This window comes from Phoenix dactylifera, chromosome 16 (assembly GCF_051530095.1).
Source record: "Phoenix dactylifera cultivar Ajwa chromosome 16, Ajwa_hap1_PhDact_Kaust_v1.1, whole genome shotgun sequence".
Lineage (NCBI taxonomy): Eukaryota > Viridiplantae > Streptophyta > Magnoliopsida > Arecales > Arecaceae > Phoenix > Phoenix dactylifera.
Genome location: NC_143205.1, coordinates 18,520,517 through 18,660,936, shown reverse-complemented (window position 1 = coordinate 18,660,936; position 140,420 = coordinate 18,520,517). Strand labels below are relative to the sequence as shown.

Below are 140,420 nucleotides of genomic sequence, written 5' to 3'. Positions count from 1 at the left end.
GTGACTTGCTATAAATTTATGTAAATTAGATAAATAGCAGCAGTCTTTCCTTCAAAAATTCTTTCAAGTGTATACTGTACATTCATTCTTATATAATTTATTTGTCCTGAAATGACAAGGATATATCATTCCTAGAAGATTTTATGTCATAAAGTGCAAATCAACTAGTATCTAGCGGACTACCACCGCTATAATGGATCCCTGTTATATATAAAAAAATTAGTATAGAAGACAGTGGATATATATTAATAGACATTCTACATCACATTTACTTAGGTTTTGTAAAGTTAAATCAATAAATTTCTTTTGCAACATTAAATAATTTTCAGTCTCAAAATAAAAACTTTAAAAAATCTTTCAGTAGATTTAGAGATGATAGTTTTATGCAGTTAGAAAGTACATTGGCTATCTGATCAAGTATGCTGTGCGAGTTCTAGCATAGAAACTTACCCTTGAAACATCTGTATTATTCAATAGCCCATTTTTCCGTAAAGAAATTCATACCATCATTTTTAGGATGGATTAATAAAATCCCAAGAAATATTTGCGTTTAGGGAGGGAAAATATATGGTTTTCTACTGGGCTTAACACAAAGATGGCATCATCCAAATGTATGAATATCAGAACATCAATGAGCAGACTATCGGGTTTTCAGAGACTTAAGCCATTCTCTGAACCCAAGAATTGATATCAAGCTGATGGCATGGAGTTATCTACAAATGAGATCCATATGTGGAAGAAAAGTAAACTGACACAGATCCCTAAGCCGTTGATTTGAAGCCAATAGTAAAAGAATATTGATAATTGACCTTCTGTTATATTAATCAAGAGCCAAATAGCTGGGATTTCAGTAGTTCAACAACAAGATCATGCTTATTGCTGCCAATTTGATGAGGAAAAAAAAGTGATCTTATCGGAATTGACTCTGGAAAGATAGTTTTATCCTCCTCTTGAAGCTTGGTCAAACTGCAGCTCCAATTAAGATTTGCATATTTTGGGCTGTGATAGAGTGTTTTTTTCTTTTTGTTTCCTTTTTTTGATGAAAGGATGGGAAATCACATAAATTCATGAAGAAAATAAATGCAGTGATCAGAAGCACAAGATACAGTGCCACATCAAAAGTATAAGAAATTCCATAAAATGTCAACCAATAAATTGCTCAAAAAGAGGTGATCTTGTCGAAAATGACAATAAGAAACCACTATCCATCAGCAGAAGGGAATTTTTAGTTCAAGTGCAACAACTTTGGAGCAGGGTGAAGCCAACTCTTTTGCCAAGTACCTTGGTACTAGAACACAACATAATCAAGCAAAAGATACACCAAGTCCAGATGCAACAAGGACATAAGCATCTTGGATGGGCCATGATTCATAAGTTTTCTTTCTACCGTAAGCATGGAGCAGAATACCATGTATAACTACTTATTTGTTTGGCATGTGAAATAATTTATTATGCTGTTTATATGTTCGCTTTCCGAAATGTAGTGCTGTAGGTTGGAGATTTTTTGAGCCTTCATAGAAATTCTTGGATGAAATTAGTAGTCTTTCTTTTTTGAATGAGTGACAGAGGGAGGGAGACCCATGGGTACTATTTTACCTATATCCATATCTATGAACTATATTTACCTTCGCTATAAATTGACTTGATTATCTATATCTATGATGTATCTGGTGTGATGAACTGTCAAATCTCAATCTGTTGGAAATACTGCTTAAAGCATATCTTTTTAAACCTCAAAGTCTAAATATTTATTCTGATTCTGTGCTATTCATCCAAGCTGAACTTTAAAGCTGGTATTGACAAAGCTCCTCTGTGCTCTTGTAGCCTTATGAATTCACTGTTGGGTCACCACCAGGCAAAGAAAGGAAGCGTGAATTTGTGGACAATGCAAATGGCCTTTATTCAGCCCAGGCTGCGCCAAAACCCCCACCAGCAATGTACTCAATAACAGAAGGGATGAAAGTAGGAGGAAAGGTAGATTTCAGTAATATCGAGCATCCATTGTATTATACATCTTCTCAAAAAATATAAATACCAGTTATATTCTCACTCTGACATAAGTGCTTTCCTTTTAATTTTAATGATTGGATTTCTAATATCTATGTTCCATCTCAATTTTATAGAGAGTAGCAATAGTTCCTCCAGAGGCTGGCTATGGAAAAAAGGGAATGAATGAAATACCGGTAAAAACCACATTAAGAATTTGGAATTATGTTTTTCTTTTCTGGATAAGATGGTTGGAGTTTTTTTTTATAATATACAAAGTGTGAGCCTCAAATTGAACCAGCCCAAGACGTTTTTCCAAGTGCTCATTTTTATAGCATTTAATTATGAGTGTGTTCACTTAGCCTGCAGGAAAGTTCATCCCAAGTTTTCACTTGTTCATATAGGAACCACTTAGCCATCTCTAACACCATGTTTATTCATGCTTATAATGCAGCCAGGGGCTACCTTTGAACTGGATGTGGAGCTTTTGCGAGTAATGCCTCCAAATGGAAAGTAATCCTTCCATTTTGGGGAGAACCATGTGGTTTTGATGTTTTCCTTTTTCCATGCTTACTCCAGTGTTTTTTTTCCTTTAAAGAGAAGAAAGAAATTGGAATTCTGTTCTTTATCAACATTTTCTTTGACAACAGAAAAGGTGCTTAGATTCTCTTCACAATCTTGTGAACAGTATGCTGTACTTTTACAAATCCAGTGAATGGTTCTTTTTTTCCTAAAGAAGCAGCATCTATAGTATTACAGTGATGCATTCTCTCTCTCTCTCTCTCTCTCCCCCTCTCCCCTCATGTTTTAATTTGACTGGTATAAGAGAAATTCTGAGAGGATGCAACACGATACAAAATCCAAGTTGTACAATGGTTGGTGACTTGTGGAAATCACTCCTCTAAAGCTACAGTCGATGCCAGCTCTAACATAGTAAAGTACTCATCGTCTCACAAGAGCTTGAGACTACGAAGAGCAGCTGATGAGCGAGATGCGATAAGAGAAATTTTATTCACTTGAGGTGCAGTATATCATGAGGATGGTGATTGATGCTGGCAGCTGTTGGGAGATCTCTGGATGGCAAAACTAGCGTCATGCATTGGATTGTATGCATTATGGTTCTTCTTACTCTATAATTCTTTTGGTTCTTTTTACAAGCTAATGCTGAAATATATTATATGGACCATTTCAAATTTTGATACTACAAAAGATTAGACATGAATCTTGTTGATGTGAATGTCCCTGGTGCTCATCATGCCAATACCCCCTAAACCCCTGATTCCTTTATTTACCATAGTTATGATGAAGATAATGTCTGTTATTTACTTAATCAATCCATTGATTGGGAATTTTTAGCAACAATAACGGCTGTTATAATAGCTGTTATAACAAAAGATAACCGATGACAGTGGAAAAAGAACAAAAAACTTTACTATCTGTCAACTATTCACAAAATAAAATTATATTTGAATCGGACATAAGGTTTGATTTATAAACAAGATGATATTGATTAATCAGATGAAAGTGAAAATTTCAATCCATCATAATACACACCATGCTATCCCATCCAAGCTACTATACAAGGAAATGCCTTTGTCCAGCCAGAGCTGGTCTTTGATGTTATCTTATTGTTTAAGCATAAATCTTGTCTTGCTGTCTTTTTGTTTTTTTTGATGAAGAAATCTTGTCTTACTGTCAACCTCGAAGATGGAGTATTTCTCCTCCTTACATCTGTACCACTCTTAATCTTTGTAGCTACTTCCATTTTTACTAATACAGTAGTTTCATTTTTACTAGTACATTCATTTTAAGTTTTGCTCCAAAGAAGAGAAACAATATAATAGGCACTGGAAGTTGGCAAATATGAGGACAAGATACGACTCAGTTGAGGTCATTAGATTGGAGAGAGTTTGTAGAAATTTAGTGCCACTTGAAAGAGGATTACAGGGTAAAGGCAGAGCTCCACTTATCGAACGGGTATTACGGCTAAAAAAGATTAGGATTACCTTAACCATTGGTGGAGGGTTATGATGCGAATGCAACTAATGTAACATGCCTTAAAAAGCATTTTCCGTAAAAGTTTCCGACCCTTTATAGTAAGATCTGACCTATTGTGTCTTTGGCTTTTCCAGTGATATGTACATATCTGACTAATCGTCGCTTCATCTGACCATAATAAAAACGTAATTTCTGTTTTTCTTCTAGACGAATACGATATTGCGATCTTTTCCCAGAACGCAATTGGCAGAGCAAAAATCAGCCCAAAATTGCAAAGATTATGTCCAGAGATACAATAGAGATGAATTTTGATATCTGAGCCATTAAGGTTAGTCCAGATTTCTTCAAATGAGAAGGTCACATGGATCATGACAAATTCCTCATATAGAATTTTTATGATTCTTAATGTTCTTAATTCTTTTCTTTGTTGAAAGTTTTCCTATGTATCCTAAGTCAATAACTGTAAAATCTATATCAGAAAAATACCAAATCTAATAGCCAAAACTCAGAATCAAATCCTGCTTTATTCTCTATTTTTGGAAAAAGATTGAGAAAATAAATTTCATTTTGTTTGGACCTTTTTTTCTTTTTTCTTTTTAAAGATTTTCTCTGCGTGATCACACCAAATTACCTTCTTGGTATCGGCTAAATCCTTTGTGCATAGTTTTATTTTATTATTTTTTGAGTAAATAAGGAAGCTGAAATAGCGACCCAGCTTTATCGAGAGAAGAGACAGATATTTACAGAGCCCAGAAGGAGAGAAGGATGACAGCAAGAATTCAGCAAGCAGATTACAATTAGAAATCCAATGCAGCCGTCAGAGCATGACGTTCTTCCCAGAAATCAGAAAAAGCTGAAGCAATTGTAGATCAAATGCCCCCCTCAGATAATTCCAATTCATCGATACAGTGGGCTAAGAAGTGCTGTGCAGGCGGACTGATGGGGAATACTCGATCCTCTTGCTGTTAATATCTAATAATCTATCTCCTATGGATCAAAAAATAAACTTATCCTTCCTCCTTGGATAGAGTGAAGAAAAAGAGGAAGTGTAGGCGGGGGAGTGTTTAGTCTTTTGAGGAGATGTGGATAAGAGAGGAGGAATGCATGATTGAAGGCGAGAGCAAACCCAGCTTCCTAAAGCACGGAAAGAAGGATCGTTCGCACTTCACTGGCCCCCATATTCCTCGCTATCATAGCTAACCGGACTTTAAGGAGACAAATATCACTTCCACTTCTTTCTATCTAGGAATGAGGCCTAAGTGCTTTGCTTTTCGAGTTCTTTTAACCCACTTGTTTACATGTGATTGGTTTCTTCTGGTGTTAATCTTCGCGGTAGTGCCTTTTATCCAATACCGGATGCCTGCTTTAGGGTAAGGGGTTTGTGGACTTTAGTCGGCTCGCCACTCACCCATGTCGATCCATTCAGACGTATTGAGAGAAACTTCCATGCTTTTTAGTGGCGAGGGCTGCAAATGGTTGTTTGGTAAGAGATTTGGATTCTGGGAGCCTCCCTTGTTTTGGATCCATGGTTTTGTTGATGCTTGTTTCGAATGCCACGTTCTGGTTTTGGCAAAATATCTCCTACAGGATGGGAATAATAAGACTTTTAGGAAAGGAATAATCATAATATATATGCCATACTTTTAAGTGGAGAACTCGGTTATCTCAAAAAAGTTTGGTACGGTACGAGACTTTTTCTTGTCATGCATGATGTCTTAGTGACTGGTTGTAACTGGATGTATTTACTCAAAAATTTTGTAAGATAGCGGATCCAACAAAACAAAAAAAATAAAATAAAGTTTCAAGATTTCATGATATCTAGATGAACCTTAGAAAGGTGATTTGTGATATTCTTTAGATCGTCTTGGGTTCGAGCTCCTTCGAATCGTGTTTAGCTCATTCATCATCCATGGTTAAATTCGAGTAGATTTCACCATAGTATGGTGGGACTCATCTGAATTGAAACTGGACAAAATTGGGTTTAGAGTGGAAATCAACCCCACAGCTTTCCAAACTTTTATCTCTTTCCCTTGTCTTTCCTTACGTCTTAGCTAACCTTATAGGTGAGACATCCAAAAAATCCCAATCCAACTCATGGTCGATTAAGACGTGTTTAGTTTTCCGTGGATATCACTATGGTCGAAAATATGCTTGGCTCTTTATGGATGAAATGGTTCAAAAAAAAAAAAGCTCTTTCTCATGTTTCAACGTGTCAGCTCGAGCACTCGAGCTATATCAATAAACCTTTACCGAAAAAAAAGAAAGCTATATCTTCACCCAAAAAAAAAAGAAAAGAGCTTAGAAACGAAGTAAGTGGGAACGATTATGACTTGTTCCAAATAGGTGTTATCTTATCTTGACGAAGCTTGGAAACAAGTATGTGATCATAATATGAGAAAATGAAGCCCAAACAAGCACGCTCGGTTCCCCACCCCATTTATTAAGGCAACCCCACCGAAAGCATGTTCTCATGTGTTCTGTGTGGCTACCGCACGTACGAAACAAGGTCCTTTTTGCTGCATTAATTATTCCAATGTCCCTTTTATTGCTGTATTCCATAACTAAATATTTAAATTCCATGATTAAGACAAGGGATTGTTACTTAGAACTGCGGTCACCAAATATGGAGCTACGTTACGTTTGTTTCGCCTATGCATTGTGATTGTGGTTAGTCCTGGGTGTGGAGTGTGGGGGCAGTGACTTGTGCTATTTTTCATTAATAATTACTCCTAGGATATATAGTATACATAGAGGCCAGGTTCATGTGCCACCTGCAAACGAACTAAACAATTCAGCGAGCCACCTACCTGTCCATGCTTCTTTCTATTGTCCAGTAGAGTCGAACTTCACAAAACCTCTTTTGCAATGCATATCTTTAATCTTATCCTCCTGCTTTGGGAGATATCTCTGCACCTTGAGCATTTATGTTTCGAGCCATGTGACGTTAATATGTTTTATATGATATTATAATTCGGCCAATAGCAAAATTGTTGAAAATATTTTGCCTAGAAACTATAATATCTTTATTAATAGAAGTATTATGAATGAATAATCTACTACAATAAAATCAGAAGGTTGAAAAGTGCTTGTCTGAACCGAGGCGTGTGATATATACTACCCTAAAAATATGATTCGCCTTCTACATGCAGGTTTGCGATGATCTCGTTCCCAAAAAAAAAAACTCTAGAGAGATAGAGTACTAGTGAGAAAAAAAAAAGATCGGATTGTTTTTAAATTAATCTCGAAGAAGTCTATTTATAGACTTTATCCGGAAGATCGAAAAGAAGTGATGATTCTGAAGATACGTAATGTTTTGGAAACACCATATTTTTTTTGAAAACCAATGTTCTTTTTCGAAGAATTACAACTCTTCTGAAATAGGCATGTCACAGAAAGGTATTTTAAAGCATTTAAAATAACTAAAAATTAGGAAATAAAAAATTTAAATTTTTATTAATTAAAACTCCAACAAAAATAAGGTCTTTTAGAGATATTCCTATATAACAGAAGATATTTCTTGAATGAAAGGTAGAAGGAGATAATACTTCATCATGAGCAGATGACTGCATCCATGTGATCACAAAGTGATACTGTCCCTTAGGTGTTAAAGATGGCAAGGCACCAACCGAACCGGTCCATCGACAAAATAATTAACAAGGTTAAATTAGAACAATTGAAGGGACCCATTCCTGATAAGCTGGCCACAATATGCATTTATCCGATGAAAATGGAGGTGGAGTGTAGCAAGTCATGCCAACAGTGCAAGCACCCCAAAAGCTAGGCCTGCCACAAATTCGCACTGCTAATGAGGGAGAATTCCTTTCGGTATACCAATCTTTGAGATGTGACCCTTCATGAGTTATGTTCATGGAATGCAATGAAATAGAAATTAGAGAAAGTTATCTTTGCCACCTATAGATAAAGGACCATGTTGGAGGGAATCACTACATGATAAATGCTTCACTACTTTGAGCACCAACCACAGGCATTCTAGGTTTACTTTTTCCTGTAATCTTGTTTTGTGAAGCATGTCAAGGTAGGCTATTGATGTGGGGCCTTGTGCTCAATTCAACTACTTCTTCCCCATACGAGAATTGACAATATACATACATACACACGTATATATATATATATATATGATTTATATTTTGTAAGTTTATATATGATTCACAGCCATATATTCAAGCCTTCCTTCAACATGAAATGTGCAATCAATGTTTTGACCATAAAAATAATTAAAATTCAAACATATTGGGCTGGTAATAAGACCATTAGAGGAATATCAGTGATCACATGAAGGAAATAATGAAAAATATGAGTGATGCAAGAATTATAAATGAGAAAAAGAAAGAATTCATTTTTGAAGGATATGCCTTCCAAGTAATGACCTCGCATCCCAATTATTGGTTGCGATTTGGAAACCAAATCATTTGGATAAGGCTTGTTATTGCTATTTTTGATATCAAGAGCAAAATATTGCGATGAGTTGGTTCAAAAGATAAAGAACCGGTGTTACTGCTACTTTTGATATCTACAAGAAAATATCGCAAATAATTGACTTCAAAGACTGAACTGTGGCAACTTAGATGTTGGATAAACAATAAATATGCATCTCAGTCTCACCAAGGTAACCAATATATCAGACAGAACAACATGAAATTTGAAAGAAACTCCCACCAATTCTGTACTATCAGAGCGAACAATTAAGAGACGTTGAAATTGTTAAAATAATCTAATTTTGTGTTTGAAGCTTCTAGAATGATAGATTAGAATCTAGTCGACAAGATTGGAAGTCAAATCTAATTAACTAAAGTTGAAAGATGGATGTTTAATATTGATGAACTAAGTTGTTAAATATGATCTATTATTTTTAAATTATTTGTAGACAAAAATTTATACAATTTAGAGAATCATAACCTATATATCAAATGGTTAAAAATAAATAAATCAAATAACACAATGCAATACTCATCTGTGAGCCTTTAATATATCTCTAAAAATATATAATTTTTATTATAGATAATTTGTAAGATAGTAAATCATATTTAATAACTCAAATTAACAAGACCAGATCACCAATAATTTGATTTATCTTCCTGAATCTAACTTCAAATGCAATCAATGGAGCCTAATGTTTTTATATTACTAATGTGAAAGGAGAGAGAAAGAAAGAAAAAAAAAATAAAAACTTGGATAAATTGAAAATTTTAGAACATGGATTGTTTAGTCATGTGGATGGCACATATTTTTGTTTTTTTTTATTCTTCTTCTTTTTCTCATTGTTCACCTTCCCTGCACTGGGGGCATGCATTTTATGCACCAAACAGCAGTCTCGTCCAACCGGACACTCCCAGCTCACCGTATAAAATAATAAGAACGAGGACTGACCGTGCCCTTAGTTTTTATTATCGTTATTATTATATTATCCAATATCCATTTCCGATTTATTTTTGTTCTATATAAACAAGCCTCGTTACCGGCTCGGAAACTCCCCTCTTCTTCTCTTACTCGCACTCTGTCTCCAGCCAATGCCTTCTCGCACGAGGTTCCTCCATTCCTCCGGCAGCTTAGCGGCGGCGGAGCCACCGGTCGCCATGGCCGTTGACTCCGACGTGGTGGTGATCCTGGCGACGCTGCTTTGCGCCCTGATCTGCGTCGTCGGCCTCGCCCTCGTCGCCCGCTGCGCCTGGCTCCGCCGCGCCTCCTCCACACCCCCGCCGCCGCCGCCGCCGCCTCCCACCAAGGGGCTCAAGAAGAAGGCTCTCCGCTCTCTCCCAACTCTCGCCTTCGATGGATCTGTGAAGCTGGCGGAGTGCCCGATCTGCCTCGCCGATTTCGCCGCCGGCGACGAGATCCGGATCCTCCCGCACTGCGGCCACGGGTTCCACGTCACGTGCGTGGACACGTGGCTCGGGTCCCACTCGTCCTGCCCCTCCTGCCGCCAGATCCTCGTCTTCCCCGCCCCTTCCCGCTGCCGGAGGTGCGGCGCCACCTCCGACGACACCGCCGCAGCGGCGGACGGCGGGGCCAAGACCGGGGGGGACCGCGAGTTCTTGCCCTAAAGACATTAGCTCCCTCCCTGCATTCCCTTTTCTTCTCTTGTGGGAAAAAAAAAAAAGAAAAACCAAAATGTATGTTTTAAACTTTTTTTTATCCTCTCAGTGTTTGAATTAGGGCTTGATGTTTGTATATCTTTTTTGTAAATAAAATCATAAAAACAGCGAGTTATGAAAATGGTGGTTTATTTAGATAATATAAAATATTATCTAAAGAGGAACATGGTACTTTAATTTACTCGCTTAATCTGCATTAATATGTTTTAGATTGTGCCTGCTAAATGCTAATCTATGAATGTTTCGTAATAATTAACGGTCATTATAACCGTTGCCAAGGACTTCTTTCACAAGTTAACATTTTCGGTAACTAATTCTAAAATTTAATACTTCATTTTATTAGTGGTCACAGTGTACATCATTTTTTTTTATCACCGGTTATTTCTGTTGTAATGGTTAACAATGACACTTATGGCAATATGGAAAAGGCAGTCAAAGTTTTGAATGAATGATTAATTTTTTTATTAGCTTATTATTTCTATGATAATACTAAATATTATCTATGGAAAGAACCCATTACTGGGAGAATTGGACCCTCTTTGATTAGCGTTTATGCCGGTGGTTCTAGATTCTCGATGGAACATTCCTCGCAGCTAATGCGGTTGGCGCTGAAAGATACTGAACGAGGTGGCTACATCTGCGTCCTCCTTTATTTTTTTTTTTAAAAAAAATTATCATAGATTGTAAAGGACTGAATTGGACTCCATACTCATTATCTCCGAAAATTTTGATTAGGGTAAAACAAACCATGAAAAGAAAAAAAAAAAATTCCAAATCTCTTAAATAATTAAGAGTGGATTACTATAAAGGATTCACCTTCTTTGTTACGAATCTACCATTGGATCATATACTGCATAGATTTTAAAACGATCCGAACTCCATCATTTATCTTCTTGCAAAGGTCTCAAAATGGTTAGCTTGTGAGAAAGATGCACCCCTGATCCGGAATGAATGTGGAGGAAGGTAGGGCAGGTTCCAGCGAAGAGAGTGGATTTAATTAGGTTCACTAGTGATGTTTTTTGTTTCTTAGTTAGGATGGGCCCTAGGCATGTGGCTAGGCACATGAGTCACTAGATCTAGTTTGATGGTTTGGTTCAGCATTTGTTATCTAGCCCCATGATTGAGTAGCTTGTGCATGTCAGAGGCACCACCAACTCAAGCTGCTTGTGAGCATCATTGGAGCTCAGTTTTTAAAACGGCTTGTTAATTATTAGATTAGGAAACAAGTTGAGCTAAAGCTGTGCTCAGCTTCTGAAGATTTAGCTGTGGTAAGCTTATATTTGATTTGTGGTTCAGTACACCTTTGAAGTAATTAACTTGAGATCTAGCGAGATGAAGTTTGGTCTTCATTCGGCTTGTTTCAAACCCTAACAATCCATGCGAAATACTACCGATATATAGGCTTGGATGAATGAATGAACGAATTATCTTTGATATGTAAGGTAATGCTTATTAGTATCGAGGAACCTGCTCGATTTGTGATTGAAGGAAGTCTAAATTCTAAGTGCACATGTTGGCGGCTGAAGAGGCACGTGAGCTCTCATAAGAAGCTCAAAATGAGAAGGATTTGTATATGAATTTATAGTGTGTTTCATTCACAATCGGAATTAGAATAGAATGGAATGGAAATCGAAATGGCTATATCCCCTGGCATATTTGGTTCGTGACCAGAATCAGCATAAAAATTTGAATACTAGAGGAGAATAGAGAATGGGTTTTGAGGGATAAAAACATTTCTCATTTTCTCTAAAATAGAAATGAAATGGAACTTTCTCCAACCATATGGCTGGAATAAGAGTCATCCATTCCTATTTCCATTCCAAAGTGCAACTTCGTCCAACCAAACAAGCTTTTGATATGGGTCACAACTTTCTGCCATAGCAAGCAGTAAAATATATTCCACTTGCAACACTAAAAGCATCCAAGAAGCATCCAACAACCCTCAGAGATGGCTTCTACTACCACTATCAGCCACAACCCAACTATTCCCATAGACCACACAAATAGAATAAACAACTGATGACCTAAATCCAAACATATGTCATATATTAAAGGAAATTCATATAACAAACATATACATATATTAAAGGTATATAAACAAAGAGAAAATACATATATATATTTTACATTGTTAGCTCGCAATATCCAGAGTATTCCTTCCTAGAATATTCCAGGATACACCTTTAGCAGGTGCATGTTACTTAGTTATAATATCCATTTTATAGACACACTTAGATTAGTGGGTAAGTGCGGCCTTTATAGAAGCTAAGACAATAGATTTGAGGCCTTCCAATCTCCACCATCCAACCTGCAAGTTTCCACACCTGACCAATGAAATCATACTGCCACTGAAGTGTTCACTCTACGGTGACAATTAAATTATGTGTTTGTGTTTTTAGGTTGTCGTGTCTTGCGACCTTTTGAAGGTCGTCGGCACCGGCACTCTTTGGGACGACTCATTTCGTCCAAGCATCCGGAGACCATACAAGGCAAGAGATATGTTTGTTTAATGCTCTTTAAATGGGCACCAGTGCTTTTGCCTAACAATTTCTTTGGAGGCGAATGCAAACAGGAGGGCTTCTATAAACCCAGGCCCATCTCACAGAGCTGATTGAATATTGAATTCTGGTGCACTGCTTGCTGCTTGCCCTGCCATCACATGAAGTCAAGAAAACTTGTTTAATGATCCTTGGAAGGATATTCCTTCAAAACATTTCAACCATGTCTATAAATCCCAACAATCAAACTAAAAATACTGCTTTGCAAACATTTGCGCCGAATCAAATCCTAACATATTATGTGGAATATTCTTTTTCTGCATTTCTAAACTGGTTTTAAGATGGGTAGGTTCAAGAGGTCCTACAACTATAAGTAGGAGTGTCTGCATATTGAATTGAATTAAATTTCTAATTCTCTTCTCCATTGTTACGTGAATTTGAGAATTTTCTTATTGTTACTTCTTCCTCTCATCTTATTATTCTATTTTCGAGGAGATCTTATTCCTCCAGAAGAAAGATCACCGTGTGCACTAGATCTCATCGTCATAAAGGCATGCAGTGATCGCATGACTGTGGAGGCACCACTCCAATTGATCTCCACTCCACTTAATCGATTTGATTTGCTTGTTTATGTCTTTATCTTTTTATAGTGAATCCAATGCAACAAAATAATTACATTATGGTATCTCTTAACCTTAAACTTCAAGTGGAGCCATAGATGTAACTAGATAAAATCATATCCTAAAAAGAAAATGTGTATGGAAGTGAATAAAGAAATTTGGTAGCCTAAACAAGTGGATAGGTGTACCAAATGATATATCAAATGAATACATAAAGGGAAATAATTATACATCCTCTAGCTTAAAAAAAGCTTGTTTCATACAGATGAAAAATCTAGCACTCGGATGAGATTAATATTGAAGCTGCAAGATAAATGAGAAAAAAGATATGAGAAAAGATATGTTTAAATGATCACTTGATAGATGTAATTAAACATATCAAAAAGAGTTTCTTGATCATTGAACCCCATAAAATTTCTTCAAATACTCAGCATTGTTGCCTGGCCATTACACAAATACCTCAAGATAAGAAAATTTTAGGATTAGGAATTGTAACCTTAATAGCTTTCCAAAATTGATAAGCACGAAAAGAAAGCTAGAAGAATCCTGATGAATATGAAAATATTTATCATGTGAATGCCTTAACTATAACCATCAAGCTATTTCAACTACTTGCGATCAACTTTGTGAATCCAAAGCTTAATCCTCGTTCACCAAGCAGGCAAGCACCATGAAACTTGGATGCATTTCATGCATGCTTCTTCTGTTTGGCTGCACCGTGAAACTTGGATGCATTTCATACATGCTTCTTGTGGTGGCTGCCAACTCTCCACCTTCCAATCTGTCACGCCCCGCCTCTACGAGGCACGTGAAGCACCTAGTGCCCACATGGGGGCCACATGAGGGGGGAACATGGGGCTCCCCTGCCAGATATTGTCCGATTCTAGGGCTTCACGCAAGCGTCCTTCACCCCTCCCCGATTTTGTTTTCCACCCAAAACGCGTCTGCAGGATTAGGAGACATCCGCCTCATATGCCCAGGCTCTGGAACGAGTCTTTCCGATGTGGGACTATTGGGCCTCACACCCTTCCCACCATCGGACAAGAGCCGTCCTCGGCTCTGATACCAAATGTCACGCCCCCGCCTGCGCGAGGCACGTGAGGCACCCAGTGTCCACGTGGGGGCCGCATGAGGGGGGAATACGGGGCTCCCCTGCCAGATATTGTCCGGTTTCGGGGCTTCACGCAAGCGTCCTTCACCCCTCCCCGGTTTTGTTTTCCACCCAAAATGCGTCTGCAGGATTTGGAGACATCCGCCTCATATGCCCAGGCTCTGAAACGAGTCTTTCCGATGTGGGACTATTGGGCCTTACACCCTTTCCACCATCGGACAAGAGTCGTCCTCGGCTCTGATACCAAATGTCACGCCCCCGCCTCTGCGAGGCACGTGAGGCACCTAGTGCCCACGTGGGGGCCACATGAGGGGGTAACACGGGGCTCCTCTGCCAGATATTGTCCGGTTCTGGGGCTTCACACAAGCGTCCTTCACCCCTTCCCGATTTTGTTTTCCTCCCAAAACGCGTCTGCAGGATTTGGAGACACCCGCCTCATATGCCCAGGCTCTGGAACGAGTCTATCCGATGTGGGACTATTGGGCCTCACACCCTTCCCACCATCAGACAAGAGCCGTCCTCCGCTCTGATACCAAATGTCACGCCCCCGCCTGCGCGAGGCACGTGAGGCACCCAGTGCCCACGTGGGGGCCATATGAGGAGGGACCACGGGGCTCCCCTGCCAGATATTGTCCGGTTCTGGGGCTTCACGCAAGCGTCCTTCACCCCTCTTCGATTTTGTTTTCCTCCCAAAACGCATCTGCAAGATTAGGAGAACCTGCCTCATATGCCTAGGCTCTAGAACGAGTCTTTCCGATATGAGACTACTGGGCCTCACACCCTTCCCACCATCGGACAAGAGCCATCCTCGGCTCTGATACCAAATGTCACGCCCCCGCCTCTGCGAGGCACGTGAGGCACCCAGTGCCCACGTGGGGGCCACATGAGGAGGGAACACGGGGCTCCCCTGCTAGATATTGTCCGGTTCTGGGGCTTCACACAAGCGTCCTTCACCCCTCCTCGGTTTTGTTTTCCACTCAAAACGCGTCGGCAGGATTTGGAGACACCCGCCTCATATGCCCAGGCTCTGGAACGAGTCTTTCCGATGTGGGACTATTGGGCCTCACACAATCCAGCCTTGAGATCGACGTCAGCAAAGTTATAATAAATATGTGAAACTGTGGATATCATAACATTATTGCTACAAAGTCGATATATTTGCAAATATATGCAAAAAAAACAAATCAGTAGCAATATGAGGCCAAGCATAAGATCATAGGATGAGGCAATCTGATCATTTGGGTTTTAGGCTAAAGTGGAATTCCATAAAGTATTACTATGGGAAAAGGTCATAAAGCATGGTTGCTATTTAGGAGAAAGTGTCAATTCACTTAAGGAGGATCCTGCTTATTTCCCTTGTTAATTTATGATGCCTTAGGATAAAGAAAGAGGTTGCAAGTGAAATGCATGATAACATGAAACCATACTATAGCCACATGCTTCTTGGGATTGCCTTTTCTCTTATTTCCTTAGAAAAATAAAGGAGCAGCACTTATCCCACATATGGATGAGCCACGGCCGGTGCTTATAAAGAGTTCCACTCATGTCACCCCCATCTAATGAAGACCAATAATAGGATTCTATAATTTTAAATTAATCTTTCATACTTGCTTCATAGAGGTCTCTAGACTAAAGACATTACAATCCATTGTCATGAGGTGGAGCTGTTCCTCAATGTTTGCTGGGCTTCTTCCAAAGACCAATACCAAACAAATAACCTTTGACAATTCGCATCGGCGTCGGCATCCCATTATCCTCAAAGAAGCTAAGTATATGTAAAAGGACAGCGGGGCAGCTCTCTCAAATCACCATGAGGAAAACATAACCCATAGAGTCACCAAGGACCTGAACCTTTTGAGCATTCTTTATTGTCACAACCCAGAACCCCAACGAATAACCGATATCGGACTAAACACATGCTCATGTATGTAGGTCCTGGCATATTTTTTTAGTTCAAACCCTGACATCCTCATCATGCTAAAAGTTCAAATACATTCAAATTTAATCATAAACATCACGATCGGCCCGTGGTCAGCCCCAATGAATCCGTACTGCAGTATTTCCTAATCCACATAGGTTATAGATTTGGTCCGCTCTGATACCATTTTTTACAACTCAAGACCTCATCCAAAAAGGCTAGTCAGAAGGTATTTTTTAGGTTTCTTAGTCATGTACCTAAAATCTTCTCGACGAATAACCGATGTGGGACTAAACACACGCTTGCACAGGTCCTCACATTTATTATATCAATCTATAACTCCGTAACTTTCATGTCCTTCCTTGAACATTACCATAGGTAAGTCATGTTATCTAGATGACACCATCCCCGCCCCTCTTTCCGGCATTAAATTCTGATAACCTTGCAACAAAATACAAATTAGTTTCATTGTCAAACACTTAGTGTCACGTAGGAGTAATTTTTCAAGCTCTTGCCTTCAACTCTCCTGTATCAGGATCCCCTATATAATTGGCTTACACAACCGATTGCAACTCGATGAACTGAATTTTACTTTCTCGGCACCACCCACAAACATATTAAAGCATTCAAAAAATTTAGAAAGAAAAAAAAAGAGAGGGACCATGCAACGATATTATAGAATAATTCCAAAGAAATTAACAATTACATAAATCAATAACTCTCAACGACTTCTTGACAACGGTTGAAATCAAAATATATATACAAATGAGAAGAATTTAAAACAAAAGTGAGTGGCGCTTTTCCCCTAGAGTGCGTAATAAAAGAGAAAATATAGCAACTAAAAGCGGCAATAAACCGCCGATACAGAATCGTTATTTTGTTTTGATGAACCCCAACCATAACCGTTATTCATATTTGGTCTAAACACACGTCCGCACGGGTCCCTAATCCACATAGATTATGGGCTAGATCTGCTCTGATACCATTTGTAATAATCCAAGACTTCACCAAAAATAATTAGCCGAAAGACATTATTTGAATTTTTTGATCCTTTATAAGTAACCAAGATCTATTCAGAAAATAATCGATGTAGAACTAAATACACACCTATTGCACGGATCCTCATAGTAATATAATAAAAATAATAAAAATTAATAAAAAATGATGGTATTATTTCTCCGATTTTCTTTCATCATTAAAACATTATTTTATATTATAAAACAATTTTGAAGGAAAAATCAATATAAAAATTTTAAATTTACAAGCATTATTTTATTTATTTATATTATAGTGAACTACTATAAACACAGGTACCTCTTTTCCTATTATTACGCACATAACGTAGCGAAGGAGGTCCTAAAGCCGTCATTTTACATAGCTCAGAAGAAAAGATGTTGCACGACAGAACCCGTGGAGAAGAGTACGAGAGGAGGACTGGAATGAAGTTGGAAATTTTATGTAGAGACCTCCATTTGAATTTTTTCAATTATTAACAGGTCCCTAAGATAAATATATATATATTGGTGTACTTGTTAATAATTTTGGCATCTGCTGACTTATAACTCTATTTAGAGCTCATTAATATGGTTCCAAGCCGAGTTGTTGTGCTGGTGCTTTTGAAAGTTGTAGACTGGTCAGTCCAAAACCAGTCCATGGCTTTTCTACGCTGCGTACATGCTAAGCTAGGCTTGCCTCACCATGTAGAAGAATAAGACACCATGACTCGAGACAAGTGGCCTCTCTTCTGTTCTCTCGTCACCACTTGACACTCCTCCATGGCTACGGACTCACCGACTTACCTTCCCTGCAGCAAACGACACTTCTCCTTAGTAAAACCATGGGGGAAAGCTTTCTACTGAGGAAAATAGTTGGCTGTGTTTTGTTAGTTTGCATGCGTCTAGGTTACTAATGGAGGTGGGAATCCTTCCTGCAATGCAATTGCATAATGCATTGATTGTCGCTTCAAAGTACGTCCTCGAAGTCAAAAACCTTCTTTGTTGTTTTCTCCTCCATCAATTGTTTTTTATATTGTGAAGAAATCTGAAAAGAAAGTATTTATATTTTCTTTTGTTTTTTTCCTTAATTTCAATTTAAAATAGTTATTTCTAAACCTTGGTTAGATTAATTTTAACTATTAAATAGTTAAGTCAAACTATATTATGAATATATTTGACAAATCGTAAAAAACTCAAATGATATTTTTGTGAGCAAACTTTTTTATTCTAAGAAAATTTCTCCCCCAATTCTTTAAATTAACAAAATTCTTCAAAATGCCAAGTGCTCCAACTTACAATTTTGCCACGTTATCTCCACTATTCCTTGGCTCATAACTCCTATATGAACCCCCTAGTCTCTAACAACCCCCCCCCCCCCCCTCCAACTAAGGACATGGCCATTCTAGACCTCCAAGAAATCAAAAGAAATAGAGATATCATACCCTAGTTTCTTAGGAGGAAGGAGGAGAAGGCATAGCTAATGGAATCCTTTATTGGTGAAGAGTGGAGTCCTCTTGAAAATGAAAAGTTTGAGGAAACACTCGCTGAGATTGATCTTGATGGACAAGACTGGTTGGAGCAGCTAAATGAAACGCTCCCAACCAAAGTTACCGAAGAATTGGCCGACGACTACATCGATCTCACGGGGGATTTGGGATGCATCGATAATGGAAGTAACTTAACATTGCCTAACATTGCAAGTTCTAACGTGACAAAGGATGGTGATTCAGGGTTTTCATTGATGGACAACCCTTTGCAAGAGATGAATGTAATAGGGTCATCATCATCTAAGACAACGATGGTAGCAAAAACAATGATGGAAGGGGGTTCATCATCATCAATTGCTGATGAGGTGACAACATTGCCATCCCTGGAGAAGCCTAAAGCTGAGAAACAACCTTTACCAATGGCAGAAACAGAAGTATTGACAAAAGCTATAGCACCAGCATCGACAAAAGGAATACCTTGGACCGAGGAGGAGCACAGGTTCATAACTTTCTCATAATTAAATTATAATATTCTCAAGTCATTTACATAGATTGATGAATCACAATTTAGGATTTTGTGTTTCTCATGCATGAATAGATTTATTTGAGATATTTTAAGAAATTTATGATTAGGTTCTAGATCTTTTTAATTGAATGTAAGAGTTACACCATATAATCCTCATTTAGAACACAATAATAATTGATATGTATCTGGCCATATTTTATTAGGAAAGAAGTTTAGGTTTCCTTTTTATATGCACCATAACTTTATTTAATTTGTACATATCTAGCAAATAATATGTCAAAAATTTATTGCATTCCATGAATACTTTCCTTATATATTGCACCAAATTTCATTAAATATAGACACATGCATGCACCTATATTTGAATTTTTGGCTTCTCTAAATTCTAATAATAAATCATGTTTCAAACAAATTGATGTCATTAGGGCCTTATTCTATTTTATTTTATTAGTTATGTTAATGATTATGCATATTGAATTGCATCTTAATCTACAGTGTTGATATCGTTGTCTATTTTATTTTATTTGCCCCAAAAAATGTATTGAATTGTATCTTAATTTGCAATACTATGCATTGTTCCTTTTTATATTTCTAATCAAATTTCATAAAATATAATAAGATTGCATGAATGCAAATGGTTTTTTTTTTATAAGTACTAAATTATGAGATTCATTTGGATGTATGAACTATTTTACATATCTAAAGGATGCAAGTGATATTATATACTCTTATTTATAGAAAATCTGTTTACATCAAAATTTCTTTTCTTTTCTAGAGCGAGCATAATGGTTTTATATAACTAAATACATAATTTATGGTTTACTTCTGGTTGTATCAAAAATAAAACTTGTTCAAACTTACCAAAATTGTTAAAAGTTTCTATCAACTAATCATATAATATATAAATTTTCTTTATATATAGGATTAAAATTTGTTAAAAATAAATGAAATTACATGCTCAAATGTATTAGAATTTATAAAATCTATTATCTCTCCTAAAAGTGCATCATAATATATTATTAGCCATTATAGATTCATCTATAAATTTGTCTTAAAATTTATATAGTTTACATTGTATATAGCCCTACATAATAGAGAATATGCTAGGTTACTTTTGAATACTATAAATATATAATGAGTTTTATATATATATATATATATATATATATATAGATAGATAGATAGATATATATAGATAGATATATATATGTTTAAAGTTACTCTTGAATTATAAAAGTAATATTGTATAATTTTCTTGTTGTGTGCTAAAAAAATAAAAATTTGATAGGCTTTTACCAAAATATATCTAGTTGAGTATGAGTTTATTTTATTTAAAAATTATATTGTATTTATTTTTAGTATTCTTGAATTATAGATATTTTACTATCTAATTTGAGAATATTTTATTATCATATATTTTTATTGTATTACATAATATTTTATTAGTATTCTTATAAATTTTAAAAATAATATTACAAAACTATGTATGCTAGCATTCTATCTTTAAAAGATATTAATGTAATAAATAAGCGTCAAAAATATCTCCCATTTTGTTGCATTATGGATAATACAATTTAGATTTAGATATCCGAATCTGCGGTATGTCGTTAGTGCCTCCATATCTCCAAAATATATGGATGTAACTATGCTAGCGTCCATGTTTTGTAATATACATAACTTATCCTCATATGTATTGAAGACGCGTGCAGAGTTATCCACATTCTTAAATAATATAGTATAACAATAACATCTCTGATAAATATGGAGATGAGTTTGAAAAACAAAACATGTCTAACTTTAGTATCTAGTTGAGTATGAGTTTATTTTATTTAAAAATTATATTATATTTATTTTTAGTATTCTTGAATTATAGATATTTTACTAACTAATTTGAAAATATTTTATTATTATATATTTTTATTGCATTACATAATATTTTATTAGTATTCTTATAAATTTTAAAAATAATATTACAAAACTATGTACGCTAGCATTCTATCTTTAAAAGATATTCATCATCTTTAAAAATTCATATTTTAGATTGTGCTAGAATGTAATAAATAAGCATCAAAAATATCTCCCATTTTGTTGCATTATGGATAATACAATTTAGATTTAAGTATCTAGATCTGCAGTATGTCGTTAGTGCCTCCATATCTTTGAAATATATGGACGTAACTATAACAACAAAAATAATATTCATAACTTATCCTCATATGTATTGAAGACGCATGCAGAGTTATCCACATTCTTAAATAATATAGTATAACAATCACATCTCAGTTTGGAAAACAAAACATGTCTAACTTTAGATCATTTATTTCTAAGTAACATTCTATACTTTGAATGCATGAAAGGAATAACTCATGTACTTATAATATTATTTTAAGTAACTATAACCTACTCGACTTTCATTATAAACAATATTTCACATATGTTACACAAAATCTTTAAAATATAATAAGCATCAATATTAAAATTATTTTTGAAGATTTTTATAGAGGTATTACTATTACTATAGTCTCATTTAAAGTATAGTACTTTTTTATTTTGGCGGTGATGTGATTTGTAATAATTTAACTCATAAATCTATATATATTTTTCTTAGGTATTATATTTTGTTAGATTAGCTGTCTAGGTTCATAACAATCTTTCTTTTTGAAAAAATTAATCAAATATGATACCTTTTGTTTAAGGTTTGCTTTATTCCTTAAAAATGTGCTATTTAGAATTAGTTTCTTATACATAAAAACTTATAAAAATTTGCACTACCATCGAATGAACATATTTAATTTCTCTAATTTGTTACAATATGTCTATTATTTCTAATACACTATGCTAAACTTTTTAAATATGAATACAAGGATGCATATACTATATCTATTTATTTAAGATAAGTTGGTTGTTCCAGATTTTAATTAGTAATATAATGCATATATAATTTTCCTTCTCTATACATCATCTACTTGGATATATTTATGCCTATATATGATTGACAGAATATATGTCAAAATTCTTTATATGGCTAACACATCATGCATGACCTTTTGTTCCCTTTTTTTTTTTTTTTGAGTCATTATGAATTCTTATATTTTACTTTTTCAAAAACCTTATAGTTAGAAAATTAAATAATAATATCAAAATTTTGGAAAACACAGGTTATAGACACAATATATGAAATGAATAATCAGGTGTACCTTTTATAGAATAATATCATATATAGATAGGTCTGATTGAGAAAGAAATGACAATAGTATTAGATCCTTAATAAAATCATGTACAAGATTATAATTATTGCAAGATTACAAGTTAAATACTTAAGTTTATATTTGTGAATTTTTTCAGAAGAGATATCCAAGATACTTAACGAATTGATTTACTAACATTACACAATTATAAAATTAAATATTCTGTTATTGTATTTAATATCTCAAAAAATTAAGAATGTAAATGATTCTTTATGTATTGTTGGTTTGTTTGACAACATTAAGCAGCCCCTTGTTTAATATGCAGGTTGTTCTTGATTGGTATGGATGTGCATGGAAGGGGTGATTGGAGGCATATAGCCAAGAATTTTGTTACCACAAGAACTCCAACCCAAGTTGCGAGTCATGCACAAAAGTTCTTCCAACGCCAATTACAATTCAAGAAGAGACACAGGCGTAGCATTCATGATATCACAAGTATCAACAGCACTTCGCCTACAAAGATACGTAAGCTAAGCATATACGACTTAATAGAGTGGAAGAAACCTCTTGACATACCTAATGCCAATCATGCCTCTCAGTCTAACTCACCATTCTTGCATCAGCAACCAGCAAATTACTCCATGGCACACTCACAAATTTCCATTTCAACTATGATAGCAGGTGTTGGCACATCCAATGCCAATAATATCTCTCAACTTAGCTTACCATCCTTACCTCAAACACCTACAAATTACACCATGGAGCATTCACAATTTCCAGTTTCACATACTTTGGCAGGGGTTGGCACATTGGATGCCAATAATATCTCTCAAGTTGACTCACCATCCTTACTTCCACTGCCAGAAAGTTACATTATAGAGTATTCACAATTTCCAGTTTCGCATATAATGACAGGGGTTAGCCCATCAATTAGCAATAACCTCTCTCAATTTGACTCACCATCCTTGCTTCAACCACCAGCAAGTTACACCATGGAACACTTGCAATTTCCAGCTTCAAACATGATGGTGGAGGGTGGCACATCCAATACCAATAATGTCTCTCAATTTGATTCACTATCTTTACCTCAACCACCAGTGAATTACATTGTGGAGCACTCAAAATTTCTGATTTCAAATATCGATGCCAAGGAAGGTAATTCTCTGCTGCTTGCTCTTACTTAATTATCTAACATTTTCCAGCAATCTATTGGATGCAGTGACTGCTTAAACAACAACATGATGGTTGCAGGGGAAGAGAGGGCTTCACTGGTTGCTCCTACTCAACTGGCTGACACTTTTCAACAAACATTTGGAATTGAGAACCACTTCTCTAGCAACATGATGATTGGGCCATCTTTCACTTCTAGCTCTACTAGTTCTTCAACTATGTGGTCCCTTTGATGGTAAAAGGGAGTCTATATATATATATATATATATAGGTGGGTTGACCTGGTTTATGTATAAGAGGATTCAAATAAGGGATCCTTGATATTTTATGTTCTTTATCTTTTCTAATTTGGACTCATGCTATGAAGTGTTGGAATGTTAGAAAAATAAGTATTTTGAACCAGTACTTAGAATTATAATGTAACTGTGTGTGTGTATGGAATGTAACTTTTAGAAGTTTGTTTGAGACTTTATGAGAGTGGGTACTTGAAGGATGAAGTAGTGACTCTCCAGGTCTATTAACACTTTTTGATCCTATATGCAAATTATATCTCATAAGGAGATTTCTCTCTATTTTTGATAGATGAAATAAACAATAATGAGCCATATAAGGCTTGTAAATATATGTAGAATTTGAACACCGATTCATGTACATGTTTAATTCATAATATGTGAAAAGAACTGGCATAATTCATTGCTCAAGCCAGCTAGGATTTTTGTACATGGAGTACAATGCAAAGGATCGTATGATACAGTGAAAAAACTTGCATTCCTAATGCCATTTATTTATTAACCATGCTTGATTTAAGTGCACTGGTCTTCTTCCCTTGTTACTATGTATTCTATATTTCCAAATTTGATCTCTAGCATTTGTGGCTTCTCTTTCGACCTTAACAAGCTACTCGACATGCTATGTAAGTACTATTCCTTGTATCTAATTATTTTCAGTCATCTTTGTCTCTCTTGTTTAAATTGTTTAGTTAAAATTGTTGGAGAGAGAAGCTGTTTCTTGATGGAAGAAATTTAGAGCTCCTAAATCCTTGTATTTTAGGGGTAACAAAAAATCACTTTTCTTCATGGAACTCAATGTTTTGTAATAGAAATATTACAAGTGCTCTGGCTGTCTTTTTTTTTCAACTACTTTAATTGTTCTTTCCATCACCTCCTTGAGATACCCATCAAGAATTATCAGCAAATGGAGAGTTTGGACATCCAAACAAGCCTTAAATTTGATTCAAGATTTTCAAAAATCAAAATCATCTCTCTCTCTCTCTCTCTCTCTCTCTCTCTCTCTCTCTCTCTCTCTCTCTCTCTCTCTCTCTGCCAAATAAAGTTGCACAGTTTAAGAGGCCGTAGAGTAGCAACATCATGCCATGGAAGTAATGCATGGCTACTTCATTCTAAAAAGCAAAAACACCAACTAGCTTTTATTTAATTCAAGGTAGTTATCGTGTATGTAGTGCTTAGTCAATTTCAATGTCTCTAGATGTTGATATTCTTTCTCACATCTTTTTATTGCACAATATTTTATATAGATGTAAAATATAAACAAAAAATTTAAGATGTATTTTTGTTTTATATGTTGTCAAATTTAATATGTTAAGATAAAACAAAGTTTGTCGAGAGTTTAGGATCATTGTCAAAAATATCATTTTTTTGTGAATCTCAATTTTTTATTTTTTAAAAAATATTTATTTTCTCATCATAATGTAGGTCTAAATTCAATCTATAAACAAGTTAATTCAGAATAGATTCATATCAAAATTTTATACATTTCAAGTTCAAACTTCCATCTACTTAAATACATCCGGCAAAATCAAAAGCATTGCAATCACATAAAACTAATTCAAGAAAAGGATAGCTTCATGGCATTTTAAACTTGAAGCCCGAGCTCGACCGAAGTGGGAGAAATCAATCCCAGACTGAAAGCGACTTCGGGTTCGGACAAGCTCAAGTTGGATCCGGATCCATTACCACTGGACCGCCTTTGTGCGCGTCGATCTTACGAGACGGTCCTTTCCTTCTGCCACGTGTAAAAGAACAACGTCCTTCCATCAATTTCCGAAGTCCTACCTACGAGACAAAATCGCAGAAAACCCCTTTTAGAGGGGGGGCGTTTCGGTAATTTCATGCCTCCAGGGTTTAGGGGTTTAGCCCGCCGCAATTTTCTTCCCCCCGCTAACGTGGTCCACTTTCCTTCGCGAAAAGCTCGATTTTTCTCACGAGAGCTCCGCTTCCCGGAAGACCACTTCCGCCTCCTCTCTCTGTGGCTCCAGAGAAGTCGGAGTTCAAGGGAAGGGGGATTTCGAGGGGCGGAGGTGGATTTACTGAAGGGAAATGGGGGACGGGAAGGCGATGGGGATGGGGGAGGGGAAGGGATGGTGGAAGGGGATGAGGGTGTTTACGCCGGAGTACTACGCGGTGTGTGCGGTCGGCGGGATGCTGAGCGCTGGCACGACACATCTCGCCATCACGCCGCTTGATGTCTTGAAGGTTAATATGCAGGTGAGTTCTCACGATTGGGGAAGGAAAGGTGCTTTTTTTTGGCTTCGTTTTTGTCTGGATTTGAGCTGGAATTGCGGTTTGTTTGTTAAGGCTTGCTGGATGCGAATTTGATTTGTGGGTTTATTGTAATAGTTTTGTGTGGCCTAATTAATTACTCTGCTTGCTGATGTATTGGATATGAATTTGATGGAGAGTTTGGCATGAAATTAATTTTAGTGTCTTTGTTTCCATTTTCTATTATCTTTGCAAAAAATATTCCATTTTGCAATGATAAAATTGTGAAATTTAAGCTTTTGTTTAGAATTGATGTTTATGGTGAATTTTGGCACGGAAGTTTCATTTGAGTTTGGACTTGTGGTAAGAGTTCATTTGTTTTCGTATGAGTAAGATCAGTGTTTCTTTGTCTTGTTAGTTGGGTTTATGGTTTTGGTCGAGAAGTTTGTTGGTGATTCAGTTGGTGGCTTTCGTGGGTCAAATTCTCAAGCTTTTTTGGAAGTTTGTGGAGAATTTTGGCAAGTTTTCTCTGGTGCCTGGACTTATGAAGAAACATCTTCATTAGCCCAACCCCCTCTTGCCTTGGTGGTTAGGCGTTCTTCTTCATGTAAACTTGGCAAGGGTTCAAGGATTGGCACCGCCCTGTTCCTCTTCAAAACTCTCTTAAGAGGTACTCCAAATTTTTTTATAAAGAAAAGAGAAACATCTTCATTAGATGTAGAGAAGAAAACGAAGCCGAGCCAAGTATTAGGCTGCTCAGGCTAGGCTCATTATCTTTAGGAGATATTTGAGCTCGAACCAGCCTGACAGTAGATGTTCAAGCTCGGCTCATTTGTTTAACTGAAAACATACATATCAATCTTACCTTTTTTGTTTTCTCTGTAAGAGTCAGTAACTGTGTAATATTTAATTCCCAGATTCCTTCTTCTTAGAGAAGGAAGAATCTTCCTGTTTCTGTAACATTATTTTGATTCTTGGAAAATGATTCTGTGATGCCCTTTAGTTTGTTTCATTATGCCGGTTACTTTCAAAGTCTGCAGAGAATCTTGTACATCGCACTCTTCTAGGTTTGTGGGATGCTTGTGCAACCAGCAAATTGGGATTCTCTATTATTTTGGAAGACTTAGATAGTTTAGAATATGTGCATATTGTAATTCTTTCTTCTCTGAAAAAATGTAAGAATCTTCTTGAACCAATTAATGACAAATCCTTATTGTTCAGATTCTTGGGGCAGATGATTCTGTGGCATGTTTAATTTCTTTAACCGCACCAATTAATCTTTCTGTTGTGGACCTCAGAAAAGAATTTATTGTATATTGTAGCTCTTTTAGGAAATAGTATGATAGCCAATATAAGGCCTTGATATTACACTATTATTTATGGTTTAATTTAACCTTGTTTGATCAGTCTGATGACGGACATTCTCTTATGTTTTTCTTTGTTGGGTTGAGGTACATTTTCATTATTGCTCTAGAAATGAAATAGCAGTTAGCTTGTGGCATTTATTGTATTTTATATGTATTCTTGTTTCAAATATATTTATTTAGCAGCTTACCTTTCCAGGTGAACCCTGTGAAGTATAATAGCATTTTCGCGGGTTTGAATATCCTTGTAAAGGAACATGGACCCTCATCCCTTTGGAGAGGCTGGGCTGGAAAATTTTTTGGATATGGTGTTCAAGGTGGCTGCAAGTTTGGGCTCTATGAATATTTCAAAAAGATGTATTCTGACGTATTGGTAGGATATAATAGAAGTATTATCTTCTTTATCAGCAGTGCATCTGCTCAAGTAGTAGCAGATGTTGCCCTTTGTCCTTTTGAAGCAGTCAAAGTACGCGTTCAGACGCAACCCAAGTTTGCAAAGGGCTTGATCGATGGTTTTCCGAGGGTTTTTGCCTCTGAAGGCTTATCTGGGTAGACATCTTGGACCTGATCTAGTTATTTGGTTCACGTGCCTTTTGTTTGTGGTGAAGGTTATTCTGTTTATGGATCCAAATTCCTACATAATTTTATGTTGCTTCTACTTTATGTTAGAACTTCATCCCTTCTTTTTTCCTCTGCTGCAGCTTTTACAGAGGACTTTTACCACTTTGGGGCAGGAATCTTCCGTGTAATTTTGCTTTTACCTTGTTTCATGTTTCTTTTCTCCTGGCTTGTTTTTGGAAATTATCCTAGTAAATGATGAAGCGAATCATTGATTACAGTGCTTTCATAAATACTGATATTTCATTGCATCTTATTTGTTTCAATGTCATCCTAGGCTTAATTGATTAAAATTTTTTTAAAAAGACAGCATCTAAATATCACCAAGAAGAGCTACTGTGCTAATAGCATGTAGAATATGTACATTTTCTTCTTCTGTTATAACGATTTTCAAAAGATTCTCAGTTTTATGTTGCCTATGGTACTAGCTTTAAGAACTTTAAACAACTATCATTTGCTTATAAACATGATGTATTTTGACTATAACAGCCTTTTCCTTTTTCAAAGAGAAATATGAAGCATTTGGTCATGCACGTGCCTTGAGCTAGCATATGACTAGCCTAAGAATATAATGTTGCCTTGTAGCTGGTGAAGGAATGGTATTACTAATTTAGATATGCTTAAGATTTCAAGATTTGTAAGGGCGTGCGTGTGTCTTAATATAATATTTCTGTTCACTTCTCCAGTAGTTATTTTCATTTGTTCTTCTTATTTCTACTGTTTGTTGTAGATAATTTCAGATATCAACTCTCCTAAAACATTTATATGTGCAGTTTCTATCCTTATGTTCTCATCATTTGAGCACACTGTAGACATATTATACCATAATGTTATCCAAAAGAAAAGGGAGGACTGTTCTAGAGCTCAACAACTTGGCGTAACTTGTATAGCTGGTTATACCTCTGGGGCTATTGGCACCATTGTTTCAAACCCTGCAGATAATATTGTTGCTTCTCTTTACAATAAGAAGGCTAACAGTGTCCTGCAGGTAACATCCAACTAGTAACCTTTACTTGGTTTGTTATGTTTTCATAATCTACTTTATACATCAATTATCTTACTTCCAAAATACTAAAATCCAAGTGCATAGATCATCTTATATTGCCACCATGCACACATGCAGGCTGTGAAGAGCATAGGATTTCCAAATTTGTTTACGAGAAGCCTTCCTATACGTTTCACGCTTGTAGGACCTGTTATAACAATGCAGTGGTTCTTCTATGACACTATTAAGGTGTTAACTGGATTGTAAGTATATGCAATCTAGTGGATTTTATCAAATTAAATATTTCTCTTCTCCCAGTGCATTTGATGTCCAGTAAACAGCAAAAGCGCTCTTTCTACATTTACAGTTTAATTCCATGAGATATTATTGCCTGTCATTGCATGGATTTGATTAATATTTAGCAATACATTTTTTTGCTAGCTATAGCTAGTTATGTTGTTTAACATTCTTATTTTCCACCTGTGGACCACATAGAGAAAATTGTAGGCTACCTGGGAAATATTTCATTAGTTTGAGCATTATTAAACTATTTCAGGCTTCTAGTGCATATCATATTGTACATTCACATGAAAGCTACAAAAATTAGGTGCATAGTTAGACGTAAGCTATTCACCTAAAACAACTCTAATTGCAGGGGTTTACTCTTGATTTTTTTGTTTAAAAAAGAAAAAAATTGATAAAATTTTGATATAAACCATAATCTACAACCAAATCTTACACCATTGAAATTCCTGGAATTAGGGTTTGTGGAAGGGAAGGAGTCTCTGGAGAGAGCTCTCAATTCGACGTTAGCAATGCTTGCTGCGAAATCAGGAAGAAAACGAAGGGGAAACTTTTGGAAACAGAAATAATGTTGAAAAAAATATTTGGAGATCCCTAATTGAACATTTAATAATTAACAGCTCTTCATGATAAAATAATAATTGTATTCGTACTTGTTACTCATTTTGGCATCTCAGATATGCCAGCTGATAACTCTTGTTAGTCCTCATTTGATGTGGTTCCAAACTGCGTGTTGTGCTGGTGCTCTTGAAAATTCTAGGCCTGCCTGCTCGAGACCAGCCCACAGTTTTCCTGCACCATGTACATGCTAAGAGCTACCCTTGTTTTGCCACGTGGAACAGCACACTAGGTCTCCAGAGAAGCAGCTTCCCTTTTGTTCCCTCACTACCACTTGACACTGCAGCAGGGTTACAAACTGACTGACTGACCACCCTGCAACAAAACAATTCTTCCAAGTAAACTGTGGGTGGAGTTTTCTTTTTCTTTTTCTTTTTTCCGTTTCTTGTTTTGAGATTAGGAAGGACTAATCCACACCCTCTACCGTAACCACCCCCCCCCCCCCCCAAAACACACACACACCAAAAAAGGCCAATGCTCCTCCCTTGTGCAGGCGCCGTGGTATAATACCATTTGAGCAAGTGCTCAGTGGTGGGTGGAGTTTTCTACTGAGAAAAATAGTTGATCCCATTTCATTAGCTTGCACATGTGTTGTTTACACATGGAGGTGGGAATCCCTCCACCAGTACTTAATATGCTAATTGCTGATTTGACGTCAACGTGTTCAAAAAGTCAAGAACCTCCATTGTTGTTTCCTATTCCATTATAGTTTTAGCAGTTATTTTTATAATGAGAAATCTCAAATATATCAGTTATATTTTTCTTTTGTTGCTTTTTCTGTAATGTATACTGGTTGATTTTTATATCGAGAAATCTTAAAAAAATGCATTGGTTCTTCTCAAGGTTTGCTGTCTCGGTACCGAACCCCGTACCAGTGGTATACTAGCACAGTGTCAGTACGGTATGGTATGAAATTTTTTTGGCATACCGAGTGTCGGTACGCCACCCATACCAGTACCTGTACCGAACCGGTACAGTACGCTCTATATCGCTCGATTCGGGCTGGTATGGCGAACCATGATTCTTCTTGACCCTATTAGAGTTAGATTGTATGTTTCTACAATCTAGCATACTTTATGAAAGTTATGAAAGGAAGTACTTCTGTTCTAAAACGCATCTGAATGCGTCAATTAGAAAAAAATCGTTTGATGCTTAGTAAATTACATTTATTGAATGCATCTTATTGAATGTATTTGACTAATGATTAGCAATTGATTTTTTTCAAAGTACAGCTAATTATGCTGTTTAACGTTTTTATTTGCCACCTGCAGCTGACATATAGAAAATTGTAGGCTACCGAGAAACATTTCATTACTTTGAGCATGTTACACTATTACAGCTGTTTCCACTGCATGCCATTTTTGTACATTCACATGAAAGCTACAAAACTAAACAACTTGGATCGGATGTAAGCTAATCACCAAAATAATTATCCCATTGCAGTGGCTTAATTCATGAGTTTTTTAGAAAAGACTTGATAGAATTTTTATGTAGAAACAATGGTAACCAAATCTTACACTATTAGAATTCCTAGTGAACTTTTATTCTATCTTCTATTTTCATGATTCTGTTTTCCTTTTACAATACTAAGCGCCATGATGCCCACATTACCATCCCCCTCGTATGGGAGAACATGATATCATCAGTAAACACCTTAGGCGATGTTACGGATCCTCATGATGATGTCATGATCCTACATATTAAATATCTATAATGACCTTAAGGTTATCAGAATCTTTTCTCCTGTGTGAAAACTTGTTGAAATTGCAAACCTCCAGACATCAATAGTGAAGTTACAACTACTAGGCTCAAATAGCTCAGCGTGGACAGGAGATTTCATATTGAGTTCTTGCACCCAATATTGTTTATGGAAGGCTGCAAGACTAACTTCTAGTCTTGGATGGCTATTCGTAGATTACCCACTCCCCCAATAGACTTTTTGTTTAAAGGTTTATTTTTCAATTAGAACCAGAAGATATAGTGATCTTTGCTGGACTGCCAACTGTTTAGTGGCAAGGATAACAAAGCCTGTTACTACCCATGAAGTTATGTTTTGACTATGGCTTTAAATGATTATTAGCAAACTTTTTCTTTTGCTTGTAGACATTAAAAAGGCCCCAAAAACCTGCCTTATTACTCTAATAATGTCAGAAAAGGGGTTATTTGTTAGCATGTCATATTGCTTGATGATTTGCTAAAAGAGAGATAACATGTCTGCATGGAAATATTTCAGGCCAACGAGTGGAGGTCTTGCTAATGATTTGGACGAAATCAACAGCTTAAGTTGATGTCCTGACTCCAAAGAATGCTGATAGATTATTTTTGAAAGTCGAACACAAGGGGGCTGCTACCTCCTTCCATATTTGCTGAATCATGGAAGTGACCGGTATTTTCATCAGGTATAACCAATAAACTCTTCAGTGGTTGGGCAACCCCCCTGTGATGATTTGGATTAATTGTCGTTGGATATTCTGCTACCAGTCTGCCTAAACTGACATGCCGACCATGCAAAATATTTTTTGGGGGCCACACCTCTCTTTGCGTTTTAAACATGCGTTGCTTTTAAGCAACTATTACATCAGCTACTTATCACAGATTCTGATATACAACACTTGTTTACAGTGGTTTATATCATTTATACACGTGATCAGTTGATTCTTTTTCTTGTAATAAATGCTCAGTGTATGTGCTTATTATGTGGAGAAGTTGAACTCATCCATATGTATATTTGTTCTCCGACACCATGTTCAGAATATTAACCTGTTTTTGTTCTGGCTTGGAGCTGCAATTGTTGTGAAAATTAACAGAATTGTTGTTTGTTTGGTGTAACTGAATGTTGTGATAGTGAGATCATTGTATCCTCTTAGATCTTTTATTTAGAAAGAGATGGAGAGAGGGGGGAGCTTGTGATCAAGAAGGGCTTTCAAGATGCGAAAATTTTGACATTACTGTTTCATACTGTTTCGTGGATTACAATTTTGGGTAGCAGCAAAAGTACAATTACAAAAGATTGAACGATGTATCCGTTAAGTATAGTTTGTAATAGCATAAAGAAATAAAAACAAGCATTTTAAGCTGAACTGATTAATGATGTAGGTGATGGAGAAAGAAGTTGAGATGGGTTAGAAATGAACGATGAATGTACCCTAGAGGCCTCAAAGGATCGTTACCAGACACATATAGCTGCGTAAAAGGGTATAAAATGAATATAATTACTGTCTGTTAGACCAAATTCTAAGCTTAATAGAACTAGCTATTTCTTTTTATGCCAAAGAAGTTGTCGGCTTGAACTTTGAAATGTGAAATTCCCACTAATGGAATGTATTCCAGGTGTTCAGGCAAGCGAGATGGGTTAGGAATGAATAATGAATATACCAAAAACCAAGTTGGATCCTGAACTAGATTTAGGTTTCCCTTAATATTAAGTTAATTTTCTTCTTATTTTTTTTTTCCTTTTTGACACAGCATCTTAAATGTCTGACTTGAGAGCATTGCTTCTAATACAAAGCAACTTTACTACAGGGGATTTCTCTTAGAAAACAACAACAAACAACCTCAGGACGCATACTCTGAGAGAGAGAGGATACGATGATATCCAGAAGAGAGCTTGGTCATCTCCTTCTATTGCTCGGAAACCTTCACATCAGGATTGCGAATCGGCTTGAGCCACATATCAGCCATCACCCGCGACGACATGCTCCAGACCACATCCTGCCCGCCCTTTGCCTGCGCCAACTTGCTCTTCTTTCTTGCCTTCCCCGGCCCAAAGGCCACGAGCCACTGCATGGCGGTCAGCCTCTGCTTCTCTCCATCCCAAATGCTCCGCCGCCCTCCTGACTTCAGTTTCAGTCCTCCGACGTGCAAGCTCGCCAGCTTGTACCTCCCTTCCTCATCTCCAGCATCATCCACTCGCACTGCTTGGATTATAGCAATGGAAGGGGCTCCCACCATCTCGTATCGCCGCACTGGATCCCTCAGCTGAAGAATCACCAGCAGCGTAATCATGGTTGCTCCACTGCAGGCCTTTGCCCAGTCTTCAGGTGGTATGGCAGAGTCCAAGGGGCTCTCGCTGTCTGCTTTGCCAACCAGAGGTGAGACATCGAAGGGAGATTCTTCTTCGGCCATTCCTGCCTGGATTTTAAGAGCTTCCACTGCCATTGCCTCGATTTTCTGCAATGAGAAGGCTAGAATCTCCTCCATCGTAACTGGTTTCTCTCTCACGTTCCAAATCCCTGTCGAAATCCTCTCCTTTCTGCCTTCATTCATCGCCGTGGCCATTGTTTTCAGGATCGCAACTGATCTGGCTGCACTGGAGTTTGCACCTTCTTTGTTCCTTCCGCTTATGATCGCCGATGCTATTCCCTCAAATGCTATTTGCTCGGCGGTCTTGCCCATCAGTTCATCCATAGCTGCGAGCGAGTGTAGCTTGGAACCCAGTTCTTCCGAGCCCAGTGCAGCCAGTCTCTGAAACACCTCGAAACCACTTGCCAGCTTCTGATCCCCAAGAATGAATGGTTTTGAGATTTGCATTGCGAGCTTTGGAGTTTCTTTTCTCCGTAGTTCTACATCGAAGGGATTCATGGCAGCCAAGTATCCTCCATCCCTTGTCTGAACTATGGAGCCCAATCCCTTCCCAAGGTCCGAGAGAAAAACACTTGTTTCGGCATTTCTACCTTCTTCTGCCACCGATTTCATCAGAGCAGCACGGTCCAGCATGTCTTTCTCGTCCTCCAGCTCGAGCATTTGAAGGAATTCTCTTGTCACCGTCTCTTCCTCGGCGTCCAACCGCTGCCTTTCATCTTCCTCTGCCGTCTTCGTAGGATCTCGCCCATCCCGCATCATCATCGACTCGAGGGCCTCAATCTGCTGGGCAATTGCGTCAAGTTCCGGCAACCGAGTCGGGTGGGCGGTGTCATGCACCACTTCCTTCACCACCTCGCTCGAAACTGATGTTCCATCCGCAGCCTCTTCAAAGACTGCTGCTTCTTCTTCCTCTTTTTCTGCTTGAATCTCAACTCCCTTCTCGACAACTTCAAACTCTGGAAAGTCTAGTTCATCTTTCGGCTCCGGTTCAGACTTGTGGATCGACGGAGAGCTCGAGGGAGGAGGGCCTGGCTCATCAAGACTGAAGTCATCTATCCCCTTCAAATCGATCGCCGGCATCTCTTTAGTCGGCGTCGAAGAAGGTTCCGGTCTTGTAATCCTCGGGCTAGAAACACTGAGAGAAGACTTCGATTGCCTCCGAGCAAAAGAAGAGGAGGAATCCTTCCCCTTACTGCTTGACTTCCCCACCTCAGCTTGGTTGTAGATCCCAACACCTCCATCCTCCATGATCTGAAAGCCCAACTTGAGGACCAGCTCGCCTCCCTTCGCCTTCCCGGAGAGCGGGAAGGTTGTGTCCCGCTGCCGGATCCGTGCCCCCTCGAAGCTCCCCTCCATGGACTCCTTAACCAGCAGGCTTAGGTCCACGATACTGTTTCCAAAATCAAGCTCGGGAGCATCAACGGCCACAACTGAGATAAGGAACGGGCGGGCTTCCAACTTAAGTGGCTTCCCCGCGCCAGAGCCACCGCTGCAGTAAACATGGCATCGGATGAAGAGCATCTCCTCGAAGTCGGCGGACCCCTGCAGGATCCTCGAAGGCATGGTCTGCACGGCGCCCTCCTTGGTTTCCTTCTTGCGGACAGCAACCGAGAGGCGAAGGCCATTCATGGAGGCCGGGAGGCCCTGCACGGCGACGACTTCCACGGAGAAGAGGCACCCCAGGCGCCGCATCATGATATGGGACAAAGCGCGCATCGGCTTCCAGTTCCATATCCCCTTCTTCTTCTCCCCTGCCGTCGCTCCCGTCCCCGCAGCTGGTTTCTGGTTCTTGGATGGACGGCCGAGGCGGTCGTCTTCGGCCCCGTCATCATAAGGTTCGTGCTGGGGCTTGGGGCGGGAGCGCCAGGGAGACATGGACAAGCGGCGGGACCGAAGGTGGCGCTCGGACTGCGCAAGCTCGGCATCGGAGGTAGGCTTGGCGGAGCTGGGGAGGGCCAAGGAGGCAGTCCGGCGGGCGGTGTGGGCTTGGTAGAGGGAGTGGCTCAGGGCATCGAGTTCCTGGAGGAGCTGGTTGTTGGAGTTCCTGCGCTCCGACTGGTCCGCCATGGGAGGAGGCGGTACGAGTGCTTGTGGTGGTGGCCGGAGGCGGTGGTGAGAGGAGGATTAGAGTTTATGGCCTAGAAGCTGTCATGCATTGAGGCTAAGATTTTTGGATATGTTTGGGTTAACGTATGGAGGATATAAGAGAGAGAAAGAGAGAGAGAGCAGGAATCAGTGTTTATCACCGGGGAGGGCATTGGATGGGGACGCAGCAGTCCTTCGCGCGAAATATGCCTTTCTTCCTTCGCGCCTCCGCGACCGTTGAATCATCCATTACTCGCTTTGAGATCTGTGCAGGTGGACAGCTGACAGAGTTCGGATCGTTTTGAGAGCTGCGGGTGGATGATCCAACGGTCCACAGGCGTGAAGGGAGACGTATCCTTCTTTCGTTTTTGTGACGTCAACTGTTGGATTCATCGCACTGCTCTCAAAGCACTCCGAACTCTCTCTTTTATTTATCCGCACAGATCTCATAGCAGCGATTGCGGGATCTAATGGTGCATGTCGCGAAAAGAAAAGATGAATCATTCTTTTGCACCAAAAAATACAGCGAGAACGGATGGCCGATTTGATGGCTTCCATGTGATTCTTACGGAGGAGAAGTTTATGTGGAAAAATGTGGGAGGGCTCACCTTATGAAATGGTTGCTGATCTTCCACGCGTCTGGCCAGGAGGCATGAAGGATATTCGCCACTGAAAATGATCGGTGGGGTCTATTTCAATGCTATCCGCCGGATTCTTATTTTATCCTAATCCGAGTAAAATAGTCTACGGTCTTAGTAGATGTGGAGGAAAAATGTTTCCGAGTTGTCCGTCTCTGCTGTAGAAATCATATATTTCATAATCTTTTCCAACTTGGATGATGGAATTATTCTGTGACTAAATATTTTGTTAATCTAGCAGTCAAGAAAAATCTGACGCACTGATAGAGTACAAATTAAGCAGTCTCATTTGTGATCGACCATTCAATGGAAACTCTATAGGTGGAGAAGAGAAAGTTGCCTAGAGCTTTTCGAGACTTGTTATTTTTTGATTTTTTTTTTTTATATATACATTCACACAAAATATGTATGAGTCATTTATTGTTGTAAAAAAAAAAAAAAAAACTGATTCAGACATTTGTATTTTAAGTAATATAATTACTGCAGCTGACTCTCCTTGTCCTAGGCTAAAATAAATCAAGTTCCTTAACTGGTGAAAATAAAAAGGTGCTCACGATCAGACAGATGAGGAAAATGAATCATATCAGGTTTAACAAAGAAAAAAAAATAATCTCAACAAAAAGCTAAGATATAAATCAAAACATTCACCATTGCATGATAGTTTAGTCTTGGTGGGTGGTAAGTGAAGAATTCTCAAAGTTGGTAATTAGCGGGAAGCAATGAAATCATAGTAATTATTCCTCATAGTTATTGGAATAATGTTTTGGATATTTCTGGCCCCTCCATCAGACACCACTATTGCAGGTTAATCTGGGTATATACATATGCATTTTTATTTTTAAACCAAGGATTCCATCCCTTCTCTTAGTTGAATGAAATTATAGAGATAAATCATGAATCAATCAAAGAAAAGTACAAATACTGGATGAAACATAGGATTCCTATAGGTGGATATTTCTATATGACACACGGGCTTGACCCACTTGGGCAATTAGGCATCAGAATATGCTGTATGGGTGAAAGTAAGCCGACTTTAAGTGCGGGCATATTAACTGCAAAGCCATCTCATCAGCAGAGACTTATCTCTTAAAATTTTTGACTACTCCAGTAGCTCAAACAAAAAAAAAAAAAAATCAACCACAAACCCACAATATATTCAAAACCCACACTAGGGGATATTTCCAAATCAGGGTCGAAGCTGGACTTTGGTTTGAATTGTTTGATCTAAAGAAGCCCTTGAAATTTTCACCATATCATTTCATTATAGATGTTCATTTGACAGAAGTGTGTTCTAACAATCAAAGATATCTTTAACATGTTGACTCCATATTCTTTGTACAACAGAGCTTTCTCATTTTCCAAACTTTGATAAATATCTTTAAAAGCTTTGCTGTCATTTCTCTACATTCAAATTCACAACACTAGTTAAAAAAAAAATGGCAGAATGAGGAAATAATTGAAAAGTTGTGACAGAATCTGTACATGGTTAAATTTCAGTGAGCTCCAGCTGCATCCCTCATGGCAAATTTAAAAGTATTCCGCATGGTTCTTCTTCCAATTGGTCCAAATCCCATATTACCCTTTTGCATCATGGCAACAAACTCATCATAGTCAATACGACCATCCTGAGACATGAAAACAAAATTCATTAAAAAAAAAATTAATTCTACATGAGCATTCGGCATTTTCTTTGAGTAGATCATTTCTATAAAGATGGATAGATAGACAAATAGATAGACAGACAGATAGACAGAGCCCATCTGAATACATCTAATAAAAACATCAACATGAAAACATCATTTCCGACTCCTCAATTAGCTTATACGAATGGGCTAAATAATGTGAAGATAAACATATTCCAGTTAGTGCTATCAGCTTGAGATTTTTTAGAATGGGAAGCTGGCAAACTTCCTGAAAGCGGTGAAATAATTGTAGTTAACAAATTTCTTGATACTGACAGCATTCTCCAAAAAGTTTGAGAGTGTTTACCTAGTACATACATCATAACATTCAACTAAAATCTAAATATGAACAAACGATGACCAATATGGTGCAAATAACAAAGTAAGAAAAACTTTAAGAATTGCCACAGCATCACATGACATTAAGCTCACCAGTGCAAATGCAAGTTTATGAAACCTGATTTTCTGAAGTATGCCTGTATGTTAATGACATATATCAAATACAACTATTTACATTGCGTTAGGTGATGCAATGTTGGCAGAAAGTATGCTTTCTGCCAACATTAATCACTGATGTGCAGAATCTGTTGGTTCCTGGCCATGATTAGTACTAAAGGCTTATGCTATGACATTCAAAGATTTTGATTTCATGTTGGAGAAGTTGTACAAGATGGTTACTTACATTATCCTGATCAACTTCTTTGATAATGTCTTCAATAAGAACATCTGTCATGTTATGCTCTTTACAAGCTTGTTGAAGCTCATCAACAGTTATATAACCGCTTCCATCCTTGTCAAAATAGGAAAATGCTGCCACCAAATGTTCTTCTCGTTCGAGTTTGTTAAGATGTACTGTTGCAGCAATAAATTCCCCATAGTCAATGGTACCACTGTTGTCCACATCAGCCTAATATGAATTTAAATTGGTCAGTCAAATTAAACAAATAAATCACATTCATCCGTCATGATTATCTCTCAATATGCCAAAAGAATATCTCAGAAGAATGAAATAAGATATACTTATTATTAAAGACAAAAATGAAAAGAAAAAGAAAAAAGGTTGATATCTTCGGGCTAAGGCATTAGCAACAATCTGACAGTACCACATAGTGTAAAAGGAATGAAGAATTAGCTGTCTCACCCACTTGTCCAGTTTCTTTACCAGAGTCACTGCCCAAGAATGCAGAAGAAATATTCTGGCAATGACAAATAACAGTAATAATAATTTGAGGTGCAGTGCAAAAAAACAATTTGCTTCTAGCCATATATTTCTTCAGTTTCTTCTGTTTCATGGTCTGAAAAACCACAGTGAACACTACTGCCCATCCTTCCAATTGGGCATCCAATTTAAGCTTCTGAAAAAAAATATTATTTAATCGCAGAAGAGGGGGAAATTAAAGAGTGCAACAAGATTTGAGAACACAGAACATAATCTGTTTCCAAACATGAGGCAGAAATCACAAGTAGCAGGATTAGGGGAAGAAGGAAATCCTGCTATTGGATAGTTACTATAATTGTGGTGACCACCAGGCTCTCAATCACTTGCAAGAAGCTCTGGGACTTAATTAATCATACATAAGTGGGTCAACTTGTCTAGAACAACAAAGGATGGGTCATTTGTGCACGAAGGCATCTAAGAATACTAGATGATCATGCCAGATCACCTTTTTTTTAAAAAAAAGAAAAGTATAATTTGTGCTTCAGAGCTATATTCATTCCTAGGTAAACAACAATCTGTGCATCAGAGCACTAGGTCCTGTTGATAGATAAATAAATTGACAACTATATATTACTTTGATATAGGATAAAGATACAAAAGTCAGTCCTAGCAGGGTGTATAACAAGGAATCAACTGGCAGGTTCTCATCAAAACACCACCACTAACTGGATTTAAATTTAATGTGCATTATTGTTGAAATAATCATATTAAGGGTGAAATAATGTCATTTTTTCATGCAAATAATGCATGTTATTTGACATATACACTTTCCAAAATCTTATTTCAGCCACTAGCATGATTGTTGTTGATTAAATCCCAATTATCAATATAAAAGAGATGAACATCTCATTATAGCATAAAGAAATATAATCTCTTTCTGATGTATTTTCCATTATTTAAACAAAATATCATTTTTGAAAGTAAAAAAATTGGTATGGTTGCCTGAGAAATCTTAGTTTACGACTTAATCTCAAGATTTTATACTTCATTCTTGCTTTCTTGCATATTTTCTTGTTTCCTACAGAAAGACCTCTACTTGAGTGTCCAAAAATAGTTGTGTGTGTTAAAATGAACAGAATCCATAAGCTACAACTTAAGAGCAGGAATAAATACCACTTTCAACCAACTTGGAAAAAAATGTGCATCATCAACAGAAACAAATAGTAGCTGCAAGACTGCAAAACAAGGCTCACCACATGTTCCTAGATTAATGATTGTCAGTCATCATCCAAGCAGATTTCATGAGCTTGCAAAATTCATATTTTATTAGCATTATTTTTCTCTCCTTTTTCAGGATAATGGTTATCCAAAATTAAGTTATGATAGATTTTTGAAAGGGTCATTAAAGAAAATTATGCCTTACATATCTGAAAAGAACCATAATGAACTCCAACAAATAACTTCAGGAAAAAGTTATTTAAAACTTGTTCTAAATAATGGACCATGCCCTGCCACAAGGAAACAATTTCAGCCCCTTGCATACTGCAAGTTTTAGAGTGAAAAGAAAAGAATGCATGACCATCAGTTAATGCTAATTTAGTTAAATTTATCATGACAAATTAAAATAATGCCACCAACAGAGAATGATCTACAGAATAATAATGGTAAGAAAAAAGCCCCCAACTGGATAGCTAAAAGCAATGGATTTAGCAGCACCTTAGAAGGAAAATAAATGCATCTCAGGGAAGGAAGCAAGAAAACTACAGGTGTCTTTTACCACAGATTAACTGAATAGAAGTCAGTTAAAACCCACCTAGTGCTGATTAACTTATGTTCTCATTCAATATAGGTTATATGAAATTTATCTACCCCATTTGTTATGAATAATTCTTGGATCTTACAGTTTTTAGAGTAGTCCTGCCAGATGTCCCATGCGACCAAAATGAGCTAAACCAGTTATATGAGGCTACCCTAATTCATTTAATAATCGAAATTACTTGTACAAGACTAAGAACTTCAAAAATAATACTTTTTAACTATTCTAATAAATAAGAGATCCAAACTTTAAAATGAAACACATAAGCTAAGACCACGTCCTTTCGCTCACTATAGGTGGCAAGATTCTAAAATTTTTTGCTGCATTAGCAGCAATACATGTCCACTAGCAAGAGGCACTACAGGAATATGTCCACACATAATGTGCAAGTGTCATGTTCTACACTTAACATTACGCTTTCAAAATTTTTCAATATTCCCGTCGTCTTTTTTTCTATATCTTTTGTTTATGTCTTATCATTAACTGTCACGAAGAAATTTTGTAGCTCCTTAAAAGTTGCTTACCGCATCCATTAGAGCACGAATCTCTGATTCTTTCAAATTAGAACCATATCTTTTCAGACCTTCTTTAAGTTCATCAAATGTGATTGCACCACTGTTGTCTGTGTCCATTGTCTGAAACATTTCCCTTAGTCCAGCGATCTCCTCCTCTGAAAGGCTTTCAGCTATAACCTGATAGGATGTAGTACAGTTATCAGAAAACCATACTGTAGTATTACATTTTCACAGAAATGCAAGGTAACATTTAGAAAGAAAACTTATGACAGAAGCCAAAACCTAAACTAGAATTTGCACCTATATGGCTGCCTAAAGCAATACAAGCATGATTTCCTTAAGCATATAACTGGCAGAAGATGTGGTTGCCCTGATCAGCTATGGTTATGGAACTGTGTTCTATTAATATCCATCAGCAGCAGAGCATAGACCAATATATTAAGTCATAGCATCTCTACCTAACTCTTACAAAGCATATTATTGGGGTAGGAAAGAGACAAGAAATCACAATTATGATACATGATTAGATGAAAATAGTGATTATTTATAGCAAGAACAGTTGTTTGTTCACATATATAAAGATTAAAGAGCACAGGGAGAAGGTTTCTTTTTGTTAGGAAAGCCAGTTCATTCACTACTTATAGGACACTTAAACAAAGAGCTGCAGCAATTTCATGTTGGAAAAGAGATGCTCCGAGTTGGAGTAGATTGAACAACTTAGAAAGAAATGCTTCAGCTGAACAAACTAGAAATGATAATTTTATAACAGCATGAAAAGTTGATATAATATTTTCAAGATAAGTAAATTAACTTACTCTCAAAGCCATCTTCTTCAACTTATTCATTGCAGAGAATTGTTTAAGGCGAGAGAGAACTGCTGGATCCAGTGCTTGATCAGAAGCAACTCCATTCTCACATATCCAAGGATGACCTGGCCATTAGAGCAAAAAAGGAATGTACAGACATAAAATAAAATACCAATATTTCAGAAGTGGGCCAGCTGATGGTACTTCTAATTAAAGATATTTGGTAATTTGGCATCTGGTCCTGGCACCTATGGTTAGAACAGGGAAATTCATTCATACCAATTAAAAAGTATGCTATTGTTAACTTATTGACAACAAGCTCAAAGAGAGCTAAACAGGAATCAGACTCAAACTATAAAGCTTCGCTACAGAACTGTAGTAACTCTACATGAAGTTTATTAACTCTGCTGACTTATAAAAGCTTCACAGACAAACAGTATATTGGACAGAAAAGGTGGATAGCTTGTCCAATAAGCTACCCCACTCCTTGTGAGTAAGTTGAAATCTCAGAAGTCCCAATGTTATAATGTCTGACTTGGAGCCAACATTACCATTGTTGCCTTAGCTTTTGATTCATATAAGCCTAAGATTAGTTCCTTTTTCCAATATCTCATCAATAAAAGTTGCAGTGGCAGTGGCTACAGCACTAAATAGAAATGAGAGGTCAAAAGATAATAAAATTTAAGCTCAAATAGTTAGGATAAGGTTTGCTGGCTGTGGTTATCAGCAAATATTAAGTTCATGTATATATGAGATAACAGACAAAAACCATCACATCATAAAAAAAATTCATTAATGCAAAACGGTCAAGTATTACCACCATGGGTTCATGTAAAAATGAAGACACAAGAAAATGACCACACTCTCCAACATGATTCTTCTAGGAGTTCAATAGTTCTGATGCAACTGTCTACAGTCTCATTTCATATTTACTAACGGGAAGGCATGGACTTTAAGTGAAGAAACTGACATACATAGTACTTCATGGGCTGTCAAGCGTTCTGAAGGATGGGAGCAAAGCATTTTTCTGACGAGGTCCTTAGCACTGTCAGAGATCATAGGCCATGGTTCTGACTCAAAATCAATGTGTCCCTTCAAAACAGCATCAAAGATCCCTTGCTGTGTTTCTGGAAGAACAGGCAAAATCAGAGCTGGGAATTGCTACAATTACTATATTGCATCAGCAGGGCAAATTGAGACCATACCAGCCCAGAAAGGCGGTACACCACTCAACAATATGTAAAGTATAACACCAGCTGTCCAAACATCAGCTTCCGGCCCATAGTGCTTGCACAGTACCTCAGGAGCAACATAATACGGACTCCCCACCACATCTGTGAAAATCTGACCTGAAGTTCCAGGAAAAGCAAAAAAATCAGCAACGATATATATACATGTAATTCAAAATATTTGAATTAACCACTGGTTGACCAAGTTTTGAAACTTCTTCATCTATATTGGAATCATGGACCTAACAGGCAGGAACGAAATGATAGGAGTTGGCCAATATGAAAGGTGCATGTACGGTTCAGCAAGATACTTAGATGCACCGAATAGGAAAGCCTACAAATTGATCCTTAGGATTTAGGAATTCTTTATCAAGAATAGCTTTCTACATTTTATGCAATTTACATTTTGCATAAAGGTTTTAAAAATAGAAAGATGGGATAGGCTAAGTACAGGAGATTCAGATAGTTCCAGAATATATGTCATTCCCATCAGCTCCATTATAGCAAGAGATCTACTTCATTATCCAGCCATTTATTTACAATACAGAATTATTCGAAATTTTGGTGTCTCTATCAATGGTAGACAATCTAGTCAGAATACTTGATGTGTTTCAAGAAGTTACCCAGAACGAATAATACAATAGCTCATTAAAAGGCAGTTTTAACTAAGGGCAGCAACAGCAGCCACTGTTTTCAGGGCTAAAACAGGGATACTCTTTGTTATGAAAATAATGGTTACAGCCACACCAAACATTTCATGGAAATGGAAGAATTATCCATACCAAACAACAGAAGAGTGCGACAACTGGGCTCGTTTGCAATTTCTTCTTCATCCATACACATCAATGCCCCACATGGCAATTAATCTTCCAACTCTTGCAATAATTTTACCTCTTTCTACATATGATTATCTCCCATGGAGCAAACAAATAATAACAAAAAGTTGCCAAGAATCAGCTAAGTTTAAATGATGTATGAATGCAGAATTAAATTAGCTACAACCATCATCAAGTAATATACAATACAATACTAATATTTGACAGGATTAAGACATGCTAAAGTCATCAAACTTAACTCAACAAGAGGAGTTTTTGCAGGCTTACCAGGTTTGAAGAAGATGGAGAGCCCGAAATCGATCGCCTTGAGGGACGAGTCATCATCCTTGTTTGCCAGCAGGAAGTTCTCCGGCTTGAGATCCCGGTGCATGACACCGAGCGAGTGGCACGCCTCCACGACCCCAACAATGATTCTTGTCAGCTCTGCCGCCTTGCGTTCGCTGTAGTGCCCCCTCTGTATGATTCGATCGAAAAGCTCCCCTCCCTCGCATAATTCCATGACGATGTGGACGTAGAGGGGGTCTTCGTACGCCCCCTTGATCGCGACGACATTCTTGTGCCCGGAGAGGTGGTGCATGATCTGGATCTCCCGCCGCACGTCCTCGACATCCTCCTTCGAGATCAGCTTCCTCTTCGAGATCGACTTGCAGGCGTAATCGATGCCAGTGGCGATCTCGGTGCAGAGATAGGTGGTCCCGAACTGGCCCTGCCCCAGCTTCCGGCCGAGATTGTAGAGGTCCCGGAGGTTGGGGGTCTTGTGGCCGAGGACGGAGGCGGACTGGGAGTCGGCGCCCCGACGCATGGTGGTGGCCGGCTTGGGGGGGTCGTTGGGGATCAGGCGGGAGGCGGGGTCGTCGGCGGAGCCGGAGGCGTCGTCGGAGGAGCTGCGGCGGTCGTGGTGGCGGCGGCGGCTCCGCTTAGATACCGACCGGTCCGCGGGATCGTCGTAGCCGTGGAAATACTTGCTCGCGAAAGATCCCCGGCATGTGTTGCCCATGAAACGCCCACGAAATCCCTCAACACATCGAGCTATGGAGATCACCAATTCAGTAGCTTTTTTTGACGGAAAAATTGCAGCTCCGGCAGCTCTGCTGAGCTCAAAAGCATCAAATTCTGGAGAAAAGATTGGATTTTGGCATCGAAATACTCGAAATTTAGGGTGGCTGGAAGGAAAGAAGCGACCGAGAAGAGAGAAGAAGAGAGGAAAGGTTGGATTTGGGGGGAGAAAAGCCTGGGAAAAGGGGGGTCCACTTCGTGTTCTAGAGGAATTAAAGAAATGGAAAAGGTTTTGCCTTCCTACGTTTTTCCTCTTTCTTCTTCTTTTTCGTGAAGATTAGAAGGTGGGGAGGAAAGCGAGGAATAGGGCTGACTTTTTGTTTTAGGAATTTCGAATGAAAATTGGGTTTTTTTTTTTGAGTTTGTGAACAGGACAAAAATTGTAAAGTACACGCTTGAGATCATGTGTCTCTTCATGTTGTTGACCAAGACTTCTTCCTCTTTGAACGTCAAAGGATGTGAGTGGATGAAAATAACAGAAATAACTGTCGGATTGTGGGGGAACACTCTAAATATAGATATGGTGCATGTATTGGTATCATCCTCTCAAGTCATGCACTGACTGCAACCAACAAAGGTGGAGAAAAGTTAAGTTTACTATTTATATTTGTTTACAGGGGAATTTTCAAGATATTCATAGAGCAATTGAATTGGATTGACCACATTTAGCTGGATTTTAGCCACTGCTAAATTAAGCCACTTGCAGCTAATAAATAATAAAGATAGATTAGCACTCAACAATGGAACAGCTAATCACATAAAGCTTGTTCATAGTAGAGACATATAAACAGGGACGCCGCTATGTTTGCCTAATAATCTCTTCGGCACACGGTTTATTAGGGGCTAAAATGCCAGCTTTGCGCTTGATGGTTCGAAAAGGACCATTTGCTGAACAAGTTTTGGGAAGTTCATAGAGGAGACAAAGTAGCAGGGTGATTTTTTCTCGGAAAAAAAAATGTTTCGTTAGGAGGAGTCATCCTAAGCGATCCAAACTATCTCTCTCATGTAACTTATTTCATCGCTTCTATCAGTATGTTGCCAAATAGGCCACATTGGGTCACTCATTGCAAGTGTCAATTTTTTTCTAGCTAGAATCTGATGGAATAGCCATTCTGCAAGTGATCAATTGTGTGTGTTAGTACCAAAAATTATATGGTAGAGCGCCGGCACTTGTTTTTTTGAGAATTGATAAGAGAGACTTCACCTGTGGATCAGCAGCCATGGCCGAGGATATCATGTTGTCAACATCATCCAGCTTAGTTCACAGCTTGCCCAACTCTTCAGCTATTTTCTGCTGGAAGAATTGAACGAGAAGCAGAACCACAAGAGGAGATATAAAAGCTACAAAGGTAGAAGTCAAACAGCTACTATCGTGGAATCCTGCATACCACTTCAAGATGCTTGGATGGTTTTTGTGACACCTTGGTGACTTCTAGACCTGGAGCTTCTGTCTTGGCATCCAGTTGTACTTCTTGGTTGCTCAATGATTTTGACCCACAAGAGATATTATCTAACTTTACAAGTGTGCATGGGAATTGAAACATATTGACATCGATCTATGGTTCCAACTATCATGAATCATGTTGTTCACTGATAAATATTCACCATAAATTTTCCTGTAGAACAGATGTCCTGCTCTAAGAAGACCCATCTAGCAGGATACCCACAAGATAACAAATGAGAATAAAGATCGGAAAACATAATGTGCAAAGAAATATTTCCATATTGAAATATGAGTATTTTTGAGAAGTTATCTACTGCTACTCCATTGCTTCCCTGTTTGTATAGACAGGTTTTTTCAGCAATATCTACAGATTCCCAGGAAAAACAGGCGTTGTGTCTTCAGATAAGAGCGCAACGTCAAGACTGCATTGATGACAGCACAGCAAGCCGATAATGAATGGCCAAGATCATGGCTTTATTTTTTATTAAAAAATAATATAGAAGCACTATAGCAAAACCTCCTTTTTCTTTAGTACTTACCTTTTTGTAACTTTGTTGCTGTTTGCTTCTCTCTTAAGTCTTGTAACATTATCTAAATTTGTCCATGGCTGTCTTCAGATTGCACAAGCTCTTAGGCCCGATTGCCACCTTAGCTTTGTTCCCATTTCTATCCGAGTCCCAGACTCAAATCTTATTCGGTCAGGCCTTCAGCAGAGGCTCGCAGGTTTCTCACAGCAAGGACTAAATCATCCTTCGCTTTGGAATGCATTGCTGTGGAAACTATCACCCCTGCCCCCACCCACCCCATTCCTCGTTGTAATACTTCTCAAGATATTGTTGTCATTTGGACATTGTACATATGATAAATTATAAATCAAAATGTCACTGTAGATGTAGGTTGTCTATTGTGTATTGTAGATGAGATGATCTGAGTCACTGGACAGGGTGGTACCAGCCATGCTGACCAAGTTTGCTGTCAAATACCTTTTCTCAGAGGAAGGTTATCATCAAATGATCTTCATCCTGCACATTGTCTTCGTGTTCTGTGTTCTAAGAAATTTGTTCCATAACCATCCAGCCATTATAATGTGATAGTTTTTAAACCAAGGCACCAGGAAGAAGTTTACGTTCGAGTTAATTTGCAGGCAGACGGGATAATAATTGAATACTAACTGGAACAGCCAATTGTATGTGCTACCTTTGAGAGAGTATTGGACTGAGATCATGAGCAAGGAAAAGAAAGATATGAGGTTCAGCCCCAAGTCTGATAATCTTGGTGTGGTTTAACAAGTTTTGCATTCCAAAATACATGTCTTAGAGGACACTTCAGATCAAATGTCTCGCAAGATGTAGCTAAAAGGATCTTGCTGCTTCAGTGGAACAGATTTTTGAGAGTGGAAGCATAAAACTTTGGCAGTGATGTTGCTTTATGATTCAGCGAGACTAACTATCAGAGGCAGTCATTTTGCTTTATGATGTATTGAAACAAATGCGTGTGCCCTGGGAGTTTAAACCATGAATTTGGCCCTTCTCAAAACCATGAAAAAAAATCATGGAGGGTCTTCTTAGCTACTTGGCAATAAAAGTCCTTGAAAGTTATAATGGATTTTGGCTTCTGAATTCTGCACAGTTGAATTTAGGGGAATTCAAATGGACTGGACGGAGATGGAGCATACATATTGAATGCCTGACTAGGAGATTGTGCTTGTGGGTTTTAGGAAAATCCTCAGTTGTATTCGGTCATACAAATTTAGGTAAAATCAGGTCTGGGAATAAGTTAGAGCTTATGGCCTCCAAATAACTTCAGGAAAAACTAAACTACTGGAACAATAGTTCCGGTCATACTTCTAACACAGTTATTATTTTTGCCTGTCTCGTTTTTTTTTTTTTTTTGGGTTTCTTTAAAATAGAGAGAATACCATCAGCCAAAGGTTATTCTGGATATTGTAGCTAAACATATAGGAATTATTTGTGGCATGATTATGAATCAGACCCAGCCTAAAGGTATAGGGCTTTGAACTAAAGATATAGGAGTTTCAAGTTGAAGTATAATAAGTTTGAGTATATTTTTAATCTCTACGAGTAAAATAGATAAAAATATATCTCTATTTAGTTTTTTTTTTTGTCTAAATTTCAAGCAGTTCTATATTGTACTTCAAAACACAGTAGAGCAAAATGACCCATAGAAAAGGCTCTAGTAATATTTTTGAGTGATATTATTACATTGTGGAATCAGAAAGTTCTTGTGAAAGAGATGCCATAGCATCAATCTGCAACACTAAAGTAGCATTAACCAAGTGCAGAAAAAAATCAATATAATTCACGAATAAAAAATTTTCTATATTTAAATAAAAAAATTAACTAAGTTACACTTTTATCATTTAATCATATTAGGGTGGAGTGTCTCATAAACTGATTATTGTAATTTTTTATTGAACTCAACACTCTTATAAAAAATATAATAAATATTTTATATAAATAAAATAGACAAATAAAAATAAAAAACGAAAGAAAAACTCACTTTGAGATCTCATCACTCTCATCAAATCACAAGAAGACGCGTCATCCAATAGCGGTAGAAAGCAGTCCGAGACCAAACAGCCGATCTCACAGCCGCCACAAAAACCCTCCTGCCCTGCGTTCCCTCACGAGCGCTGGCGGCCTGGCGGTAGGGTTTTAGCGCGACCGAAGCCTCTCTCTATTGAAACCCTTACAACGCAGCTCTCAATCTCTCCCCCTGGTCGTCTCGTTTCTATTCTCCAGTTTGATCTCCCAATACCAACCTTCTCCTTCTCCTTAATGAATCCATAGCCGATCCGAATCTCTCCTTCCGCCAATGCTAAGTTACCAACGATCCAAATCGCTCCTCAAATGGCCACTAGGGTTCCCAAAGATCGCATCTTTCTTTGAGAAGAACCCACCTATCACTCCCAATTTCCCTCTATTCTTCTCCTCTGCTACTGCTGCACTAATTCAAGGAACCCCTTCTACTATCGAAGCAAAACGCAGCCCCAATTCTGGTGGATTTACTTCTCTTGAGGTGGCAGAGACTTTACGAAGAATGGCACGGAAGCCTGACATCGCGCTCGCCTTCTTCAACGATAGCAAGGTGCTCGGGTTCCGCCACGACATTTCCACCTACTCGGCGATCGTCCGCATTCTATCCAGTTCGGGTTGCAAGAAGTTGATTTCTCTGTTCTCTGAATTGATCTTGTTGAGCGGAGACGTGGGAATTGAAGTTTCAGCACTCTTCGCCGCCCTTTCTCGGGGATCAAATGGCTCGGATTCATTGGTTTGTGTGTTTGATGCCCTGATCAAGGCCTACTCCAACTGTGGGAAGCCCAAAGAGGCCATTGATGCATTCTTTGAGCTCGGTAAGCTGGGTTTTGTCCCAACGGTGAGATCTTGCCATTTCCTTATGAATTTCTTAGCTAAAGATGGTGACTTGGAGACGGTGATGGCGGTTTATAGTCAGATGAAGAGACTTGGAATGAGACCAGATGCATACACATTCACCATAATGATAAAAGCTCTCTGCCGATCGGGGGAGTTAGACCAAGCTCTTGATGTTCTGAGGGAAATGAAGGAAACGGGAATAAAGCCTGATGTGGTCACTTATACCACATTTATAGAAGGCATGCGCGCCTGTGGGAAATCAGATTTAGGCTATGCAATACTTAAAGAAATTGCGAAAGAGGGTGTCCATGTGGATGCTATTGCTTATAATAAGGTGATCAATGGGTTGTGTAAAGAGATGAGACTACAGGAGGCTGAAGAGCTATTAGAGGATATGACAAGGCAAAATGTGCTTCCAGATGCATGTAGTTATGGTTGTCTTATCCGGGGATACTGTGGAACTGGCAACCTCGTAAAAGCTTTAGATCTTTATGAGGAGATGGTGTCGAAGGGTATTGGAACAAACTCTATCATCGTGAGTTTTGTCCTTCAATGCTTTTGCAAGTTAGGCATGGCTTTTGAAGCAGTGGAGTACTTCCAGAGATTTAAGGACTCGGGGCTTTGCCTTGACGAGGTTCTTTATGATATTGCGATAGGTGCACATTGTAAGCTTGGCAACATGAGAGATGCAGTGGAACTGTTTCAAGAAATGAAGAGCAAGGGGTTGGCTCCTGACAAAATCCACTACACAAATTTAATCAGTGGGTATTGCCGCAAGGGAGAAATGTATAATGCTCAGAAGGTCTTTGCTGATATGGTGAAGGTCAATGTTGAACCCGATCTTGTTACTTACAATATACTTGCTGGCGGGTTTTGTAGGAATGGCTTTGTTAAGGAGGCATTCGACCTTCTAGATTACATGATGAATAGAGGCTTGGAGCCCAACCCTCTCACCTATGCCGTGGCAATTGAGGGTCTCTGTAGAGGTGGCAAAATAAAGGAGGCAGAAATACTATTTAAAATATTAGAAGAGAGGGGAATTGCTCAAGGTGTAGTTCTTTTCAGTGCAATGGTCTATGGCTACTTAATATCAGGCTGCACAGAAGAATCTTACAAGCTATTTATCAGGTCCATTAGGGAAGGAATTCTCGTGGATGAGATTGCTCGTTGTAAACTTATAGGTGAGCTCTGTAACCAGGGGGATGTTGAGAGAGCTTCCATGGTGTTTAAATTGATGTTAGAGATGCATGTTGCCCCAGATAAGATTTCCTATAACAAACTCATTGCAGCTTATTCTCAGTTGGGAGATTTGGCAAATGCTCGGGTTTGGTTTGAGGATCTGGTTAAACAAGGCCTTAATCCTGATGTTATTTTGTACACTACACTAATGAATGGTTACTGCAAGGCCAACTGCTTAGAAGAAGCCTGTCGGTTGTTTGTTGAGATGATAGAAAGGGGGATTAAACCTGATGTAATTGCATACACAGTAATGTTGGATGGTCATTTAAAAGAAACCTTGCGCGAAGGCTGGTTGAGCATTGATAAGGAAAAAAGAAAAGTTGAAATTAGGGCCAAGTATTCGAGACTATTGAATGGTATGAAAGCTATGGAGATTGAACCTGATGTAGTGTGCTATACAGTATTGATTGATGGGCATTGCAAGATGGATTATCTTCAGGATGCTCTTAAACTCTTTGATGAGATGCAGGAGAAGGGTTTGTCTCCTGATGCCTTTACATATACTGCTCTTGTATGGGGTTATTGTAGCCAAGGGGAGGTTGTTAAGGCTGAAAACTTGGTAGAGGAAATGCTACATAAAGGAATAGAACCCGATACTCTTACCTTCTCAATTTTGGATCAGGGGAGCTTGAGGACCAGAAGTTTGCAGCTTCAATAGCAATCCTTGGTTAATTTGTATATGGCTGGTTTTTTAGTTAGAGCTCATTAAACTATCAAGTAAATATTGCAAGGGTAAGGAGGAAAAAATTTTCAACTTTTCTCCTCTTGAAAATGATGTATTACTTTTTTTATTCAGCTTGGTTAGGAATTGAGTAAACTTGTTGACAAGGAGCTGCTTTCATGATCTGATGAATTATTCTTTTAAAAAATTCTAATATTAATTTGTGTTACAGAAATGCATAACAGAATGTGCCAACAAACCCTAAGATAACTCTGAGGTTCTCCAGCAGGTAGGCTATGTCAAATATTAACAAGCACAGATCGATAATTTAATTTCATTATTTGTCATTGTGAAAGCATTGAATAAGATGTAAATTAGGATCAAGGTGGCTTTGATGGTTTTGCGGCCCAGGATTCTATATGTGTGATGCATTTCAACATTGAATTTGTCACTTTTACCCCCTTTTCAGGGGCATGTGATCACCGGTTGTCGTTGGTGAAGGTGACTAGTTGCATATCTAAGCAAATGGGTTTCAAATTTTCCCAACACATACCCAACTTGTACCTAGCTTACCCTCTTGTTCAGATCTTCTCTAGGAACTGGGCTCGATTAATATATCAGTTGAACTGGGCTCAATTATCCTTTCCCCTCTTTACAAACTGAGAGGTGAAGATCTTCTCTAGGAACACATGTAATGACGGTCCTTTCCATGCCTAGTTGGGAAGACAATCCCTATCGACGCAGTTGGGTTTTCCTTTGAGGTGTTCTATGAGAATTCTGCCTTTCAGGCATGACAAAGTATTACATCCAGATATGGTTTTTCTCCAATATTTTTATTGTGGAGCATTGATTTCTTATGGGTTAGCTGAACTTTTGAAATAATAAGGCATTCATGTAGAAGACTATACTTATATAACTTTAATTTTATCTCCCATGATTATTTCTCTAGGTTCCATGCTAAGAGCATCATATTGAAACTTCTGGAAATCTAATCTATCCCTCTGGATGGCATCAGTAGTCTCAGATTTTTTTATACAATACTAAATTCTCTGCTGCATGAAGACAATATTGTAAGCCTGATGATTTAACTAAGTATATTTACTAGATATATGTCCTTGGATGTATATATGCATTTGCAAATGGTTTTCTGATATGGAAATGTATTGTCTAGGGCTGCAGATTCATCAGAGAGGAGAGGATACTCTTCAAGCTGATTGCTTATTGTGGCTGGCATTGTTGTGAGTTGTGACATGCACAGGTGCTTTTTCATCTGTATCTATATTTATGAAGTACAAAGTTTAGCATCTTCAATTTGATTATCCTTTCATGCTTCTTCAAAGTTCTGAGACTCCAAAGTGAAGGGTATGGCATTTGTAGTTCTGTTTTCTAATGCATCACTGTTGTCCGCTGGCTTTTTCAGGCCAAAGATGGAGGATTACATGTTACATTGGGCTTTATATGCACCAATTTTCTAAGTTATAGGTATGACATTAGTTGCAGACTTGCAGTGCAGAAAAAATTGTCTCAGAAAACTTGGTGTCTGATTGAGTATGGGTAGACTTGGATGAAGATTAGTTTCTTTTCAGAGATCTTTACCACATGCTTGATGTTGGACTAATTACACTGCATTAATAATCCATTCCATCTCTAAATCTGGATGGCTCTGGAGATGACTATATATGTTGATCTTCTTAAGTGCTCAATCGCTCAATTATCTAGTAATTTTCACGGTTTGCAACTAAAAATTTTCTAGTCCTCTCTCTCCCCTTCTTTTGAGTGGTGATGATGAGGGGATGGGTTGGGGGAGAAATGTTTTCAAATTAATGCATGACCTTGCTAACTTTTATAAGCTTCGTACTTTCAGCTTTATGTCTTTGTAATGTTCTCTTGCACATCTGCTGTCACATTTAGGATTTCCATGTTTTATTTCTTAATTCGGTTGAGAAGTTTTCCATGGCAAAAGTTGTAGCCTTTCATAGAACAAGCATAATGTAAAGCACTCCATGATATCACCTCTGAAAATGGAAATATTGACTTTTTCCTTTTTTATGTCTTTTTAATGTTGGAAGCCTACAAGATGAAGATTAAAGATTACTTGTGAAAGATGATAAGATGATGAATATTTTCAAAGCTAGATGAGGATTTATGAGCTAGTGTTGTAGGATTCCACACATGGGAATGATGGGAGGATGGGGACTTAACCAATTAGGTAAACAAAAGAAGATAACGATTTTGAAGGGGCAAAGGCTTTTGGACCAGATTGAAACTTGATTGATGTATGAAATCAGATATGTCAATTATCGATTTGGTTAATGACATCTTGAAACTTTACGAAGGTTCAAATGAATGCAGAGAAAACATCATGGGACCAAAATTTTTGAACAAACAAAATGCAAAGGAGCACATAACAGAGATTGTGAAAAAACCGTGATATTTGATCCTTCTATTAATACATTTGGCTTTTGAGAGCAACCTTGTTAAGATTCCGCACAAGAATAGAAAAGGAAGCTGTCTCAAGGAAACTGTTAATCCATTCATGCCACATTGTTGGACTTTTGCAGTCTATAAAACCTCGTAAATTCCAATTAAAGCAAATTTATGCTTTTCTGATAAAATTTATTGTGATTATAATGATTTCCATAATGATCATATGTATCCACAGTATCCTAGGTATGTGACAAGCAAAATATGTCATTAACCACCTGGCCTAAAAGGTATCAGTATTAGCATCACGATCATCCCCAACAATATAACCACGCTTTTTGAAAGGCCTGACCTAAAATCTATCTGACATGTCTCTTCAAGGCATTACATATCTTGTAGCTTGTCAAATATTATTTTTCAAATTCATTACTCACTGTCTGTGGATCTTCCACTCAAAGTCCACTTGTTTTTCATCTTGCAGGTAGAATTTCGATGCTAATGAGATGCAGTTGGGCATAAAGAAATTCAATATATATTGAAGGATCATAGGCTGTTGAGTGGCCTCCACTTTTTCCTGGTTGGGCAGTGGGACATACTGATATTCTTTAGCCCAGTCTATGCGTCATCTATGATCTTATAGGTGTGACTTTATTCTTCATGGACTCCACGTTCTTATTATCCTACTGAAGTTGGCAAGTTTCTTTACTTGCTAATGGTTGCCTTTCTAACTTGATATTATTTGAAAATTTTCTTTCCATCAGCTTTCCTATGATCTGCGCCTAACTATGGATAATGAATTTACATATGTTCCAAGAGGGTGGTTGAGCTGAGATAGCAGCTACTACTTTGTACAATTAACACAAACCTTTATAAGCTTTCATCCAATTAGTGACAATAGGTTAATGAGTTCTTTACAATCCTGTAGCCTTGAGCATTTTGCTTTATGCTTGATCCTGTTAACTGTGTCAATAAGTTGAAGGATTTTGATGCTTTTCAGTACCAATCAAAAAAGTGTTTTTTGCATATAACTGCCTACAAATTAATGATGAGCATATTTACCCTCTCAAAAATGCTATTTTACCTTTTATGAAATTATCCCCTTGCTCTTTTTATCAAATTACTAGTTCCAATTTTCTACCTTTTATATTTGCAAACTTGCTGATGAAACAACATTATGTTTCATGATATGAAATGCATCAAGTCAGTTGTGCCCAAGATGTACATAAAATCCAAGTTGGTAAGAATTATCAAAAATGTGCAGTTATTGAAGTATGCACTGTCAACAAGTAGATCAGCAAAAATCATGATTGCAACAGGTTAATAGCTATTCTCTTGGATTTAATTTAATATTCATAAAGTTGAGGTGATTTTTGCATTCACTAAGTGACTGCTTATATGTATGAAGCAGATCATGCTTCCAAAGGAAGCAAATCTGAAAACACGAAATGATGCTAAAATTGATCGTGAAAATTGATTTTCAGAATGAAAGTGAGGCCTATGTTCTTCCACTTGCAAGTTGAAAACTGAATCAAAATTGATGGCAAAGTACGGGATTTTCAAATTTGATGTAAATCTGGCATTTGGGTGCAGATATAATTACTATTCTGCTTTGAATGCTACTTGCAAGTTGAGATTTCACTAATTTCTGGAACTTTTAGTTTGAATTTTAGAATTTTCTGGGTTATAACTATCTGAACAGTGACCCATCTGTTTGCATTAGGAAAATCTCTCCCAATAATCTTATGAAATCAAATGGAGGAGAGAAAAGGGCTCAACAGCATCAAGAATTACAAATATTTCAGTAGGATTTGGTTCCCTGTCCTTGTTAATATTCTAGATGATCAGATTAATGTCCTTAAATTGAAACCTTGATTGACATACAGGTGTCTGTTGCTTGCAAGCGCATGTGTTTTGTATGTTTAACATCCATGAAAACAAATGGAGGACAAAGCAAAGGGCTTATCAGATTTTTGGGTAAAACGTTTCAGGCAAGATGGTGGTCCGCAGCCTTTGGTAGGATTCAAAATGTTCAGATTGATGTCTTTAAAATGGAATTCTCATAGTCCTGATATATATTTGGAATTGTGGGAAAAAATTGTAGACCTTTTTGATCTATATGCGACCTAGCAAACTATTTTTGACTGCACAGATGGGCGTTGGATGCTGGATAATTGCCTTTGGCATCTGCTAATAATAACATATTCTTGGAAAGTTTGGAAGAAGCCTTCATGATTATTATCATTCTAAACTAACTTGCAAATTAAATATCATAGTGATCTTTCACAATTATATACACATGTGATGCAACAAAAAGCTAAAGATTATGAGAACTTGGTAGAAGGAATATCAAAAACAAATAGCTTTTGTACATAAAAAAAATTGGGTTTTTACATTGCTCGAGGCTGATGATTTTAGTGAAGTTAAATAAAGGATATGCTTTCAACGTTGCGGAATTTTCTCTTTTCTTTAACTATAGATTTTTAATTGTTACTTATTGTCAACTAGATGATTTTTTTTTTTTTTCTTCATTAGCAACCTAAAAGTTTGTTGAACAACTGTGATTGAGCATATTGTCGGATCTGTTCTGGTGTTTAATGGGCTTAAAGTGTTCTTTTTGTGCACATCTTCCATATCTATTCCTTCTTTTGGTTTTTTCCGTTTTATTCTGATTTCAGATAGAAGAGAAACTGTGCGATGACTACTTATTTATTTTATCAGATATTTTGGACAGGTTGTGAAGCCAGTGGATTATTCTAAAAGGGGACATGGTGGCAAGAAAAGAGAGGTGGACTGCTAGACTAAATAAAAGGGTTGGGAAAAGCGGCTCTCATGATGAATGAACTCTCTCAAATTTTTCTACCAAAAAAAGAGACCTCTGCCAAACTTTGCATTAAGTAGGAACCCCTCAAAGATGTGTTCATGTGTAGTTGGATGGGAAAAAAGAACTTGTATGGATGGTTTTACTTATCTATATTGGGATGGTATAGCAATTAGGCCTTCTAGATTTCTGAATGCAGATCTGTTGGCACAAGTAATATCTGAAAGGTAGATATTGCCCTAGGCAAAAGTGGGTGAGTGACTCATGTGGGCGCCTAATTAGCATTTCTTATCATGCTGTTAATAAGAAAAATCTTGTATTGGATAATCTAAAAATTTGAAAATAACTGATATTTTATTTCCTTTTTCCCTCAGAATATTTTTTTCTCAAAAAATTTCGGTTGTCATATTATGTATTTATGTTTTTCGTTTCACCTAATAGAGAGTCAATTTATTATGGTTTTCGGCTGTCAAATATCTTAGATTTCGTATTCGTAAATACTTGACTAAATTTAGTGAAACAATTAATAAAGAAATGGAGCCTAAGCAGAAGTACAGGTCAGCAGCACTGAATGGATCTCAAATTTTCAATAATCGGAGAAAAGTTTACAGAAAAAGACTCTGATTGCGATTGAAGTTTCAAAAAATTAAGGCTAATAATGATTTAGATATGCATTTACATAGAGAGTCTGATGCTAAAAACCAGGTTGTTCATGCAACCAACTAAGCCACGCATGTTTCAAGGACTGCAAAGAATCGGAAAAGAAAAAGAGAATGTTTTGGGATAAAGACTGTGATACGGTATATTATTCATTCATAAGCATCACCGGCAAATTCTTATCGTTCAATGAATGGGAATGGAATTCAAATAAGTATATCAAAAAGATACGCTAGGATTTGGTAGATTTGGCACGTCTTTGTACCAAGGGTATTTTGGTAACTCCAACACTTTCAATATTCGTAATTTAACCGATCTAATAGATCCGAATTCTAATCTGCCTCAAAAAGCCCTCGAACAAATCCGCACGCGAACAACCGCACGCTTCGCCCCAACCCCATCCCCCCCCCCCAACCAATCCCAGCCCTCCATCTCCCACCGACCAATGCCAGCCGTCCGTTCCCTCCTCCCCTCTATAAATATCCACCCCCTCCCCATTTTGTCTCACGAACTGTTCTCCGTTCCCCCGATTCTCTGTCCCTCTTCGAAGGAAACGAAGAAATAATAATTAAATTAAAGAAAAGAGAGGAGGACAAGGAAGTTTCCAACGGAATCTTCCCCTTTCCCATATCGAAACCCCTACCGCCTTCGAATTCGATCTGGGCTTAGGGTTAAGGTGTCGGGGATCGCGGGTCTAGGGTTAGGGTTTCGGCAACGGCTAATCCCTAGATCTAATTGGAAGTAGGGTTCGGGTTTCTTTGATACCTGATCTTGATTTGGATTTCTTAGAGAGGAATCGATGAACGATCCGTCGCAGATGATGAACCGGAGCTTCGGTGTTTGGCAGCCGCCGCTACCGCCGCTGCCGCCGCCCACGGCGCTGGACGATCCGATGGGGTTTCAGAACCCCCGCCCCGTCTTCGCCGCTGGCGTCCCCGGGGTAGCCAAGCCCGGGAGGATGAATTGGAAGAGTAAGAAGGCAGCCGATAAGCGGAAGAAGGCCGCGGCCGCCTCCGCTCCTGGCGCCGGTGGCCTGGGTGGTGTCGTCTCCGGCGGTGGTGGCGCAGGCGCCGGCGGATCCGGGTACAAGCCTCCCGCGCTGAAGGAGCTCCAGTTCCAGAACCGCGTCAAGGCCCGGAGATTCTACCCGAAGAAAAAGTTCACCCGATTCGCCCCGTTTGCTCCTCGGAATACCACCTCCTTCATCATCCGGGCCAAGAAAGCCGGCGGGATCGCGTCGCTGGTGTCTCCGTGTCCGGTGACGCCGGCGATCCTCCCGACGCCCAAGTTCTCGCCGAGCCGCGAGGGCCTGGTGGACATGGCCAAGGAGGAGTGGGGTGTCGACGGGTACGGCTCCATGAAGGGTCTCATCCGCCTCCGCTCGCCGAGCTGCCACGAGATCCGCCCCGCCGGCGCGGGCGACGATGAGGAGGACATGGACGACGGGTCGAGCGAGAGCGACGTCGAGGAGCACCTGGAGGTGGAGCGGAGGCTGGACCACGACCTCAGCCGGTTCGAGATGGTGTACCCCGGCGAGGAGCACGCCGGCCCGGCGGCGTATTCTCTCGAGAACCGGGTCGACGACCAGGACACCCACATAGCGCAGCTGGAGGAGGAGAATTTGACGCTGAAGGAGAGGCTCTTCTTGATGGAGAGGGAAATGGCGGACATGAGGAGGAGGCTTCAGCTGCTGGAAGCCTGGTGCCGGGTCAGGGAGGAGAACAACAACAACAACAACAATGGCAGCAATGACAACAATATTGACGGCAGCAATAAAAATGAGAACGTCGCTAGCGAGGAGGCAGCCTCGGCATCGGAGGAGAACGAGCGAGGCGGGGATGTGTGCTCGGAGAAGAGCGCCGGGGAGCGCGAGGAGAGCCGCGGCGGCGGTGAAGGGACTCCGATGAGGGACTGAAGGAAGGTTGGACTGGTACTTTGCTGTGTAAATGTTATCTTTCATCTCATGTGGAGGACTTAAATCCTTCCTATTAAAATTTGTTTTTCTTTTTCTTATGATGGGTAGAAAGTTGTAGAATCCTTCCTTTGGATCATATGGAAAGGATGTGAAGAAGAAACCTAAACAATAGGCTGTATCGTTTTGAATGCTTCTGTTTTCATTTTGCTTTGGTTTCCATGGATGCTTTCATGTGATGATGATCTTTGAGCATGCGTATGATTGAGAAAAAATGGGAGATTTTGGATCATTTTTTATAAATTGAGTGTTAATGAGACATGAATCCCCTGTGAACTGTTGGGAGGAACCCATGGCCTGGGAAGGGGTTGAGGCAACCAGAAAGTTCTGGTAGGGATTAGTTAGTGTGTGGTTGTTAAAGATGGATGCTCTCCCCACGGCATGGGATGGCCTTTTTGCCTCTTCCATATGCTTTCTTTTCTTCGGTAACTTTCGTGTGCTTTCTTTGTTGTTCATATGCTTTCTTTTTTTATTTTTCTTTTTAAGAAAAACGTGGTTTGGTTGAACCTTTCAAGTGCATGGACGGCTCAGATGTATTGGAAAGGAGGTGGAAATAGCTTTTTCGATTGGCCGATTATATTACCCTTCCATTGATAGTAGCACATTAGCACGTCACAAAGATGTGAAAAGAGAAGGGCATCCTTCAGCTTTCATGTCAGGAGAATTGCTTCCGATAAAGGGATAGGATTATAGGATGCAATGCTTCATTTGTAAACAGATTGGGCATCCTTTTAGCAGTATATATTCAAGATTTGGAATGGTAGATGTCTGGGGTCCAGCTTTCCTTGGACACAGAGTTTAGAGAAGTCAGAGGAGATCATGGATACCCTGAGATCAGTATATATGTGATGACCAAGACAGCTGCATATTGGCCTACGTATTCAAGAAAAAAAATAATGCTTAGACCTGGATTTTTTAGACAATAATTTTAAAGAAAACTATTCAAGGATGAAAAGGATTGTAAAATAGAAAAATCTTTGTTGAAAATCTTGCTGAACAAAGTTGAATTGCCAACCTGTTTAATCCGCTATCATGTCCTTGGGGTGGGCTTCAGCTGATTTGGTGTTGCTATGATGTTTCTACTCTAATCTTTTGTCAAGATCATTGGATCCAAACAGCAAGTATAATGCATTTTCCTTTGAAGTAAAGATTCTATTGAATTTGGAGAAAAATTTGACGGTCGAGCTACATTTATTGAAGAGGGGTTGGGAGAAAGTGGACTCAGCCATGGTATACAACAGCTCCAATGTCATAGTAGAATAAATCAGCAAATTTTAAGTACCAGTTTTTAACTGTTTGATCTAGATAATGCAATATAGAGGTGATGCCATCCACAACTCAGCAGTTTGGAGGGGAAACTTAGGTGATAGGATCATGCTATTTGGAAGACATCTGCATCATTAAGTAGTTTCTTAGCAAATAACAGGAACTCATTATAGTGTAACTCATTATACAGGAAGCCTTCTCAAAAGTGCACACAAGTTTGACAAGGGTAGAACACATACCCCAATTATATTAAATTTTGGAAATATGAAATTTTGTGAGTCATACAATTATAATGTGCCAAATGATCTTCGAGCAAAGTTATTCATTTCTTCCAGTCAGCGAAGAACTTCTTTTCTTTTAATTTAGCTTGCTGCTTCAATGCACTGCAGAAACCTTAGATTGCCGTGGGATCTCAAATTTATGATATACGCCTGACAGCAGTCTATAGATATTGTAGTGGTTTGATTGAAAAGCAGCAGCTGAGTACAATCTGTGACAAAATTTAGGTCTCTTGATAATTTGTCAAGAACTCAGAAAAAAATATAATTGATCTATGAATCTCCAGTCAGGAAAGAACCTGATGGCAGAAAAGATACACACCCAGTAGGAGGGTTTAACAAGGAACCTTCGAACTGATTAAGCTCGGTTTGTACGTCTTCCAACTTGGAGGGCAAGCTCCGTGTCTATTTTGAGGGAGATATCAAGCGCTTTCACAGAGTGTGTCAATGCTCCACTGCAAAACCAACATCATCATAATCATTTTAAATAACAGTTGTCTCACACTGACAGTAATTTGTTCATAGACATACCAATCAACCCAAAAATCCATTTTCTTCCACAAGTTAAAATCAAACAGGTTGATTGGATGTAGAGGTTGGTTATGATTACACAAAAGGAATTCGAACAAAATTAGATACAAAAATCTCATTGAAAAAATTCCAACCGACGTGCAAATATGTTTAGAAGAAAGTTAGATTGTCAAAGCAAACTGCTCTTTCAGAAAGAAGGAAAAGTAATCATAGATTGAGAACTAGCTTGCTTATTGTAAAAATTAGGCAAGTTCCAGTGCAAACTCTTTATTCTGGAATCTAGATGAGCTCTAACAGCTTAACTTTTAAGCATTGAAATGACAATTCCAGTAACAGTAAAATACATCGTTTACTATGTCTAAAATCATTAGCAAAATGGAGACAAACCATGAAAATGCATTAACTGTATAAATTAGCATGAAAAGTATGACTGCTGATCATATTGTTCTGATCATCATCTTCACCTCATTAGTTGTCAAGAGATTTTATTGCTAAATTCAGTGCCAAAGGGTAGTGAACAATCATCCCATTGAGGTCAAGTTTCAGTAATATGTCTATTCTCAAAAAACAAGTTTCGGTGATATCTGGAAAAAACCAACTTCCTACCATGTCTTCTCTGTAGTCAAAATGGGAGAGGTTCGAAAAGAAACAAGAGAAAAGGAAAGTTGGCTAAGGGAAAGAATGATGATAGAACATTTTCGTCTTCCCTGAAAATTGTGAACCTAGACAAAACGTTAGAATCTAAAACCAAAAGAATCTCAGACACGAACAAAACTTTTGCATGATAAGAGGAACTTAAGCTCCAGATCTTTTACAAGTGCAAAACTATTCTGCTTTCAGCATGAGAGAGAAGGATCTAATCAAAAAAGGATCCACCTGCTGACCATCATAAAATTGGAGAACATTCCTTTCATATGGCCATCTTTCCTCAAAATTAGTCAATCAAGAAAGAACTCTACCTGCTTGACCCTATAGCTACAAGACTGAGATCATAAATCCTCTTCAGATTATCTCAAAGAGCCATGCTGACCAACTGGTATATTTCCAAGCATGTTACACCATAGATGACTCAAAAAAGTCTTGTCACTCAGCGTAATGTAAAGCCAAGTACAATATAAGGAGATATCAAACTCTGCTTGAAATAACCAACAAGTGCAGCATTGTTCACTCTTTCCAAACTTCTATAATACCTAAATTATTGCCCGAACTCTTTACTTTCATTCCAAATGCTCAAACAATCATCATTTTTGATTCTCAATTTCACCAACTTGTAAAGCCATAAAGCTATAATTAAGTGAGCAGAAATGCTATATGAAGTATCCAGGAGCGAGAAAATATATAAAATCAAGGCACGTCAATAGTTTCAAGACAACATGTATTGTATGGATACATGTATGTATCTATGAATGTATATTTGGGTGACAAGGTAGTTGCACAGGCATTTATAATATTTCCCGCAATATACTTTTCAAGAAGGTTGTGATTAAAAAAGATTTATTTACTATACAATGAAGTCTGATATAGAAGCGGGCCTAGAACTTGTAAAATCCATGTTAGCCCTGATTTTTTTAAAAAAGTAGAGATTATCAAGATTTAAATTCAATTTCTGCAGAAAGTAAAAAAATAGATACGTTGTTACCTGGAAATATATGCTACTCCAGTTTGTCCAATTTTATTCACTGTTTCAAGGGTGACATTTCCAGATGCCTGTCATCATAAACAATTTTAGCACTTTCAGGCACCATAAATGGACGTTGAATTACAAGCATATCCAGCCAATGACAAAAATTGTTCAGGTCAGGCTCTAAGAATTTAGGTTGTTTGCATTTCGTCGTTATAATTTCTATAGCATCTCATAATATTCCCACATAAGTGGAATCAACATCAATCAAGACTGTATTAGCATCCTTTTCCAATAAGTGTAGAAATACAAGAGACATTAGAAGGCAGAAAGCACATAAATAGTTAATACCTATAGGCCTTCATGGATCAGCACTTTGGCTATGATCAAAAAATGCCCCAGATATTCAGGAACTCATCTACTCTAACCACACATTCGGCCACATTTAGCATCCATTAACTATCATATATTATGGTCTTTTAAGAATACCACAAAGGTCAGCACTAAAGGTAAAAATTTATGAGCAGAATAATTGATAAAGAGAAGCTTTTGAAAGTTCACCCACTTTTTATCTAGTGAGCTGATCAAATTTTACATGTGGGCAGGCAGCAAATCCTAGCAGTACATACATACCAAGTTACCAACCCATGTATGGCATGTGTCCCCAAGATAGTACTTTTGATGCCAACGATAGTTAAAGATATGGATTTACTCATACAACAGGACCAATTTAGTTGTAGTCAAGCACTTACCACATAGAGAAGCAAGTTTGAGAAAAGGCATGGCATCATGCCAATTTAACAGTTTTTACAGGTATTAAAAATGGCAACCAAATTCAGGTAGAACACAAATCAACCTACAGGAGGATATTCGAATTCAAAAAATGTTTTAAAAAGACATAGTTGGCAACCATGGATGGAATCCTTAACCATATATTCCACTTTTCAGACAGAAAGGCGGGGGAACAGTATATGCATAAAATGAAAAGAATCAAAGGAGAAAAAAACAATGTCATTATGTTGCAACGACTAATTACATAAAAAGCTGCTGAGAAGTATTTTTTTTTGTATTTTTCATTTTCTTTTTCTTAACAGAGAGTTCCGTAAAAAATATCAGAAAAGAACAGAATCTATATTGAACAGTTGCTTGACAGAAGTTGACAAGGACCAATGTAAATTTAGCTCTTCTATAACAACAATATCAACAGTTAATACTTTTCTAGCTATATGGAAATGCATGACTTTAAAAGAAAAAAAAATAGACAACTACCTCAGTTTCAAATCTACCATTTATCAGCGTAACTGCATCCTTAAGCATCGTAACATCCACATCCCCATTTGGAAGAGGGACGACCATATTGTCCAACATTATTCGGGTCAGAGAAGTCCTATTTTGAGCTGCATATTGCAGTACCTCCTTTACTTCTTCTAATGTCCTTGTCTCAACCTGATTCATGGTGTAACATTAATTTCCAACTGAAAGAAACATTTTATCATTGCCAACAGATACAAAGGCCACTATTGCAAAGTAAAAAATTAGAGCAAACTCAGAAAAGAAAATTACAGTCATATGAGTAAGAGAGCTTAAATGCCTAGAAGTCTAAATGCTTATCATAACCCAGACTGATGCTTAATTTTAATGCTATGTAATATGTCTTAAATAGGATAGTGGATCAACGAAGAAGAGAAAGTTTTCTAGGCCAATATACCAATGAAAAGGCATTATGATTGCAGAAAGAAAGCTTCAGGTTAAGCACATAAATAGTACATAGCATTTATCAAAACAATTTCATAATGATAAGATAATTAACTGTCAACTCCAAGCTAGTTGCTGATCACCAAAAGGACAACTTAAAAAACAGGAACCTACAGGGCCACTTAACATGTCCTTGGCCATTATATAAGAACAAATATGGAGGCAAGAAATGGTTGAAACTGTTATTAAACTTTATAGAAAACAGAATGGTAATACATGCATATTCATGATTTACAGGCTTTTACATAAGTAAATTATTTATTTGGGGAGATATATAGGTGGTACCTCGACAGGCATTTGAAGATTCTTTTGCTCCAAGAATTGATCTACTGATTTCATAGCATTTGTCACACCTCCAGCTATTGATATATGGTTATCTTTTATCATTACCATATCAAATAGACCCATCCTGTGGTTTTTTCCTCCACCAATCAGTACCTAATTATTTAAGTATTGAGACAGCAGTCAGTATAATAAGCAGAACAGATAAATAAAAAATGGCAGCACAAGCAAGTGGTATGATAAGGACCGCCCACTTATCCACCAAACGTAGGCCTGGAGCAGTTTTCCTTGTCTCCAAGATGCATGCAGGATGTGCAGCATCTGCCATAGCCTGCAGAAATTACTAGTACAGGTGAATAAAATAATCTTAACAAAAGTAACAAGTAACAACGAAAAACACAAAAGAAAAAATCCAAAAAAATTTAAAACATTCATTTTATCTCAGCAAAGGAATAATTCTTTAAAATATATAGCCAATCTATTTCCGGACATGAAATTGTTCATGATTTACTGGATAGACGCACATTATGCATGCTGCAATCATAATTAACTAGACAAGAATAAGATTGTTTCTAAATTGGGATTATGGAGGGATATTTGGATAATAATGGTCTAAAAGTTTAATCAAGTATGTGGAATGTGAATCTAGTGATGGAAGCCAAAGAGAGGTCTGAGACAATGGCTGAGAGGTTTGACAAAGTGAGTATTTGCATGATCTCACACTAATGTAACAGGACAATGTGCAGATAGATATATATGTTTCCAACAGAACCAAGGAAAGACAGATGAAGAAAACTCAATTTGGAATCATGCGATCTCTACAAGGTAATGAGACTGACAGAAATATAAGATAACAACGACATGGCGATTTTGTAAGGATCATCAATGTTTGCAATCAAGAGAATGTAGGTGCATAACATGAGAGTAGTGGTAGCACTCCAGTGCATGCATAGTAAACCACAAAGGATACAAAGAATCAAATAAGAAAACATTTAAGGAATTTTTTTTGTATATGCATTAGTAGAGGATAATGCAGCAAGCTGATAAAGATGATTTGTTTATACCATTGTAATAAAAGTAACTCCAAATTTAAAAAAAAAAAGCACACTTGTGTTGAGGAATATGAATGAGGGGCAATCTCTCTCTCTCTCTCTCTCTCTCTCTCTCGCGCTCTAAGGTGAGTTATGTGTGTGTGTGTGTGTATTTTGAAAATCTACATGCAAGCAGCAAGCAACATATGAAAATACTAGTTGACAGAAATTTTTGCCCAATAAGAACAAGTGCCCAAGAAGAATACATGAAGACAGTCCTGAAATAAAATGTTAATCACTCGATTGCAGTCATGTGAGAATTACCAAACAGCAAAATCTTCCCAGCATTAGCCTTGCATCCAGAAAATACATCATAACAATTATAAAAATGAGAATGATGCCATAAATCTGAACACATTAGATATGAAAGGCGTGACCTCAATTGATGGAAACCTGGTCTGGAAATTTATGTTTATGTTTTCTTTACAAATTCAAGATGGACTTTACAAAAAAAGGCAGTATAATTTCAGCTATCTTACCACTACAACCCTAGCAAACCCAACACAACACAATGAATATGTGCATGAAGAACCATGCAAAATGTAAAGCTATTCTGATTGAGGCTGGAAAAAAGACCATGGAATATTAGTTGATACATGGAAAGCTACCTTGGTAAGTGTTGCTATTCCACTCATTCTTTGCATAAAATTGAGGGCAACCCTTTCTGCCACAATAATGCTGCATGCACATCCTTAACATAACAAATAAAAAAGAAAAATAAACAAGCATTCTCATGAGTATAATCAAAAGACCAAGTCATGTTATAATGTAAATTTTTACCATATACTTTGCCGAACTGCATGCCTTTGTGAACATAGTTTCCATCTTTCTGAGACCATTCAACCTATCAAATTATCCGGAAAAATTCTGCTGAATGAAACTAGCGAGCATTATATTGAATCTTGGAGAATTTATGGCAAGGAGTTATACCTTTAATGATGGATCAACCTCATTAAAAATCATCTCTGCAAGAGAAATTCCAGCAATGACCCCATCCTCCTTTGCAATGAAGTGGGCTTCTGCTTTCATGTCCACCGGAACAGTGGCTAAACAAGTTACATCCCCTGTCTCAATACAAAGAAAACAAGAAGCTAGATAATCGTCATACAAGTTCTGCAGGACTTCCACTGCAAAATATTGTGTAAATATTTCTGGTTTCTGGAGCATCAAAACATTTGAGAAAAAACAACTGAAGATGTTTTGTAACAAGAACACAAGTGTTAGCGTTCAGTATTATTATGCAGATTCTATGTACAATAGATTTTACGGAGAAGCCTCCTATTTATACAGGATCCAGATCATCTATTCCCTGCGTCTTTGGAAGAAACTATATCTGAATGACCTCTTCTTGCAGAGAAACATGCGAGATCAAAGCCGCAAGTGTTCTGTCTACTCTGAAATCTTCAGCTGCCGACTTATTTTATAACAAAAACTACTATCATTTACCATAAATCAAGCCAAGCTTGCTTGACTTACCATTCTAGAGAATAATTTATCTTTTCCCCCACTTCAAAGATACCGATGCTTCAAGGATAGTTTAAATTGAATAATCTTTGTGCAGCAGTTCCTTATTGCTTTTGTTCTTTAAGAGCAGCCAGATCGCTGCTCTTGCAGCTAAGAGTTTGCATTGTTCCATCTTCCATTTAGTGCAAGTAAGTATTAAACATAAGAAGATACTGCTCTCTCACAGTTTCATGGGTAGGGCAGACTTCCATGAGGAACTTCGAGATAGAGCTTTGACTATTTCAAAACAATCATTTTGAGTGTTATTACGAATAATTCAATCATAGATAACCATGAAATATTGGGAGGAAATTAAACAATATCATGTGTTGAAGGGGAAAGTGAGGTCCAAGATGTTGTTATTCAGTCAAGCACCTGATGGCCACCACTGGAGAATGGATATGGGAATTCATATCTGTAGTTTGAATCACATATCCTAGACAACAGTATGAGGAGAGAGGGATTGAAGAATGCTAGCAAAATGTATAATACTTGTCCAGTTGTCCACTGGAGTAAAACAAGGCCTTCAGAAAATGATTGCATGAAAGCTACTTTGTCACAGCATGCAGAGAATATCAGCATATAACGGTTTACGAAAGGCGCTCATTAAAAGGATGAATGAATTTAGAACCGGTGCTTCACGATTGCTCAATTATACATTAAAAAAACATATACTTTCTTCCAAACTTTGTTACCAAGCCACAAGATATGATAATGAGCATAGCCTATCGAGGGGGGGAAACAATATAATTTCCAAGCACCATTACACCATCTAAAGTTTATGGTAAATATCGTAAAATGTAGTACTTATCCAGTATCTAATCCATAAAAATCCAAACTTTGAACAGTTTAACTCAGAAAAAGAAGAGTTCAATTGACCAAAGCACAAGCCATGAAAATTAGAACCATATTGATCCAAAACTCTATAGCTTACACGCAGATAAATAGCGAATGGGCCTAAGTTAATCCAAACAAAAACTCAGGAATTACTTTAGAATTTCACAGCTAAAATCTACTTCCAGAATCACCTCTCCATCAAAAAAGAGCAAAGATAACAAGAGAAAGGGCACCAGACCTCGATCACCGGCGTCTTCGGAGAGAGCGAGGGCGATGACGGATTTGAGATCGTACGTAGGGTGTGATGGCGGCTTCACGACCATGGATTCGAGCGACGCGGTCGGGATTCTAGTCCCCGACGTCGCCATCGCCACGATTCTGCGAGAGTGGGTTTTGTGTAGCGATAAAGGAAGAGATGGAATAGGAGGAGAAGGGGGGGGAGGGAACGAGGTGGAGATTTTGGGAGCGAGAGAACGAAAGAGAGGAGGGAGGGTGGTCGAAATCCCGGACATGACCTCCGGTTTTGCTTCTCTCGCGTATCGCGACTCTTGGGCACGGGGAAGTCCGTCTAGCCTAGGGCCGCGGAAAAAGTTTCCAACAGCGCCGTTATGCCAGGTAACGTATATCCTCCTTTGCCGTTATTTTACCGTTAAATTGGAAATAACGACTGTTACTTTAAATGGAAAATATTTAGCAATAAAAATAATAATATTTGATGATTATTATTTTTTCGATTTTTATTGAACATTAAACTTAGGCCACTAGTAAGCGAGGGTAATAAGCTGCTCAGACTCACCCCATGTATTAAAAAAATTATTCTTTTTGCAAATCCGACATGCTTCAAGTCAGCTTATTTATGTGGTAAAATTTTAACTATATTGAGATCAGTTTGTTTCAGTTCTATAGAACCTATGTTGGCCCGTTCTTGAGCTATGTATTCATGGACAACATGGCTAATTTGTAGTCCCAAGTCTAACAGAAAACAACAGTTAATTGCAAGAAAAATAAGAGCCACTTTTTGAACTATTATTTTATCAATTTTTTTAAATTGTAAATATTGTTTTTATTCAAAATATTACATAACAATGTTATATTATATAATGATCATGTGTTCTCGTGATTTGAAGCAACCCACTTGCTCTTATTTACACTATTCATGGTCTATTGCCTTTTTTTCTATTAAAATTTGTGATGTCTAGACTCAACGGATGTCCTTAAGATATCTATATTATCATTGAATAATACGAGCATGGATACAAGATCTATATGGCACATTACTAAAAGATTTAGATCTAACAATCCAAAGTATAAAATAGAAATCTAGAAAGAGAGAGGAGAGGTGGTGGAGATCTCAAAGATTAGAGAATATTAGAAGAATGAGGTGCAAGGCACTCAACTAGGATGACACAAGCTACTAGTAAGCTCAATCAAAACAATAAGGCTGATGGTGGATGGGTTTCTCGGGTTTTAAATTGAGTCATTTGTTTGGAAAGGATTATTGCCATAGAGCTTAAGTACGCATATTATTTTGTTGGGCTATATATATAATATATGTTCTATTTAGAAAAAAATAAAAGTTCTTATTGGTCCAATGAGAACTTTCACCAATAAATGCAATATGTTGGAGAAGTATTTGAAGCTGAAAAAAAAGAGAGGAGAAGTGAAACAACTTAAGTCCTCCATAGAAGGTCTCATCCAGATTTTGGGAATAATATAGGCCATTCCAAAGATAATTTATTTTATGAGAGATAAATCAAGATGTGAGACTCCCCATTCTCGCTCTTTTCTATACACAGATCTCCAACATAAATCAATATTTCAAGGGTAGTTTACTCTGGCATCTAAGTGACATATTTGGATTTTTGGGCAACTTATTCGTGGAATAAATCACACGACTAAAAATTAGAGATTTTGAGAAGAAAATATAAATTTTAACAAAATGAAAGATAACATAAATCGCCTTCCAAAGAAATGCAATATCGGTTAGTTTCGGATTTGTACAACTGAGGAACTTTCTCAATAGAGTAAATTTTCTCTATTTCAATTGATGCATGTTCTCTCAACTTCCACCAAATATGAGTTAGCTCTCGAGAGAGCTCTCTCAATTGCTTCAATTTTTTCCCCCTCAACTTCCACTATTAAACATGAGTTTATTCCTGAGCTTGCATGGGCTTCCAAAAGCATTTATAGTGTAACTTGTCTCGAGGTCCCAATTATTTCATATGGTAAAAAAAATTAGGTGTCGATAAGAAACTCCAGTTTATATTCTACCTCACATAATTTTAGTTGGACTTCCAACCGATCTAGTTCAATAAAAAAAGAAAGAGTATATATTAAGTAATTTTTGTTATTAAGCAAGTAAGAGATGAAACTTAAAATTACTAAGAGGAATTAATGAATTCTTGTTTAATTCCTGCTAGTAATTTAAGTGCCGTCTCTGGTTTGCTTACCTCATGCTGACTAACCCATCGAGAAATTCTTACATCATAGCTTAAACACGAACTCAACCTACTTTACCCCTTATCCGTTCCATTGAACTACACGCAAGCTCTCCCTTCCATCCGGCGAGACGCACCGAATTGAATCCATCAAACAGACGGCCAGGATTTCCCGATCCGTCCGTCAGCGCGTCTCGACCTCCGGGGGCACCTTCCAGCCACCAATTCTGATGGCGATGTGTCCGAAGCGCGACCTCAACCACCGCCGCATCGCTCCCTCCTCGAGCTACTCCTACCGAGCCTCCGAGTTATAATCTTCTTCTCCCCCGAATCATGCTCAGATCCCTCCACCTCCTTGTCGGATTTGGGGTCGTCTCTCCGTTCCTCCTCCAATGCAAGACTCGTAGCCTCGCCGCCCTCCCCACGATCGCCGCCCTCTCCAACCCCCGAGGACTCTCCTCCACTCTCCCGATCGCTCGCTCTCGATCCGGTGCCTGTTTCAGGGCCTTTCGGATGTCTTCCCGTGATTCGGAGACGACCTCCGCCGCCGATGTGGCCTCCGGGCAGGCGGTGGCGCCGCCTGTGGTGAGTCCTGTGGACTTTCCTCGTGCTATTGGGTGGAAGTGTGTCCGATCCTTGATCTTTTTTATTGTTTCTTCTTCTTTTATGGATCGATGTCCGGTTTCAACTTTGAGGGATTTAGGGAGGAGGGATTGGTGGGATTTTGCCTTATTTACTGAGAATTTGGATTTTTGGATTGTCGAGCTTTCCTATGGAAATAAGGGAAGAGGGTTACTGAAGAACTGTGGATAAAATAGTTGGATGAATTGATTTTTGTGCTCGCATGCAAAGTCTACCTGCTAATCTGTCGGAGTATGTGGTATTTTGAACGCCGCTGATTTGTTGCTTGGTTTTGTGGTTGTTATAGTAGTTAATCCTGTGTTGAATCGTTGCTTAAGTTTTGGATTTATTGTTAATTTGATATTTATGAAGGAAGAAGGAGAAAATGGATTAGGTTTTAGTCAAATTTTGTGGAGAAGTCTGTTTATGGTGCATTGCTCAATTCTGAATTTTAAAAGATGTGATCTGTGTTTTCTGAATTTTGGTTCTTGGCCAGATTTGTTATCTTTATATATGCAATCACTGTAGGTACATAAGTCCAAAGTTAGCTTCTGTCAGGCTTGTGGGAACCCAACTAAGCAAATTATACCGGATGGGGAAGAAAAGATCAGAGCAGTTTGCACGGTCTGTGGGAGAGTCCACTATGAAAACCCAAAAATGGTACGACTTGTGAGCTTTAAGCTTTTGGTATATGCTGATGCTATTTCTTGTATGAGCCTTGGAAATGAAAGGTTTTATTATATTATGCTTTTACTTGGTGTTCTAAGTGCTAGTGGAGCAGTAATGCTGGTGATTTTTCTGTGGTGTGCTTGTTAAGATCATATTTTTGACACCTGCAATTTGTCCGTTGGCTGAATATTTTTTTGATTGGTTTGCTGGATCTAGTTCACAATTTCCTAAGTTTCCCAGTTCTTTGTTTCTTGATCTTTTGTGTAATTATGATAATGACCATTTCAAGCGAGTGTGATATATGGCTTTAATGGTCTAACTCCAGCCTGGCAATTTAATGTTCAGGCAGATCTGAAATAAAGTACTATGTCCCATTGATTCCTATGTACTTTGTCTGCTATTTCATGGATCTTCAAGTTAGGTCCTTGTATCAATCATTATCACATTCTGATTCTTATTTATATAAAAAAAATTATCAGTTCTCATATTCTAATCATTTAACTTTTCTTAGTGTTCTGTCTTAAGCGATAAAAGTTAGAAAAAGTGCGTTGAACTATATCTTCATATAAGCATTTGTCTCTGGTGATATTATCCAGTATAATTTGATCATCAATATGTCTTCTTTTAAATTTTTCATGTTAGACCTCAAACATAATACATTATAATTCTATGCACTAGAAATAAGGGACAAGTCGAAGTTATTACATATGTAGTGGAGAGTTTCAGATTCTGTTGTTTTGGGTGGGAGTCAGATGGGATCTAGCAGGCCCCTACTGCCCCAGCTTTAGTTTTTTGATAAATCATGTGGTCTTGGGCTGTCCAGAACCCTCGGAAAATCAACTTCATGCATGTAAGGTTCAAATAGCTGAGTTTAGCAGGTTAATTAGTACATAGATGGATAGAAGCTAAGCACTAAAGCAAAATATCTGCTTTAAAATATACATCTAATCTTATGTTACATTCATCTTAGACCTCTATGATCTCATTCTGAACATAAGCTAATGCAGTCTCATCCAGAAATGTGTATTGCTTCCATCCAGAACAACATAATGCTCGAATAGCTGGATTTTGCTTGATAATCGTCGGGTTGCTATTCAACTCTCTCTATGTGCACATATTGTAGTGGTATAGCATGCTTTTCACACATGACAGTAAGACCGATGTTTGGCCTATGATGCTACTTCATACCCTGAATGATTGGAAGAGATCTATGGCTCCATATCCAAGCTGGTTCAATGTACATGGATCCTTATCAAATTCAGTAAGATTGACGTTCAGGATGAAGTCAATATGATCATCCAACCTACGTTCTATGTTTTGAGAATGTATGGTTATTTGTAACCACTGTGAGCATCAAAGCTTGTCTCAACTACGTGGGTTAAAAAGTAGAGTTAATATTAATCATAATGAAAAGTTGTATTTTTTCGGATTACATCTATATTCACTCTGGGGTTCAATACTGCAGGTTGTTGGTTGCTTAGTGGAACATGATGACAAGGTTTTGCTATGCAAACGCAAAATTGAGCCGTCTTATGGACTCTGGTGCTTATCTGTTCCTTTCCCTTCACCTTAGTTATTCGAATACTTGGTTCCTTTTCTCTTCTTTAACGATTGACGATGGTGATAGAAATCTGATGAGGCAAGTGGCTGATTTTGCCTTATCTGGTTCTCTTTATGTGGTTATAAGTCATGATTATTGGTTTCACCTAAACTTATTCATCCCAGTTGAATTTATGTGCATCTGTTTTTTAAACTATACCAATGGATTATCAGAATTTGAAACTTGGGATGATACAGATGCTGTAAAACTAGTTTTCAGTTGATGTACATAAGATATATGGATAAGTGCACATGTATATTGATTTACTGTTTCTTATTTGTGTTATAAATGAGTTACTAAAGCTGACACCTTATGATAAGAAGTTTAGTCATGTTGTAATAGTGCATGGAGTAGATAGGGTGCAGAAATACTCTTGGAATATGATGATTTCGTGGTGTAAGTTTATCATATTGAATATCAATAAAAGATATGTCAAGCATTCAAGATATAGAACATCTTAGTCTTGATTTATCAGAGAGGTGTTGAACAATCAAGGCTGGAACATTATATACCATGTATTTTTCTCAAAAAAACGTTGTGTACCATATATAGTATGTGATTAATATGCTTAATGAGATAATATTTTCTAGAACAAAGCAACTTTTAACACCTGTGGATCCAATTCTTGATTTTCTGAGTGATGTTAATGTGGTACTCTTTCTACTATGAATTAAACCTGACATATTGATTGCAAGAAATCTTTCTTATCCATATTTGTGTTCCTTCTCAGAGTATTGCTCTCGGCTTAAGGTACGATAAAAAAAAACAGAGAAGGAGATTATATACAAGGCAAATATCTCTATTACATAGTCTTTTTATCATACATCGGAGGTCTGTCAATTGAAAACTATTTTCCTTGTGGCTTTTAAAAGCAAGAATTAGTGTGGTTGTAGGGCACTTCTGTGGTCCATGCTACTGGAGATTAACATGGATAATTTTTCTTTTAATACAATTTAGAGTTTACATGAACTCCCTTCTATCATAAGTGGGTGGAGACACATAACACAGAATTCCTTTCATGGCCCAACCAAACACATCAAAAACATTGGTTGTCTGCGCATAACAAGATGATCAAGAGAGTTGTCTACTTTTATATTGTGTCAATAAAATTAGCTAATCAGTGTCTTCAGTATAAAGCTAAAATTGTCAACTTTGGCTCCATATACATAGATGTGATGAGAGATGGTGTTCCTGAAGGATCATTTCTGCATGTTATTTTGTATCTTGATTAGAATAAAAGGACATGACTGAGGGGTTCATGTCACCAAAGATGAACCCTTGTAAGGGATTAGTTCTCTTTAGCAGCCTCTAACAGCAGCAGACATTAGTAGACTCCCATCCCCTTGTTAATCCTCTTGCATATAGATGTAGGCTGTTCTGTCAGTCTATAATTTTCATGCTTCCACCCCTATCCTTAGTGCCCTATTATTGCTTTTACTTCAGTTATGGTGCCTCTTGCCTGGGACATCAACAAGCACTAGGTGCCCCTGGATAGTTAAATTACTTAACATACTTTGAGAAACAACCTGAATGTTGCTTGGATTTTTAAAGGTAAATTCACAGTGGAAGCTTTGACAACACACATTTCGAAAATGAGATGTGCAGGTGCATGCACTAGGATTAAACCTTGTATGTGCAGGTTGAGTAAGAGTGTAAGTTAGGCCTATGCTGCTGAGAAGTCAGGTATCATAATGATGGTCTAGGGAGTAGGGACTGTAAGATTTTGATGATTATGATCTACTGAGCTATACCTGTAAGAGTTTGTAGAGATATAGTCTATCATGTTTAAGAGCTTTTTGGTATCCATAGCCAAATTTTCCAGTGTTCTTTGGGATCAGCAATCTAATTTTGTAGTGCAGGTTGATGAAAAGATGTAGCCTACGTCTCGATCTATATCTTCTAGCAGTTGTTTTTACAAGTCTGGGAAAATAATGATTCTCAATATGGTCATTGCAATTTATGTCTTAAAAAACAAACTCTTCTTTATTCCTTGCACAGAATATCATCAATACATGAAACCTTAATTCTGAAGTTAGCACCTTCATTTTATTATATTCCGTCAGGTTGTTTGTTTTTTCAGTTCCTTGAAGAATCATTATTGTACCTTTTGAAAGTTCTATATATAGTTGAATGTCTTCTCTGTGTAATAAGGACCCTCTAAGCAGGCTTGAACAATCTGTTAAATTTTTCAGTCCGTCTATTTAATAGAAATGTGTCAGATGAGAGCAAACTTCTTATGATAACCAAGTTGCTGTTCTTAGTATCTCATGTTCCTTTTAGATACTGACATTCATTTCTGTCTCATAGCTATGCCTATCAATTTCATCATGTTAAATTCTCTGAAATACATCTTCGAGCTGCTATATATAATCTCATATCTTCAGGACTCTTCCTGCTGGTTATTTGGAAATTGGGGAGTCAGCTGCAGAAGGAGCATGCAGGGAAACCTTGGAAGAAGCATGTGCTGAAGTGGAAGTACTTTCACCATTTGCTCAGTTAGATATTCCTCGAATTGGCCAAGTGAGATAACCTGATTTTACTGGAAACCTGTTTTGCATATTCATAGTCGCTATGGGCTTTGTCATGAAGCTTCTAATGTGTTTTTCACTCTCATATGCAGTACAGAGTTACATCATATTCCGAGCAAGACTAAAGACACCCCATTTTTCACCAGGCCCTGAGTCATTGGAATGTGCACTTTTTGCGTTGGATGACATACCATTTGATTCCCTAGCATTTTCATCAATCATTGTCACCTTAAAGATTGTATTCCCTTCCTCTTTCTTGGCCAGACATCCTTATTTTTTTTTTCCTTTTCTGTTTTTATGTCTTTTATGCTTATGGTAGAATTGTAGGGTTGGTTAGATTTCTGTAATTTTTATGCAACTGCAAGCCTGTAGTTGGGATGGTATTGTTAAGACTGGCTAGTTTTTGTTGCTACCATCTAGCGCCATCCAATAATATTATTGATCACTTTTGATTCCTGTATTCTGTGGTGGCAGTACATTCAAGATAAAAAGGCTGGAAACCCCAAGTTTCATTACTGTACCATAAATAAAAGGTCAGCCTTTGTTCTCACATCATTTCTTTTTTTTTTTTTGTGACCTCAGTTTCGTACTCCTTTGAAGTCTGATGGACTATAAACGATCATAAAAGGAAAGAGCTGGTTAGACACAAACTCAAGTGCATATCCTGACACATGCTAACACCCAAGGAACTTCTGCTAAAGACTTTTTAGGTAAAAAATTATGAGGTTGTGAGTTCATAGAAAGAATGCCAGAGATAATTGCGACATCTACAAAAGTAGCACTGTGGTTTGAATCATATTACAAAGAATTTCATCACATATTTTTAATTTTTCGGAGCCTTCCGTTTTATTATAGCCTCATTTTATCTTACCTGCAAATGCTAGTGCTTGCTTAAGTTTTAGTAAAATGAAGATGCTTATTTAGTATATATATTACTGTTTCTCATCCCAATTCAAGATATATACGAATTTTTACTATTTTGTGATCTGTTGAGTGTGAAAACAAATGGTGGATGTGACCTCAACACTGTTCATATCCTTACAATCAATCAGTTAAATTTCTGAGAAATCTTCTTTGCTTGACAGACCGGGAGCGAGCCCATCTGACCCCCTTGGCTTTGATGTGGACCACCATTTGCATTCATGAACATGGTGCATTCCTTTTGAATCATAGTCAGCTATTGGGATAATGACGAAAGATTGGTACTGATGATTTGCTCAGCGGAAGATATCATAATTGCTTCTCAATCAAGATTGAGGTAGCTGGGCTGAAGCTTCTGTCATCGAGGCCATCTGAATAGTGCCAGGTATTTGGTACTGAATGGAAGCACATGCTTTCTTTTAGATTAGGTTTTCTGAAATGTTTTTCGTGTATGCAGTGAAGGATGGTACTATCTCTTTTGCTTGTTCAAAACACTTGAAGTTACATCATTATTTTCATTTTGTGAATCTTTGGTGTTAAATATGAAGATGTTAGACAAAGTCTTTGTGGGAGATGGTTTTTAGTTAGGCTGCTGGATTATTTTCTGTAGGTATTTTTTTATCAATTATGCTATTTTTTATATCTATAACAATACCTGACGGATCTTTAATTGTTGCATTTACATACTTATCACGTTTGGAAGATTGTCCATCTAGTCCTGCTTGAAATGAGCCAGAAAATTCACCCTTGCAATGGGGGAAAGCAGTTATTCCTCTCGCTCACAAAATTGTACAGCTCCGATATTCTTGAATCCTGGGAGAGGGAGTTTTGGAATTTTTCTTTGGACGTGCTCGCCAATTGCCAGAAAGGAGCCTCTTGATGATGAACTCTGAAATCGTAGGCTTTGCTTTGACAATTCTCTATGCAGTCTTATGTATTGTACTTTGTCTCTATGGAGATCTTTGCTAAGGCTTGCTGTGATTAAGTGTAACATGGGCCAGCAAGCTTCGACGACAAGAAATATTATTACGACAAAGCCAAGCCCTGCTCATTCTTACATGATTCCAACAGCCACATCACAAATACCCTAGCATCAGTCTCAAGCCTATGATCTCGATGACAGATCATCAAACCCAACTCGAGCCGAGGACGTGCATGAAGAGATTACTAAACCCTGAGTGGGGTTGACAGAGTTAAGATGTGCATGTATATGTCAATTCAACCATGACTAATTTCATATTTCCAGAGCAACACTAATCTTGACTCGGTTAATTTCCAGAGGCTTGCTCCATAAGCAATATGACCGCGTCCATATATAGTTATATGCCAAGCAACCACAACAAGTTTCATATTTCCAAAGCAACACTAACACTAACCGGTTTATTTCCAGACTCTACAAGCAATATGACCACTTCTTACAGGTACAATTCAAGCCAAAACGCCTCGTCCAGCTAAAGCATTGGAACTTTTTGAAATGAATACTAGTAGGGCTAGTCTCCACCCACCATCCTATACCTACTCTCCCTCAGGGTCTCGGACAGACCGAGCCATTGCTTGCAGATCTGGGAAAATTAATCTTTTGAGGATTGAAGGAGAAAGCCTCCAGCTAGCTAAGAATCGCTAGGGACAGGCCAACATGGTGCAATCTCCTAATGTAACCATCAAACATTGCTCAACACTTCTTCTCTAAGAAGAACGAAGAGAGAGGGAAAAAAAAAAGAATGAAAAGAAAGTATCCAACTATGCCTTCCAAGGCGTGCTAATTTTTGCTCTCATCTTGTCGTCCTTCATCTCAAGCTCATTCGCATCGTCATCTTACAGATTGCGAGACACTAACGGACTCCAGGAAGCAATATCTTTCTCTCGGGCATTTCGTCGAGCATACGCCGTGCTTCGCTAGCCGGCTTCTGCTTTCCAGCCCGCGGAACGCGAGGAGGACAGTGGCGAGGCGGGAGAGCTCGCCGGAGATCCAGCAACCGCCGGAATACAAAGATGGAGATCCGCATATTGCTTTTGTATGCGGATTTATGCATCGCCCCGCTGCCTTATATCGGTTGTTACATGTCCGCATATGTGCTGTTATGCGGACATTTGTTTTAGATATCTGCATTTCTATGCATTCGTCCGCAGATTACGTTGCGATGCAGAAATCGTGCTCTCTTCACCAGAGACAAATCTATGGACCGAAGAACGTGACAGCGCCTGCGTGGTTGTCTATTCGCCACTCGATCAAGATCAGGTGGTTGTGGCTCCGTACGAAAGATGGGTGGATTCGGGGTCTTTGCCTTCAAAATAATCTATTGAGCCCTCGGTCACCCTCCCCCCTCACATGGATCACCGGAACCAACGGTGATGTGACTCTCGGCGACTGGAATTAGATGGGGAAAAAATAAAAGGCCAATGATCGGTTGATCAGTTGCCAAGATGAAGCACACCGATCGGTTGATCATGATTCGACTTATTACATGACCTTCTCTCCTCTCTCTTCTTTCTTCTCCCTCTCCAGTTCTGGTTCTTTGCTCCCAATCTCGATAACCTTCGTGCTCTCCCACATCGGAATTCTCGATCAATCTTCTTGGATTCTCCCCTGATGCCGATCTCTATTAGATTGGTTTCGCTCAAGAGCTAGGGTTTGTTAGGTTTCTGGATCCAGATGGAGGACCAGGCGGCTTCCCGCGAATCCCTCGGCGTTGAATCAGCCACCAAGTTTCCTCCTCCGAGGAGCTCGTCCTCCGGCCACCGGATCCCCGAAGGAGAGCCGCCTCAGCGCCAGTGGAGTGGGGACTACGGCCTCAGCGCCGGGGATCGGAGGTTCGCCTTCTCTCGCCAGCCATCCTTCCGCCAATCGTTCCAGCGGAGCCAATCCGACCCCCAGACGCCGGTTTCGTTCCAGAGGAACCACTCGTTCCGGCCGTATCTCTCCCGGAGTGATTCTAATATCAGTATTCCGCCATGGGAGATCGATGGCTATGGTGTAGGCTACTCCAAGTTCTCTTTGCAAGGGGACGGAAAAGGAGATCAGAAGCTCACAGCGCTTCAGGTGATATTGTCTTTGGTTCGGGTGATAAGGTCGGGGAATCGACCGATGAAGCGGCTGGCTTTGATGATATCGCTCAATGTAGCGTATTCAACCGCAGAATTGTTGATTGGCATTCTTACGGGCCGTGTAGGTCAGTATGTTGCTTAAGCATCTAATTCAGTGGAGTCTCAAAATTAACTGTTCATTATTCGGATGAACAGTTAATTTTGATTCACATTTATATATTCTCATGTTATCGCTTTACAATTTGATTGCTTTGTTTCAGGTTTGGTATCTGATGCCTTCCATTTGACATTTGGTTGTGGCCTCTTAACATTTTCATTATTTGCCATGGCTGCATCTCGTAGGAAACCTGATGAGGTCTATACTTATGGGTTAGTTTTTAATTCCTTCATGAAGATTTACATTATTTTATTAAATGTTGTAATATTTGAAGTTTGGTCTTTCTAATTATTTATTTATATCAATTATTAATTTGATATGTTGAGGTAGAACTCAGGTAATTGTTGAACACTTCTTGTGTAATTTTAGCTGTTGCAGAGCCTTGCAGTCTAAAATTACTTTTTTTAAATTGTGATTTTTCGGTTGTTCAGATCTCCACCAATTATTGGATCGAAAATGGTGTAATTTTTTGAATTGAAATCTACATTGGATCAGTGTGGTGAAAAGTTCGCACGAAGCAAAATTTAAGCTACTAATCATCCAATTTATCAACATGTTATGTGACAACTAGTACATTGGATTTAGAAAGTTTGAAGGTATTTTCCCAAAATCTGGGTCGGTTTATGCAATAATAAGATGATGCTATGTGATTGACTTTTACAGCTGTGAATACTAAACAAGGATTTGGCTAAATAGTCCAGATACCAAACCCTATGATTTGTTGAGTTTGGTTAGAAAATGTAATTTTTATGGAAGTTTTTAGATTGGGTTCAATGCAAATTAAATTATCATGATAGGACCCATGAAAACTGAAGAAAAGGAGAGCATCGTTATAACCTTGGACGAGCAAAAATAAGCTAGAATTACGTAATAACTCTAAAATGCTAAGTGTTCCTTTAACATGTAGCTCAAGGATTTGGCCACCTTGATGAAACAATTATTATTATCCGTCACTGTGAACTCCTTAGTCAAAGTCTGGTCCTTTCAATAGAACAGAAAAATCAAATAAATTGTGAAAAAAATGCAAGACATAGGATATACATGTTTCATTTGGAAACATTGATGAAACTTATGCCGTGCCTCCTCATTGATAGTCTAGATCTTTTCTCTATACCATAGTGATCAAGATTTTGGACCTCTACTTAGTTTTAGGTCCTGGAGAGATGTATCATTTAAGGTAGCTAAGGCTTCTATTCTCTGTAATATTAGCAGAAAAAGATGGTTCTTGTCCTTTTTTTCTTTTTTCAAGAACTAGATTATCACTGGTAGTGATAGTTATACACAAGCTCTTCATGAAGAAATCCTATCAGTATTTGTACAAGCTGTTTTATGTATGCCATAGTTTGCCAACTACTTCCAGCATGATGGGAATCTGATGCAGCCGCAGGTTTAGGTCTGCAGAAAAATCAATTTGTAGGTTCTTGAGAATGGATTTTTAGGGTTTCATGCAGATCTCTGGTTGCTATTCATGAATTTCAACAAGCAATGTAATCCAACTGAGCACCAAAAATACTAGATTAGGGTTTCCTAGGTCCCAAGCACAGTAGGAAGAAGGATTAGAGTTTTAATTGCTATTCTGGATTTATTTGCATGCAGAGTTTCAGCAGTAGGAAGCAATAAACATGAAATAGATACTCAATAATGTCGAATCTACCAATAGATTGATGTTCAAACAGTTTTTGCACAAAATCTGGATATTAGCTAAATATGTACAGCACTCATGGTGGGAAATCCAGCAAAATTAAAGCCAAATGGTAGAGTAAACAAGCAAAGAATGTAAAGAAGTAGTGACAAAAGAGAGGGAAAAGTGAGAAGCAAGAGAGACAAAAAAGCACCTGGAAGCCTGACAAATAAGGTTTGCTGTACCGATTGGTGTTGTACCATATCGGATGTACTATACTATACCGGTATCTAATTGGTATGTAGTTTTGTATTGTACTAACAATCGGTATGTGTCGCCGTCTCATACCGTACCCCGTACTGACACTATAATAGCATGGTATCAGGGGGGCCGGGTACCGAAACGGCGAACCTTGCCAAGGAAGAAGAAGCCATTATTTTATTTCAAATGTCCAAAACTAATAAAATGTTTTATATCTGTCCCTTTATATAAAACCCTAAAACATCTACTGTTCACTTTCCTAAAACTACCATTAGCCCCAGTTACTTCTTGTGTTAGTTTTTTGATATAGTAACTGTGAACACTGAACCGTGATGCCTATACTAATTTGTGCGACAGCACAATAAAGGGGTTGATGCCACTTAATAATGTAAGTTAAGCCCATCTGACAATCTAAAGTTCTAAACAGCTCAAAGATGTTTCAATCTTGGACATAGACTTATTAAGAGCCATCAGAAATAAAAATTAAAGAGAAATAAAAGCGAAAATATGGGAAATTATAATATTATATTAAATGTAGTCTCGATATCATCCATCTTCTTCAATGCATTAAAATCTGACAACTCTTTTTATGGAAAATCTGGCACTATTTTTGATTCCATTGTGAAATGATTGATTTTTGCTAATGTACCAAACTAAAGCTTCCATCCTCTAGATGGTTGCCTATATATCGGAAGCTAAGATTTTGCCCCCACTGCTGATGGTATATAATCTTTGGCTCTTGTCTCTTGATGCTAGTGTTACCATAATGCCTCCTGCCAGTGGTCCCCTTTTGCACCTCTGACGTGCCAACTAGCCCACTATCTGATGACTTAACTTGTTTGTTCTATGGCTGATGGTAATAGTCAATTTAGCAAAAGACAATTGAGTTCCATTTTTGCTCAGACTCTGCCCTTGAGTAAATTTGTAGTTGGCAATGATACACCCAGCTCCTCATAGATGATAACTTGGCCATCCTTGGGCGAGTAGATTATGGCAACTGGGACTCTGATAAGTGCTTGGATTTAGCTCCAGCATATCCACCTTCAGCCCTAAAACTTTCAACAAGAATGTAGCTGACCTTGATAGCAATATTGTTTCTGTAACTGAAGCTGGTCTTTCCTGTGCTAGCATATAACTTACTTCCCCTTCTTTGAGTCCAGTTGTGCCCATAATTGTTTTTTTCTTCCTGAAAAATATAACTTCATTCATTGTCATATTTTGTAGGATCCAAGCATCTAACATTTATGATTTTTTCCTCATAATGTTCAGGTACAAAAGGTTAGAAGTATTATCTGCTTTTACAAATGCTGTAAGTACTTCTACTTTGCTGTATGGTGATAGTAACGTTTGGATTATATAATCGATCATGCAACAGCATGTTATTTAATCCATTGGCTATTCTATTTTGCAATCATCAATCTTAAGATCACTTCATCAGTGGATATCTAAGTATAATTACTGTTTTATTCTTTGAACTTGCAAATCTTGCTATGCTTGCTAATTTATTTAGGGCAGATTCGTAGGCTTGATTTAGCACTTTTAATTATGATGAAAAGGTATCTTTGGCTGTAGTTAAATGTTGTTGCCCAACAGTTCAGATCGTACTATGCCTATCTTGGATTTCATCTGATCAATAAAGTGAAACATTTTGTTATATGTGGTTGTTATTCGACACAAGTGCTGCTCAGATGAACCAAGGTATGGGAAAGCTATAGGACAGCTGATGTGGCCAAAATTATACCATCACCAGTTTGGCCCACAAAACAACTTGAATACAGGGAGGTAAGAGAGATGAGATCCCATAAGTTTTGCCCTCTAAATAGGTGTACACTGCACTATTACATGCAAGATTAAATAAGTGTCAAGTGTAACAGGGAAATGAACATCTAAGAAGGGTCAGCTCCAAAAAAGATCTAATGGTATGAGTTACTACACAGAGTGCTCGAGATTTTTAGGAGCATGTTTTCACAAAGAAAATAGATTGAAAGATCTACATATTCTTAGTACTTTTTGTCATGTAGACTGGAAGATCCACATCTTGTAATTCATCTAGAATTTATTTTTAGTTCACTGGGATCCATCCGACTAAAGAAAGAAGTGTTCAAGCATGTTTTTCCTCTTTTGTGGAGAAAAAATATTTTGGTTAAGAAGAAATAATAATTTTCTGGTGATGTCGGTAAGGACTTTGTCAATTGATCCCCTCCAACCCTCATCAACAGCCACCCCCCCCCCCCCCCTCCCCCTCCCCCTCCCCCCTGCTTTCTTTATTTTTCCTCTACTTCACCTTCCATGAGGGGAGGAAGAATTCATATAAGAAAACATCAGGACACAGTTAGGTGCCTCTTAATTCTTTAGATAAAGTGGCATTTCTCTTGAAATTTAATTTCATGTCATGATTTTGACAGCTTTTTATGTATCTGCTTTCAAACTTTTGACATCTTTCCTCATTTTCTTCTCTTACTCTGCAGATCTGTCATCAGTTCTATTATGATTTTGATTTAGTGTTAAATCTCATATAATTTTGCTTTTTTTATGTCAAAGTCTGAAGTGTGTAAAATCCCTCTTGGTGTTCAACTAATTCATTTTGTTCAGAACTGGTCAAAACATGAAAAATTTATAACTTCCATTTGTTATTAGTGGAAATTAATTTGAAACTAGTTTTTTTGTCATAACTTTGCTGTTATGGCGCTCTTAATACTTCTTTTCATATGCATATGCTCCATCAGTGCTAACACATGACCATGCTGCTGTGATTGTCTTTGTAGACAGCTGTTTCTTCTTTTTATGTCATTTTCATTAGCAGTGGAAGCACTACATGCATTTATCCAAGATGAATCTGAGCACAAGTAAGATGTATTTCAGATAAGCATTATGTACTTTGTTTTTGCTTTGATGGTTCAATCAGTTTCTGTACCTAACAATTGTAGACTTTCTTTTTTTTCATATACCCGGTAAAACATGAGAACTAACCATTGTATCTGGTCTATGATAGTGAGTTTTTAAAAAATGGGAAAACATATAGGTTATCTGCCCCGCGTTGTATCATTAAGCCACAACTTAATGCACATGCTCGATATCGTGTTAATTTTGCAGATATATACTGTCTTCCTTTTTTCCTTTGGAGGTTGAGTTGACTACCATCCTATTAAGGGCCTATTTTGGGAAATCCTGCCAGATCAGGCAGGATCCGGCAGGATAGGCCAGCGCGTGAAGGGAGGGAGAGTGCAGGGCGGTCATGGTGCCCGATCTCCTTGAAATCATGCAAAGCATTGGTACTAGGATGTTAGATTGGTATAATGTATATCAATTGTTGTTCCATCATTGTTAGACAACCGAAAAATAGTACAGAACCAACCCCACCTGCTGTGGATATTTGAAAGTTCCCTTTTTACATTCATGATGCCTTAAACTATTCTTCTTCTCTTCTAAATGTTCTGTACAACATATCAAGATGACCCGCTGAATGTAATGCTAGAGCATTGGGTATAGCTGATCATTGTTCATGAAGCCTCTAAAACCATGCTCCCATGTTTTGTAAAGACACCCATTTGGCTTCTCTCTGCACTAAGATAATGCGCTAAAGGGACAAAATCGATGGAAAATTTGATTGCCAAAAAATATAATCCAAACATATCACAAGTTGATGGGATCTCAGCCATTCACTAAATACTCCTTCCTTTTAAACCAGCCACATAACTTGTTGATCAAAATCAAGACTGATGCAAACATGGATAATGTAATAGGTCCCCTCCAAAGCTGTTATATAAGTTGTTATTTTGTATCTTGACAAGGAGCTAAAAATAATATATTGGATGCTCATTAGAAGGTGTTATTGAAACCTTGCTACGGAGAAAAATGTACTGTTGGTGTGAGGAGTTAAAATAATCAGAGAAATAATTATATATGACTCTGAATGAGTACCTTTATTAAGGTTGCAATGCACTCTCATCCTTGTTATATAAATTAGAAGTTATATGAAAAGATGTACCAGCTGCAATGCACTCTCAGCCTTGTTATCCAAGCATTTATCAGCACTACCGAAATCATTAAATATGCCTTATCATGAGTTGTAAGTGTCGCGACCTCCGCCATCTAGATCCTCTTTGCCTCCATATGCAAGTCCACCTTGAACTCCTCTTAAATATATGGCAATAAGGTGATACTAAATACTAATGAACTTGGAAAATACTACCTGATGCCAAGATGTCTACATTCTTTGTTCTTTTTTTGATTTCACTGCAACTAAAGTTTTTTTTTCCATGTTTCAAAAATATTCAAAATAACAAAAAAGAAAAACTGTAACGTGCAGTACTTCCAAAATCTTTTCTCTATGCATTCTGAAAGAAACCAACCAAGCCTCAAAATTTTAGGCATTCAATCTCATGCCCTGTTTAACAACCTAAATTGCCTTAAGTTTTCTGACTTATTTAAACCATATGCTGCCATCATTCAGAGCCCAACAAGTTTCTATTCTATGAGTGAATTGTAATTGTCATTGCTGTTAAAAAGTTTTATATGGAATCTTTTCCTATTTTTGTTTCATTTAGACATCTAACATTTTGGCTAATCAATTTTCCCTGCAGGCACTACCTAATTGTTTCAGCAGTGACCAATCTTTTGGTGAATCTACTTGGTGTTTGGTTCTTTCGGGGCTATGCTCGTGTTAATATAGGTATGGTTCCATCATTTGATCCTTGTCATTTCTTTGCTATGATACCTTGTCATTCAGAACCTACTTCAATCATTATGATAAATCATAACAAATAAGTATTTATGGATGTGTCACTGATACATCATATATTAGCAGTTTACAGGAAAGCTGAGGATATGAACTACCACTCCGTCTGCCTCCATGTTCTTTCAGATTCAATCCGGAGGTACAGACTTTCACTATTAAGGATATACTTGTTATTCTAAAGCTCGTCTTCCCTTAATTATAATTCAATTCTCATCTCCTTTTCTTTATTTTTTTAGATATTTTCCCTCTGTAAAAGAAGACCTGTTCTAAGTAAATTTTGTAATTTCTATCAGTGCAGGTTTGATCCTGGCATCATGGTTTCTGACTTTAGGGTAAAATTATTCCTTACATAATTGTCTTTGTTCTTTCTTTCCTTTTTTGGGGGAAGATTTTTTTTTTTTTGTTCTTTCAAAGATATTCCTTTTGCATGATAGTTAAATTAATTCCCCTGTTATCACATCTAGGGTTGAGAATGCAGAAGTTCTATGCTTGGGACTAGTTTCAGTTGCGGTGTTCATGGTTGTCCTGCCACTGTTCAAAGCAACTGGCGGCATCTTGCTCCAAATGGCTCCTGCCAACGTTTCCCCTTCTGCCTTCAGCAAATGCTGGAGACAGGTATAAATGCATGAGCTTCTGCTCTTTTTGCACTTGACTGCATCTAATATTTTCTAATGTTCTCAATCCATTAGGTAACTGCTCTTGAGGATGTTTCTGAAGTTTCTCAAGCTCGGTTTTGGGAACTGGTACCTGGTCATGCCATTGGGTCTTTATCAATACAGGTATACTATTTAAAAATGCTACGAAAAATCCACATGTCACAATATTGAAGCCTCCTAGTTATAATCTCATTCCCAATTGCTTAACCAAGAGAATTGATATAGGGGAATCTTAACTGGTTTTTCCTGTTCTAAATTCCTTCCATCGTGACATTTTTACATACCAGAGCTAGCATGTGAGCAACCCTGCATGAGTACATGCAGATAAGATCATACCGATAGAGTTCAGGTCACATGGCCTGGTAGAAATTTCTGTATGATCTGCCATCTGTTGGATATTCACCTTTTGTAGTAAATGTGGTTGTGACACCAATATGCAGTTGGATCGGATGGTTTTGCATGGGCAATGCGGACACTACGTCAGCTGCCTGCATAGGCTTTTCTGTTAGGGCCATCTGGACTTTGAGCTATGTCCAGAATGTTGGCATTCCTTCTCTTAAGTAGATATGGTGTGCACCATGAACACTTTTTTAAGTCATAATAATTCAGGTTTTTGTGCTTTCTATCCTCTGAACAGGTAAAGAGGGGAGCAAATGACAGCCCGATTCTTCACTACGTGCATGGATTGTATCATGACCTGGGCGTACAGGACTTGACAGTTCAAATGGACTATACATAGGACTTGACAGTTCAAATGGACTATACATAGGACTTGAACTCTCAAACTGAGTATTTCCTAGCGTTTCCAGTTTTGAGGATACAAGAGGCAAATATTATTTACATCCGCTTTTTTAGTCTATTTTAACGCATCAACTGTTAGCAGAGGGAAGCAATTAGTATGATAAGCTTGGACAGATTCTTTTTTTTTTTTGGTACAAACATATTCTATTATTTATTTTAATACAGTCAGAACACAATGAAGGGGATGATTCGCTGCAAGTAGTATTAATTTATACGACAGTTTCCAATAATCGCATCCTGTTAACCAACGTGCAACAATGACAAAAACTTTTCCTTGAAGGCCCAAGTGTTAACTGAGCGTCGTTCTTTCGTTTTCTTTTCCTGTTTTTGTGCAAGTAGTATTAACATTACTGAGCGATGTTCGATGTGTCTTTTTAACCTCTAAGTTGTCTGATGAATGATGACTCTGGGGAGAACATCAGGCAAAAGCAACGTAGAGAAAGAATGGTAGATGAATCTTTATTAGGGAAAAGATGGCACCGAAGAAAGCAGAGATTCTGGCCATGTCCGAACCGTATGAATAGGATCAGAGTTCTTGCTGGCCCACGTCGAGATCCATTGTTTACTCTTGCCGCTTGTCCTAGAGGCTTCTTATGGTGCTGCGACCCATTTTGTCATTTCCTCTACTCTTTAACCCTTCTTTCCTGGCTTTTTTTTATTATTGTTATTTTTAAGAAAAAGAATGCTGCACCTCTTGTTACGAATCCATCATTCACAGCTCCTGCCAATTCCTCTATTATAGTCAATGTTGAGCCCAACCACATACTTGTTCCTGCAGATTTATCCTAGTTTATAAAAGAAAATTGCTTGAGATGCACTCGCTTCCGCCACCAGTTCTCCATAGCAACAAATTAAATTTCAATTTTAATGTGCCAGACATGCACTACTCTTTATCAAAAACCAATTAATCAATTAAACCAACCACCACCCCCATAAGCCGCAAACCCTACAGATGTACAACGCTTGCAAAAAGATCGTCGGTGGTTTTTTTTGTCTAGGCGAACCACAGGAACGGGAAAAGATCGCCTGTCATTTTATTCATCGTTCACACGGAGACTGGAACAACAAACGTGCACACTATAGTTGCAATCCTAGTACAACACACCAGGTTTCACTTACACGAAAATATTCTGTGCCCGTCTTGGAGTACCAAAACGAGAATCAAAAACGATAAGGTAGCACATTTACATTTTTTTTTCAAAATAAAGTACGGGCACTGATCCTAGTTGCTGCATGTGACTGGCAACAAAAGACCTCTTAACTTATTAAACGGGACAACCAAAATTTCAGGAAGGGAAGAAGTCACTCATCAGATGTCCTCAGGACCATTGATAACCTGAACAAACAAGCAAAAGCCGGATCATTATTGAGATTAATAAAAGCTGATTCGAAATGAACAGAGGGAAAATAACCGGTAGTACAGGTCTCTTTACCTTGTTCTCAAGCACAGCCCCGTCAGGAATTTCCAGCTTGACTCCAGGTTTAGCTGTGATGCTCACATTGCCCTTCAGCATTGAAAAGAAGTGAAAAAGCAGATACAGTAAAGTTTAATGCTTCAGTGAATACCCAATTTTACGGTCTTTTTTAAAAAAAGGAAGTTGACAAACGAAACAACTACATTTATCAAAAGATAAATTTATATCTTTCCTAAAGTCAGCTTCATCAACCTCAACACTTTTATTTCTATTTTATATAATTTATTTTCTTGGAAGCTCTTTATTGCCTCGCATCTTTCTCCTGTAAGTCACCGGACATCTGCATTAACAATATCTTAGGGCTGAAAATGGGTCAGATACTAATTAGATGCCCATTTAATATATGTATCCCCATTTTTATTTGCTGAAAAAATACCAAAATATGGAAACACCAATATCCAATCCATTTTCAGACCTATCATATGCCATACAAAAGGCTTCGAGCGTAGTGCCCTAGGTTGGATTCCGTGACCTAATGTGTAAGGCAATTGCATAATAAGAATCGTATGGGCCCTCCACATCCTAAGGGCTCGTTTGGTTCGCGGGAAGTATTTTCCCTCCTAGGAATATGATTCCTGGGAATCAGATTCCTAGGAAGAGGATACCTAGGAAAGTACTTTTGACATGTTTGGTTAACCATGGGAAAGTGACTAATTTCCAAAGTGCTTATGTTTGGTTGACCATCCACTTTCCTAGGAAAGTTATGTATAATTCCTATTATGCCCTTAATAAAAATTAGGTCTTTAATGCCTCTTTAATGCTTCTTTAATGCTGAAGGGTCTTTTTGGAAAAAAATAAAAAAGGAGTGATTCCCACCTCATGGAAAAGTAACTTTCCCATGTTTCTCATGGGAAAGACTTTCCCATGAAATGTGGGAATCATATTCCCATGGGAATACAACTTTCCCATCTCTCTCCTTTGAAAACTCCAACCAAACAAGAGGCATTTCATTACTTTCCCGTTGACCACACTTTCCCCCCTCGTTTTCCTGCGAACCAAACGAGCCCTAAGTGCCAAACAAAGAGTTATTGCTTAACATAATATATCAGGTGCTTTAACTCTTTTTTTAAAACCAGACACTTTTTTATGGACTTGCAGAACCCACATCAAAGCTGTGTGTCCAGCTTCATGCAGCCTGCTGGAGAAATCTGACATCTGTACTTCCTTACATGTGCATCACATGTACCTCACATGTGCCAAACATTATATATAATACAGGCACTTTTCCATTCCTTCGTGATATAAGCTTAAGATAACAAAATCAATCACTCCATGATATCTCTCACACAATATTCTCCATCAATCTTGACAGTTGCCTCATCTTCATCTTTATTGTTGTGGAAATTACATTCCGCATACTCTGTTTGGGTTCTACTTCTTTGTCAAATCCAATGTAGCATTTGATCATCTCTTCTAATCAATCAACATTTAATCATATGCATATAGCATACATTATCAAATACCCTCATGAATATAAGCACTAAGGTGATCTGTGATTAGCATTAAAAGACATGGACTTCCGGTCAACCCTGATTGATGTAAGCCCATTTCAACCAAAAAAACAATTTACTGCCACAACAATTCCGAATGCCTGTCACTATTCTAGCATACAAGTCCTTGACAATTTCAATATACTTCTTTCTTTGTGCCCCTTTCCTTCTTAAATCCCATCAATTTTCTCTTGGTATCCTTTCACAAGCTTTTTCCATCTTGATAAAACTTGTGTAATTTTCTATCAATTGCCTAAAAGGATACGCTCCATTTTGATCCTTCTAGCATAAAACCAAATAAATTTGCTCCACTGAGATTGTTGTCATTTTCTTAATGTTTGTTCTATCATCCTTTCAAGTAACTTAATAGAATGCTCATGAGCATTGTTCCATAACTCTTAGAACAAATTTTGTACGTCTTTATTCTTGAACATGATCATCAAAGTATATTTCTTTCGATCATCTAGAATTTTTTAGTTCCAAAATCCTTAAAAAAACTAGTAAGTTGATCCAATATCTACAGTAGTTAAATTATTACAATATCTGGCTCTAATGCCTTAGACTTTTGTATCCTTTAAGAAGCTATCTCTACTTCAGTCTTTTATTCAAATAAAGAGTGGCAAGCCTCTAGTTCCATTTTGTCTATGCAAATTTCCCTAATAGACCTTTATCAAAATCTACTACAGAGAAGTACAAGAATAAAAGAGAGAAACTACATGTTGAGGGTTAAAGATTTCTACCAAGAACGAGCATAACATTAATTGTTCTGTAACAATATGAATTCCCCAATCCAAATTGAGGAAGCTTCAAGCCCAAAGGGGGCTTAAGTGAACGTTTAAAAATTGGGAATCAAGTATTCTTGGTTGCCTTGAAACATCTTTTTCAAAGAGAAGATAAGAGGATCCAATCAATTTAAAATTAGAAATCCAATTAAATTTTTAAGAACTTCCGCAATTTGGTAAATTTAAAGACAAGCCTCAATATAGCAAATTAACAAGTTAAACACTTTGTCAGGTTTCAAAGAATTAAGCTTGCATAATGAATACAAAAGAAAAGGACTTTTACAAACATCCATTCCTTGTCTCCTTGAAATATTAAGAATGTAAGGAGACATGTAGAAACTATGTTAGATGACCTTTGATTTGCCAGCAGAGAATGCACATGTAACACTTAGACAAGGGTACAGGTATGCGACTTCAGCATTGGTCTACCTACAGAAATTCTTAGACCCTTGTACATGCACCCACTCCCAATACTCATACCCAAGTCCACGTAACATAGGAAATGGCTTTCTAAATTTCCAAATTATATTATACTTGGCTACCAATTTATGTTTCAAACTCTTTATATATCTTAACTTTTTTTTTTAAAAAAAAGCATAGTTGAAAAGAAATTCCAGAATTTCCGACTATTGCTAGCCAAATGCATACAAGCATGAGTTTAAGCACGCATGCGCGTGTGAGAGAGAGCATAGGAAATAAAAAAGAAACAAGACAAAAACAACATAGATGAAATACTGACAGGTCTGGTACTCCAAGTAACAGGGGAATATCATTCACCTTGTATCCACATTGTTCAATAGAACTAAAATAATATCATATTAGACTTTCTAAGCATCTGACATCTGTTCATAAGTACCAACTATACCAGTATCACCTTACACATAAGTATGTGAATGTGCTTACAATAATATATATGCAACCGGTAACAGCAAATAGTAGTATTAAATGTCATATCAAGTGTGAAGTTGCTAGGAAATTCTCTTTGCAATCAAAAGGGGGTCACCATTAGAATGCAACTCAAAGTGCAATTTGCAATCAAAAGGGGGTCACCATTAGAATGCAACTCAAAGTGCAATAACACACACACACACACACACACACACACACACATATATATATATACTGAAAAAATATAAGATATCAAATAACATTAGATGATACTGCGATGGCTCAGAAATAATACCTTGAGTACTATGCCTGAACCAAACCATACATCACCAGAAACCTTCAAGCTGTCAAGCTCAACTATGCTAGGAATAGACTTGAAGCGGCTAAGGAAGTTGCCCACCTGTGGGTATTGAAACAATTGTTATTCACTGTTTAGTTATCACCTGAGGCCATTCTCACATATGAATTTACCTTTTTAAATTCAGGCCCAAGTTCGATCGTGGGATTTGCTGGGTTTGTTCTAGCCTTGTTACGAATTACAAAGCCATCAACCAAGGTATAAAGATCAGACTGCAAAACAATAACCACATAAGGTAAGCTTAACAAATTGTTAACATTGAAATATTTGTCATGATCATAGAGGACTTCATATAAACCTGCACTAGCAGCAAATCTGATGTTGCCTTCACTGGAAGAAACCGCGATCGGGGAACGTTAATTCCAATGGCATTATCAAAGAACTGGTTGAAGAAAAAGGGGCAAGGTGATCAAACGAAAAGGATATCATAACAGACAAAAAATGTTAAATATATTTGTGCATGATTATTACTCGAATTGCTGCCCCAGCTGCTGTTTCCAGTTGAAGAACTTTCACGCCATCCACTTCCTGAAAATAATAACTACATTAGCATTATTATACTTCATGTATAATGTTCCAGAACAATTATATAGATGAGGTGGGGGAAACATAGGTTCAATTAAGAAGGGTAATTACCTTAGGGTTTGGAATTATCTCCATTTTAAGTGCATCAGCTTCAACAAGCCGCTTAATGGCCTTCAAGTTCACCCATCTGACATGTAGCATTATTAGAAATAAAGTTTGCTAACCATTTTAATATAATATTATTCATTTTATTATAATATACCCCACTTTCACTTACAGGTTATTGGTATTGAAAATCTTGAATTTTTCAATTGATTTGAATTCGTTCACCTGGATCAAAGAAGAATTAAAGAATCATCTCTCATACACGATCCCTATTAGAACTCAAGGTACATGATGCACTTGGTGGAGGAGAAGTAATCTCTTGGCCTTATATTAGAATTGACATAGTTGAATAGTAGCATCTCATATTGAACCTTACATGCGCATCAGGAACTTGTGCAATCTCCAGAAGCTGCAAATAATGATGGATTGAAAAAGATTATAAATACTGAGCAGGAGAAAAATGACACAAGAATAAGTTAGATCCATAGAGAAGGTACTAAAAGGTACTAAGGCAACCACGATTACGCAGCAAGATACAAAGAGCAGGAGATTAATATTGTTTTTTTGAATTAATTTAAAGATATTTCACTGCATACACAATACTTTATGACATTGAATATGTTAAGGATATGCATGAAAATGAAACAACGATGTTCTGTAAGTTATCTCACATTGGAGATGTTATGGACTTAGTGGAAAAACTTCAGAAATCAGGAGAATAACAAATGAGCAGATAAATAACTGCAAATATTTATAAGAACAAAGGAGTCATAAAAAATGCAGCTATTCATGCAGAGTTCCAAACCCTAGCTTATATTATGTAGCTATGGATAGGGTAATTGAAGAAAGATTGCAAAGATCAGGAAGAATTTCAAAAACTAATGCCATTTAGGATTGAGGTCAATCAACAACGTAAAACTCTTAGTAATTCAATCGATGAACAAATTGCAAATAGGTTATATTTTACTGAAGTAGGAAAACAAAATAGAATGCCCACAAAGTCGGATGGAAGAAGATAAGCTAACAAAATTATAATGAACAAGTAATAAAAGACTATGAGTAGTGAATTCATTATAATTTGAATTCAAACTACTTTTATAGAGACTTGAGTCAACTTAAAACCATAATTTTCGGTATCTGAGGAGATCCATGAAATAAGATGATGCGGGCATGGCCAAATAAACTAGGCATGGTTGACATATGAGCTTTGCCAAGATAAGAATATTTGAAGAGAAAGGAGTAAAAGCACCAGGAAGAAAAAATAGAAGAAAACAACCTTTTAATTTCTATGGACACCTATTTTCTATATAAATCAACATGTCATTAAGCATGCACCATAGAGTTAAGTAAAATATTCATTTGAAACTGTTGAAGCTAATATATAAATGTGAAGTTTAATTATTAGTGATTCACTATTTGTAGCCACTGCAGCTTATTTCAACAGGACATAGAACATGAATCATTTCATTATTTTATTTTAAATAAATAAACAGGGTTGAATGGCTAATGCAAATGATAAGAGTGCATTAACAAACAGTAAACTGTGCATTGCCCCAGCAGTCACATCCCTCCATCTAACAAGCAGAGGTCCCAGTTAAAACTCCCCAGTGGTGCATTCTCAAGTATCTAAACCAGGGTCAATATAATACTGGGTCTCTCTCTCTCTCAAAAAGCAGCAATTAATTGATGGTATCAAGATAATCATAAACACGGATAACAAGAAATGGCCACTAAATACTACTAAACTGTAACAGTTGTAAATGTGCTTCTTATTGTTCACTTGCATGAAACATGACATGATCATGAAACTGATGTGGAAAGCAGTATAAAGAAGAAGGCATATTATTGAAAAAAATTTAACATCATGTACCTGAACTCTTCCTTCATACGAGATCAGTGTACCACCTTTAACATCAGCCAAAGTTTTTGGGGTCACCTGAGAAGAATATCTTTGAGAATTAGGTGACCCAAGTGATCATTTTCTTTTCTAAGAAAAATAAATAAAGTATGTGCAATACCTCCATGCAGTATTCATTTTGGTGGTCGATTAGATGGTTTAGTATCTCTATTTTTGTTGGTCAAGTTTATATAACTTTGTCTCTAACAAGTTTATTGAAAACAAATTTAAAGCAGAAGAGGACAGAAGGGCAAAACTACAAAGGCTGTAAAAGGATACGTATGTCAACTACAGCACCCAAATTGTCCGAGTTTGCAATGAAAACATACTCCTTACCCTGTAAGAAGATAGAGAGGGAATGATTAAAGAATAATCATTATAAAAAGAAAAAATATGTTCCTATAAACATGGAACTGATGAATGTTCCTCTAAACATAGAACAAATGAAGACTAGAAACCAAGAGCATTTTGCAAACATGAGCTCATTGATGCAAACCTGAGAAAGTAATGCATCAAGCTTGCCGCTGTTCATCAAGGACGGGAACACATCTCCATGACCTGGAGGATACCTTCACATTTGTACAGAATATATAAGAAATGAGATGTGAATTAACCATATTGTTAAAGTATTAACCATCAATTTTTTAAAAGGAAAAAAAGTAACATATTAAAAACCAAAAAAAAAAAAGAATAACAGATTAAAATCAAATTTCTGATCTCCAGCCAACAGATTACTGGATGGACAGCAGACAATTTATACAATGGTTCAACATTTAGCTAATAGATTAACCTTTGATGCCCTAATTTGCATGCAACAAAGAACAGACAAACAATAAAGATCTAGTTTCCTTTTTTAAGGCTAACTTGCTAGGAGCAAGCCATTTAGAATGTCCAATAATGCTAATGAGAAAAATATTGAGCAGTGACAAAATAAGGCTAATGGCTAACAGAAAAATGGCATCCTCTTCCAACTTATATCTTCTCCCTTTCAAACAAACAATTTTATTCATGTTAAAAAAAAAAGGAAAAACTAAATTAGAATTTTCTTAACTTCCTCTGATAAAACAAAATAGCAGCACATAAAGTTTGACAATTAAAATAATTTGATAGAGTTTGGCATAAATAATTGTTATATAGTATGAATAAGAAAATACAAATATCTCTCATTGTTATATAGTCTACAACAAGCAAAGAGCGCTGAATTGGATGGCATTCAAAGTAATTGTATCTGGACTCCAATGGTATTGTGCCAACTCCTCTCTCATATTAATCATCATCAAAAGATCTTTCCACAAACATGTGACTATTATTGGGATTACACCAGTAGATGGTAGTATCATCTTGTGGGGAAACAGAATGCTGAACACAACATACCAGCCATCCTTTCCTGCCTTTCCTTTGCATGGCAAAGGCGTGAAATCTTCAACAACTATACGGGGATATTGGCTCTGCATAATGTAGATCAAATCAATATGGCATAACTAATACCATATTTTTGAATTAACTATAAAAGCATTTGAAAAAGCCTCTTAAAATTTCTGTAGTTACTATGCTTTCTACAATGACTTAAAGATACAGACTAATTTAGTAAATGCTTGTCGATTCTCAAACCTGGTTGAAGGTATGAATTTCAATGTTTGAGTTGGAATATTTCTCCACAATCTGTGTATAAGAATTCCAGATAGTTAGTCAGTCACATTATTGCCAAATCCACCTAATATGTAATAAACAGAAAGCATAGAACACTCACCTTTAATGTATCTTCATGAGTATTGAACGAATTCATTAAAAGAAGCGGGACGTTGCAACCATACTTCTTGTTCAGAGACTGTAGACAGCATGACATTTAACTCACCTATCAAAAGATATAAAACAAGGAGTATAAAAAAAATAATATCAAAAGTTTACCTCTATTTGAATGACAATCAGGTCAAGAAATGTAAACCCACTGCGGACTTCAATAACAGACCTGCAATGGATCAAGATATTTTTATTAGCCCGAGAATCATAAACAAACATGAGTTCTATGTGAGACCTATATCACCGCAACCTGAACAATCAATTTACTCATGATATTTCCAAATCACTTTCTCATCATGAAGCAAAATATTTATTCACCTCATACTTGAAACAAAAATCTAAACCAAGCGCATGCCAACAATTAAATGAATGAAATTTATATTCTGATCTATATTTGAATAGAAGAGTACGGTCACTGAAGATTTTACTCAACTTCATGATAGGACCAAGAAAAATCATAATTTAAATGTCACTGGATGACGAGAATCAACTAGCGTCAGAATAAAGAACTTCTCACAAACTAATCCAGAATTCTGCACAAAGAAAAAGGAAAGAAACTCTCATGTTTAGATTGTCTTACTTGGGACCTGTACAACCCATTGTCGTACCCAAACCTCCATTGAGCTTCAGCACAACCAGCTTGTCAAGAAGCTTCTTGATTGTCCCAAGATCTGCATTTCATTTTATTAGAACAAAATTTGTATTCAAACAAAATCTGTCATCCAAATTAAAATCGACAACTGTGAATCCCAAATCCATCTAAGTTCAAAAAATAATACCTTCCGGATATGGCGCTAGGGAATCATAAGGCACAACAACCTCATCAGTCGGCGTCTGGATCTTACTCCACTCGATCTGCTGCGCGTCTCCACTGTCATCAGATCGACAATAGCAGGAAAAGAATTCTCAATCCCCATAGAAAAAGACCGAAATCATGATCTCATCACAAAAGTAAGCATCAACAACCATCAAAATCATAATGATTTGACCCCGAAACCTAAAGAGATGCTTCAATTGGGGACTGATCTACCTCAAATAGCGAGAGACGAGATTGATGAACCCATTTTTCTCGTTTTCACTGCCAAGAACAAGAAACGATCAAGAACTCCTATCAGATCCGAAATCTCTCTTCCCAAAGAAGAATTCCAGAACGAAAAACGGATCAAGAACGAGAAACAGGAGAAAAAAATCCGATGCCAAGAATCGCTTCACCTGATCTGATCGAGACCATCGACCGCAGAGCGCAGCTTCGAGACCTTCTCGTCGGCAGCGACGGCCGCCATTAGCGATCGAGATCAGCTCCGGATAGAGAAAGAAAGAGGCGGAGAGAAGAGGAAAAGAATCGAGAGGCTTCGAGCGAGCGACAAGAGATATGGGAACAGAAGCGGAGATGGCAATAGGAGTTCACTCTCCGGAGGTGGGAAGGGCCACATATGGATGCCGTCGGGCGACGGTTTCCGTCAGAGGCGACGGTTTCCGTCAGAATAAAACGGACGGAATGTTCGGTCGAATATGACGGTCGGCGACAAAGCGATGGCGCCGTGGGCACGCGATGTCTGCGACACGTGGCGGGTCAGGAGTGACGTCGGAAGGAGGAGGTCCGAAGCGTGATCGTCCGTTTCGTGTGACGGCGGTGTTCGCGCTGATGGGTCTCTTGGCTGTCCCCATCGTAGATATAGAGACTAAAGTCTACGTGCGGCTGATGATGACCGAGAGGCATGAAGTACACGGTATTAAGGTGGAGCGATGGACCCGTCAAGCCAAGGTCTAGCCATGTTAATCGGACCGTTCTGCGTGGATGCACGTAATAATTTGTTGTATTTTAGCACCGGTTCATTTAAGCGGCTCCATTACATATCTTTTATAATGTAATCGGGTAGTACGGTGAGACTGAACCTAGAAGAATCCTTATAGTCGTATTAAATGGGTTTGTTAGAAGACATGGTTCAAAAATTGAGGCTATAATAATAAACTTGGTTATATCGTATCATACAGATGTTATTTGAAATTGAATTACATGAATCAATTACTTATGCAACCAAACAGTTATATAAAAAAAAAAAAAAAATCTAATTCCCATGGCGGGCGTTCAGATCATCTTGTCCCATTCTTAAGAAAAAACAGAATTGGGTTAGGGGTTGGGACGTTGGGACGCTGAAAACCACCAGGCTAAAAAAAAATAAAAGAAAAGAAAAGAAAATAAAAAACTAAAAGAAAAGATGAAAAAAATAAAAAGGAAACTACGAAAAGGCAACACTAAAAAAGCAAGAAGACAAAAATTGAAAGGAAGAAGGAAAGGGAAAAAACAACAAAGAAAAAAAAGAGAGTAAAGAATGTATGAGAAAAAGAAAGAATGGAATGAATGAAAAGAAAAAAAAAAAAAGAAACAGAGAGGAAAGATGAGACGAAGAGTGATGGATAGTGTCCATCAATATGCTCGATCGAGACTGCCACTGTAAAACAAGAAGGTATCCCATTCCATGAATAAACAGAGACACATTTGTCCCATAAAATTTAAAACTTTGGTCGGAATAGTATAAATAGAGCCTTTCCAACCTTGAACCTCTCTGCGTGGAAGGATTTAGTAAACAAATGACCATATGCATCGTGAGGGACCAATTATTGTGCAAGAAATTAGAAAGACATGCATATTGCACTTTCAGGTTTGGATGTAGAAGACTATGGCTAGCAAAGAAGCGAGTACACCAGCCAATTGGAGCTTAAAACTTCATGTATTAGCTCAATGTTCCTTGACTAGTAACTGGCAGGCTGCTTATATATATTGTTGGTTTATTAATATTTAATTCATAATATTGAGATTTTGGAATTCCATGTTGGATATTTATCTAAATATAAATCTAGTTAAATATAAAAATTTATTTTAGACTCCCAAATAACTTGGTTTTCTAAATAGATAAGATTTAGTTTTTGTATTTTTGTTTCTTTCTTCTTTTTTTTAAATATTTATGGAAATTTTACGGATACATCTTTAATTGTTTTTCACACAGTATTTTAAAAAGAAATGTGAAGAGATGCATTCTCACAAAAAAGATGCATATGATCTGATGGTGATCCCAAGGAATACAATGAATGGATGGATTATGTAAAAAGATGCATTCAATAAAAAAAATGCTTAAGCATCTATTCATACTCACTCTTTCATATCTATAAATAGAAAAGTGTTCGTGCTTCCCATCTATTAGAATAACATCTCTTTCCGTTTGAATAACACCAAAATTAGAGAAGAAAATTGAGAGAACTAAGTGAGTGAACTCAACTGCACTCATTAAGCATTTGAGAAGAGAATTCAGATTGCTTCAATCAAATTTGCTGATTTTCAATGCATTTGGATTTGGCTAGTTCGGATTCGATTCTGACTTTTCTTTATTAGAGTGCACTTCAAGAAGAACAAAAAGTGGTTCATTATATATTAAAAGTAGACCGTTATTAACTGTTCGCATTTGGGCAAGATGAATTCTACTCTAAAGGAAGCGCCTCTCATAGCGTGCCTCGAATTAGGTAACATCAAAATGAATTAATTTATTTAGTGTGCACAGAAAGTCATTAATTAAAAATTAAAAATAAAATAATAGAATCACATAAAAGAGATTTATAAGATTTTCGCAGATAGATTTTTTTCAACATATATTAGTAAGTTAAATTGCACAAAATACATCTAGATTAAGAATAGAATTAGAAGAAAATATAGGAATGCCCTAAATTTCCAATCCAGAGTCCACCCAGCATGTACTCCAGCTACAGTTCCTATCCATAAGTGTCAGATAGAAACAATACACACTTTAAGTCAAGAGCGAGTAAGAGATGAAGAATTTTTTGGTCATCAAGTGATTCATTTCCCACTAAATCGTAGCCTTGTAGATGCTCGTGCGTGTAGAGGCTGCAATGCGTATAACCACGGAAGGCAACAATTTTAGCTGACTCCAGTCCGGAACATTAGATGTTGTTGTTTGATTCTGGTTATAGATGTTTATACGAGACATTTGAATTGGTCTCCTGCTCCTAGAATAAAAACTCCTTCAACCAGAGCTTGTGCTTCAAGGTCATAATTCATTCTTACTTTTGTTAGCAGATTATTAACTAATAAATCATGCTCATACAAACCTTTAACCATTATGTTCTTGATGAATTACGAGTCACAATAAATACATAAAAAAGGAACTTCCTAGAAGGATTACATTTGAGACCATATGAATTAAGAAGAGGAAAATAAAACGATCATACACTGCTGATTGCATTGTGTGTCTGTTTGTATATCAGTTAGAAAGCGGACTGGACTTCAACTTCTGCATCAGTTTGAACTTCTGACCAACGTGGAAGCAATTCGTCCTCTCATCTCACTCTCATATCTTAATCATTTTTACCTAAACAAAATATCATAAATCAAGTAAGTTAACAGAAATAACAAGCAAAATAGATCATAGACAATTAGAAGATATTAAAGCAGTTGAGCTCAAGTATTCCCTTAATTTGGAAAATCCTGTCTTTGTGAATTAAATTTTGCCTCTCTTCAAGTTCAAAAGAATGTTTTAATATAATTCATCTTATTAAATTTTGCTTCTCTTCTAGTCCAATCCCTCCTAGCCTTTGCTGCATTCAGCCTCACCATTGTAGACCAGGCCAAAAACAGAGATATTGCTGCCTGCCTCCTGCTGTGGGAATTGGCATCAATAGGCTTGCCTTTGCAATGTGGCGTGGCAGTATAATGACTACTTATACCATGTCTCCAACATTTCAAGTCATAACCCATGGCATTTTCTTTTCATTATTTGAAAAAGGACAAAAAAAAAAAGAAAACAACTAGCAAGCTGACCTGGATCTGGCCCAAAGTCAACTAAGTTCAATAGAAGTTATGTGATCCATGCATGGTCGAATTTGGGTCTAGTCTCAGTTCAGCAGTTTCCAACTCGAACTCGAACCACTTAGGGTCTCGACTCACATATGCTACCAATGCTATGGTGTTGTATGTGATTGCCCTCATCAAAATCTCATTTGTGCTGGGAGCTGAAAATTGCAATATCAAAATCGGCACCGCGTTGACCACCATTTGATATAGACTTCATGTCTCACGTAATTTTAAGTAATCAAATGGAAGAAAGCACGCTCTTTTTGGCGATTTCGCATCATGTCTGATAAGCATAATAGATACATCTTGACATAGGATGATTAACTTGCATTGCAAAGGCGACCATGGGAAGGTTTTTAAAATCCCGGAAGCTTATATTAGCACCTTGTAAGTGAGATCCAAGGGTTGATGGTTGATAAAATTTGGCTATTTTAGTAATTTGAGTAAAAAATCTGCTATCTCTATGTAGTAACATAACAATTCCAAAGGAAATGACAAGTTTATAGAATATATACAAATACAAAATTTTTGACTTTCAGTGGCTTATCCAGTCCTTTGTTGAACGAGGGAATAAAATTATTGCCGTATAATACAAGAAACTTAAGCAACAGAGAATAAAATAAACCCCCTTTGATACAAGCAAGAAAAGGTGGAGTAAAAAATGTAGTAACAATTTCTTTCTATGGCCCATCTAGTCTGTTGTTGGAGAACAGAGAACCGTTTGACACAAACTTTTTGAACAACAGAGAATAACCTCCTTCACACGGCAAGGAAAATGTGGAGGAAAATCCTTGTTGAACGAGAGAATAAAGTTATTCCCGTTTGATACAAGAATTTTGAACGACAGAAAATAAATAAAATAATCCCCTTTCATACGAGAAGGAAAAGGTGGAGGAAAAAAAATATAGCAACAATTTCTTGCTGGACAACAGAGAATAAAATTTATCCCCGTTTTTTTTTTTGCTAATAAATTTATCCCCGTTTTTTGACACAAAAACTTTGAACAACACAGAATAAAATTATCCCGCGGTGAAGAAAAAGAATATAGCATCTTGGAAGCTTTTCTCATATCAGAGCCAGGTTTCGATCCTGGGACCTGTGGGTTATGGGCCCACCACGCTTCCGCTGCGCCACTCTGATTGCTGCGATAAAGGTCATGACTTCTTTCTTATTCTATTATGACAACAAGATATTACTGTCGTTCCTAAACCATTATTAGCATCATAGAGTCTACATATGGTCACAGTTTTCTTTTTTTAATCCCATATAATGCATACACAATTCCTAAGCATGCTATCACATATCTGAATTTGCATGCTTAAAAGCAACCACAAACATTCCAATAATATCAAGTAGAATACAAATAGCAAAAAATATTATGTGGCTTTGGACAAAATGTGAACTTTGCATGAATATCTCAAGTCTCCATTTTATTCACTCTATGGAATCCCTAAGTGCCAATATCGCTGCTCATTGTGGTAAACCTTACAAATAGTTACAACTCCAAACTATATCTCATAATTATATACTCATATTGTCACACTCCCAACCTAAGTTCACAAACAGATGGGCACAGCAACTACCACATGCTCATAGAAAACTCTCCCCACGAGCACACAGAGCATCTCAATATGATATCATATACAAGCAGCATAATAAATTTAAATATTTAGTATGCAAATTCTAACTTAAATAATAAAATTAAAAGTCTCATAAAATAAATAATATTCCAAAATCTTGCATCACTCTATAATAAAATTTAATCTAAATAAAGATATCAAAATCTTATCTCTAATCGCTCTTCCATGATAAATTCCCGAGTCAAGCTAATTTTCAGATCTATAAAAATAGTAAGGAATTATATAATAAGCTAGACAACATAGTAAGTAAAAAAATATTTTAGTTAAATAAATCAGACAATAAATTAAATAATTATTTATAGAAAATAAGTATATAAAATTCATCAATTTAAAACTAAATCCAGATATGCTGCACTATTGAAATATTACGCATGCGAAATTCAATTTTTCTCAAAATCCAAATATCGTTCATTAATCAATTTCTTTAAAATCATCAAATTCAACTTGACAGCTAAGAACTATGATCACTCAAAGTGCCACCCGCATAACTTCTAATGGAAGGGTATCAAAGTGCCAACATATAACCTTTATTGGTAAATTGTTGAAATGTCAACGTATAACCTTCATTGGTAGGATATTGAAATGCTAACGTACAACTCTCACTGACAGGATATTGAAGTACCAACGTACAATCCACACTAGTAGGATATCAAAACATAGTGTGGCTGCGAATTCAAATCTATTTCGAATCAAAACTTTTTTTCTCAAAATATGTCTAGTACTTTAAATCGTAGGATACATTAAAATTATGACATTGAAAACAATCAAACATGGTCAATATGTTCGATTAAGAATCATACAATATTCTTAAAAAAGCATATATAATATTAAAATACTATGCATCATATTCATAAATCAAGTATAAATCATTTATAATTTATTAATAACTCTAGAAAAAAGGGTTATGCTACTTATCTTGCGAATGCAATCCAACTAATCAATCCAATTAATCCCAAAAATCCTTTTTAGAGCCTATTACTCAAAAATTATATTTTTTTATTAAAATTTTTATTATAATTATTCTAAAAATAAAAAATATAAGTTTCAATATCCTTATAGGGCTAATCAAATAGGAGTGCTCAACATTCTGGTCGATCCATTCAAGGTGATTTCATCAAATCATGTCGGACTAAGGCACAATGGCTCAACAAAGATCAGGAGTGATCAAATCTAATAGTGTTTGGCAAGGGCCAGAGTGGGGACTAGCATAACGCTCGACGTCCTTAGATTAGAATCCTTCATCAAGGTCGATCCAAAAATTACTTAGAGGCATACTTACGAGGTCCAACAACCCTAGAGAGAGAAAATCCAGACAAAGAAAAATAAGAAAGAGAATGAGAAAGAGAGAAGAGGAGAGAGAGAAGGAGAGAGCATAACTCTCTCTCTCTAACCAGGAAGAGGAGGAGAGGTGGCTGCTAGTGGAAGACGGGAGGCCTGAGGAACCACGATCGGTTAATAGGCGACCGATGGTGGTTGGTAGTTGGCAGCACCAAAGCTCACAAAAAAATAGGAGTTTCAACTTCTTAAACTATGGAATCCACAATACCTAGGCGGTCGAAGTTCCGACCATAACTTCTAGCCACCATGAGGGACCAGAAGTAGACCCCGGTGATGAGCATTGGTGGCGGGAACAGTAGAATCAAGAAGAAACAGAGGTTCATTTTCGAAAACAGGGAAGCAGAGTATTTTTTTTAATGCAAAAATCCAGTAATCACTGGTCGAAATCAAAGCTCTAAGAAGTTCGAAAGAAAGAGGGATAAATCAAAGGTATATAGGTCCTTACCTGGTTCCCGACGATGTTTGGCCGCGGCAACGACGCTGACACGGTCGACAATCGCAGAAAAAATCAAAAAAAAAAAAATGGTAACTAATCTTTGATTGGAGCTGGTTTTTCGACCGGGGCGGAAGGGAGGATGGGGATGAGCTCGAAATAGAGCTTGACCGTGATTGGAATTCGACTCCATCTGATAAACTCAAGAGGAAGAAGACTCCCATCGAGAGTCTCTTCCTTCTTCGCACATACGCGGCGCGTGCTTTTTTGATAGGAAAATGGGGTCAATTGCCCATTTGCCCCATCACAGAACTCAAGTTTAGATACAACATCTGCAGTTGTTACATTTTTGAACAACCGTGCCATCAGTCTGCTTGACTAGTAGTTTCTCTGTTAAGTGTTAAAAAACTTCTATCCGGATATCTTATCTCTTAACATTGTTGGCAGTTAAGGATAGACGCGGCAAATGTATATCTTTGCACGAAGTACAGAGCAAAACATGGGACTTACATAACCAATCCCAGCCGTCGGAACACTCCCACACTGATCTGTTCATCTGTTTCACCACTAAATAGAAATAGAACAATTTCATAAAGAATATGGAAAATAAGGACAGAGGTGAATTAGTCTCAAATAAACAAATAGTGTTTATTTGCAACACTATGTACAAGCTAATGAATGCACTATAGGACTAAAGTGAGAATGAACTTCTATCATAAATCTAACTTAAAAAAGGCTTATCAGCGTGCATACATATTCAGCATGACCATTGAGCATCATAGATATCAGGAAAAATAAGGAGTCACCAAACATGCAAAGACCAGCACAATCATATCTAAAGTAGTCAAAATGTAACCTTTTCTGAAATGAACTAGTCTCGGCATATGCCATGACGGGAGTAGTTTAGTTTAGTTTAGTTACAGGATGAAAATGACACAGCTCCTGTATTTGCCGTAAATTATTTTTAAATACACTTCCTTAATGGCTGTGGTGAAAACCTGAACCTGCCCCGGTATACGACGGGAGAAGACTGGTTCATTATCAATAAATTTGTGGAAAGTGTCTTACTTGCTATTGTACCACCCAAAGAAGAAAAAGAAGTAAAAAAAAAAAAAAAAACTTTCAGGTTCCTAAAACTTGTTTTCTTTTTCTTTTTTTTGTTAATCTCCGTATGAAAAATTGGAAGCGTATGATTATCCTGTTCTTTTTGCCTCTGCACGGCCAAATAGAACTACCGAGTTTTTTTTTTTTCTTTCCCTTTTGTTGCTGCTAAAGCAGGTATTTCATAATAGAACTACCGACAGGGGCGGCCCAAGCCCTAGGCGACCGAGGCGGTCGCCTAAGGCCTCAGCCTCAAGGAAGGCCTCCGGGCTCCGGCCTTCCACAGTTCCACTCTCCTGCCACTCTGCCAGGGCATCACGATTTTGGGATTGGGATCGCCATTCGCCGCCGAAGAAGAAGTCGGAAGAGTCACCCGTCACGGAAGGAAGCTACGAGCCTACGAGCCTTAGCTGCCTACCTCTTGCGGTCTTGCCTATGAAGTAGGATCCAGGCATCCAGCCTCCACTCTCCAGGCATGGCACTGGCAGCATAGCCAACGCGGCAACGCCCAACAGGCAATGGACAGCGGGGCTATGGCCTATCAGCTTATGGAGGGCCCTATGCCCCTACGATCCTCATTCCCCCATAGCCCATCTTCTCCATCCGCCGGCCGTAGTCACCAGAGGCAGAATGGCAGTCTTGGCAGAATCCCAGATAAGTAGATAACCAGAGAGAGTCCTTCTCCATTTCTCCTTCTAAACTCTTCTTCAATCTTCCGTTCTTCCTTCCCTAATCCCCAGCCCTAGTTGATTCAATCATTCAATCTTCGGTTCTTCCGAGCAGGGGCGGCCCAATCTTCCATTCCGAGTTCCGACTTCCGAGACTCCGACTCTCCGAGTTCCGTCCTTCGCTCGTTCGCCGTCCTCGGCTCGGTTCTTCCGACTTCCGAGACTCCGACTGTCCGAGTTGACGAGTTCCGTCCTTCGCCCGTTCGCCGTCCTCGGCTCGATTCTTCTGACTTCCGAGTTCCGTCCTCGGTCCTTCGCCTATCTCTTCTCCTTCTCGACCCAGCCCGGTAGCCCCCCGTCCTCGCCGCCGTCGCCGGAGCCCGGAGGTGAGCTTCCGTCCCCTGTGTTCTGTGTTCACTGTTCAGTGTTCTGTTTGTTTGTTGGGTTACTTGGGTTGGGTAATGCCGTAATGGGTTATTGGGTAATGGTAGTTAACTAGTTATTACTTACTTATTTTTGTTATTATATACTCATAATCCTATTGCAGGTTATTGGGTATTTGGGTGATTGAATAATATAAAGTTTTAACAGATTTCCCTTCTTTCCCTAAATTCCCTGTCAGTGAAAATTCCTGGAGCACCTATTTGAAAGAATGGAATATATTATATACGATGTAAATATGTAATGACTTATGAATGCAGTTTTCCAAAAGTTGATTGAGAATTTTCATCTAGTTCACCTGCTAAATCATCCAATGATCTGATCCCAAAAGGCCAAAACCATACATCTGTCTCAGTTTTCCTACACGCCCAGACGCCCTTGGAGCTCTTTACTCTTTACTTCTTTAGTAGGCTATAAAATAAAGCATTTAAGGTCAATTCCTTGTTCCTATACAAAAGCTGAATTAGTTGTTTCAAGACATTTCCATTGATATACCTCGGCCTTTTTAGAGACAAATAACACCCTTGGGGCTATTGTGTCATCTGAGAACTCTTACTATTAAAAGAAAGATCCTTTCAAGAGGAGGGGGGGGGGGGGGGGGAATTACTTTTCGATTATTCATCTTTTCCTCTTTTATGCATATTTTATTGTCTATTGCTTTAAAATTGACATTAGCTTTTCATGTTTAGGGTCCCCATTAAAATTGACAGTAGCTCCGGCACCACTTCTCGCCGTTGAGCTCGGCACCGCTTGTCGGGACTTGAGTTCGTCGTCGAATCCGGGCCGTCCAACACTGCTTCTGTTGACATTTCGGGTTTTATCATTTTTAACTCTCTTATATTTTAATTTGTTTGTAGTGATTGTCTTAATTGTTTTGTTTGATAATATTATTTTTAAATTCAAATGTCTAATAGAAAATTTGAATGTGGATATGAAAAACTCAAAAAAAAAAAAAAAATTGAAAAACTTATTCTATCTCAAAAAGGTGCTTTAGATAGATTTATTGTTACAAATAAACAAAATACTACATCAAGTTCAACTCAGAATGAAATAGAGTTTGAAGATGACATAAAAAGAACGAAACAAAATGAGATAGACAATCAGATTCATAATAGTATTCAAACATCTGATGAACCAATCTCTAATGAAGAACACAATGAAAAATTAGATGGAGATAAGATAAATAAGGATAGTATAGAGTTTAATGAAACTAGTTCTAATCCTACAAATATATATGATCCTGGTCAATGGAAAAATATTGATACAAAGTTGAGAGATCTATTAGTGGAAAGAGGTCCAATTAGAGACTATGATCTTTACTTTCCTAGGGATGAAAATAATAGACACTTCTCTACTATACATTATATTCGTAAGTTACCTAATGGTGAAAAATATGATAGAAAATGGTTAGTGTATTCGAAGGATTTGGATAGAGTATATTGTTTTTGTTGTAAATTATTTGATTCAACACATAACACGACTCATTTAGTCAATGAAGGAACTAGGGACTGGAAAAATCTAGGTATTAAGCTCAAAAATCATGAAACAACTAATGAACATATTACTAGCATGAATAAATGGATTGATTTAGAAGTAAGATTGTTAGAAAACAAGACAATTGATAAAAGTCTCCAAGAACAAATAAACCAAGAGAAGGACCATTGGAAAAAAGTACTATTAAGAATTATTGCTGTTGTGAAAAATCTTGCAAAAAATAATTTAGCATTTCGGGGAAAGAATGAAAAGATATACCAAAGCAATAATGGAAATTTTCTAAGTTTTATTGAAACAATTGCAGAATTTGATCCAATAATGCAAGAGCATGTTCGACGTATTCAACAAGATAAAATTCACAATCATTATTTAGGTCATATAATTCAAAATGAATTAATTCAAATGTTAGCATCTGAAATTAAAACTATAATAATTAAAAAGATTAAACAAGTAAAATACTTTTCTGTAATACTTGATTGCACTCCTGATGCAAGCCATCAAGAACAAATGACTCTAGTTTTAAGATGTGTAGATACTACAACAAGTCCAGTAAAAGTAGAAGAATATTTTTTAGAATTTTTAGAAGTAGATGATACAACTGGAAAAGGTCTTTTTAGTGAACTTATAAATATACTAGAAAAACATAAACTTGAGGTTAATGACATAAGGGGACAAGGGAATGACAACGGGTCTAATATGAAAGGAAAACATCAAGGTGTACAAAGAAGATTATTAGATATAAATCCTAGAGCATTTTACACACCATGTGGATGTCATAGCTTAAATTTAGTATTATGTGATACCGCTAACTCATGTCCTAAGGCTATATCTTTTTTTGGAGTGATACAACGAATTTATACCTTATTTTCTTCTTCTACAAAACGATGGAAAATTTTACAAAATAATGTATCCACATTAACTCTTAAACCCTTATCACAAACGCGTTGGGAAAGTCGTATTGAAAGTGTCAAAGCAATTAAAAACCAAGCTCCTAAAATAAGAGATGCCTTAATTCAATTAGCAGAAACTAGCGAAGATCCTAAAACAAAGAGTGAAGCCATATGCTTAGCTACATATGAGATTGAAAATTTTGAATTCTTATTAGGCATGAATATTTGGTATGATATATTGTTTGCTGTTAATTCAGTTAGTAAAAACTTACAATCTGAAGATATGCATATTGATGTTGCTATAAATCAATTAAAAGATCTTCTTTCTTATTTGAAAAATTATAGAGAAAATGGATTCATGACTGCTTTGATTTCATCTAAAGAAACTGCAATTGAAATGAAAATAGAACCTACATTTCGTGAAAAACGTGTGATCCGTAGGAAAAAACAATTTGATGAAAATAGTGATGATGAGATAGAAAGATCAACCGAAGAATCTTTTAGAATTGATTACTTTTTATATATAGTAGATCAAGCTATTTCTTCAATTCAAAATAGGTTTGAACAATTCACCATATATGAAGATATTTTTAGTTTTTTGTTTAATTTTAGAAAGTTTAAATCTTTGAATGAAGAGGAGTTGAAAAAGTATTGCCTTAATCTTGAAAACTTTTTAAAGCATGGTGAAAATTCTGATATTGATGGTCTTGATCTGTTTTCAGAGTTAAAAGTTTTAAAAGAAGTTTTACAAATAGAAACTAGTACCCCTATTGATATTTTAAGTTTTATAAAAAAAACAGATTCTTTTCCAAATGCATGCATTGCTTACAGGATATTGTTAACAATACCTGTAACAGTTGCTTCTGCTGAAAGAAGTTTTTCAAAATTAAAGTTGATAAAATCTTATTTACGGTCAACTATGTCGCAAGAAAGATTAAATGGATTAGCTATATTATCGATTGAAAATAGTATTTTAATGAATCTTGAGTACAAAAGTTTGATTAGTAATTTTGCATCTCAAAAAGCTAGACGAATTATTTTTAAATAAAATTTTAAAATATTTTATATTTATTAAAAAAATTATTATTATTTTTTAAAAAGGCCTCTTTTAGTGAATTCGCCTTAGGCCTCCAAATGTATTGGGCCGCCCCTGGGTGCTTTAGATAGATTTATTGTTACAAATAAACAAAATACTACATCAAGTTCAACTCAGAATGAAATAGAGTTTGAAGATGACATAAAAAGAACGAAACAAAATGAGATAGACAATCAGATTCATAATAGTATTCAAACATCTGATGAACCAATCTCTAATGAAGAACACAATGAAAAATTAGATGGAGATAAGATAAATAAGGATAGTATAGAGTTTAATGAAACTAGTTCTAATCCTACAAATATATATGATCCTGGTCAATGAAAAAATATTGATACAAAGTTGAGAGATCTATTAGTGGAAAGAGGTCCAATTAGAGACTATGATCTTTACTTTCCTAGGGATGAAAATAATAGACACTTCTCTACTATACATTGTATTCGTAAGTTACCTAATGGTGAAAAATATGATAGAAAATGGTTAGTGTATTCGAAGGATTTGGATAGAGTATATTGTTTTTGTTGTAAATTATTTGATTCAACACATAACACGACTCATTTAGTCAATGAAGGAACTAGGGACTGGAAAAATCTAGGTATTAAGCTCAAAAATCATGAAACAACTAATGAACATATTACTAGCATGAATAAATGGATTGATTTAGAAGTAAGATTGTTAGAAAACAAGACAATTGATAAAAGTCTCCAAGAACAAATAAACCAAGAGAAGGACCATTGGAAAAAAGTACTATTAAGAATTATTGCTGTTGTGAAAAATCTTGCAAAAAATAATTTAGCATTTCGGGGAAAGAATGAAAAGATATACCAAAGCAATAATGGAAATTTTCTAAGTTTTATTGAAACAATTGCAGAATTTGATCCAATAATGCAAGAGCATGTTCGACGTATTCAACAAGATAAAATTCACAATCATTATTTAGGTCATAAGATTCAAAATGAATTAATTCAAATGTTAGCATCTGAAATTAAAACTATAATAATTAAAAAGATTAAACAAGTAAAATACTTTTCTGTAATACTTGATTGCACTCCTGATGCAAGCCATCAAGAACAAATGACTCTAGTTTTAAGATGTGTAGATACTACAACAAGTCCAGTAAAAGTAGAAGAATATTTTTTAGAATTTTTAGAAGTAGATGATACAACTGGAAAAGGTCTTTTTAGTGAACTTATAAATATACTAGAAAAACATAAACTTGAGGTTAATGACATAAGGGGACAAGGGTATGACAACGGGTCTAATATGAAAGGAAAACATCAAGGTGTACAAAGAAGATTATTAGATATAAATCCTAGAGCGTTTTACACACCATGTGGATGTCATAGCTTAAATTTAGTATTATGTGATACCGCTAACTCATGTCCTAAGGCTATATCTTTTTTTGGAGTGATACAACGAATTTATACCTTATTTTCTTCTTCTACAAAACGATGGAAAATTTTACAAAATAATGTATCCACATTAACTCTTAAACCCTTATCACAAACGCGTTGGGAAAGTCGTATTGAAAGTGTCAAAGCAATTAAAAACCAAGCTCCTAAAATAAGAGATGCCTTAATTCAATTAGCAGAAACTAGCGAAGATCCTAAAACAAAGAGTGAAGCCATATGCTTAGCTACATATGAGATTGAAAATTTTGAATTCTTATTAGGCATGAATATTTGGTATGATATATTGTTTGCTGTTAATTCAGTTAGTAAAAACTTACAATCTGAAGATATGCATATTGATGTTGCTATAAATCAATTAAAAGATCTTCTTTCTTATTTGAAAAATTATAGAGAAAATGGATTCATGACTGCTTTGATTTCATCTAAAGAAACTGCAATTGAAATGAAAATAGAACCTACATTTCGTGAAAAACGTGTGATCCGTAGGAAAAAACAATTTGATGAAAATAGTGATGATGAGATAGAAAGATCAACCGAAGAATCTTTTAGAATTGATTACTTTTTATATATAGTAGATCAAGCTATTTCTTCAATTCAAAATAGGTTTGAACAATTCACCATATATGAAGATATTTTTAGTTTTTTGTTTAATTTTAGAAAGTTTAAATCTTTGAATGAAGAGGAGTTGAAAAAGTATTGCCTTAATCTTGAAAACTTTTTAAAGCATGGTGAAAATTCTGATATTGATGGTCTTGATCTGTTTTCAGAGTTAAAAGTTTTAAAAGAAGTTTTACAAATAGAAACTAGTACCCCTATTGATATTTTAAGTTTTATAAAAAAAACAGATTCTTTTCCAAATGCATGCATTGCTTACAGGATATTGTTAACAATACCTGTAACAGTTGCTTCTGCTGAAAGAAGTTTTTCAAAATTAAAGTTGATAAAATCTTATTTACGGTCAACTATGTCGCAAGAAAGATTAAATGGATTAGCTATATTATCGATTGAAAATAGTATTTTAATGAATCTTGAGTACAAAAGTTTGATTAGTAATTTTGCATCTCAAAAAGCTAGACGAATTATTTTTAAATAAAATTTTAAAATATTTTATATTTATTAAAAAATTATTATTATTTTTTAAAAAGGCCTCTTTTAGTGAATTCGCCTTAGGCCTCCAAATGTATTGGGCCGCCCCTGACTACCGAGTTCAGCAATCCTCCATGGGATGAAAATTTTATTTTACGAAAAAAATTGACATGCTTTTTGCTGATCTAATAATATGCTTAATGAAATATTTAAATTACATAAAAAATTAACAATTGTAATAAAATAGTAGCAAAAAAATATCTAGCTTGTGAGGTGTGAGAGGCGCGCCAAGGAATGCACTGTCCTGAAGCCGTTGTTGTCTCTCCACGTGTAGGTATTGGTGGTTAGCGACTACTCCAAGATACAACCTAAACAGCTCACAGCGGATCTAATCTACAGTGCACGTATGTAGTAGGCAGATTATCTAATCTATATCAGTTGCCCAAAATATAAAATAATATATATAATTGTATAAGAGAGAATGGTGGTAGGGAGAGATTATGAGAGCAAGAAGAAGACTTAGTGTGTGTTTTTAGGTGCAAGAAATGGCTCCTATATATATAGGCGTTTTGCAACCTAACCATAATGGTTGGATACTTATGGCTGAGAGATAATAAAAAGTTTTGGAACTTCTAAATAAAATTTTGAACATCTAAAAGTTACAATATTTTTTTAAAAAATTTTAGAAATTACAAATTTTTTATTAATATTTTTTTAAAACTTTAAAACACATTCAAATTTCAGCACTTGTTCATGGACAAGCGGTGATTACGATCGTCGGCGAACCAAACTACATCTAGTAGACGACCGAATTATCTAGCATCGCAGCAGATCACATCCATTCGTGGCCGTCCATCCAATCTCAAACAACCGGTAGTACGCTCGCCCTGCAATTAAACCAAATTTCTTAATCAAAAATATTGTCCGTTCGATCCTCATCCAATGGTCCTCCTTCTTGATGCCCTTCGGTCCCCACGGTCTCGGAACCCTGACGTCACCAAATTCGCCGTACTCGAAAATATTCCATCAAATCGATCTAACCAGAAGCTGGGCCCACCAAAAAGACAGGCTAAAATCCGACCCTTAACCATGTGGTCGCTGATTTTCCGGAATATTTTAATAACGGTGGCGGTGGAGCCGAGCCCAAATGGTCTTCTCTTGTGATGGTTAATTTAATAATTTCCCGGTGCACTTTTCTCTCTCGTAACGAAACGGCGACGCGTGGCGATTGCGGTAGGGTGGGTGAGGCGGCCAGTGGAGCTGACCTGGCGAAAAAGCGCCAGGAAAAGCTCGCCAGCGGCTGCCGCTTTTTGGTCCACATCCCGTGGCTGGCAATTGTTCCAAGTTGTACCATTTTCAAAGGTTTTCCAAGATTTTTATTTTTCTATTATTATTCCCCGCCGCACAAAGTACTATGTAATTAACCAAATTAAATAAATAAAAATTATTGCGTGTCGCACCCTGCTTTCACAGTTATATATAAATATTTTTTATGGATATTCACCTGAATTTCAGCGGCTATAGATGTTTTACTATTTTAATCTTCAATAGATGTCATATAAGCCAGGTGAAGCTATCAAAGTAAATCTCTATTATAGATTCACTAATAAATTCTTGAGTTATATGTAGTTTGTGCTTCTATATTTAATAATGATTTGCTAATTTATTAGTAAACAATTAAAGCTTCTACTAATCACAAATTTATTATTAAATAGATGTCATGATTTGTTTGCAAAAAGTTGCATATTGCTTTAAATTTTGTAAAACATTTTTCTATGACAAAAATCTACTATTATATTATTTTCTGTCTTAGATTAGAAAGGTTTAATACCATATAAATTTGATTAAGCTGAAGATGAGCTTATATATGAAATTAGAAAAAAGAGTACTTTTATTTCAAGTACTTTTCGCTCCCGTCATTTTCCTAAATTTGGTACTTTTTGCTAAATGAGAAAAATGGGGATACTTATCCGGTCTTTGATTTATCCCACAAAAAAAAAAAAAAAAAAAGCGGAAATTAAAAAGCGGATGGCGTGATGACACCGGACGCCACGTGTAAGAAGGCTGGTGAATCGTCAGCCACAAGATTCGATCCATTTCTGGAATTTTCCAGGGAAGAAGGGCAGCGTCGTCCCCTGCTGACGTGGATCCCCCTCCCTCGCCTCCTCTTCTCCTCTTCCTGGCCCAGGTTTTTTCCCCCATTGTACCCCCCCTCTCTCTCTCTAACTCTATCTCTTGCTTCGCCTCTCTCTTTCTCTCCTTTGATCCTCCGGCGAGCTTTGGATAGGTGGCCGGACGGCGAGTCTTGGGCTCGGATTCGATCTCCCAGCGACGGCGGTTTGATCGGCGGGACGTATTTCCGGTTGGCTTCGATCGGTTCTTGGCGGGGCCGAGTCTTTTTATATGATTCTTGAGGGTTTGGTTTTTATTTGTGATTTTCTGAGCGATTAGAGTTCGTATTTGTGATTCTTGGAGGTTGGAGCTTGGAAGGGATTTGTAATTCGTTCCTTTAGCTAATTTTTTTGGATGGGAAATCGAGCTTTGAATCAAACTTTAGATTTAGGGCTTCTTGTGCCAAAAGGGGGTCTTTGTTGATTTTATCCTTGTAGATCGGATTACGAGACACAACTTTTCTCTTCTTTGCTTGATTTTTTTTTTTTTTCTATTTCGTTCTCTTCTTGAGCGTTTGAAGAAAAGATGAATAGAGGATTTGATCAGAGTAATCTGGCTTGGAGAGACGGAGGGGGGTTCGGAACGTTACTCTAGGCTTAAATTACAGTCTTGTGGGAGTAGGAAGAGAGGGGAGATTGAAGCGGGAAGGTGGGAACTTTTATTGGGCCTGGTCATTCTGGACCACTAGAAAGGCGCAATTAATTCACAGGCAGGGCAAAGCAAAAGGCGATTTTTTTTTCTCTTCAAGTGTTGATTGGACGACCTTAAGCTCAGGGAGTCAAGAGCTTCTGCAGCAATGGATGTGCAGGTATACGTCGCTGCTTTCTGTTTCACATGTTTTCCTTTTTCTTTTCTTGCTCTGATTCTGGTTGTTTTGGCATGAGAAAAATTATGATTTTTTCCTATGCAAGTTTAATCTCCCTGTATTATTTACGATTTGATGCTTTGATGATGATCATAGTCCTGAAGGATTTCATGGTGTAATTTTGAATATTTAGTCTTGTTTTTCTTTCTTTTCTATGTTCTCTGGCTATGTATCAAAAATCTCAAAACTGAATTATTAGCGGATTTAATCAACTCAAAATTTAAAAGAAAATCGATAGTTAGAAGATATCAAATTGCTTAAAAGAAAATATATGCCTAAGCCTAAATTATGCAATCAGATTGTTTGATAATCATATTTTTCTTGGAGTTGCAAAGCCTTATATCCTGCTTTGTATGAATGGTTAAGGGCATATTTAGTGATTTGCTTTAAGTTCAAAATGAGTAAATAATTTTGTTTTCAAAAAGTATTTATTCTGTCTTTATTTCATTCTTATGGAACTAATTATTAACTATTAGCAACATGCCATGCATTATCAATTTTCTTGATTGAGAACCCAATTAATAGTAGGCCCTGTTAAATGAAAAATTGGTGCACTTTTTCAGTCATGTCATATACATTATTAGGATGAATGCTCATAAGTTTTGACAGCTAATTTTCTCTGAAAGAATAAACAACCATTCTGATGTACTTTTTTCCTTTTAAGTTGTCATCTTTACATCCTTGTATGTAACACAGTATTTCATAATTAATGGGAATTGTGAAAATGAACAAGGTGATGCTAAGTCATAAATGTCTTTTCTTTGGTTTGATCTTGAATGATGACATGTGCATCTCATGAAAGAAAGGTAAAGTGACTTTTAAGTTCTGTTTTGTATATCAGGATAAAAGTGGAAGACCTAGTCTGAATCCTATCCACATTCCTGATAGGAGGATGTGCATGGATATCGGAACTTCATCTGTGATTGGCCATCAATCAAAAGAATCTAGCTTATCAGGAGATGAACATGCAATCAAGGTATCTTTTTTTCATCAACCTGGGGACACTTTGACAATCTCAATTTTGTCATTCATGCTTACTTTTATTCTCTCCTATACCATATCTCATGAACTCCCTTATTAGGTAAGGAAACCTTACACAATAACAAAACAGCGGGAAAGATGGACGGAAGAGGAACACGAAAAGTTTCTCGAGGCTTTAAAACTGTATGGTCGTGCTTGGCGCCGAATTGAGGGTACTCTTTCATAGTTATGGTTTTATTAATTGGGTGTCATCCTATAAATCCTTCCTCTCTTCTGACTTAGAAACTACCTGCAGAGCACATAGGCACCAAGACTGCTGTTCAGATTCGAAGCCATGCTCAGAAGTTTTTCTCAAAGGTGTACTGCTCTTCCTCGTGTAATTATTTCTCTACCATTATATGTTCATGGATGGTCTTACCTGATCGATAAAGTAAGTGAATCATTCATGAAGCTGAGCACCAAGAAACATTGCTGCATGGTTTGCACTAAATGTTTGTCTATGTTGGTCCTCATTGTTGCCTTATGGTGTAGGTGGTTCGCGAGCCAGGAACTGCGAAGGCTGTCGAGATTCCCCCTCCTCGACCAAAAAGAAAGCCACTGCATCCATATCCTCGTAAATTAGGCAACTCACCCAGCAAGGGCCTCCCTGTTATGGAGCGGCCAGAATGGTCTTCACTGCCAATTCCGTCAGCTTTTGAACCAGAAAACAGTTCACCAGTATCAGTTTTATCTGCAGTAGGATCAGATGCTGTAGGATCAACAGTCTCAAATCCAACACATGCTTGCACATCTCCAGTGTTGTCTGCAGCCAGATCAGATCTAATTGGAACATTATTTACCGAACAAGAGAATGGATGCCAATCACCTACACCATCAGTTGAAGATGAGAATAGATCTACATCACCTGGACCAGCATCAACTTGTTTAGTTGCAGAAGATAAATCCCAGATGGTACTTCCTCATCTGTCAACTGTATCTTTGGCTATGGAAAGCATGAAACTGTCCTAATTTTTTGTTTTATAATCCCTATTTCCAGGAAGTAGATTTGAGTTCAAAAGATGAAACTCCCAAAGGAGGTTGTCAAATAGAAACACAAGCAACTTCCCTGAAGCTATTTGGAAGGACGGTCTTGGTGACTGATGCTCAAAAACCATGCTCTTCTAGTGTTGGGAATACGATGCAATCTTGCAAGTCATTGCCTGCTGTTGGCAGCAGCCGCTCTGTAAGCACAGACGTGGATCTGCAGACCCCAACTAAGCCAGTTCTGCAAACTCCGGCACAAGGAAACCTTTGGGGTGGTCCAGGTAAAAGTGTGTGGAGTGCATTTAATGGTGGAACCTGCCCCATGTTTTACCGTTTGCCCCCTCATGGGGATTTTATGAACTCAACAGAAGCTGCATGTCCTCTTCCTTGGTGGTGGGCGTTCTCTGGAACTCAACCAACATTGCCATTTATCAATCCACAGAATATGAACTCAGTGCAAATAATGCCACAAACCTGTATAGAAGCCTCAGATGATAAAGATAGCCAGAAGGAAGGTTCTTGGACTGGCTTTAACACTCCTGCTTGCACAGCAAGTATTGTTGATAAAAATAGCGATGATGTCGACTCTAAACGAGGTGTTGAGCATCTGAAGGAACCAGCACCTGCATTGTTGAGACTAAAGCATAGTGAGAACTCCGCTTTTGTAAGTCTGAGAGTCAACACAGAAAAATCTCCCAGGGGATTTGTGCCGTATAATAGGTGTCTAGCTGAAAAACAAGCAAAACAGCACTCTCAGATGGCCAACCAAGAAAGAGACGGTCAAGCATTAGGATTGTGTTTGTAGTCATTTTCTTAACCTCTATCTCCATTTTGTTTGTTTGCAGAGATGGTTTTTGCTTGACAGCCAGGGGAGGGATGTTGTTCATTGCAGTTGAATTAACTGCAGTGGGTTTGGGTTGTGAACGATGAGGTTAGTGGTTTTATAGGCATACCATCCTGTGCTGCTTGTTGTATCCAAACCAGGTGACTTTCTGTTGGAAAATATTCTTCATACTTGTAATTTCCCATCATAGGGTTTCTTTTCTATGATATTGATATGTGTTGTTATGATGAGTTTTTTGGCGAATCATGGCCCATGGAATAACAGGAATTAGGCTATATCATCTTATTTGTTTCAAAAGAATAGGCGTACCTTCGTAAATAATGATACTGCCTAGTTTGAGCCTTAGAGCTCATTTGGTTCGCGAGAAAAGAAGGGGGAAAAGTGTGGTCAACGGAAAAGTAATGAGATGCCTCTTATTTGGTTGAAGTTTTCAAAGGAAAGAGATGGGAAAGTTGTATTTTCATGGGAATATGATTTCCACATTTCATGGAAAAGTCTTTTCTATGAGAAACATGGAAAAGTTACTTTCCCATAAGGCGATAATTACTTCATTTTTATTTTTTTCCCAAAAAGGCCCTTCAGCATTAAAGAAGCATTAAAAAGGCATTAAAGACCTAATTTTTATTAAGGGCATAATAGGAATTATGCATAACTTTTTCAGAAAAGTGGATGGCCAACGAGACATAAGCATTTTGAAAATTTGTCACTTTCTCATGGTCAACCAAATATGCCAAAAGTACTTTTCTAGGCATCATCTTCCTAGGAATTTGTTTCATAGGAATCATATTCCTAGGAGGGAAAATGCTTCCCGCGAGCCAGACGAGCCCTTAATGGTATCTATGGAGGCTAATTTTTTATCGACTTGGTTGAAAAACCTTTCCTAGCTTGTTGCGGGCTTTTCGGTTCTTATTAACGTGCTTTTCCAGCCCCTATCTTCCCACCTCCGGTCACATGAGCTTTCGAAAGCCCGGTCCGGATCTCTTTCTCTTATTTTATATGTATGTCTCATGCTTTCAGCTCAGCGGGATCTAGAGAAAGACAGACCGACCTACCTACTTGTTTTCAGTGGCGTACGGGAAGAATTGATTCCTATGTGTCCGAAGCTAATGAATCTGATGCCATGGATTCTGTTTTCATGCTAGCGAGAAACGAATACCTAGCTTCACAACCCATCTAACATCCTCCAGTTTTGTAGATACTCTTGTAGATAATTTTCTTTAATAATAAAATTGGGGAAAGTGCATCCCTTCATTTTCCATCAAAAAGAGTATCCGTGGATGCTGTCTCACTGATACTTGAAATAATCTGGTTACGATATTTGTAGGCATGGACAGAAGATTACACTTGTTAAACGATACCTTCTTTTCATGGATTTGGCTACTGTTACTGATGTTTTGTAAGCTATAATTTGTTTGGTGTATGAGTTCCTCTCAGAGATGCCGCTGGCAAGGGTTATTGCAGGAAATTTAGACCACTGGAAGCAGAATGTGAAACTGTTACTTGGAAGTTAGCTGATTGTCATCTGTTACAAGATTCCATTGGATCGTTTGCGCAATAGCTTGTGCAAGAAATTAGAGAGATGGGCTGTTTCGGAGGAGAATGTTGCCTGGGGGAAAAACAAAACAAAACAAAAACGCTTGCCTCTCTCAATGAGAGGAGTTACGAAAATACCGATGGGAATCATGACAAGAACTAGCTAAATTGGATGTCTCAAATTTTATGAAATGAATAGCATGACAAAGGATGAGGGAATGGTTCAGGAGCAGTTCTCATCTTGACAGCAGGATGTCTCAGCGATACCGGAAAAACAGGGCAGGGAATCACCAGCAGTAATTTGGAGTGCACCTGATGGGAAGGCAGTTGAATACACTATGTAGTGCAGCAGGAATAGGTTCTGTGGTAATGCACGAGGTGAGACAAATACCCCATTGTTTGCTGTTTCAGCAGAAGCGAAGGCTGTCACAGCTATAAGAAGATTATGAGGATAAAAATAGGATAAAAACACCTGACGTTGTTGAGGCATTACCTGGCCAAATTAACTACTTGACAAGATGGCAGTCATGAAAGTGTAACACAGATAATCTGATAATCAAATAGATATGGTGGAAAGCAAGTAAATACTTCCAAACATTTTAGAAATGTTAACTACATACACTATTTTGTGCACATGAAGGTAGACATGCTTCTGTTTATATACCCAAGATTACAGGAAATTTTAAAAGATCATGCCATCATCTGCATCAGGTTCCAACGTCCAAAAGTGGCTTCACCGTCGACGGGCTTGCCACTGTGACTCACCATGGTTAGACATGTCGATATTCATCTTTATTGTGGTAATTGCAGAGGATAAGAGGGCAGCATTCGCGGAATGAAACTTCAGTCCATGTTACAAACAATATTCAGGTGATGCAATAAAAAACCAGCTCAGGTGCTTTTATGCCCAATTACCCTTCCCGAACTGACCTGGTGACATATCTTGTAATCTGGAGAGAGACAACTGCTTTGCTTTGTGAGCTAGACAACTGCTTTGCTTTGTGAGCTTAACAACTTAGCACATCGTGTGATATGAAAAATCCATGAATCCATTTCCAAGTGCAACCACTTGCACAGTTCCTTCTGCAGAATGCGTCTGAAACAGATTTAGCTGCAAGTGACACGGGACTGCTGCTGAATTTGTGATGATGGAAAGCAAGCCAGATTTCGTTCCATCTATCCCTGCTGACTTGTAAAATTCTGCCTGCAAGCTTTATTAAGACATCAGGGAGCTAAAAGAATGTAATCTCGGACATATTTTTTTGGTTCACTTTGAAAATGAAAGTACCTCCATTGATATTTATGTGAACATGCCTACAGTTCAACAAAAACAACTATCTATTTACATTTGTACAGCATTAAATAATGTGTTAGAATTGGCTCCACAAATTAACAATAGAAGACTTGTTCTTTTTCTGAATAAGGGCATGGACCACAAGATGTCATCTGATTGTGGATTGATCTGAGGATGTCCCCATAAATACACAGATGTGAAGGAAGTATTCAGGGTTCTTCAAGTTGTTAACCACCCAAAAGAATGGAATATCCATATCCAGTTCGATTCCTTGGATACGGATCATCTTAATTTTAGACTTCTTCAACAGCTGCACATGGGCCTGGCCAGGAAATGGTATTTCTTCAGCTTGAGCATTCCGCAAGCCACCTATGGTTTCCGAATCCCCATAGCTTGAATCAGCTCCAACAGTTTCCCCTTCCCTCGGGAACTCATGGTTGTTGACCAGGGACTCCTCAAGAAAGATTTCTGGTAGTAAGGTTTTCATAGCGCACTTTAAACTTAGGCGGCCTGCATCATTATGCAATTAGTCCTATTTAGCCAAACTATACTGAATGGGATTTCAGAGCCCCATCAAAATAACAATAATTAAAATAGAAAACAGTGTGGGAACCAACTCAAAAAAACACATATATAGATTCAGGCAATCAGATTGATGCATCTTTCGGAAACTGTGAAATGAGAAAATGGTAGGGATCAATTTAGTAATTACTAAGTACATCTACTGAATTTCAGATTGCTACAGCCATGCATGCTTGATAATTCACATTTATATTTATCCAAAAGCATAATGTATATCACTTCGTTATAAGATAGTCATATCATGAATTTCTGAGATAAGATTTTAAAAGTATTTTAACAGAAAGAGAACCTACAGTATAGTTTAAATCAGTCTAATATACCAAATTGGAGGAATGAATGCACGAGAAGAATACAGAGAAAAAAGTAGCCAGCTTTTCATGCAGCAATTGGATGTCCTTACAAAAGTCTACAACATACCTTCTTCCTTGTGAATCTCAACTGGTCGGTTTATATAGGAGATTCTGTCCCAACAATCAATTGGAACTGCATCCTCTAAGTCATCAAGATCTTCGCTAATATTCCGCACATACAAACGAACTGGAATTCTGCCTGACCAGAGATCAATTGATAAGAGAAAACCAATTTATTCCACTGCTAATTTCCACTCATGCATAATCATTAATGCTGTGGACTGAGCTTCACATACGAGTATATGACAAACATTCATTCAATGGGTTCAAGATGCAAGTAATGCAAAAGAAGACGCTACTTAGAATGACTGAAAAACCTTTCACTAAATTCTGCAGATGTCGCGATGGTCATTTAACATAATCAACTAGTGAGGATGTTCCCATACATTAATATATAATCCTTGCATATGCGTAGAAGTTTTCAGAAGAATTGCTTTCAATTGATTCTTTCATTTAATATCATAGATCATCTCGACTCAGATAGATGTAGTGAAAGAGCCAATATATCAGCTCACTTTAAATTCTACTTATAAAAATTTGTGTCCTTAGAACTCAATGGTCAAGAAATTATAATCAAACTTTTCTTAGAATGATTTTTTTTCGGAGTCATGCAGACATAGTATTAGTTTATGGCATTTTGAGAAAAGTTTTACGTTACAAGCCCAGGTTACAGGGCCTTAGAAAGCCAGATTAGCATCATTATATATGTCTTTGGGATAAGTTGACAAAACATATATAACTCATAAAATACAGCTAAGAGCACTGGTTTGATTATATTATCTGAGCTGAATAATCCATGACAAGTTTTTGAATATGTTGGTCTTTTTCTTCACTTGCTTAATTCATTTAAAAAGGTAAGGAATTGTTTTCTTCCAGCCAATTTTTGTGTTTTCTTCAACTTCTATGAATTTTCAAAAAGCTATGAAAGCAAAAGATTATCAATTATGCACTGAACAGCTTGAACTGCTGGATGATTGATGATCTTCCAAAATGCATTTTTTTTACGTTCTTTTGAGGCTCTCTGTTCTAAAACAAACTGATCAAATGGTGCTCTAGAATATGGTGGAATCAAAATTCTTGTTCAAGAAGAAAGGAACAAATTCCTAAAGTTACTCTTCTTGTTCTTTTCAATTGAAAATCATATTTTTCTTAAAATCACTGCATGCCCATTCTATTCTCAAACAAACCAAATCTCATGATTTCCCATTAACAATAGAAATATTAAATTCGCTCATAAAAGCAAAATGAAATACATGGTCTGCCAGATCCAGTGAAATCAGGTTCACCAATAGCCTGTCGAGGTTGTACCAAGGATGAACCTGATCTGACCATGCAGTCCTCCCCAAGTGGTCCAAGCTTAAGCCTAGATGAGATTCGAAGAAAGTCATCCATGTTACCTAATACAAATCTTTGTCAGTACGAGTTATGAGCTGAGGAAAAAATCTAAGTATGCAAGTGTCAAGCAATAGCTTGATAAATAAACATTTGCAGAGTCTAAGATGCCATATTTATACAGAAGGAGGATTAGACGACAAAATTATCAATGAAAATCACATGATGAGACAGATAGACTACAAATCTATGCCGTTGATCATGACCTACAAAATCTAAAATAACAAAATATCAATGATGAAACTATTTGGGGGTTTCATAACAATACTTCCAGTGGTTAAAAAAAAAGATTGTCGTTTAGGGCAAGAGACAATGGTTCTATTAAATTTGTGGTTTAGAAATATCTAATAGTGCTTTCATCTTGGTCCATATGTGTTCCTAGATGTCTGTATCATGTGGATCATCAGGTTTATGATCTCCCATGCATTAATTCAGCTCAGTAAATATCATCCATTTTATGATCACTCATGGGGCTCTCTCTCTCTCACACACACACACACAAATAGGCAAAACTATCATTCTAGACTGGAGTGAAGAGTTAAAAGCAGGGTACAACCAATTGCCCCAAATCGGGCAGTTCGAATCATGGTTGACGGAACTATCCCGAATCGTCTGGTTCGAGGCATGCCGGTGGCAGATCGGAAGGGTTCCGGCAACCAAATAGAGAAACCAGTGACGGAGGGGGAGAAGAAGGAAAGAGAAAAAGAGAGAGAGAGAGAAAGCTGGGGAGGGAGGGAGAGGAAGAGAGAGGGAGGTTGAAGGCCGACCGACAGAGAGCCGGCAAGCCGCACGACCCTCCGCCAGTCTCTCTCCCTTCTCTCTCTTTTCCTCTCTCCCGTTATCCCTCTCCCCTGCCCCCTCTACTGTGTTGGTATGGGCTTGGCACGGAAGACACAGGGCCATACCCAACCCATGCCGTCGGACAACCGATCCGAGCCTTGGTACCAGCACAACAGTTCTTGGTTCAAACCATACCAACCTAAACCAGTCAAAAACTAGGAATTCAGTCCTTAAAACCCTCTCGAGCCCCTCCTGATGCCCCATGATCATCCTCTCTCTCCCCCCTTCCACCATGATTGGAACTCCAAAGCTCTACCATGTGCGTCATCAGTCACTCGTCTTGCTTGTTCGATTGCTTGTCTTGCTCACCCATTTGCTCATCTCGCTCCCTCGATTGCTCATCTTGCCCCTCTTTGACGCCATTGTCGCTAACTGATGCTAGACGTGCCCAGGTAAGCCCCTCCCCCTCTCCCTCTCTCTCGCCCCTCCCCCTCTCCCTCGCCCCTCTCCCTCTCTCTTGCCCCTCCTCTTCTCCCTCTCTCTCCACATCCCTCCCTCTCTCTCTCTTCCTCTCCTCCATCTCCCCCTCCCTCTCCTTGTTTCAATGAGCCCATGCATAATATGATACATACCCATACTTTATCAAACCGATCACCAGCCAGTACGAGCCTCGGTACCAGTTCGGCAAACCTTAGTTAAAAGGATTTCCATGTCTTCTATTGTATGAGTATGATACAACCAGACACATCGTGAAATAACAAAACTATCCCGTAAGTATGAGCATTTGCTAAAATGAACTACAGGGGTATTTTAGTTCAATAGAAGGGCTAGCTTCTTACATGCTTTGGTTAAAAAAGAAAAAAGTAAATAACTCTACCCTATAGCCTTATAAATGCATATATGCATACATACATATATACATACGGACAAACATACATAATATATATTCAGATATGTTAAATGACACTTAAAATCTCTCTTAGAGATCACATGCTAGATGCATCTCTTTACAATTCATTAACTTTAATTGTGTCCTAAAAAAGAGTTAATTTTGTGAAGAATTGCCCTCAATTGAAATTTATGAAAAATATTAACCAAGTGTGCACGTACCTTTTACCAATGATTGCCAGAGCTCAAACTGATCAGCTTGAGACATATTCATGATATTCTTACAGTTCCCATTAATAATGTAAGCTGCCTGCAGACATAAAGGTGCTATAAGAAAGCTGGATCCTAAGCAAGTCAACATCCGAATGTAATTCCCATGCAAATTATTTTTTTCTTCCAACTAAAAGAACATCATATTTTTGAATATACTACATTCTTTTTTTTGGAGGGGGCGGGGGGTTGGTTGGGGGGGAGTTGAATGCCAGGGCAAGGTAAAACATTTAAGAGTAATGGAGCAAAGGCACATCATCATGAAAATTTTTTGTTAAGCAAAACTGCAACAGCACACCCAATTTTTATAGATCATAATATGGCTTGGCAGACTGTCAAAGGTTAAGCATAACCATGAATATCAAGTCTTGTTCCAATTGGTCATGCCATGAAATGATATGGCCCTTTATATGATATTAGATTACATGAAAAAAAGATGTCCCGGCGGGTATATGGGTTGGAGTGGGAAAAAGGTTTTTGAGGATCTAAATAATCAAAATGGATGAATTTAGATTACACTTACATAGAACCATATGCCCTACCGGAAAGTTCAAGGTGACGTACATAGGACAATGATTTATGCAGAAACTGGCTCAATTATATGTTCTGTAGGGGAATCAGATGCTTGAGGATCTAGGAGATCAGAAGGGAAGCTCTTCACATTCAGTAGCAATTCAGGGCAAATTTAGGCAAAAGAGAGAAGTGAATTCTTCAGCAAAAGATGGATGCATCATAAAATTCTTGACCGTTTCTTGAATAAGTCATGTCAGTTGTATTCAAATAATTACTTAATATGTGCATGCATATTAACAATATGCCGATAAATTTGTACCAATACAGTAACCAAAATCATGAGTAACCACATGTAATCTTGTTATGTCTAATAAGAATTGGCATCCAATATGTATCAGATATGGATATGGCATGCAACTGAGATGCCCGCCAATCCTAGATAAGTATGATCACAAGAATAAAATCATCCTTTTGAGAATTAAGTCAGGAATAAATATGTTGTTAAACTCAGACCTCTTTCAATGAATTGATGTAGCTCCATTTTACACTATCTTCACCCTCACAGGGCGTCAAAACATCTCCCGGATGCCCTCTGAAATGAACCTGTGAATTTCTTGATCTGTCAGTTGAAGATCAATAAAAGAAAGAAAAGCAATAAATACAGGCTTGAGGTATTATCAGATGTATGCAGACAGACTGGCCATTCAACCTTTTACATTCACATGCTATTATTTCTACCATTTGGTCAAGGCAGCAAAATTCTTTACGTAAAGAGAAGCCAAGAAATTAGATTTTTTCCAAACGATCGTCAACTAACATAGGACATTGATTCTGTGACAGAGGGCCAGAAATTAGAACATTAAACTCAGAAATGTGGCGTTCATAATCAATGAATGTCCTGGGACATATCTTTCTCATTACAATCACAGCTAAAAGTCATCAGAGTCAACTTCCATGCAACAGTCACTGTGTACCATAGTTGGGTTTTTTCTTTGCAAAATCTCTAAATATATGAGTGTTTCATAAGCAACCTCCTTTTTTGAGTAAAAAGATGGGATTGTCAATAAGTTATCTTCAAATACCTGTGAATCATGGGAGTTTTGTAGTGCCAATGGATGCAACCTTTTTAGAGGAAGAAAACAAACTCATATCACATTATCAGAGAAAATCTCTTGGAATTACAACTGCTATCTGGTAGTGTTTGGAAGCCAAAAATTGATACATGCACTCAAAAAGCATAAATATTGTAAAAAATCGTACAACAAGGAAAGTTGAAAGCTGAAAACTGAACCATATGAAATCACGAGGTACATCTATAAGCATAAATATTAAATTGTGTCCTACCTATCTGAGTCAGCTTTTAATCATATTCTCCATCCATTCTCATCACAAGTCACCTAGAACAGCTCTGATTTTTTCCAGGTAATTTCACATAACTACTGAACAGAGATGTCGTCCTTAAATGAAGGGCAAAAGAGGAGGACGAATCAAAAGCACCAATAGGGCTCATTTAGCAAGCCACACAGTCTCATGCTAGCAATGATAGATGATAGCAACACAAATAAAAAGCAGCCTCACTCCACTGTGCAGACTTCTCATCAGAGAGGAACCCACTCCGAAAAAGGTAGAATTCATAATTGAAATAAAAAGACTTAGTGGCATTTAATAGCAAGTGTCAAAAACAAAATTCCTAGCTCTGTGAGGCTATATATATCAAAACATAAGGCACTACAAATTCCTTGGTCCATTGATATAACCAAGTTAAAACATATCATGCTCAAATTAGGATTCAACACTATTTTCCTAGTCATGATATTTTGGAAACCATGTAAAAGCTGAGGTATTTAAATGGAGGATCTGCGGACCTACTGGCTTATGCAAAGATCTTCAGAACTTGCTTTCTTCACATATTCCATTAAACCATAATAAAAATAGTAAGGTTAGTAGGGGAAAAATGGTCTACAGTAATAACTACTGGCCAGGTAAATAGAAGATATAATGGCCATGTGAGAATTAAGAATGTGTAACTTGCCTTACAGGAAATTATCAAGTAGAAGATTCAATAAGAAATATAATTTACTAGAGAGGACAACTCAAAGCACTGGATTAATAAATTAGAGTGTTTAAATACAACAAAAACTGCTTGAAACTTATTTGTGAGATTTTCAGCCTAAAGGACTGCAATATGGTGAACAGAAATCATGAGAAAGGGATGATCATACCGTTAGATTCCACGGCCTTTCTGGTTCTGCACATAAAAGATCAAAGAGAACTCCTATCGGTATATACCTAAAAGAGATGCATTAGAACATAAAGATAATAACGTTTAAAGGGAACTGACTATCATAAGTTATCTGATATAAGGGCAATTGGGTTAGTTACATTCTCCAGGGAAAAGAAGCGATAAACAAGAAAAAAATAATTTCCTGGCAATTGACATCAAGTACCTACGAAAATAAATGATATACATAACATACCACTTAAGTGGTAAGCCTTTGTAGTCAAACCAAACTGAGTCAGTGCCAGGAGGAAGTGTGCTGCTGAAATGAGGTTTTATAAGAGGTACCAATAGAGGCAGATACCCAATCCGCGACCCTAAAACCTGAAACAACATATAAGTCCAAATGGGAACTAAGTAAGCGAGAATGATGAATGACTGCATTTGCTAAGCACGTATATTTTGACATTTAGAATGGACGTGCATGTGCAAAACTAGGGTCACAGAGGCAGATAGAACTAAAGCAATATTTGCATGAATTCTAGTCAAACTGTTATATATGTGCAACTATTTGCACATGAAAAATGTAAAAATGCATTTAAAAATGTAGATAGTCCAACCTTATTTAGTAATTATTATATAATTAATGCAAAGATAAATGAGTGTAAGACATGACTGCACTTGAAACCAAACTTATATCTGCACCAGTTATGTTGATACGCAAGTATATCAAACAGCCATAACATGCTAGGTGAAGCAGAAATGTTCAAGGTGTCGGAGCCAATCAAGGAGAGCAACTAAAGAAAAATTGTGATTAGCCATATTATTTGTAACTCTCAGGACACGAGACTTACACACGTATAGACAGATTGATGGACAGACAGAAACACACGCACGCATACACGCACATACACCCATATACACATACACACACACACACACAGAGAGAGAGAGAGAGAGAGAGAGAGAGAGAGAGAGAGAGCAGACATGGAGTTGAAAATTGGCACTGGCAAAATAATCGGCGAAATGCAAGACTTGATAAGTCCCTGTTAGGCAACAGCATCTCCTCATGGTTTCTCAAGCAATGAAATCAAATATCGTCATCTAGTTTAGCATAAAAAAAAGGAAGGTAGACAAATTATAACAAAATGAATATCGTCCTGCGTAGATGTGTATAGAAACTAATGAAGTCAAATAGTCAACATATCATCCACATTTCATGTGAATGTGATACCAGGGATGAACAAGTTAAAATCATGATGCAGCCCAGGTTATAGTGTCCATTGCACAAGCTTTGGTCCCATCTATCGATTAGGACGCATAAAGATATGTCGAAAAGAGTCTCAATACCATGTCCAATTGAAAAGTAACACTTTATTTCATCGAAACACATAAAGGGCAAAATTTCATCTATCTTCTTCCATAATTTCCTTCTTGTATCGTCCCAATAAAACACTTTCAGCGATGGATTGAGAGGAATAAAGAGGAGAGGGAATTACCAGGATCGGCGGAGGAGGAGGGAGGGTGGTGACCTCGGATTCGTGAAGATGGATCTGGAGAGGGATCGCTCCCTCCCACACGTACTTCACCGCTTCTTCCGAGCAAAGCTCCATCTCCTCCTCCGATCGCTCTCCCTCTCCCTCTTCTTCTCGCTCTCTTTCGATCTCCTTTCGTTCCCTTGGTTATTCTTTGGATGCTTCTCTTCCGCCTTTCCGATGGGTCGGAGTTCGCTTTCGAGTCGTACTCAAAAGCCACCGAGGACGCGAGAAGAGGCAATCGGAACCTCCGCGGTAAGGAGCGCTACTCCTAGGTTTATTCGATGCCGCATTGCCGTTCCTGAGAGGAACGGTGAACTATTCGCTTCCAGTGACCTAGGCACCTAGCGGTGAGGATTTTCTTTTTCTGCCCTAGCTGGAGTGGACCACAGGGTATATCCAGCCTTCCACTCGGGCCGGGCCGGGCCGGGCCACTCGGAAGCCCAAGCTTGACCTATGTACGGTACCGCGACAAATCACCCATCTAGTCATAACTCAGTTCACTGATTCTATTTACTGATGGATGTATTGGTGCGGTGCACCGCGAGAACAATTTCAAGGCTCTCCAAGATATCTGCTGAAATGAATGATGATGTGTATAGGGCTTCTTATTTGGAGGTCATTGTATATAAAATTTCCAAGTAGAGTTCGTGCAAATCCATATTTGACTTACACTCAATTTTTCCACCTATAAGCACGGTGTGATTAGGAAAGCAACATTTATATTGGCCATTTTTATCTAATAAATCATTTGTTGCTATCAGCGGTCATATAGGCGATATCAAGGAGACTGCGAGAAAATAAAACATGCACTGAATTGTATGTACAATAAATGGATCAATGTTAGGTCTTCTAGTTTAGTTTTAGTTGGAGAAAAATTTAAATATCTAGCTAGCTCAAATCTGGAAATATATTTTAGCTATTAATTATTTAATCTAAAAGAAAGCTCATTAATTTTGAAATAATTTGTTTTGATCAAAGAGGTAAAGTTCATTAGTTCTATACCAAAAGAAGAAGTAAACCACTAAATAGTCAATGCTGTAATCAATACGTTTTAAACAGCTTTTAGGCAACGCAATGCCGCTTCACATCTAATAAATCCAAGTTGTTCCTTTTTCTTTTCCTTCCTATTTAATTTTTTCTCTATTTTCTTTTCTTTTCGTCAGCCAAATCAAAATTTTCATAAACCCTAAGAGTGAAAACGGACTGGGTAATATTCATCTAAATCTATTTTATATCCAAATTTATTTGGATATGAATACAAATTTGAGCACCCAACTAATTTGCATATTTATATTCATATCTATTAAATAAATATAGATATGAACTGATAACTATCTTATATGTATCTAAATATCCGGTTTTATTTATAATACTATTTAAGCTTACATAAAACTCATAATTTTTTTTTAAAAAAAATGACCCTTTTAATAGTTTATTTACTTAATTTACGATCTACTTAGTAATAATTTTGATTTCATGGATATAAAGTTTAATTATTCATGTTGTATTCATATCTATATCCATACATTTAGCATCCAATTCCTATTCATATTTATTTAAAGCAAACATGATATAACGTTTTGCTATCTATATTTATATTCACTAGAGAAAAACAGATACATATATGAATATACTAACATTCGAACCTACTTAATTCTAATTTATCCATTCTTTAAAAATGCTTTAATAGTTTTGAAAAGAAGAAAAAGAAAAAATTCCTTAATCATGGATCACAGACATTTTATTTGTAATCATGCGATCAAATAAGGTTTCCCTTACATTTAGATTTTTTCGGAGTTAAAGATATTGAGTGGATTCGAGGGCAGCATGTCTGTAATGATCGGCATCCACCTCTTCAAGATATTTGAAGGCTTATAGACGAGTGTGATTCTTTTCGAGTCTCTCATATTTATCAGAAGGTGAAATATTATAGCGGACTAAGTCGCCTCCTATGCGGCACATCATATGGGAGATTTTTTTTTTTTTTTTGCTGCCTTTTGCTATGCACTTTTTTTTTTCCTCCTGATTTTGTTATGTGAGCTCACACTACCGGTATAAGTAACCGCTGTAATAAAAAAAAAAAAAAAATAACTTATCCCGGGCGTGCACGTTTCACCAGGTGGGGCCGCACGCCGCTCTCCACGTACAGGGCATTGCCGTAATTCTCCACAAAGCCAGCCCCATCTGGCCATCTCCCCGGGCCGTCGAGCCCCACCGTCACGGGTAGTTCTAAATACACCCCCCCTATTGCTCAGGACACCCCCCAAAAATTAAAAAAAAATTAAATACTCTCTACACCCCCCCACTTGCTAAGGACACCCCTAAAAAATTAAAAATTCCTAAATTACCCCCACCCTCCCCACCCCCCACCTCCCCACCCCCGCCTCTGCCTCCTCCTCCTCCCCCCTCCTCATCCTCCTCCTCCCCCTCCCCCTCTTCCCGCCCACCTCTGCCTCCCCCTCATCCCTCTCCCCTCCTCCTCCGCCCCGCCTCTGCCTCCTCCTCCGCCCCGCCTCTGCCTCCTCCTCCCCCTCCCCCTCTTCCCGCCCACCTCTGCCTCCCCCTCATCCCTCTCCCCTCCTCCTCCGCCCCGCCTCTGCCTCCTCCTCCTCCTCCCTCCTCCCTCCTCCTACTCCTCCACCCCTCTACTTCCGCCCCCCATCCCCATCCCCTCTTACTCTGCATCCCCCTCCGCCTTCTCCCCCTTCTTTGCCTCCTCCTCCACCCCCTTCTCCTCCACCTCCCCCTCCTCCTCCTCCTCCTCCACCTCCCCCTCCTCCAACTACCCCTCCCCCCTCCGCCGCCTCCTCCCCACCCTCCTACCCCTCCTCCCCTCCTCTCCGCCGAACAGAAGGATTCTGTTCGGTTGAGGGTTGCCGAACAGAAGCCTTCTGTTCGGCACTGGATCGCCGAACAGAAGCCTTCTGTTCGGCACCGTTCAGCCGAACAGAAGCATTTTGTTCGGCGATCCAGTGCCGAACGGAGCACGAAACGGAGGAGGAAGAAGGGGGGGTGTACTGAGAAAATTTCAAGGGCAATATGGTAATTACACTAAAGGTTAGTTTGGGTATTTTTTTTTTAATTTTTGGGGGGTGTCCTGAGCAATAGGGGGGGTGTATTTAGAACTGCCCCACCGTCACGGGTGGTTCTATATACACCCCCCCTATTGCTCAGGACACCCCCCAAAAATTAAAAAAAAATTAAATACTCTCTACACCCCCCCATTTGCTAAGGACACCCCTAAAAAATTAAAAATTCCTAAATTACCCCCCACCCTCCCCACCCCCTCACCTAAATTGCTCTCTACACCCCCCAAACCCCCCCCCACCCCGCTCTTCCCCTCCAAAACACCCGTCGGCTTCTCCCTTCCGCCCAAAAAACCTCGCCTCAAGCACCTCGCCGGCGGCCAAACCCCCTCCGTCTCCCTTTGAACTGTTCCGCCCAAAGCACCTCGCCAACGCCCAAAACCCCCCCGTTCCCCCTTCTCCCTCTCGTCGCCGGCATTCTGTTCGGCTGCACAGAGCCGGACAGAACCCTTCTGTTCGGCTGCACAGTGCCGGACAGAAGCCTTCTGTTCGGCACTGTGCAGCCGAACAGAAGAGTTCGGTTGAGGGTTGCCGAACAGAAGGCTTCTGTTCGGCACTGTTCAGCCGAACAGAAGCCTTTTGTTCGGCGATCCAGTGCCGAACGGAGCACGAACCGTGAAAAAAAAAAATTTCGAAACAAGGTGGAACACGTACCTTTGCGGCCGATTCTTCGTCCCAAATCACTAGTTGCTTGTCCATGCTTCGAATGGGGCTTAAATCTCCTTCAAAGATCGCCTAAACGATGTAAATGGATCGAGGGGTTTAGGGGGGGTTTGAGGGGTGTTTTTTTTTTCTATTCAAAACGAAACGGAGGAGGAGGAAGGGGGGGGGGTGTACTGAGAAAATTTCAAGGGCAATATGGTAATTACACTAAAGGTTAGTTTGGGTATTTTTTTTTTGGTTTTTGGGGGGTGTCCTTAGCAATAGGGGGGTGTATATAGAACCCCCCCCACCGTCACGTGCGCAAGCACCCTCATTCACCCGACACGTCATCAATCCGCACCAACCTATCCCAACCCATGAGTATCGTCCATCACTAATCCAACCGCCATAAACACCCCTCCCACGGATCGACTCCCCTCTCCCTCCTCACCTAAATCCAAACCTCGCATCCCTTCCCCCTCTCGAATCCTCTATAAAGTCCCCTCCCCGTTTGTCGAATCTCGCCTCCAAATCTCTAATTTATCATCTCAAGTTACAAAGTGAGCTTATTTGTGTCCCCTTTATCTTCGAATTCTGGGTAGATCGACGCCATGTCGGGCCGCGGCAAGGGAGGCAAGGGCTTGGGTAAGGGCGGGGCGAAGCGCCACCGCAAGGTCCTCCGCGACAATATCCAGGGCATCACCAAGCCGGCGATCCGCCGCCTCGCCCGCCGCGGTGGCGTGAAGCGGATCAGCGGCCTCATCTACGAAGAGACCCGGGGAGTCCTCAAGATCTTCCTCGAGAACGTCATCCGCGACGCCGTCACCTACACCGAGCACGCCCGACGGAAGACCGTCACCGCCATGGACGTCGTCTACGCCCTCAAGCGCCAAGGCAGGACTCTCTATGGCTTCGGCGGCTGATGTTCTACTGGGCGGTGGCGGCGGCGGCGGGATTGTGTGGGGTTAGCGCTTGTGCAGGGGTTTGGTTTTCTTGTGGCTTTGTCCGTATTTGGCTGTAAATCCTCTTGCGTCAGTTGTGGGATAGAAAAGGTTTAATGTTCTAATTATGGAATGGAAGTTTGAAGCTTTGCTTGAAGAATTTTTAACGTGTTTATATGCTCGTTTCTTCTGATTGTCATAATTCGTGTGGTTTGTGGATTTTGATTGCTAAATCTCGAGCTGAGAAGTGAAATGGAATGGATGAAGGGGGGGTGGGGGGTTTGTGATCGAAATCTATATACTACATTGAGCTGTTGTCTGCAGTGGAAGTTTGTGTTGGTGTTTTCTCGATTTCTTTTCTAAAGCCATGGAGCAGGTGCGTCTTCTGGTTATCTATAGATTGCTACAGGTTTGTGTCTGTCTATCTAAATTACGTTTTCTGAATCCATATTTTACTGGTCAATTCCTTTGTTGCATTTCTATTGGATGTCTGACATTTTTAAATTTACTAATAGTGGTTGTATAGGTGAAGTAGCAGCCTATTTTAATATGGTTATTTCTCCTTGAGATGCAAGCGGCTATTTGTAATAATTGCTCCATGGTCATGATAATTACTCAGAGTCTGCTTTGCATTTGTTTGTGGTTAGAAAGATTCTTAATTTGTCCATTTAAACCTATCAAAGTATATGTAAAACATGGTTCTTATTGCTGTGTGTAGTGAATGTCTGTTCAATGAGGTTTTTATTGTTGTAATGTTTTTGTTTCAGAGCTGCTTGCAAAGAAATCGTTGAAATGATGAAATGGATGGCACGCCAATTTTGATTCTAGTATGGTGTGATTAATCTACATGTGTAAAGCATTTAGCTGCAAAACAAAGTGGATTGAAGAATATCTTTTTAGTGGATAGAATAGAGTCTCGGGACTGGTTATTATTGTATATCATGTTGTTGTCAAGCATAGTAATGATAAATCACTTAAATTGCAAGAAGATGAAGAAAACTTCTTTGGTTGTTTGAAATGGATGAGGTGTAGAAGGAAAATTGTGGTCAGTGCATTTATGGATGAATTTTCAGATTTAGTATAAGCTTTGCGGCATTACTTGCTTCATCCTATTGTTGAAGTAAATTCTTTCTGATATACTGGACTCGATGTTGAGCTCTGGGAACCACAAGTGGTCTAAGATAAGGCGATCGCAAGTTTACCACTTACAATATGGATTTCTCACTGAAATGACTACTGATCCAGACAATTCCTCCTTCAAGAGGAATATCTTTGCCCTATTATCTTGTGCGGCTATAATTATATCCGTCTGTTTTTGTTGTGAATCGTTTGTTTTTTTTTTTTTTGTATTCAGAATTTTATCAAGTTTTTCAATTTTTTTTAGAGCATCTTTTACCCCAACCTGCTGTTATGTGAGAGATAGCCTTATGTTCAACTTGACCAAAGTTAGTATGTTCAACCAACACTTCAAGCTAGCATTTACTGTGTCAGTATCGGGCCTCAGCCCGGTTATCTGGCGGTATGGGTCGATACGGTCTCGTACCGTGTTGTGCCAACCTTGTATCGACAAAATAGAAGAGGTGGGGGAGAGGAAGAATGGGAGAGAAAGAAAAAAGAAGAGGGAGGCTGGTAAAGAGCTAGCAGAGGGCCGAGGAGCCGCTGCACTAAGAAGGTGTTGGTCGGGGGGTTGCAGTGCGGAGGAAGTGGAAGCTGGAAAACTACAGCGTAGAGCAAGCGGTTTGCCGACTTTTATTTAAAATTTGTAAAATTAAAAGGGGCTCTCTCCGGACCCTGTTTCGAGCGAAATAGAGGACCGAAGATAGAGCCTCTCCTTCGAGGCTCCCTGGCCTCTGCCTCCTCCGCGCGGCTACTCCCCTACCTCCGTTGGCTAGGGCGCCAGCCTCTTCTCTTTCTCTCCCTCCCTTCCTCGTAGCCGATCTCTCTCTTTCTTCCTCTCCCTCTCCCTCCCTCTCTTGCTCTCTCTTTCTCTCATTTTGTAGCCGGTCTCGATTTTGTCGCTGGAACCATCTCGGTCCGCTGTCGGTATGGCTCGGAATGCCTCGAATTGGGCCGCTCAGGATGCTCCATCGACCATGCTTCAATCATAAAGCATCATGAACCACCTACCCTTGTGTATCGGGTTATTATTTGCTGCCAAGGGTAAAATATGAAAGTGGGCAAAAAAGCCCTTCATGAACCACCTACCTTTGTGTATGGCGCAAAAAAAATCTGGTTTGGCGCTCGTTTGGGCTACTCTAAGGGGTACGTGAAGTAGTAATCTTTTCAAAAACTGGTTATCCAGCGAGGAGGCAAAGTAAACCATGCCTGAAGCAATTTGCAGCATCAATCATTCCAGTTCCAGGTATTGTGGGTACCCTGCTTTCCAAAAGCCTGTTTTGTTTCTTTGCTTTTCAATTCCTCTGAATTTGTGGTAGCAATTTATATATGAAAGTAAAACAACGTTTAGCTGACTTTTCGTGATTGGATCAAATGCTTTATATTTTCATTGTTTACTCGTTGCAAAAAAAGAATCATCCACATGCAAAACCTTTGAAGTATTCTATGATCTACTAATAAAACATACGGAAGTAGTTGGAAAAGTTTATAGTAAGAGCATAAAGGAAAGAGGAGGATAAAACAACAAATTATCCTTGAATAGTAATTATATAATATACTTACGAGTAAGTTGTTATTGGAATTTGAAACATGCAAAAAAAAAAAAAATGTAGACTCTAATGCGAAATAGAGAAAAAATTGCTGAAGAATATTTTGGAGGATATAATGCCAAAGTTATGATGGAGACCAGGAAGTTATTAATTATTCATCTCATAAAGAATCATATGTTAAGTTGGACTAGAAAGATAGCTAGAACGAAAATATTGAAATAGCTTAGATCAAATTAGGGCTAGAAGAGAAGGCACATATCCTTTCCAT

General features: G+C 37.8%; 16 protein-coding genes and 1 non-coding gene across 45 annotated transcripts in view; 11 read left to right on the top strand and 6 right to left on the bottom strand.

Moving 5' to 3' along the window:
- Positions 1 to 2,765, top strand: part of LOC103717845 (FKBP-like peptidyl-prolyl cis-trans isomerase family protein) — a 4,952-nt gene extending 2,187 nt beyond the window's left edge. The window contains exons 4-6 of one of the 3 annotated variants that reach the window (XM_008806385.6): positions 1,825 to 1,974; positions 2,124 to 2,183; positions 2,441 to 2,765. In XM_008806385.6, the coding sequence (XP_008804607.3) occupies positions 1,825 to 1,974; positions 2,124 to 2,183; positions 2,441 to 2,503 (273 nt within the window). In that variant the 3' untranslated portion in view covers positions 2,504 to 2,765. Of the gene's footprint in view, positions 1 to 1,824; positions 1,975 to 2,123; positions 2,421 to 2,440 lie in introns of those variants that run through there. The other 2 variants (XM_008806392.6, XM_088712664.2) reach the window with 2 other exon arrangements.
- Positions 2,766 to 9,459: 6,694 nt separating this feature from the next.
- Positions 9,460 to 10,218, top strand: LOC103717860 (RING-H2 finger protein ATL8). The gene has a single exon (XM_008806403.5). The coding sequence runs from the start codon at positions 9,513 to 9,515 to the stop codon at positions 10,044 to 10,046; it is 534 nt and encodes a 177-aa protein (XP_008804625.3). The 5' UTR covers positions 9,460 to 9,512; the 3' UTR covers positions 10,047 to 10,218.
- Positions 10,219 to 25,740: 15,522 nt separating this feature from the next.
- On the top strand, positions 25,741 to 33,653 carry PHT3;3 (phosphate transporter 3;3). 2 transcript variants are annotated; one of them, XR_016398618.1, is made up of 7 exons: positions 25,812 to 26,114; positions 27,672 to 28,021; positions 28,174 to 28,217; positions 28,864 to 29,078; positions 29,214 to 29,338; positions 32,230 to 32,395; positions 33,519 to 33,653. XR_016398618.1 is itself a non-coding variant. In XM_008806414.6 (6 exons), exons 1-6 carry the CDS (start codon positions 25,947 to 25,949, stop codon positions 32,282 to 32,284), a joined length of 957 nt encoding a protein of 318 aa, XP_008804636.3. In that variant the 5' UTR covers positions 25,741 to 25,946; the 3' UTR covers positions 32,285 to 32,805. The 2 variants fall into 2 exon arrangements, 1 of the variants encoding a protein (XP_008804636.3); XM_008806414.6 differs by lacking the exon at positions 33,519 to 33,653 and having other exon boundaries at positions 25,741 to 26,114; positions 32,230 to 32,805.
- On the bottom strand, positions 33,383 to 36,146 carry PMI1 (plastid movement impaired1). Its single transcript, XM_008806427.6, has one exon. It carries the CDS (start codon positions 36,144 to 36,146, stop codon positions 33,618 to 33,620), a length of 2,529 nt encoding a protein of 842 aa, XP_008804649.4. The 3' UTR covers positions 33,383 to 33,617.
- Positions 36,147 to 38,038: 1,892 nt separating this feature from the next.
- On the bottom strand, positions 38,039 to 46,212 carry LOC103717884 (calcium-dependent protein kinase 26). Of its 2 annotated transcripts, XM_008806447.6 has the most exons (8): positions 45,113 to 46,212; positions 43,986 to 44,129; positions 43,755 to 43,907; positions 42,790 to 42,905; positions 41,984 to 42,151; positions 39,167 to 39,391; positions 38,285 to 38,427; positions 38,039 to 38,203 (listed from the first exon to the last, which is right to left on the bottom strand). In XM_008806447.6, exons 1-7 carry the CDS (start codon positions 45,840 to 45,842, stop codon positions 38,296 to 38,298), a joined length of 1,668 nt encoding a protein of 555 aa, XP_008804669.2. In that variant the 5' UTR covers positions 45,843 to 46,212; the 3' UTR covers positions 38,039 to 38,203; positions 38,285 to 38,295. The 2 variants fall into 2 exon arrangements, with proteins under 2 accessions (XP_008804669.2, XP_008804660.2); XM_008806438.6 differs by having other exon boundaries at positions 38,039 to 38,427.
- Positions 46,213 to 49,934: 3,722 nt separating this feature from the next.
- Positions 49,935 to 58,258, top strand: LOC103717904 (uncharacterized). Of its 19 annotated transcripts, none has more exons than XM_088712483.2 (6): positions 49,935 to 52,929; positions 53,820 to 53,898; positions 54,061 to 54,122; positions 55,546 to 55,704; positions 56,785 to 56,865; positions 56,948 to 58,258. In XM_088712483.2, exon 1 carries the CDS (start codon positions 50,181 to 50,183, stop codon positions 52,635 to 52,637), a length of 2,457 nt encoding a protein of 818 aa, XP_088568609.2. In that variant the 5' UTR covers positions 49,935 to 50,180; the 3' UTR covers positions 52,638 to 52,929; positions 53,820 to 53,898; positions 54,061 to 54,122; positions 55,546 to 55,704; positions 56,785 to 56,865; positions 56,948 to 58,258. The 19 variants fall into 19 exon arrangements, with proteins under 19 accessions (XP_088568609.2, XP_089783835.1, XP_088568613.2 ...); XM_089927709.1 differs by lacking the exon at positions 54,061 to 54,122 and having other exon boundaries at positions 53,812 to 53,898; positions 56,948 to 57,077; positions 57,796 to 58,258; XM_026809038.4 differs by lacking the exon at positions 56,785 to 56,865 and having other exon boundaries at positions 49,950 to 52,711; positions 52,873 to 52,929; positions 57,796 to 58,258.
- A 793-nt stretch (positions 58,259 to 59,051) lies between these two features.
- On the top strand, positions 59,052 to 60,671 carry LOC103717940 (uncharacterized). The gene has a single exon (XM_008806529.6). It carries the CDS (start codon positions 59,339 to 59,341, stop codon positions 60,452 to 60,454), a length of 1,116 nt encoding a protein of 371 aa, XP_008804751.3. The 5' UTR covers positions 59,052 to 59,338; the 3' UTR covers positions 60,455 to 60,671.
- Positions 60,672 to 61,904: 1,233 nt separating this feature from the next.
- Positions 61,905 to 70,248, bottom strand: QPT (quinolinate phoshoribosyltransferase). 2 transcript variants are annotated; one of them, XR_005506699.3, is made up of 10 exons: positions 69,914 to 70,248; positions 68,266 to 68,399; positions 68,116 to 68,179; positions 67,944 to 68,026; positions 66,492 to 66,575; positions 66,248 to 66,400; positions 65,477 to 65,653; positions 64,226 to 64,293; positions 62,355 to 62,510; positions 61,905 to 62,267 (listed from the first exon to the last, which is right to left on the bottom strand). XR_005506699.3 is itself a non-coding variant. In XM_039115073.3 (10 exons), exons 1-9 carry the CDS (start codon positions 70,185 to 70,187, stop codon positions 62,414 to 62,416), a joined length of 1,134 nt encoding a protein of 377 aa, XP_038971001.3. In that variant the 5' UTR covers positions 70,188 to 70,248; the 3' UTR covers positions 61,905 to 62,267; positions 62,378 to 62,413. The 2 variants fall into 2 exon arrangements, 1 of the variants encoding a protein (XP_038971001.3); XM_039115073.3 differs by having other exon boundaries at positions 62,378 to 62,510.
- Positions 70,249 to 72,214: 1,966 nt separating this feature from the next.
- Positions 72,215 to 79,024, top strand: LOC103717961 (nudix hydrolase 23, chloroplastic-like). 2 transcript variants are annotated; one of them, XM_008806553.6, is made up of 7 exons: positions 72,215 to 72,698; positions 73,263 to 73,394; positions 74,869 to 74,945; positions 77,388 to 77,523; positions 77,629 to 77,769; positions 78,006 to 78,064; positions 78,617 to 79,024. In XM_008806553.6, the coding sequence occupies exons 1-7, from the start codon at positions 72,447 to 72,449 to the stop codon at positions 78,675 to 78,677; spliced, it is 858 nt and encodes a 285-aa protein (XP_008804775.3). In that variant the 5' UTR covers positions 72,215 to 72,446; the 3' UTR covers positions 78,678 to 79,024. The 2 variants fall into 2 exon arrangements, 1 of the variants encoding a protein (XP_008804775.3); XR_605759.5 differs by lacking the exon at positions 78,006 to 78,064 and adding an exon at positions 78,114 to 78,241 and having other exon boundaries at positions 72,242 to 72,698; positions 78,617 to 78,728.
- A 1,764-nt stretch (positions 79,025 to 80,788) lies between these two features.
- On the top strand, positions 80,789 to 89,929 carry LOC103717969 (Cation efflux family protein). 3 transcript variants are annotated; one of them, XR_015973992.2, is made up of 11 exons: positions 80,789 to 81,622; positions 81,758 to 81,866; positions 84,806 to 84,845; positions 85,215 to 85,318; positions 86,302 to 86,382; positions 88,120 to 88,208; positions 88,344 to 88,413; positions 88,573 to 88,606; positions 88,739 to 88,889; positions 88,964 to 89,053; positions 89,568 to 89,929. XR_015973992.2 is itself a non-coding variant. In XM_088712463.2 (11 exons), the coding sequence occupies exons 1-11, from the start codon at positions 81,106 to 81,108 to the stop codon at positions 89,667 to 89,669; spliced, it is 1,392 nt and encodes a 463-aa protein (XP_088568589.2). In that variant the 5' UTR covers positions 80,789 to 81,105; the 3' UTR covers positions 89,670 to 89,929. The 3 variants fall into 3 exon arrangements, 2 of the variants coding, with proteins under 2 accessions (XP_088568589.2, XP_008804789.3); XM_088712463.2 differs by having other exon boundaries at positions 88,568 to 88,606; XM_008806567.5 differs by lacking the exon at positions 85,215 to 85,318 and having other exon boundaries at positions 80,867 to 81,622; positions 86,306 to 86,382; positions 88,568 to 88,606.
- A 959-nt stretch (positions 89,930 to 90,888) lies between these two features.
- On the bottom strand, positions 90,889 to 100,532 carry UGP2 (UDP-glucose pyrophosphorylase 2). The gene is made up of 21 exons (XM_008806579.6): positions 100,264 to 100,532; positions 100,082 to 100,129; positions 99,831 to 99,922; positions 99,632 to 99,722; positions 99,160 to 99,220; positions 99,002 to 99,079; positions 98,863 to 98,913; positions 98,626 to 98,699; positions 97,748 to 97,820; positions 97,531 to 97,588; positions 97,373 to 97,419; positions 97,225 to 97,290; positions 95,731 to 95,763; positions 95,527 to 95,579; positions 95,361 to 95,436; positions 95,196 to 95,252; positions 95,023 to 95,106; positions 94,838 to 94,936; positions 94,662 to 94,766; positions 91,165 to 91,236; positions 90,889 to 91,067 (listed from the first exon to the last, which is right to left on the bottom strand). Exons 1-21 carry the CDS (start codon positions 100,332 to 100,334, stop codon positions 91,041 to 91,043), a joined length of 1,416 nt encoding a protein of 471 aa, XP_008804801.1. The 5' UTR covers positions 100,335 to 100,532; the 3' UTR covers positions 90,889 to 91,040.
- A 71-nt stretch (positions 100,533 to 100,603) lies between these two features.
- Positions 100,604 to 112,968, top strand: LOC149751151 (uncharacterized). The gene is made up of 2 exons (XM_089927688.1): positions 100,604 to 100,781; positions 111,335 to 112,968. The coding sequence occupies exons 1-2, from the start codon at positions 100,604 to 100,606 to the stop codon at positions 112,966 to 112,968; spliced, it is 1,812 nt and encodes a 603-aa protein (XP_089783814.1).
- On the bottom strand, positions 104,984 to 105,055 carry TRNAM-CAU (transfer RNA methionine (anticodon CAU)). Its single transcript has one exon. It is a non-coding gene; the product is annotated as a tRNA-Met (tRNA).
- Positions 112,969 to 113,437: 469 nt separating the features above from the next.
- Positions 113,438 to 115,529, top strand: LOC148699785 (uncharacterized). The gene has a single exon (XM_088712650.2). It carries the CDS (start codon positions 113,659 to 113,661, stop codon positions 115,519 to 115,521), a length of 1,863 nt encoding a protein of 620 aa, XP_088568776.2. The 5' UTR covers positions 113,438 to 113,658; the 3' UTR covers positions 115,522 to 115,529.
- Positions 115,530 to 117,520: 1,991 nt separating this feature from the next.
- Positions 117,521 to 121,623, top strand: LOC103717988 (protein REVEILLE 1-like). Of its 2 annotated transcripts, none has more exons than XM_008806590.6 (6): positions 117,521 to 118,494; positions 119,393 to 119,527; positions 119,633 to 119,744; positions 119,828 to 119,889; positions 120,064 to 120,483; positions 120,569 to 121,623. In XM_008806590.6, exons 1-6 carry the CDS (start codon positions 118,483 to 118,485, stop codon positions 121,358 to 121,360), a joined length of 1,533 nt encoding a protein of 510 aa, XP_008804812.4. In that variant the 5' UTR covers positions 117,521 to 118,482; the 3' UTR covers positions 121,361 to 121,623. The 2 variants fall into 2 exon arrangements, with proteins under 2 accessions (XP_008804812.4, XP_088568246.2); XM_088712120.2 differs by having other exon boundaries at positions 117,605 to 118,494; positions 119,828 to 119,962.
- A 1,859-nt stretch (positions 121,624 to 123,482) lies between these two features.
- APG5 (autophagy protein Apg5 family) lies at positions 123,483 to 133,187 on the bottom strand. Of its 2 annotated transcripts, XM_008806602.6 has the most exons (8): positions 132,779 to 133,187; positions 131,539 to 131,663; positions 131,284 to 131,350; positions 129,575 to 129,664; positions 128,501 to 128,588; positions 126,472 to 126,615; positions 125,226 to 125,357; positions 123,483 to 124,736 (listed from the first exon to the last, which is right to left on the bottom strand). In XM_008806602.6, exons 1-8 carry the CDS (start codon positions 132,890 to 132,892, stop codon positions 124,375 to 124,377), a joined length of 1,122 nt encoding a protein of 373 aa, XP_008804824.2. In that variant the 5' UTR covers positions 132,893 to 133,187; the 3' UTR covers positions 123,483 to 124,374. The 2 variants fall into 2 exon arrangements, with proteins under 2 accessions (XP_008804824.2, XP_008804849.2); XM_008806627.6 differs by lacking the exon at positions 126,472 to 126,615.
- Positions 133,188 to 137,021: 3,834 nt separating this feature from the next.
- On the top strand, positions 137,022 to 137,649 carry LOC103718014 (histone H4). The gene has a single exon (XM_008806639.5). The coding sequence runs from the start codon at positions 137,157 to 137,159 to the stop codon at positions 137,466 to 137,468; it is 312 nt and encodes a 103-aa protein (XP_008804861.1). The 5' UTR covers positions 137,022 to 137,156; the 3' UTR covers positions 137,469 to 137,649.
- Positions 137,650 to 140,420: the final 2,771 nt, after the last annotated feature.

Excerpts from the sequence above, each read along its gene's own strand:
- LOC103717860 (XM_008806403.5), top strand. The coding sequence starts at position 9,513 with ATGCCTTCTCGCACGAGGTTCCTCCATTCCTCCGGCAGCTTAGCGGCG.
- PMI1 (XM_008806427.6), bottom strand. The coding sequence starts at position 36,146 with ATGGCGGACCAGTCGGAGCGCAGGAACTCCAACAACCAGCTCCTCCAG.
- LOC103717884 (XM_008806438.6), bottom strand. The coding sequence starts at position 45,842 with ATGGGCAACACATGCCGGGGATCTTTCGCGAGCAAGTATTTCCACGGC. Across the intron at positions 44,130-45,112 it reads CTCCATCTTCTTCAAACCTG|GTCAGATTTTCACAGATGTG; the intron begins GTAAGCCTGCAA and ends CTGGAACTTCAG. Across the intron at positions 38,428-39,166 it reads AAGAAGTTGATCAGGATAAT|GATGGTCGTATTGACTATGA; the intron begins GTAAGTAACCAT and ends TTCATGTCTCAG.
- LOC103717904 (XM_039115072.3), top strand. The coding sequence starts at position 50,181 with ATGCTAAGTTACCAACGATCCAAATCGCTCCTCAAATGGCCACTAGGG.
- LOC103717940 (XM_008806529.6), top strand. The coding sequence starts at position 59,339 with ATGAACGATCCGTCGCAGATGATGAACCGGAGCTTCGGTGTTTGGCAG.
- QPT (XM_039115073.3), bottom strand. The coding sequence starts at position 70,187 with ATGTCCGGGATTTCGACCACCCTCCCTCCTCTCTTTCGTTCTCTCGCT. Across the intron at positions 68,027-68,115 it reads GCAGTTCGGCAAAGTATATG|GATGTGCATGCAGCATTATT; the intron begins GTAAAAATTTAC and ends TGTTATGTTAAG. Across the intron at positions 62,511-64,225 it reads GGAGTAGCATATATTTCCAG|TGGAGCATTGACACACTCTG; the intron begins GTAACAACGTAT and ends TTGGTTTTGCAG.
- LOC103717961 (XM_008806553.6), top strand. The coding sequence starts at position 72,447 with ATGCTCAGATCCCTCCACCTCCTTGTCGGATTTGGGGTCGTCTCTCCG. Across the intron at positions 72,699-73,262 it reads AGGCGGTGGCGCCGCCTGTG|GTACATAAGTCCAAAGTTAG; the intron begins GTGAGTCCTGTG and ends CAATCACTGTAG. Across the intron at positions 77,524-77,628 it reads ATATTCCTCGAATTGGCCAA|AGTTACATCATATTCCGAGC; the intron begins GTGAGATAACCT and ends TATGCAGTACAG.
- LOC103717969 (XM_088712463.2), top strand. The coding sequence starts at position 81,106 with ATGGAGGACCAGGCGGCTTCCCGCGAATCCCTCGGCGTTGAATCAGCC. Across the intron at positions 85,319-86,301 it reads AACAACTTGAATACAGGGAG|ACAGCTGTTTCTTCTTTTTA; the intron begins GTAAGAGAGATG and ends TTGTCTTTGTAG. Across the intron at positions 88,209-88,343 it reads CTATGCTCGTGTTAATATAG|TTTACAGGAAAGCTGAGGAT; the intron begins GTATGGTTCCAT and ends ATATATTAGCAG.
- UGP2 (XM_008806579.6), bottom strand. The coding sequence starts at position 100,334 with ATGGCGGCCGTCGCTGCCGACGAGAAGGTCTCGAAGCTGCGCTCTGCG. Across the intron at positions 99,080-99,159 it reads TGATTGTCATTCAAATAGAG|TCTCTGAACAAGAAGTATGG; the intron begins GTAAACTTTTGA and ends TGCTGTCTACAG. Across the intron at positions 97,420-97,530 it reads GGGTGCTGTAGTTGACATAC|AGATACTAAACCATCTAATC; the intron begins GTATCCTTTTAC and ends CAACAAAAATAG.
- LOC149751151 (XM_089927688.1), top strand. The coding sequence starts at position 100,604 with ATGTCTGCGACACGTGGCGGGTCAGGAGTGACGTCGGAAGGAGGAGGT. Across the intron at positions 100,782-111,334 it reads CGAGAGGCATGAAGTACACG|AATTTGATCCAATAATGCAA; the intron begins GTATTAAGGTGG and ends AAACAATTGCAG.
- LOC148699785 (XM_088712650.2), top strand. The coding sequence starts at position 113,659 with ATGAATAAATGGATTGATTTAGAAGTAAGATTGTTAGAAAACAAGACA.
- LOC103717988 (XM_008806590.6), top strand. Across the intron at positions 119,528-119,632 it reads GAGATGAACATGCAATCAAG|GTAAGGAAACCTTACACAAT; the intron begins GTATCTTTTTTT and ends CTCCCTTATTAG. Across the intron at positions 119,745-119,827 it reads TGCTTGGCGCCGAATTGAGG|AGCACATAGGCACCAAGACT; the intron begins GTACTCTTTCAT and ends AACTACCTGCAG.
- APG5 (XM_008806602.6), bottom strand. The coding sequence starts at position 132,892 with ATGGAGCTTTGCTCGGAAGAAGCGGTGAAGTACGTGTGGGAGGGAGCG. Across the intron at positions 131,351-131,538 it reads AAAGGCTTACCACTTAAGTG|GTATATACCGATAGGAGTTC; the intron begins GTATGTTATGTA and ends CATCTCTTTTAG. Across the intron at positions 128,589-129,574 it reads ACATCAATTCATTGAAAGAG|GCAGCTTACATTATTAATGG; the intron begins GTCTGAGTTTAA and ends TTATGTCTGCAG.
- LOC103718014 (XM_008806639.5), top strand. The coding sequence starts at position 137,157 with ATGTCGGGCCGCGGCAAGGGAGGCAAGGGCTTGGGTAAGGGCGGGGCG.